At 39.6% G+C, this 144,179-nt stretch overlaps 1 long non-coding RNA gene and 1 other non-coding gene across 2 annotated transcripts; both read left to right on the plus strand.

Annotated features, from left to right (window-relative positions):
* The first annotated feature begins 35,140 nt into the window (after nt 1-35,140).
* On the plus strand, nt 35,141-35,278 carry LOC114807231. Its single transcript, XR_003755283.1, has one exon. It is a non-coding gene; the product is annotated as a small nucleolar RNA SNORA7 (small nucleolar RNA).
* A 9,942-nt stretch (nt 35,279-45,220) lies between these two features.
* On the plus strand, nt 45,221-105,547 carry LOC103164697. The gene is made up of 3 exons (XR_484289.3): nt 45,221-45,357; nt 102,472-102,658; nt 104,877-105,547. It is a non-coding gene; the product is annotated as an uncharacterized LOC103164697 (long non-coding RNA).
* Nucleotides 105,548-144,179: the final 38,632 nt, after the last annotated feature.

Genomic DNA, 144,179 nt, shown 5'->3' on the forward strand with positions numbered 1-144,179 from the left:
ATAGTCTTAGCTTTTTCCAAGAGAGCTTCTGGTTTTGAAAAAGGCTCAGAGGAGTTTCTTAAGGCACATAGAAACTTCCACTCCAAATGACAGTTATTCCATTGAGTCCATTAACGACATTAACACTATTAAGCCAGTCAGAGGGTGCCACAACCCCAAGGTCTAAAGGGGATTTAGAAAAAGTATTCAATTGATATGCCAATTTTTTAACTTAAGTATGGGGATGAATTCTGTTCTCAGAAAAGGGGTAGCACTTCCAAAAGGCAAAAGGAAAAAAGGATCCCAGATAGAGAGATGGACACAAACATACACACACACACAAACAATATCATCATTGTAATAATTATGGTATTTGTTAAGTGCTTACTGTGAGCCAGGCACTGTACTAAGCACTGGGGTGGATACAAGCAAATTGGGTTGGACACAGTCCCCAACCCATGTGGAGTTCACAGTTTCAGTCCCTATTTAACAGATGAGGTAACAGAGGCACAGAGAAGTGAAGTGATTTGCCCAAGGCCACACAGCATACAAGTGGTAGAGCTGGGATTAGAACCCATGACCTTCTGACTTCCAAGCCCATGCTCTATCCACTATGCCATGCTGCTTCTAAAAATAAAGTCCTTTAAGCTGGACTCGAACCAGTGACTGGTATTTATTGAGCCTACTGTATGTACAATACTATACTAAGCACTTGTCAGAGTACATTACGACAGGGTTGTCAGACACTTTCCCAGCTCACAGTGAGCCACACCCACTCTCATACACAGGTTTTGTTGGAAGTGTTAAAACAGGCACAGAGAAACAGAGGAACAGAGACAGTCACAGCCACAGAAAAAGTCAGAGACAGTTGATATTTACTACCTCTAGCCTAAATCCCACCCCATTTCTCACTTGGCCTATCTGCTATTGTACCTTGGGCCTGTTGTCAATTGGCGTGGTAGACCACAACTGCTACTGAGAAGGGGATGATACAGGAACTCTGTGGAAGGGAGTGAATTGGGGCAGAGGTTGGGATGAGCCAGGGCCTGTATCTAAGCAATATGCCTAAATCTAAGCCACAAACTGCCTTATTTTAGCACCTCCCAACCCTTCCTTTCTTTCATCTGCAGAAGGGAGAGTGAGAACTGCCCCCAAAATGGCAGAAAACAGTGCCAGCAGCAAACAGATATGACAACACATTTCTTGTCTTAGCTTTTATGATATAGGGCCACATTATTGGGATTATAATGAGCCCTTTACTTACTGGATATGTGGTCAAGGTACCCTGGCTGGAGATCTGAGACATGGCTCAGAAAAGCATTCTTTGGAGCAGAGTCATAGAATTCAGTTCCAAACATTTTCAGGCCTCCCACTAAATATGATGAGGGTATAGAATGCTGAATTTGTCCCTATGTTGGAAGACTGTCTCCAAAGAGTCTCTTGGCCCTGCAGCAGCCTTAATTTAAGTGTATTCTAAACTCTTCATTTCTATTTCCTTTTGCTTTGCTGTAAAGGGGAACATGCATATGTCAGGTAACTCACAATATTTGCTTTAGGAGCCAGCTCGTCAATAGAGCAGTGCAGTCAAGAGAGGCTGGGATAACTAGATGGGAGAGACAGGTCATTCAGCGGGAAGCGAGGGAGGAGTAATATGAATCCTCAGGACAAATACCATTTTTGTGTGATCAAGTGTCAGCAAACTATTTGCCAGCCGAAGATGAATAAATGCAAAGTATAATTGGATTTTTTTTCACAACTTTTTTAGATTATAGAGTTCCTACTTTACAAAACAGAGTGAATATTTCACACATAGTTTTCCCATCTGGAATTACTTTGATTATTATAAGATTATTTCATGGAATGCAATTTAAAATCATCATACTAATTTCTTCTGCAAATGTATAAATATTGAAAATTTTTTTTCATTCTTCTCCTCTAACTCATTGAACATTCACTCATTTAAATGAAAAATTGTGCTAATATGAAAATATCAACAAAACTGTAATACAATTTACAGTTTACAAACTCATATTCATAGGTTTACAGAAGGAGAATTTCCTTTCAAATGACATTAATATCTAGACAAAGAAATGATGGGACCATATTCCCTCAATGAGTAAACTACTAACCGCAAATTGAGCATTTTGGAGACATATCTCCTCTTTCAGATACAAAAATCTTATCTCATCTGAAGAAAAATGCTGATGGGAAGATAGCCATATACCTTCTCAAGAATTTGAGAAATTGTGTTATTCAGCAGAATATCTTTACAATGAATCAGGAGCAGTGTGACTCAGTGGAATGAAACTGGGTTTGGGAGTCAGAGGATCTAGGTTCAAATAATCCTGGCTCTGCCACTTGCTTGCTTTTTGACCTGGGGCAAGTCATCTACTTTCTCTGTGCCTTAAAGTGGTGATAGGAGAAGCAGCATGATTTAGAAGAATCAGCATGGCTTAGTGGAAAGAGCATAGAGTTGGGAGTCAGAGGATGTAGGTTCTAATTCCCACTCTGCCATTTGTCTGCTCTGTGACCTTGGGCAGACTGCTAAACTTCTCTGTGCCTCAGTTACCTCATCTGTAAAATGAGGATTAAAACTGAACCCCAAGTGGGACAAACTGTTTACCTTTTATCTATCCCAATGTTTAGAACAGTGCTTGGCACTTAGTAAGTGCTTAACAAATATCATAATAATAATTATAGGCTTATTCTCCCTTCTACTTAGACTATGAGTTCTATGTTGGACAGGGAATGTGTTCAACTTGTTTAATTTGTATCTATTCCAGCACTTAGAACAGAGCTTCACATACAGTAAGTACTTAGCAAATACAATAATGATAAAGATTGTGTTTCTTCTAAACTGGAGATACGGGTGGGATAAGGATGTAACATAACTGTTGAATCTGATAATAATAAACAAAAGTACATATTCCTTCAGAACACTGCAGAAATTGCTTAAGAACCCAGTGGTACTAGTGACTGCCTAGATTTTCCCTGACTGAATTAAAATCCCTTCCTTAACTTCTATCTTTAACCACTCAATCTCCAATGGCTCCTTCCCCTCTGCCTTCAAACATGCCCTTGTCTCCCCATCCTAAAAAAACCCTCTCTCGACCCCACTTCCCCTTCCAGTTATCGCCCTATCTCCCTACTACCCTTCCTTTCCAAAATCCTAGAACAAGTCGTCTATACTCGCTGCTTAGAATTCCTTAACTCCTATTCTCTCCAGGACCCCCTCCAATCTGGCTTCCGTCCCCTCCACTCTACCGAGACTGCTCTCTCTAAGGTCACCCATGACCTCCTTCTTGCCAGATTCAATGGCTCCTACTCCATTCTAATCCTCCTTGACCTCTCAGCTGCCTTTGACACTGTTGACCATCCCCTCCTCCTCCACACCTTATCTTAACTTGGCTTCACGGACTCCGTCCTCTCCTGGTTCTCCTCTTATCTCTCTGGCCGGTCATTCTCAGTCTCCTTCGCAGGTGCCTCCTCCCCCTCCCATCCTATAACTGTTGGAGTTCCTCAGGGGTCAGTTCTCTTGGCCCTCCATTTACACTCACTCCCTTGGTGAACTCATTCGCTCTTACGGCTTTGACTACCATCTCTACACAGATGACACACAGATCTACATCTCTGCCCCTGTCCTCTCCCCCTCCCTTCAGGCTCGCATCTCCTCCTGCCTCCAGGACGTCTCCACCTGGATGTCGGCCCGCCACCTAAAACTCAACATAAGCAAGACTGAGCTCCTCATCTTCCCTCCCAAGCCTGGTCCCCTCCCAGACTTCCCTATCACTGTGGATGGTATGACCATCCTTCCCCTCTCTCAGGCCTGCAACCTCGGTGTCATCTTTGACTCGTCTCTCTCGTTCACCCCACACATCCGATCCATTACCAAGACCTGCCGGTCTCACCTTTACAATATCGCCAAGACCCGCCCCTTTCTCTCCACCCAAACGGCTACCTTACTGCTATGGGCTCTCGTTATATCCCGGCTAGACTACTGTGTCAGCCTTCTCTCTGACCTCCCTTCCTCCTCTCTCGCCCCGCTCCAGTCTATTCTTCACTCCACTGCCCGGCTCATCTTCCTGCAGAAATGCTCTGGGCATGTCACTCCCTTTCTTAAACACCTCCAGTGGTTGCCTATCAACCGCCGCTCCAAACAAAAATCCTCACTCTAGGCTTCAAGGCTCTCCATCACCTTGCTCCTTCATATCTCTCCTCCCTTCTCTCTTTCTACTGCCCACCCCGCACACTCCGCTCCTCTGCTGCCCACCTCTTCACCGTCCCTCGGTCTCGCCTGTCCCACCGTCAACCCCTGGGCCACGTCCTCCCGCTTTCCTGGAATGCCCTCCCTCCTCACCTCTGTCAATCTAATTCTCTTCCCTTCTTAAAATCCCTACTTAAAGCTCACCTCCTCCAAGAGGCCTTCCCAGACTGAGCTCCCCCCTTTTTCCCTCTGCTCCCTCTACCACCCCCTTCACCTCTCTGCAGCCACACCCTCTTCTCCCCCCTTTCCCTCTCCTCCTCCCCCTCTCCCGTCCCATCCCCTCAGCACAGTACTCGTCCGCTCAACTGTACATATCTTCATCACCCTATTTATTTTGTTTATTTTGTTTAATGAGATGTACATCACCCTGATTCTTTTTATTTGCCATTGTTTTTATGAGATTTTATTCCCTTGACTCTATTTACTGCCATTGTTCTTATCTGCCTATCTCCCCCGATTAGACTGTAAACCCATCAAAGGGCAGGGACTGTCTCTATCTGTTGCCGATTTGTATATTCTAAGTGCTTAGTACGGTGCTCTGCACATAGTAAGTGCTCAATAAATACTATTGAATGAATGAATAAATGAATAAAATATTAAAGCTAGTTCCCTCAACCAGAATAGTAGGGCACTTCATAACAATCTAGCAATATTGTCAACCTCAGATGTCATCAATCAGGATGGGTGTGTTTGGGATGAATGGGTGGGCTGCACACCAGTAGTCTGTCAAGTCTGAAAGAGAAGAAGAGGGAGGAGAAAAGGCAGTTTATATGTTTTAACCAAATCTGCATGGATTGACTAGCAGCACAGTTATAGAGGGCAGAATGGTTGGGTGGAAAATGCATACGTTTAAGAAGCTGAACATACTTTCAATCAAAATGTAACAAACACCACTGATTGAAGAATTGCCACCTTGACTCTCTAATATTAAGAAATATCTTCTTCATTTGTTAAAACTTACTCAATTATGTATAGCACATAATGGAGGAATACAAGAGTACCATGTTAATCCAAGTACTTACCCTTTCCTGCCTTAACTACTGCATCGGTCTCCTTGGTGGCCTTCTTGCCTCCAGTCTCTTCCCAATCCAGTGCATGTATTACTCTCCTGCCTGGATCATTTTTCTTAAAAAAATTCTGTCCATTTTCCCCACTCATCAAGAACCTCCTCTGTTTGGCCATCCACCTTTGCAACAAACAGAAATTCCTTACCATCAACTTTAAATCACTCAAACAACTTACTCCTAGCTCACCTCTCTGATTTCCTACTTCAACCCAGCCCACACTCTTCATGCCGGTCTACTCAATGAACATCAGCCTCATCTATATCATCACAGACCCCCTCACCCATGTCCCACCTCTGGCCTGGGACTCCCTCCCTCTTCAAAGCCGATGGATGATCACTGTCTACACCTTCAAAACCTTATTAAAATCACAACTCCTCCAAGAGACTTTTCCTGACTAAACCCTGTCACCCGCCGCGTGGAGATAGGTTCAGATTGGCATGGTGAGAGAGAGAGACCAGAGTCAGGCTGAACTGTGTAAAATTTATTCCACTTGGAGAATTGAACTTCTTTTAGTTATTTTATTTTTTAGTTATTCACTTATTTTAGTTATTCACATGTGGCAAAATGAACTTCTCTTTTGGGAGGAATAGACTTATGCACTATTTGTGTGTGGGGAAGCACCTACCTGCCACCCATGAATGCTTCCTACTCAGGAGGAATACACTTATGCGTTCCTCGCCTGTGGTGCAGCACCTTGCTCCTGCCCATGAAATTTTCCCAGTTGAGAAGAATACACTTATGCATTACTCATACTTGCTGAAGCACCTAGTACTCACCCATGAACAAGATGGACACCCACATGTAAGACACAGGAAGCAGAGGAAGAGCCAGAGAGAGAGACTGAGTTCAAAGGGGTAGGAGGAGAACCAGGGAAGGACTGTTTGGGAGAAAGCAAGGTTGGATAGTCCTCCTAGGAGAAGGGGATGGTCACACTGTCAATGAAAGCTGAGAAGTCAAGAAAGATTAGGATGGAATAGAGTCTGTTTTATGTGGACAGAAGGGCAGTGATAACCTTGGAGAGGGAAGTTCTAATCCAGTACAGGGGGTGGAGGTATACTGCCTTGGAAGAAAAATCTGGTAGAAGCATTCACTTTGAGGTGTTTGTAGGGCTTTCTACGTATGGGTATTAACTTAATTTTTCTTTCTTCAGACTTACTGCCATTCTATTTTGTTGAGCTGATTCTGTGAATTGATTCATAATGATCTGCATGGCTTCCTGATGAGGTCCCTTAAGAGCATAATCATCAGCAGATTGCAGTTCCTAGATGACAGTCATAAAGACTTTTGGTGATACTTTTAGATAGCTGTTAGAGTTTTCTGCTGGATCATAAGTAGATTCTGATCCCCACATTTCAGGCCAATCAGCAGATCCTCAAACATAGCAGCAAAGACTGCTATCCTGCTTTAGAATCTAGTGGACAGAGCATGGGCCTGGGAGTCAGAAGACCAGGGTTCTAATCCTGGATCTTCCACTTGCCTGCTGTGTGACCTTGGGCAAGTCACTTAACTTCTCTGTTCCTCAGTTTCCTCAACTATAAAATGGGGATTCAATGTCTGTTCTCTTCCTGTTTAGACTGTGAGCCAGATGTGAGAAAGGGACTATGTCCAACATGATCACTTCTATCTACCCCAGCGCTTAGAACAGTGCTTGTAGCATGGTAAGTACTTAACCAATACCATAATTAATTGATAATAGGGAGAGCCAGAAAAGTTACTTTCAAGATTGATTTGGCTGACAATATAGTTGATGTTTGAATGGTCAGTGTTGGTGAATTTCTCAGAATAGCCAAAATTTGCCCAGGGGCTACCAGAATCATTCTTTCCTGGTGATGTTAAATGTTTTGGTAAAATAATGGGGGTCTTGGTGCTTTCTGCCCTTTTGCCTACAAGGGCTGCATCTTTCTCTAAAATTATATTCAATTTTGGTATTTTATGCTAGCATTTATTCCTTAATAACATATCCAGAAGTATTCTGCCTACAGTCTTACCAACAATAGGCACAGTTAAATATTCTGGTAGTTTCTACAGTCTTTTGTAGTAGTTTCTTGCCTTTCTTCCTGAAGAATATTTCATTATAGACCATCAAGGTGACAAGTTGGAAATGGGCAGCCTAGACTGAAACAGTGTTGTCAGATCCACAGGCTTGGGGCAGTCCATTGTCCTCCTACAGAGGGATTAGAATTGGTTTTATTATGATGTCAAAAACTTGTTCAGAATTTTTAAAACCTTTGAGATGGATTGTTCTCTGGTTAAAAATTACCCACTCTAGGGGTGATTCTGTCCTCTGGGCCAGTTGTTTATGACCAGGTGAAATTGACTCGTCTAACTTCATTGTCTAAGGAAGTAAATTCAATTTTAAAAGATTGTTTCCGTTACCACCCTGATGAACTTTGTAGTACATGAAGAATTTTCCTTTAAATGTGACATTTATCTTGTTAATTTATTTTTAAAGAGATTATCAATACTTGTCAAGATGTCTTCCTCAAGAAAAAAGAAAGATACAGAAGGTAAAGAGTTTGGGGAAAAAAAGTTGTTATAATTTAGGGAAAAGGTTTTTAAGATACTTGTTCTTCTCTTCCAGCCTCTCAGCCTACATCAGGTGTTGGGCAATCTGATCTCTGTCCCACCTAATGAAGTTGTGTGGTGTTGAACCTTGCCTCAGTGCTAATGAACTGTGAATGAACTGTGTAATGAAGGTGTTCTAGGACCTGGCTCTCCAAGATCCAGACCAGAGAGCCTTAAGTAGGACTACTGTAGGATGTCTTTTCCTTCCTAGAGCAAACAGGTCACACTGGAACTCAAAAGATGAAAAACGCACAAGGCTTTATCAGACCAACAGTTTCTCTGCTGTTTTGTTTCAGTTGTGACACCAGAAATAAAGCCCAGTTCATTTTCTGTGAGGAATAAGGGAAAAATGCAATAAACTGACAGAAGTTTCTTAAATGTTGAATTGTTTCAACCTGCATATATCATTTTTCAGAGATGCAGGGATTCAATAGCCAAATCCTAAAAACAAGCTTGGCTTATTTTAAACACTCTTACAAGTCAATTAAGAATCTTTGACTATCTTGAAATCTAATGAGCTTCATGGGGTCACAACATTGTTAGGAATGAGTTGAGAAAAGTCAGGCTATTCAGATATGCAGTTATGGAGGGTTGTTACCTATTAAATTCTTTAGATGGCCACATTGGTAAATTCAGAACAGGAAGCTCATTGTAGCCTTGTCAGTGATGAGCTTTGCTGCCAAATGCCTGATCCAAGAAACTACACCAAGGAATTAATCATACTCTGTGCATCACCACTCAGTCTCCCTATTGGAATGGTCGGGAAGGCTTTAACAGTTTGTTTTCATAAGGAGATTGGCAATCTTCAATACAAGATGTAATCACTATGACCATTGTTAGGTTAGATATCCTAATCAAAAAATATTGAAAGAGAAACAGTCAATTTGGAGGAAATTCCATTAGTTACTCTCAGGTTTTGAGATTATGTAGAAAAATTAATGCAAATATATACTTCTTAATGACTAACATTTTTAGGGATAAAGTGAATTCTATTCCCTTTGGTGTTTTTCAATTTTTTTTCAATAACTATAGATCTTGATTTTAGATATCCTTATTCTTTTTCAGAAAATATTATCACCTATTTTAAAGATATTTGGAAGTTATATTGGCCCCATTTGGATTGTGCTTTTTCCTTCTGTTTAACTCTTTGAACTTATTAAAAAGGGTAGTAATAGTAATGACACTTGTTAAGTACTCATTATATTCCAAGTACTGTATTAAGCACTGGAATAGGTACAAAATAATCAGATTATCACAGTCCCTACCCCACATGAAGTTCACAGTCTTAAGAAGGAGGGAGAACAAGAGTACAGAGACCAACACACAGTCAGTGTACAATAAGTATCATTGATGGGCTGTATGGTCAGTATGGGAAAATGAAAAGGCATAAATTAGAATGTGTAAAGAATATATCAAATCAAACCCTTGAAACTCTTTTGTCTTGCGAAACATTTCCAAATTTTAAATTTCATCTTTTTTTCCCTGAAAGATCTTCTATAACCATGGGTTTCTAAGAGAATGCTACTACTGCCCATGCAGAGGTGATGAAGTAATTAAAGTGCCCGTCTAAAGTCCGATAAAGCTAGCTATTTTGTCTGTTGGGTAAAATGGAGTGTGGGAAATGCTATTGCAAAATGTGGCCATACATTCCCATATGTGGTGACAACTTAGCAATTACCGGGTCACCTTTACACCGCCTTGCTGTAGGAGACTTTTTTTATTTATTAGTATAGTTCCCAAACATTGTTGAACTGAAGGGCTCCTTGACCTTTCTAAGGTTCTGAGACTTTTTCTTTCGATTTCTGTATATATTCAGGAGGGTGGAGGCTTATTTTTCCAAGTATGGAAGGGTGAGTGAAAAGAGGAAATATGCCAAATGAATAATGTGATCTTTTGAATTGTTTTCCTATGGTACTCTCCTATAGTACTATTTTAGTAGTAATAGTAGGAGAAGGAAGAGGAGGAGTAATAATATTGATTAAGTGCTTTTTTTTATAATATTTGTTAAGCGTTCACTATCTGTCAACCATTGTCCTAGGTGCTGGAGTAAGTACTAGTTGTTAGATAGTCCTTGTCCCGCATAGATGTCTCAGTCTAAGTAGGAGGGAGAATAGGTAGTTATAGGGTGCTGAACACTGTACTAAGCTCTGGGAGGGAATACACAGTTGGTAATTAGACTCAACAATCTAGGAAATATAGTATAAGGAAATAGAGTATACAATAACAGAACTTGTGCAATTAATTTTATGAATCTGTTGCTTTCTGTAATGCCATCTTTTGGCAGCAAGTTATGAGTTTCTGTTTTAGAAGATACATGGATGATGCCTTAAGGTTAGCTCTTTTCAGAAAGCAAATTTGAGTAGCATGCTGTTAATGCTATGGGGAATTACTACATTTTTTTTAACGGTACTTGTTAAATACTTTGTGCCAGGCATTGAACTGCGACCAACATGGGGCTCACAGTCTTCATTCCCATTTTATAGATGAGGTTACTGAGAAACTGAGAAGTTAAGTGATTTGCCCAAAGTCATACAGCAGATAAGCAGCCTTGACTTCAGTGCCTTCCTCAGAGTAAACACTTGAGAAGCAGTGTGGTCTAGTGGACAGGCTGTAAGCCCGTCAAAGGTCAGGGACTGTCACTATCTGTTACCGATTTGTACATTCCAAGCACTCAGTACAGTGCTCTGCACATAGTAAGTGCTCAATAAATACTATTGAATGAATGAATGAATGAATGAATGGATAGAGCACAGGCCTGGGAGTCAGAAGGACCTGGGTTCTAATACCGGCTGTGCCACTTCTGTGTGACCTTGGACAAGTCACTTAACTCTTGTGCCTCAGTTATCTCTTCTGTAAAACAGGGATTAATATTGTAAATCCCTCATGGAACAGGTAGTGTCCAACCTGATTAGCTTTATGTTCCCCAGTGCTTAGTACAGGGCCTGGAACACAATAAATGCTTAACATATGCCATAAAAAGGTGGCACAGCTGGGATTAGAACCCAAGTCCTCTGAATCCCAGGCCCATGCTCTTTTCATGAGGCCATACTGCTTTTCAAGTGTTTCCTCTCAGCAAGGCACTGTAGTCAATACCAAGGTAAATCCAGGACATGGTCACTGCTCTTCAAGGGCTTCACTTTCTATGGGGAGGAAGTCAACTAGTAGTATTTACTGAGTTCTTATGGTGTGGGCTATACTAAGCACTTAATAAAAAGTAAAGAAAACCATGTGTGCAGAAGTTAAATTAGAACTAGAAATGCCATCATTAATTAACTACAACAAATGTGAATGGTAAAAGATATAAACAGTGCTTGGCACATAGTAAGCACTAAAATGCCATTATTATTATTATTATATATCCAATAACAGTACACTCAGTTCTCCCTTGAGGCATCTTTTGACTTTGTGTGTTGGAGAGAACATTGTTTGCCTAATGAGGGAATGTCTGTAGGCAAATAGTCCTATGTAATTTAAAGTTCCTTATTATGATGATGATTATGGCATTATTATAGTACTTTATAAGCATTTACCACACATTAAGCACTGTGCCAAACATTAGGGTAGATACAAGATAGTCTGTTAGGAAAGTCCTTGTTGGGGATTATAGTCAAAAAAGAAAAGAGAACCAGAAATTAAGGGTGCGACTTGCCCAAGGTGAGTGGTTAAAATGGAATTTGAACCCTGATTCCCACTTTGGATACTAATTATCTTAGATGTTATTGACTTTTGAGGAAGGAAACTCTATTTTAGGCGTTCTGGTTCTTTCTCAAAGTCATGGGCTGGCAGGATATAATATATTATTCACAATTACAGCTTGACACCTTGAAGGAGTAAAATGATTAGTACCTTGAAATACTCCCTATTGCCAATGAAACTGTAATGAAAACCTTCATCCATTTGCTCATAATTATGTATGAAAGTGGGTGCATTTTAATTTCACTACTGGCATAAAACACCTCCTTAATTAGTGTTTTAAGATATGATGTTACACATTTACAGTTAAAAAAAAACCTGCCAAAACATGTTGATGTACTAAAAAATAGAGATAAATGATATCACCTTTAAGAAATCCATTCCAACATACAAAGAAACAACTATATGATTGATGCAATCAGTATTCCCAAAATAATCACGCATCTAACAAGATTTGAATCTGAAAAAATGACTACTGAAATTAAAATATGATGTACTGATCTGGCATGGCATGTATTCTCCTCTGTTATTAACTTTGCTGTAGGGATAATATAAAGAAATGTACTTTGAAACTTAATTATGTTGAAAATCAAAGTGTGTTTTTACTGTGCTGTGTGCATATTGAAATTTGAAGGTTACTGTGTAAATAGCTCTCATAAAATCAAATACTCTTCTGAGCACAGTAATTTGAAGCTGTATTTATTATATACTTCTTTTGTCTCTCACTTCATTATTTATAGTCGGAGGGTCACATATGGGTACAAACAGAATCAGAAACTGAAAATCAGCCTCTTAATTTAATTCCTAATTAGATCTACCCTTTAAGTGTTCCTTTAAAAAAGAATCTGAATTTTGTAGTGCCTAAAACACTTTACACTCTGCACTATTATTTCAACTGAAAGTAACATCAGTTATACAGAGCCTCTCGATGATTCAAAATGTTTTCCTAAGGGGAAAACAATCTAAATACTAATGTGAACTTGAACTCAGCACTGAAGCTTCCATTTGATAATGTCCTAAAACTCTGGTTTCTCACTCCATTAATCGATGGGATTAGAGATTCCCAGGCTTTGACTCTAAAGAAATGATGTACTACATTTATCTGTTTTGTTTTCCATTTTGAGCATTATATTAAAGTTGTCAAAATTCTGATGATCACAATGTTCCAAAACTGAAGAATTACAATTAGGAATATAAATAATTAATTGAGCCCTCCTTTTCTCCCAACTAAAAATACTGCCAGATTACAGGCCATAAAAATAAAAGTATTAAGCCTTAAGACTGATAATTTAATAAAATGAAAAATAACCAAAAATGCCAATATAGGTGTAACCTTAGTCCTGAATGACTAAAATTTATAACATCGGTCATCCAGTCTCTGATGAAATAGATCAAGATTGAAAGCCTCACCCCACACTACATTTAATCCCTGAAGGGAATTTCAGTTCCCTTCCAGCCTCATCCTCTGCCTCCTTTCTTATCCTATTCTTCTAACAGAGATTTGGAGTTTCCATCTTTTGCTCATCAGCCCTCTTCTCAGGAGGTAGATAACACACTTGGAGCTTGTTAAAAAAGGCAGAGATCTTAGATGGATCTTTACAGTCTAGCTCAGCAGATAATTTAAAATCTGGATAATTCCTTCCTACAAAGAGAAAGAGTATTTTTGTTGAACAGAATGGAGGCCTTATCTGCCCCAGAATCTTTTTGCTACACTGACCTGGGCAGTCTATTGTGTATTATTTACAAGTTTTCTTTTGTGGTGAAATTTAATGAACTACAGTACAATCCTAATGCTGGTATGGATTATAATTATTTCCAGATCCAGAAATTTGGTGAACATCTGTGACATTTGAAATTTGTTGTGATATCAGAATATTTAGGAGACCTCAGGACAACCTGAAGGAATCCAGAGTTGTGGTGCTGCCAAGCATTATATACTTTTTGTCACAAGCCCCTGATTTGTACCAACCTCGACTCGGGGAGTCTCAATGACACGTAATAGAGTTCAAACCACACCTCTGATCACCAAGGTTACTGTGGAAAGTTTTTTAGTTTTAGCAGCATTCAAGGGAGTGACACCTACACACACTCACTCCACTCCACCAAGCCTCCAATACCAGTTTGCTGGTCAAGGGAGCCCTTTCTGCCAATGATTCTTCTTTCTGCTTCCAAGTGCTGCTTTCAAATGCTGCTCTCCTGCTTCAATACTTGCTTCTCTGTGCTGCTTCTTGCATTCCTCCGTCTGCATGCCTCTTTGCATGTCTTAGTGCAGCTTCCTCTGTGTATGCTTCTGCATATGCCTCTGTGCAATTCAAAATGACCGCCTTTTGTCTACCTTAGGCATCGCAGCTGGGGCTCTTCGTGCAGTCGTTGATTGGTCCAGACCCATTGGTGGGTAGAACAGAAAGAGAAAGCCATGCCTCTCTCCATGCTCCACCCACAGAGGCCAACAATCACGTCTCTCAGAGTCCATCAGTGCCTTCATGAGTCTCTTCCTTGTTGGTGTTCGTGGGATAGCAGACAGTCACTCATAAGGCAGCTTGTTGTGGGCTCACCGTACTTTTCTAAAACAAAGAGCAGTTAATGTTAGTATGAAGGTTGAAGGAAATGATGGTGTGATCCTAATTCCTGGCTTCTTGAACAGTTTCATTAGCAACAATTGATGCAACTTGGCCTCATGGATAAAGCATGGGCCTGGGAGTTAGAAGGACCTGGGTTCTAATCCCTGGTCCACCACTTGCGTTTTGTGTGATTTTGGGCAAATCATTTAACTTCTCTGTGTCTCAGTTCCCTCATTGGTAAAATGGGGATTAAGACTGTGTACCCCATCTGACACAGGGACTGTGTCTAATCTAGTTAACCCCAGTGCTTAGAACAGTGCCTGGCATATAGTAAAACCTTAACAAATGCCATTAAAAAAAAATATTGAGAAAGAAGCAGAATGAGTAACAATCATGAAGCTAGTCATTTTGTCCAGTGTCTATATGACCAGTGTTGGACAAAACAAATGAGATTAGGAATTCAAGAGTGAGCACTTAGTAATTCTCACTCCCAACCCAGAAGAGTACACTGTCAGATCATGACCCGGCACTCATACAGAGATTTGCCTTTTTCCTACAGTTTAAATTTAGCTCTTATTCCCCTTTTCAGATTTATTGTCCTATGGGGAGCCTCTTATCCCACTTCTGATTGTAGTTTACTGGGGGAATCTGTTGCTGGCTGAAGGTAGTTGCCGGTGGAAATTAAGGACACTTGCCCCAAACAAAGGGCAAAAGTTCTTCTTGATGACTCCTTCCTTCCCAACACAGGAATCCCAGGGACCACTTACCTGTGACTTTGCACGTCTTATTCCAGATCACAGGGAGATAGCATGTAGCTTTTTTTATACGTGGAGCTATCTATAAGTTATTACAGAGAGGGCAGAGGTGATATATAGTTGGCAGAAGATGAAAGCCCAGGCAGGAAGAATCTGGCAACTTGCCCCTACTGCAAGATCGGGACCCATGCGTCTGGTCAGAACCCTGGACTCTGGCTTTAAGTGCCCGATCTAAATTGGTGTTGAATGGTGTTAGATGTCAATGAATGAGTGTCATTTACCAACTTAAATAGATCTTGAATGGTGTGTTGAATTGGGACAGCTGAAAGGAAAGGGGAAACAGAGGAAATGTTTTAAAAGTCATGTAGTCTCTGTGATAGTGTGATAGTATGAGTGTGGAATGTTGAGAAATAACTGTGGCAGATTGACCAGCCTCTAATGTGGCAACCAAAAAGGAATGATTCTTTTTGAGCATATGTTTTGAGAGCATTATGAAACAGGCAAAATTGCCTCAACCTCACAGCTCTCTAGACTGTGAGACTCATGTGGGCCGGGGACTGGGTCCAAGATGATTAACTTGTATCTCTCCCAGTGCTTAGTAGAGGACTGGACACATAATAAGCACTTAAAAATGTCATAATTGAATAATCACAAATTCCAAGTACTACAAATACACACCAAAAAGTCCCCCAAAATGTAGTTGTTGTGAGGCACCATGTGCTCCAGATTGTTGATGCATGTCAATCTTTCAGTGAGAAATGCACACAGTGGTAAAATTTCACCACCCATGTTATTATTTTCAAATTAAGATGGAGAAAGAAAAATAGAGAGTTTAGAAAGAGGGGCAGACAGAAACAAAGAGTCAGAGCCAGACAGAAACAGAGTAGAGAGGCAGACAGATTCAGAAAGTGCTCCTTGTGGGTAGGGAACATGTCCATCAACTCTGTTACATTGTACTCCCCCAAAAGCTCAGTAAAAACTCAATATGATAGAGAGAGAGCGAGAGAACAAACTGGAGGTTGCAGATTGTGGGCTTGGAAATTATTCCCTTAGATAGGATACTTAGATAGTATACACATGTTTATACTCTACATGGTAGAAGAAAAATTGGTGGGTGAAACAAATAAGTTTCTACTGGGCAACAATGTTTTCCTCACTGTGTGATGTGCCTTCCTGCAGAGAATAATCATTTTAAGTATTGTAAATACTTCACTGCGTAATGAGCTTTGGTTGATATAAACACTACTCACACAGACATGTTGAGGTTTGAGAGTCAGAAAATAGTTTAATATTCATTTATAAAGATGTATTAATATTCTCTGTTGGCACCCTGAAGCTCTTAAATAATTTGTCACTTTCAGAAACTAGACCTCAAGCTATATAGACAACAGAAACAAATGGTCAGAAGGAGAATAAGAAGTGATTTATAACTTCATACAGGAAATTTGAAAAGATTAATTCTACTTAATGCATAGAAATGAAGTCAAAGTTCATGATACCCAATCCAAGATCCTATCTGTGTGTATGAGTGGGTTTGAATAGACCAACATGAGACTGACTCTCCCTTCTACAGTATGTAGCAATAAATCTTTGCTACACAAATAGTTTTGTCCCATGGGGAAAACCTGTGAGCAGAGCAAAGAATAATCTTTATGGAACTACAGAGTTTTGTTTTGTTTTTTCCATGACACCCAATACCACAGATAGGATCTCATCGTCAGTAATATCTTTAAAGGGGAGAGATATATATATATTTTTTAAAAACTCAATCTGTCACCAAATCCTGTCAGGTCTACCTTCACAGCATCACCCAAATCTGTCCTTTCCACTCCATCCAAACTGTTATCCTGTCTTGAATACAGATTGCTAACCTCCCTGCCTCCTATTATTTCTCCAGTCCAGTCTGCACTTCACTCTATTACCTGGATCATTTTTCTAATAAAATATTCAGTACATGCCCACTTCCACACAAAACATTAGCTTTAAAGCACTAAATCAGCTTGGCCCTCCTACCTATCCTCACGGATCCCTTACTACATATAGCCCAGCCTGCATACTTTGCTCCTGAAGCTCCAGTTTGCTGACTGTGCTTCAGTCTTATCGATCTCGCTGCCAACCCTTTTCCCACATTCTCTCTTTGACCTGGAACTCCCTACCCTGCATACACACCAGATCACCACTTTCCACACCTTAAAAGACTTATTAAGGTCATATCTCCTCCAAAAGCCATTCCCCGATTAAGCCCTCTTTCCCCTGGCTCCCTCCTGCATCATCTATACACTGTAGACTTTAAGAATTTTATATCCACCCCACTCATATATGCATATTTGTACCAATAGCTATACCTATATTATTATTCATCTCTCCCACTAAACTGTAAACTTATTGTGGGCAGAGGATGTGCTACCAACCCTGTTATTTTGTGGTCTCTCAAGCTCTTAGTACAGTGTTCCAAGAAAGTAAGCCCTCAATAAATTGATTAATCAGGAACAGTCCTTTCTAAAATGTAAAACACAGTTATTCAGTTTGGTTCATGCAGATTTACTTACCCAGATCCTCCTAGGCAAGAATTCATTCTCAATCATAAATTATTGTCCCTTTTCATGGGCACTAAATATTTTGGTCCACTAAGTATCATTTTATTTGAGATTCATTCTTCTTCAGGGCAGTCTGTTTCAAAAGTAAAAAAGGTCTTTGGACATTATTCCCACCATTCTTTAATGAGGAGATGATAAAGGTGCTCATATAACGCAGAACAACAATATGCTGTCATTAACTTTGTAATAAATGAAGCATAAATCTGGTACTGAGCTGATCCAAACAACAAAAATGTAGCCATTATGAATTGCCATTTTATAATTGAATAAGTATGATGGCATAACACAAATAAATCAAAATGAATGGAATGACATTCTCTGTGATTGATCTTAGAGACTTGTTGCACAAAAGAATTGGTTGTCTGTTAACAGTTCTAACATAGAAAGTGTATAAATAGAAAAGGAATGAATCCCTATACCAAGAATTTGGAGAGAAGCATTTAGATAACAGCTCAACATTTGTAGCTCAATTTCTGTTCTGAAGCTCCTCAGTTCAAATTTAGGTAATTGGAACAACAACAAAGCAAACAAATTTTAGGAAGCCAAACTTGGAGACAGCATTCAGCTCTATTTTCTTGCTTTACTATTTCCCTTCTAAGTCCTGCCTAGAAGAGCTATGCTATGAGTAGTCTTTCTTTAATCCTAGAAGCCTGACTGCACATTACTGTGCCTTGAAGTTTGATATTAAATGTGACTATAACTGGGCCAATCTTAAAATTTCTCAGATTATTATATGTGCACCTCTATTGCAGACACTGGTTTTATAGAGAATGTTTTGTAGAGAATGTTGGATATAAAAACTGCTCTCAACACCTTAATTTTGTGTTATCTTGGTCTGATATTTAATTCCACATTTGAAGCTACTTGGATGTAGCAAGGTGTCCCCAAATCAGTATGAAATATGAAGTGATCAAGACAATCAGTGTTAGAGTTAATCCTGAATGGTAAATATATAACTCCATTTTGTGAGAAAAATATTGTGGAAATGTTTGATTAATACATATTTTCAATAGTAACCATACTAACAATATTAAGAGCTTTTATTGACAGTGCACAGCTTGAAGAACATCATCTTATAATAATAATGTTGGTATTTGTTAAGCGCTTACTATGTGCAGAGCATTGTTCTAAGCACTGGGGTAGATATAGGGTAATCAGGTTGTCCCACGTGAGGCTCACAGTCTTAATCCCCATTTTACAGATGAGGAAACTGAGGCACAGAGAAGTGAAGTGACTTGCCCACAGTCACACAGCTGACTAAAGCAGTACAAAGCAGTAGGTGAAATGAACCCTGTCTTTCAGGACTTGATAACCTAATAGGAAAAACAGTAAATACAAATGCATGAGTATGCCATAATTAAGGAGAGGATAGATATTCAAAAGATGCAAGTGAACAGAGAAGAAAATAGAGAAGAAAATCTCTATAATAATAAGTAATAATCAGTCAATGATATTTACTGAGTGTTTAATTTGTACAGAGCACTGTACTGTGCACTTGGTTACCCACAACAAAACAAATACAACACAACAAAACTAGGCTTGTTCTCTGTCCATAATGATCTTACAGTGCAGAGGGGAAGACATATGTCAATATAAATAAGTAATTTATCATTTAAAGATATGTACAAAAGTGCTGTGGGGTTGAGGGTGGTGTGAATATCAAATGTCCAAAGGTAACAGATCCAAGTGCATAAATGACACAGGAGATGGAGACAGGTAAAAGAGGGCTTAATCTGGGAAGGCCTTTTGGAGGAGATGTGACTTTAATAATAAAATAAATAACAAATACCTAAGTATCCTCTAGTCTATAAGCTCCTAGAGGGCAGGGATCTCACTCACCCCAGTTTTTAGCTCTGCACACAAGTACTCAATAGTACTGATTGATTGTTATATTAATTAATTAAATGCATGAGAGCTGTGGTGGCTGTTGGGATAGCATGGCCAGGGTGGTAAGATCAGGGAATGTCTTCCTGAAAGAAGTAGATTTCCCTGTGCAAAAGATCTCAAAAGACCACTTAGTCAGTACAGGGAGATTGGGAAGCAAAGGGAGGAGGAAGTAAGGAGGGAGAAAAAGAGGAGCGCAAACTTTCGGAAGGCCTTCTTAATCTTTTTCTGAGTGGGAGAGATCTTTAATTGCCCCACAATGTACCAGACATTTGAGCCTTGGCCCATACAGATCACATACCAACATCTATGAGAAAATAAATACCATTGATGATGATGATGGTGATGATAGTAGAAGTCTGGAAAGATAGTGCCTCTCTTAGCATTTTACCATTTGAAAGCTATCCAGGGGATGATTCAGGAAAAGGTAAACCTAAACTTATTTGAAGAGAATTCTTCTACACTCACCCAGTACCCTGAGTAATTCCATTACGAGATTATAAATGGTAATTTGGTGGGGGATGTTCTTTTCAAGTCTTAGAGTTATATGTTTAGACTAGGCTTTTCAGTGGAGTCCTTTTTTTCTGGTTTTAAAGATAAACACTGTTTTTAATCTTTCAGCTACTTCCATCCATATCCCCATAGTTCTCCTTAATAGTTTTTTTTTCTATAGAATTAAACCCTTACGGTGTGTCAGACACTGTACTAATTGCTGCAATAGATATAAATTAGCTTGGACAAAATCCCTGTCCCACAAAGGGCTCACAGTCTTTATCCCCATTTTACAGATGAGGTAACTGAGGCCCAGAGAAGTTAAGTGATTTGCCCTAGGTCGCACAGCAGACAAGTGGCAGAGCTGGGATTAGAACCCTGGTCCTTCTGACTCCCAGGCCCATACTCTATCCACCAGGCTGTGCTGCTTCTCTGAAATAGCTCTGAAATAATATTTATTCCTACTTTATATCGGGAAGCATACCAGAGGGTAGTATTGCTTTTAACACATTCAACTTTCAAAAGTAAATTTCAACTAGTTCATTGCTTCATTTAACTTTACCCTTCACTCCTATCACAGAAGGCTACCTCACCACCACTGACCTTAAAAGATTGACATAAAAACGAATAAAAGCCTAAGCCTTTTTAGTGTCACCTATATAACTATCAAGCATACGTCATTGACGTCAGCTAGTTACTGTCATCTCGTGAAAATTATGTCTGGTGACCTTTTCATTCTTTCTTCAAAATGCTCTTCAAAGTGACTATGACTTTCCATTTCTACTCCATAAACATTCCTGGTAAGAGAAAAAAGCTTTACTTTATATCTGTTACTAAAACTTACTTTATTTCATATTTATCCAATATAAATGAGAAAATATTATCTAATCAATCAGCTCCCAATTCTTGCTGACAGGTGACTGTTCAGTTACACATTCTGTAAGATGAAATTCATTTGCATTCATTCAGTTTTTCAGCAAACTAATTCTCATTTGTGATCGTGTGTAGTCTTCTATTCATTGTGTCACAAAATAGAACACAAAACTGATGCTCACATAAGTATACTTTTATTGTTCTAGAAATCTCTTAGTGCTCACTCTTGTTTCCATGAAATGTTGTTTAGCTTTTTCCTAAGAATTTGGGCTAGTAAATTACTATAGATGATACTACATGACCAAATATTTCAAAATTTGTGTTATGTGCTTTTCTTAAAGCTCTTTAAATGATAATAAAACTCACCTCTTAAAGCTCTTTAAATGATAATAAAACTCACCTCTTTCCAATTAAAAGTCCCATTTCCCTGTTATATCATTAGCAAGGTAAATATGACCTAATTCCAAACAATTTCTTGGTGCATTTTTAGTGGGAAACACTGAAATAGCAAGGACAATATATAATTACAAGCTAAATCCATTAGCAGTACATTTGGAAATCTTAGCTCTTAGTAAGAAAAATAACCAAAAAACGATCTTCCTTAAATCCCAGAATCCACAACAATCTGGAATTTTTTATAATTATTATTGATAATTATTTCATCTCCCATTTTATCATAGTCTCTTTTAATCACTTATCCTTCCCATCTCCTGCTTGTCCATTTTTTATCCTTTATTTTCCATAGTCCCATCTTTCTTTGTCCTACTCCATCCCCATTTTATTTTTTTTTCAAAGCTTCTCCTTACACAAGATTCTTATTTTCAGAAGATTGTGCCTGCAAGTCTTTTTCTTACCAAAGCTAAAACAGCAATTGTGGCACAGTAGCCACTTGATACACAGCTTCAATTCTGGATTTGCTTCTAGAGTCAAGTAGTATTTCAATAAATACCAGTATAACAAACTTAATTTTAAAGAGACTTTTAGAGGTGTACATTTCCCTAGTTAAACTAAGCATGTTATGTTAGAAAAAATTTTCCCAGTGTTGTTTTCAAATCCTGAATTCCCTTAGGTCCATCAGAATTGACAGTGAAGCTTTTTCATTGTAGGTTAACAAGGAATGGCTAAAATTTGTTTAGTTAAAATCCTAACCTTTTTTCTTTGATAAGAGTTTATGAGGAAAAAAAAATCTAACTTATTACTGACCTAAGGTTCTGCCTAATTTACAAGTGTTGTGTTGCTCATGAGTACAACACCTAACCTAAGGCATATGGATGCAGCTTCATCTCAGAGTTGATGGTTTTTCCTAGTTACCATTTTTTAGTAGGCTACAAGTAGAACAGAACATATGTGTTATTTCTGGATCAGACTAATCCATGCAGCCTAATATTCTGCCTTAAGAGAGACAGTGGATGCTTAGAGAAACCCTGCAATGATTGACCTCTTTGATCCCTTTTATAATCAATCAATCCATGGTATTTATTGAGCACTTACAATGTGCAGAGCACATTTCTAAGCTGATTGTGGATAGAACAAATAACCTGCTTAACTTTTCTCCTATAAAAATAACAGTAAAAATAATTAGATCAGATCCAGTCCCTGTCCCACATGGAGCTCACGATCTAAGGGTAAAGAAAAGGAGAAAAGATATTTAATCTCCATTTTACAAATGATGAAACTGAGGCACAGCTAGATTAAGTAAATTCTCTCCCTCCTCTTGCCCCTTCAACTCTCTCATCTTTCCCAGGAGTATCTCAAGAGAGCACCTGCCTTCTCTCAAAATCCACCCCCTCCACCTGCACATCTGACCCCACCCCTTTACACCTTATCAACGCACTTGCCCTTCTTCCCTTCCTGACTACCATCTTCAACTGTTCTCTCTCTAATGGCTTCTTCCCCACTGCTTTCAAACATGCCCAAATCTCCCCTTCTTCCCCCAGAAAACAAAACAAAACAAAACAAAAACCCTTCTTTGACCCTCCTGGCTCCCTCCAGTTATTGCCCCATCTCCTTTCTACCATTGCTCTCCAAACTCCTTGAGCAGTTGTCTACATATGCTCTCTCCTCAAATTGTTTCTTTGACCCCCCTGCACTCTGGCTTCCATCCCTTTCATTCCACGGCCCTCTCAGAGGTCACAAATGATCTCCTTCTTGCCAAATTCACTGTTAGAGTAACACTGCTAAAATCAACTCATACCTGTGCATCTAAACTTCTAACACATTAATCCAAGCACTTATCCTATCCCACCTTGATTACTCTCTCAGCCTCCTTGCTGACCTCCCTGCTTCCTGTCTGCCCACTCCAGTCCATACGTCACTCTGCTGCCCAGATCATGTTTCTACACTAACGTTCAATCTGTGTTTCCCCACTCCTCAAGAACCTCCAACAATGATGATGTTGGTATTGGCTATCTATCCACCATCACATCAAACAGAAACTGCTTACCACTGGTTTTTAAGCACTCAATCGCCTTGTCCCCTCCTATCTCGTCTCACTATTCTCTTATTACAACCCAGACCGTACACTGCACTCCTCTAATGCCACCCAACTCACTGTACCATGATGTTGTCTATCTTGCCACCGATCTCTCTTTCACATCCTGCTTCTGGTGTGCAACATCCTCCCTTTTCATATCCATCAGATAATTATTCTCTTCACCATCAAAGCCTTCTTGAAGGTACATCATCTCAAAGAAGCCTTCCCTGACTAGGCCTCTTACCCTCTTTTCCCATTCTCTTGTCCTTCCCCCTCATTTGCTCCCTTTACTCACATCTGTCCCAGCCCCAAAGCATTTATGTACATATCCATAATTTCTTTATTTTCATTAATGTCTGTTTCCCCCTCTGTACTGTGAGCTTGTTGTGGGCAGGCAATGTGTCTATCTCCCCCGATTAGACTATAAGCCCATCAAACGGCAGGGACTGTCTCTATCTGTTGCTGACTTGTTAATTCCAAGCGCTTAGTACAGTGCTCTGCACATAGTAAGCGCTCAATAAATACTATTGAATGAATGAACTATGTTACACTGTACTTTCCCAAGTGCTGCTTAGGTGCAGTGTTCTGCAAACAGTAAGTGCTCAATAAATATGATTGATAAAGTCACATAGGCAAGCGGCAGTCAGGATTATTTTATAATTTTTGTTCTTGCCCCCTATTATGTCATTAGGCAATAAAAAATTAATAAAACAAGTTGTGATTCTACTTTTCCATTGAGGATTATGGGGGAAAATAAAACATTAGGAGCAATAGCTTGAGCCAGCCTCCTTATTTTGATCAATCTCTTCCAATCTGGGTAATCAGGTAGAGCTCTGAAGAGCTAAATCTGAGAGGGCCAGGTCAGATCAAAATAAAATCAGAGCCTAGTTGAGTTACACTTTGGGGTAAGAGGGATAGGATCCAGACCAGAGTGACTCATGGTGGAGCAAAACAAGTGCTGAGGTCCTGCAAGTATTTTATTGTCTCCCTGGAAGTTGGGATAATTGCCAGTTTACATATGTGACAATAGTCCCCTTTGGGGGTTCATCCTTAGAGCTTTAATCAATCCGTGGCATTTACTGAAAGTTTATTGTGTGCAGAGCACTGTACTAAATGTTTTGGAGAGTACAGCAGACTACACACAAACCCCGCCTTTAAGTTCATGGAATCCAGACCTGATACTTATGACTTCAACAGGACAGACAGATGTCCAATAACCAAGCATTCCTAGAAAAGTATTCTAAGAAAAAAGAAAGACTTCTCACATAGGAGTGGAAAGATTATCAGATAACATTTAGCTTTAGCTGTGTCAGTTACCAGGCTCACATTTAGCTCAGCTTCAAATTTCTCCTTCTTGGGATGTTGATGTTTTTTAATTACAGTGAAATCATGTCCTTAAGGGGATTCTCCTAAGGCATTTATTTTTCCATGGCCCACACTAGAATGATACCAGAGAATTAATATTCTTTGCCTCAAGAAAATTGTTCCTCCCTTCTGGCAATGTTCTTGTTGATTCATTCAGCCAGATGTGCGAGGCTTATTCAAAACCCATTATATCTTACATTCAGCCCTTGATCTCTGTAGCCTAGAAGGAAGAAAATTAAAATAAAGAATAAACTCTTACAATTTTCCAGTTTCACCTCCTGCATTTTCTGGTCCTGACCTTATGAATTTGCCAGTTTGGTTTTAAATCTAAATATAGGGTTTCTTTGTTCGTTAGCACGAGAGACTATTAACAAAGGCCAGTGGCTGGCTGCCTCTAGACAACTTTGCCTTAGTCCCTTACCCTACTGACTCTTGTTTTGCCTTATGTCACTGAGTCGTCTCCAACCCGTAGTGACTCCATGGACACAGGTCTACCTGAATGCCCCAATTTTCCATCTGCAGGCATTCTGGCAATGTACCCATAGAGTTTTCTTGGTAAAAATACCGAATGGCTTGCCATTGCCTTCTTTCAAGGAGTAAACTTGAGTCTCCGCCCTCGACTCCATCCCATGCTGCTGCTGGCCAGTACAGGTGAATTTTGACTTGTAGCAGATTACTTTCCACTCTCTAGCCATTATTTAAGTTAGGAATGGAATGGGTATGCCTCCACTTGACTCTCTGCCTGGTAGCTGAGACTGATAGAGACTCTCCAGATGCAAATCTGAGAGGGGTCTACTGACTCATCACTTTTTAGATTTCAAAATGGTGGTATTTGTTAAGCATTTACTATGTGCAAAGCACTGTTCTAAGCACTGGGGGATACAAGGTGATCAGGTTGTCCCACGTGGGGCTCACAGTTTTAATCCCCATTTTACAGATGAGGTAACTGAGGCACAGAGAAGTTAAGTGACTTGCCCAAAGTCACACACCTGGCAGGCGACGGAGCCAGGATTAGAACCCATGACCTCTGACTCCCAAGCCCGGGCTCTTTCCACTGAGCTACGCTGCTTCTCTATTTCAAGAGGGCTCCACAGAAACCTTGTCTGTTTGTATATTTGCCTTCAACCAGTTATGTGTGCTTTCCTCACCCACCTACCCTCCCCTCATATGCCATCCCTATTCTTTCAGCCTCCAATGCAACTTTTCTTTCCCCATTTTTTCCCCTGTGCTGCCCTATCCCCATTCACCAAGCCAAAGGACTGATCCAGCACTAGTAGCCAGGTCTGGCTTTTTTTAAATTTGTTTTTAAAACCTAAAAGCCTGTACTGCTACCAACACCCCCATCTCTTCCCCAGCTTGCAAGCCCCTACCTCGTGGGACTGTCAAAGCAAGGGGGATGGAAATAGTCTGGGGTAAAATGGAGAAGCCCAGAAGATGGAAGAAACTTCCATTGCCTCTTCTACTGTGGTTTAGTGAAGGGATGAGGACATAAAATTAATGAGAAGTGTATGATAATAATAATAAGAATTGTGGTTTATGTTAAGTGCTTACTATATGCCAGGCACTGTTCTAAATGCTGGGGTGGCTAAAAGCAAATCAAGTTGGATAAGTCCCTGTCCCAGCTAGAGCTCAGAGTCTTAATCCCCATTTTATAGATGAAGTAACTGAGGCACAGAGAAACAAAGTGACTTGCCCAAGGCAACACAGCAGTCAAGTGGCAGAGCTGGGACATGGGGGAAGAGAGCAAGTTTAGAGAGTTGGGAGTGGGGCAAGGAGAGTGGAGTGAGTGGAGGGTTGGCGTGGAGTTTACCTCAAAAAGAACATTATCATGCAACACGCTTCTCCTGATAGAGCAATAGCAGTCACTGCTCTCTTGGATATCTTTATGCATTTGATCATCAGGGTCTATTCGTATTAGTGAAAGGTTGATTTGGGGAGGAAACCATTTCGGTTGAGGCTAAGAAAGAACACATTACTTTCTCCCTGATTCAGTGTGATTTGATTGGGATCATCACTTTCCTTTCTTCCCAAATTGGTGTTATGTTTTCAGAACTCTCATGAAGAAAATAATAATGTCAACATGCAGTCTTTTAGTCAAGAAAGAACAGAGGAGAGCAGAGAAGATAGTAATTTCCTTAGAGAAACTTCTTTTATTAGAACTGTCAAGACTCATTGGTAAAGCAGATAGTGGAAAAGGATTTCACAAGCTGGGTATAGTAAGAACAAAGGAGAAAGACAGTCATCTCTGTCTGCATATGATAAAGCTCACCAGAGCAAATATTTGACCTCATGGTTCTGTTCACTTTTAGAACCAGTTGGAGAAGAAACTAGGAAACTCATATCCCAACTAAAGGTTGTGGAGTACCAATGTTGCCAAATATGGATCCCTTGTGACCTCCCTCTGCACCAATATATAAGACAATCACCACTGCTCTCCAAAGGTTTAGTATAATATGATGGGCATTGACTGATGGCATTAGCTAAGAAGAAATGCACATGTGATTTAGGGTCCCTGCTGCCTGTCGTCTTCGTTTCTATTCCATTTTTTATTTAACCTAATTTGTGAGTGTGTGCATTTGTTTGTGTTCATCATCAATATCCTGAAGACATCATTCTTTCAGAGAGAAAAAGAAAGGAAAATATTATATAGGGAGACAATTCACTTTAGTATCAGTTCTGTTTATGGATTCCAGGCATGCAATGTTCCTTTTAAGTTCCATGTGCTGTCATTCACTCAATGCCTTATGCTGACATTTGCAAGCTTCAAGCTGGCCCTGGAGATCCTTCACTCAGTTTGACTCGTTCGGCATTATTTTCCTCACAATAGCTCAGAGCCCTAAGGAACTTATTCTTTTCCTCCTCGTTTCCATTTTTAGCGATCTGAACCTACCTTTTTACTAAATAGCACCGCCCCCCGGCCTTTCCCAGTGACAAAGCATCATGTGAAAATGTGAGGGATTGAATAATAGCTTCATAGAATCGTAGTTGCATAAAGAAATAGAATTCATTATTTTAAAGTGTGTAGTGAATTAAAAACTACTATATGCTATCTTATTCTTCATATAAATATCAAAGAATAGAAATATGAATATTAGGAGATTTGAATTTTTGTTCTTAGGATACAATTATTCTTTGAAGTGCTTTTATTTAAATATTTACTTTTAATAAAATGATATCTTTTTACAAAGCAAACAAATAACAGTAAAGCAATTTTGTTGGGTAAAATTTACTTTTTATTTAAAGTATATCGAATCAAAGTTTATCTAGCCCACCAGATAATAGATTATAGCTTAAATAATTTCAAAGAACAAATTGGTGCATGCTCAAAACTATAAAGCAAAATGACCAGCCTGTCCCTAACAATTCTTTTTGCCACTCTTCTCCCAGTGATTCTTGAAAGCTTGTGATGACAATAAGTCATTAACGCACATCTAATGTTGATCCCTCTCACCAAATATTGAATGTAAATTCTCCAGGACTCCATCATGATTATCTCTACTATATTTCATCTTCATTACTCCTACTCCAGAGTAATATCTCCAGCTAGCTGATCTCCTAATGCTACTCTGAACACAGAGCACAGAATCAAGAGACATTTTGAAGTATAGACAAAGAAGTGAAATAAATTGTTTCCAAGTTTTTAGCTCATTTTGTGGGCTGCAGTAGTCATGGGTATGTCCAACAAAACCTGAACATGTGTGACCTGTAGTCTAAATCAGCTCTGCCTCTATAACATAGAGCGAAGTGGAGAGACAACAATATGAAGATATTCCCAATAATGCGGCAGGTTTCCTTAAACTGAGTTCGGCGTGATTGCCATGTTCTTCAGAAATGTGTTTGCTAGACAGCTCCCCAGTGGCTAGGATGGAATAGGTAGAGACAGCTTAGTGACTCTTTAATTAAGGTTTGGTTGATTTACCAGAACCTTTGGAGCCTGTGGGAATAGCAGTATTTATTTACAAGGCATTCTTACCCAAAGGCATTTAGGTGTCTAATCTAGTCTGTAAAAGAACTACAGCTAATTGCAATGTTTGTCTGCCTAGGATGTGATTTTCCTCTATAAAATGGGGAAGGAAAATTCCAAATATTATGGTTGAATTTGAATCAGGTCTTTAAAAGGGGTGATAAAGGCAGTGGCAATCTATTCACTTCTCAATCTCTATTCAAGGTTGTCTCTGTCAGAATTCTGAAAAACAACAACTTTCCCTTCTGGGCTTTGAGATGATGATGATGATGATGATATAAGAATTATATTTTTAAACACATATGATGTGTCGAGCACTGTACTAAATACTGAGGTAGATACAAGGTAATCAGGTTTGACAGAGTCCCTGTCCCACATGGGTCTCACAGTCTAAGGGCAAGAGAGAATGGGTATCGAATCCCCATTTTACAGATAAGGAGACTGAGGACCAGGGAAGTGAAGTTATTTGCACAAGGTTCACACAGGTGCCTGCTTTGTAACCTTGGACAAATCATTTCATTTCTCAGGGCCTCAGTTTCCTCATTTGTAAAATGGGGATTAAAACTGTGAACCTCATGTGTAACAAGAACTGTTTCAGACCTAACTACCGTATACCTACCCTAGCACTTAATACACTGCCTGGAACATAGTATAAGTGCTTAATTAATACCTTTAAAAAAAGAAAGTGTTAGAATTTGAACTCAGCTCCTTTACTTCCAAGGCATAACTCTTTCCACTAGTCCATAAAGATAGAATTTAAGAATCAACCTAACTGTCATCCACATCAAGGAGCTGAATGCCTACTTTAAGGATGTCAGTAACAACTAAAGACTTTGTAAATACCAATTTAATTGTCATCAGAAGTCTTCTTTTCAAAGCCTGAATCATTTAAATGGCAATTACAAAATGTTTGTGATTTTTATGTCCTATTGGATTCAAGCTACATTCTTGAAAACTTTGGTGAAGAAGAAATAATGAAGAAAGGTATTTGTTCAATAATTATGGTATTTACTCAGCACTTACTATTTTCTAAACCCTGGGATTTCTCCACAGCATATTACAATATATGTTCCTTCTTCTCCTGAACACTATCACCCTCAATGAAGGTCTTATCATATCTCAATTTGACTACTTTAGGAACCTCCTCATTGGTTTCCCTGCATACAGCTTCTCCATTTCCTACTGCATCATGAAAAATGTCTTACCACTGGCTTCAAGGTTCAAGCAGCATGGCTCAGTGGAAAGAGCCAGGTCTTGGGAGTCAGAAGTCATGGGTTCAAATCCCGGCTCTGCCACTTGTGAGCTGTGTGACTTTGGGCAAGTCACTTCACTTCTCTGTGCCTCAGTTCCCTCAACTGTAAAATGGAGATTAAGACTGTGAGCCCCACATGGGACAACCTGATCAACTTGTATCCTCCCCAGTGCTTAGAACAGTGCTTTGCACATAGTAAGTGCTTAACAAATGCCATCATCATTATTATAATTTACCAGGCCTACCCATCCTGCAATTTACCTTTATTTCATATGCTCATGCTCACAGTCTTCCCTTATCTCTTGTTCACTTTCTAGGGTATTTCACTTTTGACTCTCCTGCCTCCAACCATTTACTGATACTATTCCCTTGTTTCCGAACTGCTACTCCAACCCACCCAAATTTGCCAAACCACAGCTCATTACATCTTCAGTCCTCTCCTAAAACCCCATCTCCTCCAGGGACCCTTCTCCTACTAATTCACAACAGCCAAAGTAGCATCACCACAACAACCAATCCTCATGCATTTGCATTTTATTCTTATTTATTCAATTCAGTCATATTTATTGAGCCCTTATTGTGTGCAGAACACTGTACTAAGCTCTTGGGAGAGTACAATATAACAGTGAACAGACATATTCCAGGTCCAAAAGAAGTTTACAGTTTAGAACACCTATATACATATGTATATTGAATAATTTATTCAGGTATTTCAAACTGATAACTTTGTATATGGTTGCATTGTTCCTCTTTCTGTTCCCACTATTTGTTGATATTTTTGTATCTTTCCCCTCTATTGGATTGTAAGCTCCTCGAGGACAGGGAGCACATATCTTGCTTCTATCTTACTCTTTCAAATGCCTAATACTGCTTTATATTCAGTAGCTATTCGATAAGATCATTAATTTCTTTATTGGTCTTATATGCTTTCCCTTTAACAAACTGTGGTTGAAAAAATGAAAATTTCCTCAGAATTTTGTTAGTATCACCATGGTGGTATCAACATTCAACAGGTTGAGTTGTAGGAGAAGTTTTGATGCTAGTTTTGGTAGCGTTTTCTTAACATGGAAAAAACAATTATGAGATTCTGAGACCCATGTGGAACAGGAGCTATGTCCCATCTGACTATCTTGTATCCACCACGGTGCTTACCAAAGATCATTAAACTATAGTGTAATGATCTGACCTTGTCACTGTGAAGGAAAGAGTCCCATTCAAGTTTGCAAGTCTGGCTTAAAAGAACAAGGCAGACACAACTACTTGTGAAGGCCATATTTAATGATAGATCCTTGCTGTGTTAATAGGTTTGGTCCATACAGGGCTTGTTAGGGAAATGCCTTTTTGTGCCTCTATCACTGTAAATACATTGCACAAGGAGTGCAATCTATTTCCCAAATGCTGCTGACAGCAGTGATATTAATAATAATAATGATGGCATTTGTTAAGCACTTACTATTTTGAAGCACTAAGTGCTTGGGGGGGATACAAGGTGATCAGGTTGTCCCACGTAGGGCTCACAGTCTTTATCCCCATTTTACAGATGGGGCATAGAAATGTGAAGTGACTTGCCCAAAGTCACAGAGCTGACAAGTGGCAGAGCCGGGATTAGAATCCATGACCTCTGACTCCCAAGCCCTTTCCACTGAACCGCACTGTGATCTTCCAACAGTGCAATGCTGTTTCATGAGTTATCAAAGTTGTGGGCATGCTTAGTTCATGCAGCAAGATTTGTTTAGCAAAAGCAATTCATAGATTAAAGAACTACAATCCGCAAAGCTAGCAATCCACCATCAATCTTTGTGCATCTCCTCATTATTCTGATAAAAGTAAGGCTGGTAAGTCTGAATTGGGACATGTAGTAGTATTAATAATCTTGAGCTTCTTCTCTGTGCAGTGCGGCATACACTGGGTGCTTAGAAAGAATGCATTTATGACGTGGCAAAGTCCCTCCTCAAAAGGAGCTTACACTTTAATGGGGATTGCAAATAGGTAAGTAAAGAAAGGAAGCATGTTTGATTAGTACTGGGATGTGAAGACTGCATAGATCAAAGCAGAATGGTCTAGTGGAAAGAATGTGGGCCTGAGAGTCAGATGACCTGGGTTCTAATCCTAGCTCTGCCACCTACCTGCTGTGAGACCTTGGGCAAGTCACTAAATCTCTCTCAACCTCAGTTCTCTCCTATTTAAAATGTGAACTCCACGTGGGACCTGATTATTTTGTATTTACCTCAGCACTTAGTACTGGCCTTGGTACATAGGAAGAGCCTAACAAATACCACAATTATTATTATTATCAATAGGTGGTGAACTATACACACACACACACACACACACACACACACACACACTACAGTAGTAGTGAAGAGTGCAGATAACTTCCCATGATGGGAAATTCAGGCAGACTGACCAGCCTGGCATGCCGCTGTGAAGAATGAAATGAGGTTCCCATCAGTCAGGCAAGTCAGGCACTGGCATAATTTACGGAGACAGAAAAAGGAAAATCAGACAATCGATGGTATTCAGTTGGTCAATGGAAAAGTGGCTATGCGTATGAATTATTGCTTACATGGTAAATTATGTGTCAACATATACAGAAATGCCAGGGGAAGTTCATGAATGAATATTTGGTACATAAATCCATCCGATTTAGCAAGGAAGAAGTCCTTGGTAACCTTGGAGAGAGCTGTCTCAGTTGAGTGAAGAAGATTCCAATAGGTTGGAGAGAAATAAGATGGGTTTTAGAAGAAACGAAATGGAGTAAGTTGGTGTAAAGAGTTTGTTAAGGTGTTTAAAAAGCAATAAGAATGGGCCCAAAAGACAGTAATTGGAGGGTACAGTAGAATCCAGAGAGCAAAGAGTATCTAGGGTTAACAGAGAGAGAGTAGTTGAAGATGGCAATCATGGAAGGAAAAAGAGTAGCTCAAGTGTTTATAGAACTTAGAGGGCATGGGGACAGATGCTTAGCTAGTGGCGGTGTAACTACAAAGTAAATGGGAGATCTTTTCTTGAGAGGTGGATTGGGAAGGATGAAAGAGAGGATTTAGGGGAAGGAAGAAGTTGAGGTGAAGGGGAGACTTCATTCAATTCCTTTGAGAGGTATAACAATTTCCTGCCTATTCAGGCAAATATCCTCCAAGGAAGTCTTTAGCAAAAAGGGCACTTACTATGTGCCAGGCACTGTACTAAAGAACTGGGGTTGACACAAAATAATCTGGTTGGACACAGTTCCTATTCCACATGAAGCTCAAAGACTCAATCCCCCTTTTACAGAGAAGTGAAGTGACTTGCCCAAGATCACTAGCAGACGAGTACTGGAGGCAGAATTAGAACTCAGTTTGTTCTGACTCCCAGATCTGTGCTCTATCCATTAGGCCACACCTCTTCCTCTATGCTGTTGAGGAAGGTAGGTGTATTAAAAGAGCTTTAATAATCACTATATTGTTACAGGTTTAATTATGAACAGAAGCAATTTAATAGTTGAGACTCCACTCATTATAATGCATTCCTCCAAGCATCATAGAGTGTATGTTTTCAAATGATGTCACCTGGTGAATGTCGGATATGTGCCTCCCTCATGAAAAATGCAATTCCTCGTCTTTTACAGCTTCAGGCCTGTACGTGAATTGATGTGTTGTATTTTTGTGTTATCCTGTAACAATAGAGGGCAGTAGAGTAATAGTGCATCAAACTTATTTCACCCATACAAAATCACTGCAAAATTCCTTTATTCAAACCCTTACACAGAACAGTTACTAAAACTATTGGCATAAGGATAGTGTTTGAAAAAAATGATTGCATAATTATCTTTATTTGGCCTTTGCTGTAACTAATGTTGATTCTGAGAAAGGAAATAGAAAGCCGATGAATTTGATTCAGTTTCCTCCTAGCATTGATTCTCTATGTGACCTTGGGACAACCTTGCTGAGCCTCAGTTTCTCAATTACTTCTATACGTGATGAATATAGTTTGTCTCTGAGAGGTCATGATAGCTAATTTATCTATGTATATCTAATATTAGAACAGTGAGTTTTATTTGAAAAGCCTGTGAGTACTAGAGTCAACTCTCCAGAGCTTTTCAATTGTTACCTAGCACAAATAAGAGATCTAAATTGTTCTTGTTTTAAAGGTCTTTAAAGTAGACAAAATAATCCAAAGAATGGACATAAGCCACAATGCAGCCATCCAATATTTGCAGAAAGAGCTAAGAGCTGTTCAAAGAAACCTTTGTATTTCAAGCTCTTTAGAAAATTAGAAAACATAAAATGGTTATTTATGTATGCCCACTAAAGTAATGTCATAAACATTGAATACTGAAAAAGGAAACAATATAGGGCAATTTTGTTCAATATGAATGAGTGCATCAGTCATACTTGTCGAGCATGTACTCTGTGCTGGCCAATAAACAATGGAGTAAGCAGCCACATCACATCCTCTCCTCAAGGATCTTAAAATATGGCAGAGGGGGAGAACAGGAACGGATTTATTTTATTTTTAGAGAAGCAGCATGGCTTCATGGAAAGAGCACAGGCTTGGGAGTCAGAGGACATGGGTTCTAATCCCAGATCAGACACTTGTCTGCTGTGTCACCTTGGGCTAGGCAGTTAGCTTCTCTGGGCCTCAGTTAGCTCATCTGTAAAATGGGAATTAAAACTGTGAGCCCCATGTGGGACAACCTGATTACCCTGTATCTACCCCAGTGCTTGGCACAGGGTAAGGCCTTAACAAATACCATTGTAATTATTATTATTTTGCCAAGAAATAAGTACAAATGAAGTGTCATAAGCATTGTTTACTGCCTGGAGAAGAGGGTGGAGCATCGGACAGACAGTCTCTCTGTTAATTCGCTTCAACGCCAGCTCTGATTGATATAGGTGGATCAGAGAAATCACCATGATTACCCTCACCAAGACTGTATTGAAAATCCTTATGTGGGTAGGACTTTATGATTGACACTTTGATCAGCCCTCTGATTCTTGGGGAATTGACTTGGTGCTGAGAATACCTTTCTTAAAAATGCATTTTCCCCCAAATAAGACCTTACAGATAAAACTCATGGAGTTCCCAGAGACTCACAGATGTTAAGATAATTTAAGGGAGGGGAAAAATATTTGACGTCTGGGTATCGTATTTTGCAAGCCATTTCTGAACTCTACCCATAAACTTATTTTCTCTTTAACTGCTCTGAACTTTAAATTTTGGAAGTAGCTTACCTCTTTTTTTTTCTAACTGAAAACACTTCTATTTGAATTTACAGGCCACCAAATTGCTCTGGAAAACATAACATGAGAGAAATTACAAATATAAATTGATTTATAACTATATTGACCCTACATCTAATAAGATTGACTTATATGTTACCCTTTCAAGGTGGCAGCTGGAGAGTTTCCAGTACTCTACCAGTCACGACTGCAGGAGGGAGAGTCAAGCAGAGGCCTATCCATTCTACTCCTAGTTTGGGCAGTGGCTAGTGAGTGGAAGACAATTTGCTACAAGTCAAAACTCACAGGTGCTGGGCAGCAGGGACATGGTACAGAGTCAAGGGCAGAGACTCATTTACTGCATGGAAAGAGGCAGTGGTAAACCACTTCCCTATTTTTACTAAGAAAACTCTATGGATAAACTACCAAAACAATTGCATATGGAAGTGGCCTGTTCTGGGAGAGATGTGTCTTTGACGTTGCTATGGGTCAGACACCACTCAACAGCATAGGCCAACAGTAACTTATATGATGCACTTAATTAAAATAGCATCACAAGGAGTAAAATTAAATTCCCATTTTAACTGCAAAAAATGATTATAATAAAATAGCATTACCTATTATTTTAATTCCAAATCATTATGAGGCTTTTATCAATGTCTTCTTCATTAGACACTGGGAGATAATAGCCTACTAAAATCCAGGTGCAACACAATCTCTAATGAATTGATAAATAACATCTTAACATCTATTCTTTTGAAAGTCAGAAATTTTAGAATTCTAGGAAAGAGCCAATGCAATGTTGAGAGAAATCTCCAGGACACATGGAGATTGAGAAGATGTGAAGAGAATTCTTCAAAAAAAAAAATAATCAAAGCAGAAAAGTTTCTCAAACTTTCTAATGAGGGAGAGTGGAAAATGAGTATAATCAGCATGGAAAATGTAGGTGGGTATAATTGCTGGGTATGAAATGGAGATATTTAACAACTCAGCTCATTTGTGCTCCCTGAAGGAAACAGTGTAGCAAATTGGAGAATCTTCACTGCTACATCAGCAAGTGAATTTTACTGGTATTTTTAAGAATTACTTTGGAAGTTTGGGTCCTTTTATATTGATGCCCTTTCCTAACAGAAAGCCACACCATACCATTTCAGAGCAGTCTAATAACATGATTCCTTTGTTCAGAAGGGTTTCTGGTCCCCATCCACCAGGACAATACTTATGTAAATGAAACAGAATAATGAATCTTTACAAGAGTGCTCCTTTATTTGAAAATTCATGGCCAGTGTATTTTATGCTGCTTTCCCTTCCAGGTGAAAAAAGTTCCTTTTGCTCTCAAAATGCCAGTAATCAAGTTTGGTTGTTAATTCCAAATATATCTGAATAAAAGTGGCATTGGGTTTTCCTAGTTGAAAACACATTAACACATTTAACAGCTGAATTGGTGTAGTTTGTCCTGTCCTGACCCACTAAAGAAGCACTGAACATGTACTATTCTTCTTCCTGATGGGGGATAGCAGAGGGATTAGTCCTGTCTCTGTCTTGTTCTACCTCATCGTACCCTTGCCCTTGGAGAGAAACTTTGATGTAATGATAGTGGCTTGAGCTGCATGCCCAGGACCCTCCATTTTCCTGCCTCTAGTATCCTGGAAATGTCACCCCTGATCTCTCCCCCACATTCTGGGGTAACACTAGTCCCCATCCTTGAGTCATCCTTGTTCCCGTCTCCATCTGCCTTAGGGAAATTACAAAATCTGGGGCATCTCTTGGCCATAAGGGGAATAGCCTGAGCTCCCAGCCCTCTGCAATAATCTTTTTAGGCCATTTTCTCAAGAGAGAGAGAAAGTTCAGGAAGATTGGAGGGACAAAGGATTTAGACTCAGGATGGGAAGGCAGAACTTGGAGCAGCAGCCGCAGCACTTATGTTCTTATCCTTATATTCTACCTTCCCTGGTGGTGTAGTAGTTAAGTTTTGGCCCTCTCACCACTGTGGCCTGGCTTCAGTTCCTGGTCAAGGAACTTCTGAAGCAGTGTGACTTAGTGGTATTTGAGCCTGGGCTTGGGAGTCAGAGGTGGTGCTCACCTCCTCCAAGAGGCCATCCCAGACTGAGCCCCCCTTTCCCTCTGCTTCCCCGCACATCCTCTGCTCCTCCCCCTTCCCTCAGCACTGCTCATTTGAATATATTATTTATTGCCCTATTTATTTTCTTAATGAGGTGTACAGCCCCTTGATTCTATTTATCTTGATGATGTCTTGTTTTTGTTTTGTTCTGTTTTGCTTTGCTATCTGTCTCCCCTGTTTAGACTGTGAGCCCGTCATTGGGCAGGGATTGTCTCTATCTCTTGCCCAATTGTACATTCCAAGCACTTAGTACAGTGCTCTGCACATAGTAAGCGCTCAATAAATACTATTGAATGAATAAATGATGGGTTCTAATTCCACCTCTGACACTTGTCAGCTGTGTGACTTTGGGCAAATCACTTCACTTCTCTGTGCCTCAGTGACCTCATCTGAAAAATGGGAATGAAGACTAAGCCCCACATGGGACAACTTGATTACCTTGTGTCTACTCCAGTGCTTAGAACAGTGCTTGGCACATAGTAAGTGCTTAACAAATACCATCATTATAATTATTATCATTTCTCCTAACAGTATTTTGTTTTAATGTCTATTTTCCCCTTTAGACTGTAAACTCCTTGTGGATATGGATCATATCTACCAACTCTACTGCATTTCATTCTCCCAAGCACTAAGTGTTCTGCATACAGTGTGGCCTAGGGGAAAGAGCATGGGCCTGGAAGTCAGGGGACATGTGTTATAATCCTGGCTCCAGCACATGTGTGCTGTGTGACCTTGGGCAAATCACTTAACTTCTCTGAGTCCCATTTAACTCATCTATGTATTCCTGAAGAAGAAGATTCTATAGGGCAAAGAAAACTTCTTGACTGCCAAGGTGATAAAACCCAGAAATAGGCTACAGAGAGAAACTCTGATGTTTCTAGCAACTGAGTAAATTGACTAGTAAATGACAATTAACTGTAACTGACAATCAACTGTTCTAGCAGATGTAGCCAATTGTCTTGGTATAGGGAATTGGATTAGGTGATCTATGAGGATTCAAATCTCTGATTTTCTAAGTATATAAGAGAAACAAAGTATGAAACAATGGAGCTGGGAAAGGGAAACAAATTCCCAGTCATTTGGTCATTCACAGGCTGCTGGTCTCTGCAAATGATGACCGCCATGCCCAGCTGAATGTCAGGCCATTCCTGATTTTCCTGATCTCACTTCTGGTGAACCAGTGACCTGAGATATTTCAGGGCTCTGGCCACTTTCTGGTCAAGTTGCATCTGCATCAGCCCAGGTTAGCCCTTGCTTGCCTGCCTTTGGGCCAAGTCTGGAGGGGAAATAATAATGATAGCATTTGCTAAGTGCTTAATATGGGCAAAGCACTGTTCTAAGCGCTGGGGAGGATTCAAGGTGATCAGGTTGTCCCATGTGGGGCTCACAGTCTTAACCCCCATTTTACAGATGGGGTAACAGAGGCCCAGAGAAATTATGTGACCTGCCCAAAGTCAGACAGGTGATCCAAGCCAGAAATTTACAGTTCTTGAAGGGCTCTATCAGAAAGTTTCACTTGTAACTTTGTGACAGGAAAGTTTGCTTTGTTCTGAACAAGTAATTCCAAACCTGAATGAAACCTATACCTTGTAAATACCGGATAAAGAGAAAATCTCAGGGAAGCAAGTGGATCTGTTCATGAAAATAGAGCTTCAAATAGTCCATCCATCAAAAATTATCAGGATTTACTGAGTACCTATGTAGAAAGCAGTAAAGTAAGGATTAAGAACATAATATAGAGGTCAAAAATATCCCTGCCTTCAAAGGGAGGCAGGGATGGAAGGGGTAAGCAGCTACAAATAGCAAACATATAATAGAAACAAGAACTCCAAAAGTGAAAAAACAAGGGGGCAGTGGGAAGGGGTACGTGTCGAGGGAACGGGAAGGAGAGAAGCCATTCAGGGATAAGTGGGAGAAATAAAACTTGGGGATAAGCACTCTGCTCCTCCATCGGATAGTGCCCTAGAAATTATATTATATCAGCTTTAGAAGGGCTTTTCTGAAACTTGCCTGCGCTGGTGGTTTAAGAGGTTGTTGGCTTGAACCATGACTAATTTCCACCTGTGTATTCTCTCCTAGAGAATGCAGTGCATATTACAGTGTTCTACACACTGTAAGCACTTAACAAATACTATTACTACTGCCATTACTGCTGAAAATGATTTTAGACTAAGTCTTTTGGCCAATAGCATCAAGACCTTTTAGACTGTAAACTTTTTGAGAGCCAGGACTCTGTTATTACATCTTTATTTGCAGTCACCTATTGGATAGACTATTATCCTGCTATAGTATTCTTCTTCCTGCTCACACTATTTTCAAGGATTTTTGTTGGTCCACTCAGACTGTTAGATCTTGGAGGGCAGTGATTAAGTGTCTTCATTCTTTCTTTTGTACTCTCCAAAGTGCTTATTATGGTGCTTCATGCTCAGTAAGTACTCGGTAGACCATTGATGATGATGATTTTTATTTTCCCAAGTATTTAGTACAGTATGTTGCACACAGTAGAAAACACATTGATGCCATTGATGATGGTGATTAAGAATCCTAAACTTCTGTACTAAAGTAGTATATTTCCTCAAACTTTAGTTCCTATACAGCTGCTGGAGAAGCTAACAAATTTACTGAAAAATTGGAAGGTAAATAAGAACACCAATTTGGGAATCTTGCTCAAGTTCTGGGGTTACCACCTTCCTTACTTCTCAGATTCATTTTAATCCTTCCCACTGTCCTGATTATCTTGTTAAACCCAGATCATTTTATGTGACACATTTTTGTATATGATGAAGATACTGATTATTGAAAATTTTTTGCACAGTCGGTTATCTTCAGTGACTACATCTCTATTGTTCATTTTTCAGTTTAGCATACAAATATGTTTTTGTATCTAAATTAAAAGTGTATATGCAAATCTAAAAAAGTGCTATAAGAGAAAAGGGAATACCATTTTCATTTTCAGTAAATGGTAGGGTTTATTTTTAACGGAAACTAAAGCACTGTATTTTGAAGAAACTTTATTTTCTTTGCCAAACTAGCAACATTTATCACCCGATGATATAAACAGTTTCCTTCTGTCAAGTACTGAGGTGTGGTACCTTAGTTGACCTGGATAGTTTGTCCATGGATATGGTAAATTGAAAAATGGGACAGTTGAAAAGACCCAACATTTGCTTTTTAATGAGCTTATAACAGTGTTTTCGATTATTGTAACAGATTTCCATATCCACAGTACCCATGGAAACATTGGGAATTGAACTCAGCCTAATAGTTTAACACAGGCTCAAAGAAAATGTCTTTACTGTAGGTGTGTATTAAAGCTCTCTCATCACTAGGTGTATATTACTTAGAGGGTGGAGCCTTCTGTGTGAACTAGGAAGAAAGTTTTATTCTTAAAAAATTTAAAATGGTACAAAATCCAAGTTAGAAATACCCAGGACTAACCTTTTCATCAACTGGGGAGTGTGAAGGGACACAAATCACTTCAGTTTGTAGCTATTCAAGCATTCTAAATGATTATTGTGATACTTATGATGTAATCCTAAAAAATAACAATGATTTTCTGAGCAACAGCTACGGGTTTTCCGTTTCCCTCCTTCCCCCAAATCAGAGCAGCATAGTTGCCTGGATTCATTCAATAGTATTTATTGAGCGCTTACTATGTGCAGAGCACTGTACTAAGCGCTTGGGATGAACAAGTCGGCAACAGATAGAGACAGTCCCTGCCGTTTGACGGGCTTACAGTCTAATCGGGGGAGACGGACAGACGAGAACAATGGCACTAAACAGCGTCAAGAGGAAGAACATCTCGTAAAAACAATGGCAACTAAATAGAATCAAGGCGATGTACAATTCATTAACAAAATAAATAGGGTAACGAAAATATATACAGTTGAGCGGACGAGTACAGTGCTGTGGGGATGGGAAGGGAGAGGTGGAGGAGCAGAGGGAAAAGGGGAAAATGAGGCTTTAGCTGCGGAGAGGTAAAGGGGAGATGGCAGAGGGAGTAGAGGGGGAAGAGGAGCTCAGTCTGGGAATGCCTCTTGGAGGAGGTGATTTTTAAGTAAGGTTTTGAAGAGGGAAAGAGAATCAGTTTGGTGGAGGTGAGGAGGGAGGGCGTTCCAGGACCGTGGGAGGACGTGACCCAGGGGTCGACGGCGGGATAGGCGAGACCGAGGGACGGTGAGGAGGTGGGCGGCAGAGGAGTGGAGCGTGCGGGGTGGGCGGTAGAAAGAGAGAAGGGAGGAGAGGTAGGAAGGGGCAAGGTGATGGAGAGCCTTGAAGCCTAGAGTGAGGAGTTTTTGTTTGGAGCGGAGGTCGATAGGCAACCACTGGAGTTGTTTAAGAAGGGGAGTGACATGCCCAGATCGTTTCTGCAGGAAGATGAGCCGGGCAGCTGAGTGAAGAATAGACCGGAGCGGGGCGAGAGAGGAGGAAGGGAGGTCAGAGAGAAGGCTGACACAGTAGTCTAGCCGGGATATAACGATGCAGGGAGACATAATACCCTTTAATTCTCTTGATTTAGATCTTTATCAGTAACAAAAAAAAGGGAGGAAAAACACTGAAAAGTTATCTATTTTCAGATATCTTGAGGTTTGTGAGCTTCTTTTTGACTTAAATTGGTATCTTCCATTACCACTAGTACAAGCCATATGTTTAACTTTCTCAAGTGCTTAACTTCCTGCAGGGTTTCAGGGAAGAGCAAAACACAGTTTGGTACTCCCAGAAGGTTACAGTAAATGAAGACAAAAATTCTCAGGTGACTTTGTAGCCAGGAGGTAAAGTTTAAAGGAGAATTTAGGGAATTCTAAGAGGTGCTATTGGCCTCCTACCTGCTCTACACACTTTCTTTTTTCCCAGTAGTGTGTTTTAAGTGCTTACTATGTGCCAGGCACTACACTAAGCACTGGGGTAGATTCAAGATAATTGGGTTAGTCACAGTACCTGTCCCACATAGGGCTAACAGTCTTAATGCCCATTGTATAGATGAGGGAACTGAGGCACAGGGAACTTTAGTGACATGCTTAAGGTCACACAGCAGACAAGAGGCATAAACAGAATTATAACCCAGGTCCCTAACTCCCCACCCCATGTTCTTTCCACTAGGCCACACTGCTTTTCGGACTTTCATTTTGTAAACCTTTCCAAGACTACAAGTTACCTTTTGAGATGAATGGAACTTACAAGTCAATGTGAAAACTGAATTGAAGTCCAGTGTCATTTCTTTAGGTAGAGTAGAAATATCTTCTCACCAGGAAACCCATTCAATGCTTGTCCATCCACCTTGGTTTCCAACAGAAACTCCTTACCAATAACCTTGAGACACTTGAACAGCTTACTCTTTCCTTCCTACCTTACTAAACTGACCTACTACAACCCAATCTATGCATTCCACTCCTCTAATGCCAGCCTACTCGCTGCACCTCAATCTCATCTATCCTTCCACTGACTCTTTTCCTACCTCCTATCTCTGGCCTTGCACTCCCTCTCCTTGATCCAACTATCCACCACATTCCTCACCTTCAAAACCCTCCTAAAATCTCATCTCCTGCAAAAGGTCTTCCACTTCTAAGACTTCATTTCCCCTGTCGACCCTCCACTCTCCAAAGCCTATGCACTTGGATGTGTGTCCCTTATCAATCTGGATACCCACCCCAGCCCCACATCACTTATGTACATGTCCTTATATTCTAATACTTCCCTCATCTGTAATGTATTGTAATGTCTGTCTCCCATTCTAGACTGCAAGCTCCATTTAGGCAGGAAGGATGTCTACCAACTTCATTTTATAATGTCCTAGGCATTAGTAAAGTGCTCTGCCCATAGTAAGTGCATCAATAAATATTGTTCATTTCTTGATAACCACAATGTTCAAATGATGAGAATGTAGGTAGAGGCTCCCACATATGTAAAAATGACAAACCACCCTTTAGAAGCAAATGTTGCCATGTATTCTCAGCAAGGTCTCTGCAAGAGCTAACTCAGTTCAGTAGATGCCTCAGCCTGAGCCACTAGTTGGCAACTAATATTTTTCTCTCTTAGATCTGTTCACTGAGAAGTACATTTTAATTAGTCTATGTGAGAAGTAGGCTTCAAAAGGCTTAGTCCTTCTCTGCCCGAACACCCACTGAAGATGATGCAGTGAGAACTAAAATGGAAATCTGACTAGAATGCTTCTCCAAATCTGATCTCTTGCTTTGGGTAAATATACTCAGACCACTTCTAAGAACAAAACGCTAATGGACTTCCGAGGGTATACCCTGCAACATCAGGAACAGTACTCCTAGAAAATCAAGACTTCACCATTATATCCTTTCAAGATTATCTTTGATTGATAGTTTAATCAATCTAGGTGATAACAACAAGCTACTAACATTTGGGCTCAAAAGCCATTAAAAAATAACAAGAGGGAGTCAGATAAAAGTACCAGCAAAAAAGCATGATATTTATTTTCTCTATCCACTCTCTCTGGCTAATTTTTAGAATAACAAATGGAATGAGTTGTCCCCACATGAAAGTACATGAACATAAATATCTTTACTATTATGGAGAATTGCCATATTTTTCCCATGGTGAAAAAACACATTTTTTTCAATGTGTGGAGAATATGTAAGAGAACTCTTCCTAAATTGCCACAATGTCAGGAACTTAAATTTTGTATTGTAAATAGTGTCATTTAAAATGTATGGACCAAGGAAAGGGGATACATTTGGCTGTAATAAACAATATATTTGTGAACTGAACTTAACATCAGTTCCATATAAATAAAGCTTTTAGGAAGAAAGCATAAGATTTAAATTTATTGGTGCTTAAAGAGGGATTGGTAAGTACATTATTTTTCATTCTAAATTAATTCTTAGTAGTCCTTTAAAAGGTTCACAGTGAAGAGGGAATAGCATGCAGGAGAGTTTTAATGTTCCTGGGCAATAAAACTTATGTGGATATACCAACAGTTTTGAACAATCAACCCAGATATAGTTCCCTAAGTAACTAATGGTCATGACCTAAAGATCAGAAAAAAGAATGGGAAGTGAAAACTCTGACTAGAATCTAAAAATACTGGCTCTTGAGAATTACTGATTAATTGCAGGGGGATAGGGCCACTACTTTGGAATATTTCTCCCTTTTTTATTCTAGAAGAATGACCTGGACTATGAATAGTTCCCTCCTATTCCAAACTGTCATGCAGTTTAAATGATCTGCTTTAGCACCCAAGAAATCAGGGTGAACAAAATATGTGCAGTAAACTCCCCATGTTCTTCTGACCTGAATTGTTGTTAAATGCTAAGCCATCCCTCCATGTGGTACCGCCTATGTAGGTTTACTGATGGCTGCTTGATGTTTCCTTTTACTGAAAGAATGAACACCCTGCCCTTGCTGGAATGTTTCATCACTGTTCTCGGGGAATCAATAGTGCAAATGCTTTCCATGGTGGCTGCTGCAGTAACTGCAGCTGGTCTGAGGGAATAAATGACTTCTTGTTCAAATTCCCAGAGTTCACAGTGCCAGAGGCAAAATCGGGAATTGCTGAAAAATACAGTGTGGAGAAAAGAGTTCACTGTCATGCATCCTTTCAGAGCTAGACTGAATTAAAAGCCTCAAATTTTCCTGAACAGATTGCAATGGACAAAAAATATTATTCTTAAATGGTTTTGGAGGTGTGGAGATGAGGAGAAAGGTCTCAGGGAAAGAAGGAGGGAGAGGGAAGACTTCTGAATTAGATGGGGAGAGGAAAGGAAGACAATCTCCTGTGCTCTGTCCGACCTAGAAATAGTATGAGGTCTAATTAGTTTTTTCCCATGTTATACAGAGATAACATTTGCTGAAGTATAGAATGTATTAATCTTCCACAGTTATGAATATACTTCATAATAAGATCAGGTCCTGGAACACAGTCAATTCAACAACATCAAGAAAAGATAATTGGCTATAAAACTTTGATAGAAGGAACAGTAGGAGAGAATGGGTACAAAATGCCCAAATAATTGTTGAATGTTGAAGGAAAGAGCACACAAAAGTTATGCAGGTCACCACATTAATTGAGGTCATTAATTCAGCACCATTCCCTCCCCAGGTGGTGTGGAATAGCCAGGGAGGGGCTGACTTTTGGCCAATAAAATGGAAAGCTCTCAGCCTTGGTAAGGTGAAGCTGATCCTTGGTGGGTACTGAGCAGGAGAAGCTTGGTCTTTTAGTGTTGGCAGAGAGTGGAGCAACACATCTGATTCTTGTCCACAGAGCCCTAGCTGTAAATACTAAAGGTGGTAAGCTATTTTTTATCTCTTCAAACTACATATGGGTTAAAAAGAAAGGTTATTGTGAATGAATTTGGCTTAGAGCAAAATATATGGCTACTTTCAGCCTAAATCTGGTTTTCAGGCTCTACTGCATTATCTGCTGATCAGTGTTAAAAATCCAACAGGAGCTGTACATACTTTCTTTTAAAACCTCTCCTTCAGTATTGTCTTTTGCTGTGTGTTAATTTACTCCTAATTATCTTTCCTTTGAAGACATAATTTGATCATGATTGCTGGTGCCCATGTGGCTTTATTAATGGGATCCTGGGTTGAGTTCCTAAATCAATAACTTCCCTTGGTATTTTTTAATAAAGGGTGGTTGGTTTTGGTATGTAATAACATGACCACACATTCAATCCACTAAGGTGAACATAACTTTGCAATAAGCAGCATGGTTCAGTGGAAAGATCATGGGTTTGGGAGTCAAAGGTCATGGGTTCTAATCCTGACTCCACCACTTGTCAGCTGTCTGAATTTTGGCAAGTCATTTAACTTCTCTGGGCCTCAGTTACCTCATCTGAAAATGGGGATTAATAATAATGTTGGTATTTGTTAAGCGCTTACTATGTGCAGAGCACTGTTCTAAGCACTGGGGTAGACATGGGGGAATCAGGTTGTCCCATGTGGGGCTCACAGTCTTAATCCCCATTTTACAGATGAGGTAACTGAGGCACAGAGAAGTGAAGTGACTTGCCCACTGTCACACAGCTGACAAGTGGCAGAGCTGGGATTCGAATTCATGACCTCTGACTCCAAAGCTCGTGCTCTTTCCGCTGAGCCACGCTGCTTCTCTATTAAGACTAAGACTGTGAGCCCCACGTAGGACAACCTGATTACATTGTATCCCCCCAGTGCTTGACATATAGTAAGCACTTAAATGCCATAATTATTATTACAAACATTGCAAAGATTTAGTTAAGTTTAGATTCAATATTTGGGAAAATGTTAAAAACAGCCAAACCAAGCTTAGCAATCAGTAATGAGGATGTGGCTTTTTTTTTGAGCAGAAGTTAGACAAGTCAGTGTATCAAAATGCAGGGTAGAAAATGATTAAAAACACTGAAAAAAATTAAAGCAAAGGACTTACACTATCCATGTACTGGGTGGAACAGATTGTTGGTTAGACACTAGTATGTTTTATTTTAAACTACACCAAGTTGACTTCAACTTGCATATCACTTTCTAAGAGGCTCAAGATTTCTGTGAATCTACTCATGTAGCTTCACATTGATTCCCAGTTAACATGGGGTTAATTATCCCCCAGCTAGAGATCAGTTGGGAAGCAGTATGGCCTAGTGGAAAGAGTCACAGTCTTAGCAGTCAGAAACCATGTGTTCTAATCTCAGCTCTGCTGCTTGCCTCCTGTAACTTGGGCAAGTCACTTCACTTCTCTGTGCTTCAGTTTTTTAATTGGTAAAAGAGTTATTCAATGCCTGTTCCCCCTCCCACTTGACTATGAGTCTCATGTGAAACAGAGACTGTGTCTGACCTGATTATTGTATATTTACCCGAGTGTTTAGTAGTGCTTGGCACATAGTACTTAGTACCACAATTATTAAGGGGTAGATCAAGTGGTTTATGTAATTCAAACAGATGACCAGTGATAAATCTTGTCCTGAATTCTAGTTCTTTCAAATCCTACTTGAAAATAGTAAAACCAAGAATAACTGTGGGTGAGTAATGTAGAAAAGCACAAAGATGAATCGTTGTAGAAACAAACAGTGAGTTTTGGGGAGTGGTAGTAGAATTCAAAATGACATCTAGTTTTGCTTCTTAAATTTTCATTCCAATCACTTGTTCAACACTTTCTGATTGCTCTTGACTTTAAGTTCATCCTGACTGATTAGAAAATCAGATTCATCAAATCAAAATAGGCACCTCCAGAAAATTACTACAAGGTTAATTTTCAGGAGAGACTGAGCAGAGGAAAAAAAGCAGACTGGAGAATGGTCATTCAAAGGGCTCAATCACCTTCTGCTGTCTGATTTTAACAGATTTTGAAGGCTACTTAAGTACCCTATAATTTACCCTAGTATTAAGTTGTCTGAAAAACAGTAAAATGATGGTTCTGATTCCACAACAGAAATTAGAATTCTAGTTAGCATATAGAGTTATCAGGCTTCTCTTATGATGGAGCACATTCTTTTGGGGGATGCACAGATCTCTTGAATAATTCATAAGTGATTTAACAAAGTTTAATAAGTTCATTTTACTAGGATTTAAAGATGCTAATATTTTATTACACTTTTGCATCATATGAAAGTATTGGGAAATCCATGAAGGGCACTCTAGACAAAAATCTTTGAAATTTAAGAGCCATTCTTTATTGCAGTGAAATTATATAATTACTCCAAAAAACTGTTTGCACAAGACATGCACTAGAGAAACTCATTTTGAGTAGTTCCAGTTCAGGAATTGCTCTCCTATTGTAATATCTTGTAGTGATTTAAAGGTTAGATTAACATTCTAGGCACAACTCTAGCAGGCTAATAGTATATAAAGGTTGGGGGGGGGGGTGACTTCCTACAAGGCTAAACAATTATGTTGATCAAGAATTGCCCTGAACTTCTAAATTTTCATGGCAAAATACTGACATGAAGCTCTTATCATCAGATATAGGCATGAGTTCTCACAAATTCATGAAATGCACATTTTAAAAACGAAGTAACTGAAAGGGTTTCAGAAATGAAGTTGTTGAGGAGAGCAACTGTTTTTTCTTAAGATCAAGCCTAAGCCCATCTACCCCTGGTTGACCAGGACACTCCTGAATCTTAGATGTTGGTTCTCTTACCTGGAAATGGCTTCTGGAACCTCCAAAAGACTGCCTTTTACCCCTAGTAGTTGTGGCAGGTAGGGAGTAGCAGCTGAGAACCCTTTGCAGGATAACCGAATGGCTGCTGCTGCTGTTGCAACAGAAAGAGGGAGAGATAGAACCTAGTGCTTTCTCCCACTTCTGACTCCGCTCCTGGTCCAACAGAACCAACTCCAGATCAGTACTACTAATGAAAATTTCCCCCAGGAAGTTTCCAGCCCAGCTGGTCTGTCCCACAGTTTACCCACCTGTATATAATGCAGTAACAAATTCAGGAATACTTGCTGCAGTATAAACGAACAGTGAGAAGGAACTCTGAACTTTTAGTCTTCCTTTCACCTTCTTAAGTAGAAATCTTTAAAGTTTAATGAGAGATATTGCTCTACCAGTAGTTTAATAGTATCAATATGGACTAGCCTGTTCTAGATATACCTGTGTTCAAGAGTCTCAATCTGCGATTGGTTTGATGTCTTATTTTTTTCTCCCAGTTTCTTCATTCCATAGGAAAAATACACCTAAGTTGAAGACATCATAGAGGTGTCATCATAGAGGTGTGTTTCTTTCCCCTCCAGCTCTGTGTTTTAAATCTCTTCTGTGCTCATCTCACCACAATCTTGGATCTCTAACCCTACCCCAGAGCCTTATTCCTAAAACTATGACCATGTTTCATTTTGCACTCCAGAAAATGAGGCCACCAAAAAATTATGTTAAAAAAAAAAGTAGGCCTTGGAAAGGATCCTAGGCACAGGTGAAGGAAGAAACTAATTTCCTCTGCTTCATTGAAGATATGTAGTTAGTGTTCTCTGGGACTCAAATTGTAGAGCAGGATCTGATATGCCCTAGTAAGATGAGATTCCCAAGCTCCTTTATTTTAAATAGTGATAGGAATTAGTAAGCTCAGGCATTTGACTTTGAAAACCTCTGTCTTCTTGTCCATATATGACTCTCCAGCCAGTCTAGTTGATGTTTTTATAATGACCATTTTGGCATTCTGGTAGTCACTTCAAAAATACGCTACTGAGAGCCAATGTATAAGCCATTATATTGAATGGCAACTTACTACTTAAGTCATTCCAACTGTCATTTTTAATGAAAGAAAAACTGATTTTTTTAAAAAAGGGAGTATCTCAGACATAAATATTTAGTCAATTGTCAAAATCCAAATTCTATTTTGCATTTGAAGTTATTAATGACTGCTTCATTACACATGGTCAAGTAAGTATATATGAAGGTATTCAGAAGGGCTCACTCAATCAATGGTGTTTATTGAATGCCTATTGTGTGCAGAAAATTGAATTAGGCACTTGGGAAAGTACAATTTAACAATCAAACACTAATATAGATAATTGTAAACAGACATTAATATAAATTTATATATGGGTGGATATATGAATGCTGAGGTTTTGATGAATAACAAATTCCCAAATGCCGTGGATTGTGATTTTGTCTTATTTTTTAAAATGGGGAAGCATTATGACCTAATTAATCTGACAGTCATATTAATTTTCTGTGATTGTATTAATCATTAAACAATGACTCCAGTATTTTAAAGCCACCATACACTTTCTTTATTAAGTACATGTGCTTATTTGGATTTTCAATATTTGTACTACTTCCTGATAGAACGTCTTTTCTCCTGTTCTGAATATCAGTAATTATTTATCTGCTCATCCTAATAGACTATAAGCACCTTACAGACAAAGAATTTCTTCTTGCTTCTGTTGCACTACCCCAAGCACTTAAAACAGTTTATTTTTTTAGCACTCAGTAAGTTCTCAGTGACTAATAGGGATTGATTTTTTTTTTGTTTTTCCCCCTGAGATGGACATTTGTCATTGCTCTGGCCTACAATAATAGCTCTACCTCCTCATCCTAATATTGATTTAAACACTCTCCTTTGTCCATCCTTCAAAGCATTAGAAAGAACTGACTCACCTTTGAAGCTTTATTAGATTTGCCTCATTATTAAATGCTGTTCTAGGGTGGAGGTGGGGGTTGTTGTTTTTTGTTTGTTCTGTATTTGTGTAGTCTTCCCTGCTCCCATATCTCCATTATGGGCTGGTCCACCTCTTTCTGCTCCACTTCCCTTTAGTTTATAATTCAAACAATTCGGTGACTGCTGGATTATTTATGCTGTCTATTTGAGTTCTACCCAAAAAAGTGTGGCCTGGTGGAAAAAGCATGGGTGCGGGAGTCAAGGAGTTGGTTTCTGTGCTTCTGCCACAGGTCTGATGTGTGAACATGGGCAAGACACTTAACTTCTCTATGCCTCAGTTACCTTATCTGCAAACTGGGGATTAAGACTGTGAGCCCTATTTGAGACATGGACTGTGTCCAACCTGATTGTATCCCAGGACCTAATTTAATTTTGGTATTTGTTTGTATTTGTATTTAAGCACTTACTATGTGCCAAGCACTGTTCTAAGCGCTGGGGTAGACACGGGAATCAGGATGTCCCATGTGGGGCTCACAGTCAATCCCCATTTTCCAGATGAGGTAACTGAGGCACAGAGAAGTGAAGTGACTTGCCCACAGTCACACAGCTGACAAGTGGCAGAGCTGGGATTCGAACTCATGACCTCTGACGCCAAAGCCCGTGCTCTTTCCACTGAGCCATGCTGCTTCTCTGGCACATAGTAAGTATTAAGTCTGTTATAAAAATTTCCTACATACTAATGATTCCCTACCAAAAATATTTTTGTCACTTTCCTCGTAAATACCAGTAGCTCAGGAAGAATTGCTGGATAGATATGACAAGAATAATCTTCTAGAAGCTGAATGTTATTCATTGGGATATTTTTATATTCTGGGATCACAAAAATTGCAAATAACAAAGTAGAATTATTAAAAGCTCAACTCCAAGGCAGAGAACATCACAAGTAGAAACCCAGTGTCCTACCTTTTGAAGGACTTTGAAAGGGAATATTAGAGACTTTTTTTTTTTTGTTTTCATTTGGAAAACAATCAGTGGGATGAGTTTTTGAAAAGTCTCTTAGATGAGTCTGAGTGTTCCACCTAAGGACTTAAGAAACAGGAGAGAAAAAAGATGTCTTAAATCAAATAAGGACTGAATCTCCCAAAAGCTGATACACCTAAAAGCAGGCTGGTCCATATTGGTACTTTAAAACTATTTGGAGAGTAATTTTTCTCATCTGGTTTCCAAGATATCTGCCTGCTCCTTGGGCTCTTTGATGGCTCACACTCTCCCCAACTTTAATGGAAGTAGATGAAAAGGACAGATTTGCCTAATACTACTCAGTCTCCTCTATTATCATTCCTTCTCATGTTCAGTCCCTTTATTTTGTTTCCATTATCCTGCTTGAAGATGATCATTGACTTGGGGAAAAATAAGTATTCAGTCTAACTTTTAAAACAAGTCTTTTATTAATGTATTAGCTGTTTCCAGAGAGCTGAACCTGTGCTTTTTACTTAAAGATTTGTTCAAAGCAACTTCTTTTCAATACCTGCTTTCTTTCTGTCTTAAACTGTGAATCTCATCTGGGATTAGAACTGTGACTTGATAACTCCCAGCAGTTAATACAATGTTTGACAAATAGTAAGTACTTAAGTCTTATTGCATCGAGTTGTTTCCAACCCATAGCAACACCACAGACACATCTCTCCCGAACGCACTGCTCTTCATCCACAGTCCTTCTGGTCGTGTATCCATAGAGTTTTCTTGGTAAAAATATGAAAGTGGTTTACCTTTGCTGCCTTCCACGCAGTAAACTCGAGTGTCTGCCTTCAACTCTCTCCCATGCCGCTGCTGCCCAGCATGGGTGAGTTTTGACTTGTAGCAGATTGCCATCCACTTGCCAGCCACTGCCCAAGCTAGGAATGGAAATGGGTAGGCCTCTGCCTGACTCTCTTTCCTGTAGCTAAGACTGGTAGAGTACTGGAAACTGTCCAGGTGTGACCCTGAGAGGAACCTTAATAGGTACCATGGTGGTTATTACCATTTCCCATTACCATTGATCAAATAATCTCTATTTGCCAGACTCATCCTAATTCCAAGACGGATATTTATTCAATACCCCCGTCCTTCAGTTTATACATATCAGTTACACTTTCTGATTTCTTTATGAGAAGCAGCATGGCTCAGTGGAAAGAGCCCTGGCTTGGGAGTCAGATCATGGGTTCTAATCCTGACTCTGCCTCTTGTCAGTTGTGTGACTGTGGGCAAGTCACTTAACTTCTCTGTGCCTCAGTTATCTCATCTGTAAAATGGGGATTAACTGTGAGCCTCACGTGGGACAACCTGATTACCCTGTAACTACCCCAACACTTAGAACAGTGCTCTGCCCATAGTGAGCACTTAACAAATACAAAAATTAAATTATTACTTTTGTCCCTCAACTTGCTGAGACTTTTCCATCCCACCATGTAGATGATTTATGAATTCCCACTTCTGAATTCCCACTTCCTCATCTGAAAAGCTTTCCCAACTTAATTGGAAGAGGTAGGAATTTTCTTTCCTTTCCCATCCACATCTGCTCCCAAGACACTCTTTATTCAAAATGATTTTATAGGTATAAATATTACATCTCTGACATCAGCTTTAAAGCTAATGTTCCTGATGATAATTTTATTGATGTGTGGTTAATTATCTCTCTAAGCTACACCTTGGAGATGGTAAGTGTGGGTTAACTTGGCCAAAGGCATCGTTGTTGGATAATCCAGTTTAAATTCACTTTTTCAGGGATTTATTGAGCAGTTTAATACAGAGTCCACATGGCCAAACAATTAGGACTGATTTGTAGCAATCAGTACTAAAACCTTTAAGGACTTTGGATAGTACCTTGTGAACTTCTCAAAATTTTGTGTTTGTTTCTCTCTGTGCTCTGAATTAAATCCTCTTTATTAATCTGGCCCATTTTTGGTAAATGGCCTCTCAGGTTGATATAGTTTTTATTAACCACATCATAAGTGAAATTTTGAGGTCCATGCATTCCTTTGCACACTTAAACAGGGGAAGCCTGGGATTAGTCCTAGTTTATGAATACATAGTAATGCAGCCCCAATTTCTAGTTAGGGAGACTTTTTTTTTTTCTTCTCTAGATCCTGATATTGATTCAAGAAGGCAATTATGTCCCTTGGAAGACTGTTGGAATCTAGGATACTTCATTCTTTGAACATAATGTGTAAATTGATCAACAATCATATGTCCCTAGCATTTTCTTACAACAATGTTGAATGGTTTAGATTAGGGAAGCTGTGTGGTTTAGTGGAAAGAGCACAGGCCTGGGCGTCTGGTCTGGGTTCTCATCTTGGCTCCACCACTCATTAGCTCTGTGACCTTAGGCAAGTCACTTAACTTCTCTGTGCCTCAGTTCTCATCTGCAAAATGGAGATCAATACCTCTACTCCCTCCTACTTAGAATGTGAGCCCCATGAGGGACCTGATTTATTTTCCAACTTCCCAGCACTGCACTTGATTCAGTGCTGGGAACTTAGGAAGTGCTTAACAAATGCAACAATTACTATCATCATTATTATTTATAAGATTTCACTGGGTAGAGATCAGGTCTAACTTTGTAGAATTTTTAGTTCAGTACTAAGCAAGGATTAGAAAACACTGCTTTTACTACTGAGGATTTTGAAGTACTACAGAGAGAGAATGTTTTAAAAAGATATGCTCTTGGAATTAGTGTTTTTGTAAGACAACTTTTCAAACTGGTTCCTCAAGAGAGGTATTGTTCTCATCAATTTTTTCAGCTTAATGTTTCTGAAAAAGAAAAATGCTGTTTTTGCTACTAGACTTTGCAGAATTTCCTCAGTACCAGCAAGAGGATAACCACAGCTATATCCAGCAAGAGGATAACCACAATAGATATTTTTCTTAACCTAGTAAGGACTTTATAATGCAGTTCTTTCTATATTTTTCCTGATACTTTTTTTTTCAATTGAACAAAAAACTTCCTTCAGAAAACAATGAGTCTAGGTTTCAAAATAAACACATGGATTAGGGAATATCTTAGTTACTCTGTTGCAGTCATTTTTGAAAGTTAGTTTTTATATCCTTTTTATCCTCCTAACTGGTTTTGGTTACTGAACCTATCAATTTTGCAGTGGTAAGTCAGTTCTTATGGAATTTCTCCTAACACAAAGCTTCAAGAAATTAGCATTCAAGGAAGCCCATGTCCTTTCAGGTCATTTCTGTTTCAAAGTGCTTGTATGCAAAGCTGCCTCTGATGATAAATACTGCTTTCCCTTGAGAATATTTTAGTTTGACAATAGTAGTGGGGCTCTCATCTTAGTTTCTGCCTCTTGTCCTCATTTATTTCTTATATATTTGGAAAATAGTAGTACTCATAAGGAGTTTCAATATATCTGAACATAATTTGTCTGGATAGAAGTTCTTCTTACAACTTAATTATAAAGCATTCCATTCCCTTTCAAGAGATTCATTTTACAGAGTGCTTATGTGATTCTCGTGTTTGAGAATATGTTGCTTAGAATTATGTTCTATTATTTGATAAACATCTTGGGATTAATCTTTACTTCCTCTCCCTCCCCCTGCCTTTGATATCAGATTAAGTCAATCAACCCAAATAGACCCTACACTCAGGAGGAGAAAAAAGAAACCAATAGAGACTGAAAGCCCCACATATGACAAGGACTATGCCCAGCCTGATGATCTTGTCCTATGTGACCTTGATCTTAACTTTTCTGTACCTCAGTTACTTCATCTGTAAAATATTGATTGATTGTGAGCCTCATGTAGGACATGGACTGTGTCCAACCTTATTAGCTTTATCTCTTAGCATTTAGGACAGTGCCTGGAACTTAGTAAACACTTAACAAATATCACTGAAAAAGGAGGTGCTTGGAACATATTGAGTGCTTAACAAACACCACAACTATTAAGGGAGTCACTCCATAATGTTCTTCCATGGGGGAAGTGAAATTAATGCATTTTTATGGCATGTACTTGGAGGTGAATCAGAAAAAGGGATAGAGGAGGAAGTAGGCTGAGGAAGTTGGAGAGGAAGACTTTTTGCCATCTTGGAAGCAAGGGGTGATGACCTGTGTGCCTGGGAGAGCAGGATATGGGAAGAACTTGTTGCTGTGACCCTTGATAAATGTAGAGAACAAGGCAGGATTAGAGATGATCCTAGGTGAGAGTTAGAATACCCTGAAAGTTTGGGGTCCACACTTAGAACTTCATAGGAGTAAGGCTCCCGCAGCTCCTGACACTGAGAGATATTGGCATCTAAAGATCTCAGAAGATCACTGGGACATCCTGAAAAAAAAGAGGAGAAAAAACATAGTAGAATGTGATCCCTGGGACTCTACGGGTAAGTACAGGGGAGCCTGAGAGCGGGGGAAGAGAGCATTAGTTTGGGGATAGGTTGAATTTTTGTTTTTGTTACTGAATTAAGCTTACTATGAAATTTCAGCGAAGTCTAAGATCTCAGTGTTTGCCTGTGATATGAACTAGAGAATAAGATCCAGGTTCCAGAGAGATACATGGACCTGGGAAACCATAATAAGGAGCCCTTATTCCTTTACAAAGTCTCTGTAGCTATTTCGAGGAGGGGATAGTAGACCTGGCCCTGATGACCACCTCACCTTCGGGGAGATTCCTGGGCTTCAGCTGAAGTGGGGAATGGCAGCTATGGGAATGGAGGGACTTGGGGTACACTAGGCAGAGGACCCCAACTTGCTGTTTTGGAAAGGAAAGAGTGAAATGCTTTAGGATCCAGCAGAGGCAAACCAGGGATGAACACTCCTAAAGTGATTCTGTGGCTATTTTGGCTAAGCTTTAGGGCTAAGAACCCCTGATAATATTTCACAGACTATACTACCTAAATGTATTTTCCCAGCATGACCTCTCAAAGCTGTTTTTTAATGTTAGATACTTTAATTTTGCTTGTAATTAGCTAAGAAAACAATTCTCCCACATGCAGTTGCATTTACTATTATTTAAGGCCCTAAAGAGTAAGTGTGTGCAGATACTAAAATGCTTCTATTGACATCTGGACAGTGTTTGCTCATTTTGGTCTCATTTGATCTGTTAGTCATCCAGGCAACTGAAGGAAGAACCAGGCATTTTACAATTACTAATGGTACTGTTTGTAGGCATTATGTACATCACATTTTTGTCAAATTTATCTCTTCCCTTAGAATGTAAGCATGCCAAAGGCACAGACTATATCTGTTCTTTAACTCATAATGAATCACCCAATAAAATGTTATTCACACCGTTAATGCTTGATTAAATTAACTCACTGGTTAACCTCATTTATTTGTTTTTTGTTAGCCACATGGAAATGGAATTTATATTTCACCTAAATATAATTCTTTGCTGCTTTAGTTTATTAACCTATGTTACTATGTTAATCCTTGATACATTTGATAAAGTTGGAAAATCCATTTTTTACTTTAATCATGAGCCATATTAAAGTGGTGCATGATTTATCAACAAATCAAATTATGTGGAGTTAATAAAGTTTCCTGCTAGTCACTGTAGATTGCTCAAATGAAATACTTGCCTAAATTACTATTTTCTGTAACTATTAGTCAATACCATGTGGGATGGAGGGCCATCTAAGGTCATTCTGAATAGGAGACAATTTAAAAATTATAGTCTGACAAAGCACAATAGCCTGTATTGAATGAATTTAACTTCCAAAATTGGGTACATCAGGTTTTATATCACTATTTGGAAGCTTAAGTTTTTAAGAAACTCCACATCAATTTGTGAAAGATTCTGTCACTAGAGGTCTCTTTCAGGGCTAGAAGGAAATATAAAGTTGCCATTTCAAAGATGACACTGCTGACGATGAGACTGCATCATGAGCACCAGTGTCTTTGGGAGATAATCTCTTTCGAACTTTATCTATGAAAGATTTTCTTGCCCCAAGCCATTTGGCTGAACATTACTTAAACATAGTTAATTAATGGGGGACAGTATACTCTGAAGAGTGCTTTAGGGCAAAAAAAATTAAAAAATTCCAGTTAGCTGATTTTCATTTCTGTGTCACTCTTCGTCATCTGGCCATAGCGCTGAACCTGTGGTTCTAGGTACGTAATCACTGGATTATTTACTAGAGTCCCACAGCAAAGAAGAAGTACTCATTTAGATGTTAAATGTTATTCTGACTCTATCTGCTTAACAAGCACAAAAATTCCAAAGTTAATATTGTCCTTTGATCCTACAAATGTTTATACTTATCCAAACGAGTAAATGTTCTGTTCAAATGAATACATTTTCTCAGAATGTGTCAAGTGTTAGTTGTTCCATTGCACATTTATAAGATGTTACAGGAACATGAAGAGATATAATGAGAAATTTTCACTTCACAACTATATTTTTTGCTGTTACCTTTATGCAGCAGTACATAAATAAACCACTTTCCCTCCCTCAATTCTATTCAAAACTGTAAACTGTACAAATGATTATTCCAATGTCACTTAACACTACAGCAAGGGAGGAAATGAGAAAAGTAGAACTGGAGCAGATGGTGGAAAGGGAGGATAGGAATGGGAGGAAAGAAAGAAAACAGTCAAGGGAAGTAGTAGGGGATAGGATAGCAAATCCTTACATATATGCCAGACATTGTACTAAGCACTGGGGTAAATAGAAGCTAATCAGGTTGATTACAGTCCATGTCCCACATGGGGTTCACAGTCTTAATCCTCATTTTACAGATGAGGTAACTGAGGCACAGAGAAGTTGAGACTTGTCCAAGATCATACAGCAGACAAGTGGAGGAGCCAGGATTAGAACCCAGTTCCTTTTGACTCCCAGTCTCGTGATCTATCAACCAGGCAATATTGCTTCTCTGAGCCAAAAGGAGAGCCAATAGTTTAGAAAAAGCAGGTGGTTGGCAAGTGCTAGGGAATGGTGGGAGTGGTGAATTCCCTAAATTTACTGAGTAATTGAAAGAGCAGCTAGTTCCTGAAAGGTTGTTAGAGAAGTGGATTGAATGGATATCCGGAGGGATAGAAGTTGGAGTGGGGATTACTTTAGTGGGCAGGAAAGCTGCCAGTAATGGCTTCACTGATGAAAGGATTGTTGATAGTGGAACACCAGGCAATTGATTTGCTAATAATCAACCTTTTGGGGTTTAATATTTGGTGGCTAGATCAAGCTATGATAAAATAAAAAATGACAATTTTTTTTTTCATGCTTCCTGTTAAAGTAGAACTACTTCCAGTTAAACCCTGGACATCAACTTAAGCAAAATCTTCTTAGTGGATATACAAACACCTATCATACAATTGAATTTATCGAGCATCTATAAGAGCATCTATCTTCTTGAGGAAGAAAAGACTCTAAAGATGAATATGTGGATGAATGTGTTAAAGTATATAAATGGATAAGTACAAAAGGGCTATGGGTAACTGTGTCTAATCCTAAATTAATGATTGGGAGAATATGACTTAGGCAGAAGAAATATTAATAGGGGATGCTTCCTGACCCTTCAGTTAGCTCTAGACTTGATGGGATAGTGTGGTATTTGGATCTTCTTGTGACTACTGTGTTGAAAAATGGAAGACTTTGGCTCTGTAAACCACATTCTTTCCAAAAACATTGTGACTAAAAACAAATCAAGAAAAGGGCATTTTGTATTACTCTTTGGGAACTAGGGGCCTTGAGAGGCATAAACAAATGCATAAGAGTGGCCCCAGCTCATGAGAGGGTTACAATTTAATGGAAGAAATAAAGATGCATGCTGATGGAATAGACACTAATGAAAAGTGTGACAACAGATGCAAATACTGAAGTGTCTGGGCAAGGTCCTGCTGCTACTTCTCCTAGACTGTAAGCTCTCTGTTTTTAGGGAAATATATTCACCAAATTCATTATATTTTACTCTCCTAAGCGCTTAGTACAATGCTCTGCACACAGTAAGCACTCGATAAATAAGATTGATTAAGCTCCTTGGTAGGTAAGGAACATTTCTTCCAACTCTGCTGTGTTGTACTCTCCCCAATACAGTATTCTGCATCCCGTAAGTGCTCAATAACATTGACTGTTTGGTCCTTCAGAACTGGAGCTGTAAAATGTGGTTCCAACCGATAGTAATTTGAGTGCCTACTGGATGCGTAGTGCTGTAGTGACCTTGAGATAGTATGTTTCACTTAACAGTGGCTCCTCCCTTCAAAAAGCTTACAGTCTTATGGAGTAAGCACAAAAAAATTCTCATATAGGGGAAAAAAGGAAAAGCAGAAATGTATAAGATTTGATTTATGTATCTGTTTTTGTTTATATGACAAGAATGTGTAAATTTTGTATGAGTGCTAATGGGTGGCTGTGAATCATCATTAATGATATTTATTGAGCACTTACTATGTGCAGAACATTTCACTGAGTGCTTCGGAGATGCATTCCCTAGCCATAAGAAGTTACAGTCTAGAGTGAAAGCAACAAGTGTGTAGTAGCTCAGAAGTGCTAATTGTGAAAGAGGTAGCACTGGGGTGAGGAAAGAAATGAATTGCGGGTGATCTCCTGAAGGAGATGAGCTTTCATAAGGGGTTTGAAGATGGTAATTGCAATGGCGTAGTGAATTTAAGAGGGGTGAAAGATATCAGCAAGAGGTCAGAGGTTGGAGAGATGAGAACCAGGCACAGGGGTAGACTAGCCTGAAAGGAATAAAGAGCGTGAACAAGGGTGTAGTGGGATGGCACCACCATTATTCCCATCTCACAAGCCCATAACCTTGACGTTATCCTTGACCCCACCATTATTCCCATCTCACAAGCCCATAACCTTGACGTTATCCTTGACCCCCCTCCCCCTCCGCCCCTCCCTCTCTGCCCCTCCCTCTCCCCCCCTCTCCCCCCTCTCCCCCCCCTCCCTCTCCCTCCCCCCCCTTATTGAATCCACCACTAAATCCTGTAGGTCCCACCTTCACAGTATTGCTAAAATCCACTCTTTCCTCTCCATCCAAAATGCTTCCATGTTAATGCAGTCACTCATCCTATCTCACTTTGATCTCCCAGCTTCCTGTATCTTCCCATTCCAGTCCAAAGTTCACTCTGCTTCTTGGATAATTTTTCTACAAAAAGTTCAGAACATGTCACCTCACTACTCAAAAAAACTCAAGTGGGTACCTATCCACCTCCACATCAAACAAACTCTTCACCAATGTCTTTAAAGCCCTCCTCCATCTTGCCCCCTTCTACCTCACCTTGCCTTGCTACTTTCCTCCTACAATCCAGACTGCGCACTTCACTCCTCTAACATTAACCTTCTCACTGTGCCTTGGTCATGCTTGTCTTACCACCGAACCCTACCCCACGTTCTGCCTCTGGCCTGTAATTCCCTCCCTCCTCAAATTTGACAGACAGTTATTCTCTCCGCCATTGCTATGGCCTTATTGAAGGCACATCTACCCCAATAGTCTTTCCCATACTAGGCACACTCTTTTTCTGATCTCCCACTCCCTTCTGCATTGCCCTGACTGCCTCCCTTTGTTCTTCCCCACCCCCAGCCCACAGCATATATGTACATACCTGTAATTTATTTATTTGTATCGATGTCTGCCTCCTCCTTCTAGACTGTTAAGCTCATTGTGGACAGATAATCTGTCTATTGTTGCACTGTACTCTCCCAAGTGCTTAGTACAGTGCTCTGCACACATTATTGCACTCAGTAAATATGATTGAATGAGAAAGGAGTGTGGATAGTAAAGAACTTATCTACTGTCATAAAGTCAGTGGTCAAGTGTATGTTTGAAATTACAGAAAGAAAATATCCAGCCCCAGTACCATCCACGATCCTGTTGTGCCCTGGTACAGATTGGCAGAGAGAGAGAAAAAAGACCAGTGCATAGTCAAGTTCCTTGTTCAACATCCAATTCCTGAAGTCTTTTTCCTTGGGAATGCCTCTCAGCCTCCATGCCATCCAGATGAATGTTCTGGCCTACTCTAATATGGTGGGAGAGAATGATGAGTCAGACAAGGAGTCTTCAACACTGGAGACCGGGGGCTTGCCTCCCTAGAGAGAGAGAGAAAGAGAGAGACCACCTTGGTTTTGCTCCATCTTGGCTTCCATCATGCGCTGCTCCTACATGGCAGGAATAGATGAAATGGCAACATGCTTTCCTAACTTTAGATCCCTGGAAAGGCTGTGGATACACCATTGTGACTGTTGGACTCTCAACAGCCCTACCTGAGCAACAAGGAGCCTAAATGCTTTTAGCCACAATGCTCTATTGCTCTTATTGTATTTGCCATTCAGTGCCATTTATTGGGCACTTATGGGCAGAGCACTGTATTATTCAGGAGAGTAAAGTCAGTAGACATGATCCCCACCCTCAATAAGCTAACAACCTAGTGGCTTTTTATGGTATTTCACCTTTCTTTGCGTCTCTTGCCTACCTCATCCTTTCTCCTTTTATGCTTAGACTGTGAACTTCTTTGGGCCAGGAATTGTCTAATTATTATGTATTTTTACCGATGTTTAAATGGATTGCTTTACTTCAGTTGCATTTATTGAGCGATTACTGTGTGCAAAGCATTGTGCTAAGCCCACAATAGCCAGTCAATTTGTTGAATAAAGAAACACAAGCAGATGAACAAATAGTTAAGTGATGTACATTAAGTATTAGAGGTGGTTGAAGGTTAAGTCAAACTACATCCCCCATTAAAATTTCCTCCAATCTCTTGATAGATGAAAAGGATTTTATATTTATGGCATCAGTTCTCCTATTTCTATTTTAAGGACACCTGACTTGATTTGAATTTCCTTTTAGAACACCTTGTTCAGATGACTCAGAATTATGTCACAAATGCTATGTGGAGACCAAAGAGTGATTGAAACACCAGCCAGTCACACTGTGCAGACTGCATCTGTGATTATGTACTCATTCTAAGAACTAGGCTGGGGACAGGCACTTATGATACCCAACATATTAAAGTTTTATGTTGCCCACACTTTTTCTCCAGGTTGTGAATGGGAGAACTGCCCAGTCTCTGAAATAACAAAATTTGAGCATTCTTCTTTTATTTAAACCTTTGAATTTTTTCATACTGGATCTGAACAAAGTAAATGCTCAATAAATATTATTATGATCATGACAAAGTAATTAAAACATTACTCCCTTCTAAGTGCCAGATAGACAACTGAGAGAAAGGAAAAATAAGTAAATTGCAAAGTAAGGTCTTTTAGGAGGAGAGTAAGGAACCTCAGCTCCCAATACAATCTAATAGAACAAATTGAGAATAAAACACATCTGTGAAAACACCCATTTTTTACAACTGACTTTCTGGTGTACCTGAGGTGAAAAACTCTGAGTCCAAGGGTTAAAATCATTAATTTGGAATTAAATATGCCTATGCTTTAGATAGTCCTTTGTTTTAGATATTCCTTCTATACATTGCTCATAAAAATGATCCCATTTATCATCTGTCACCTGTTTCTTTCAAAACTTGCTCCAGATTAAACAGCATAATCTTGTTAAAAGATTACACTTTCTCTTGAATATTCTAACAAATTATACATATCCTGAACATTTTAACACTGTTGCTGGCAATACAAAAATGCTCACACTGTCTTTAATGTCATGGTTTTTTTTCGTTAACATTATCGCTCTTGGCCCTTTCCCAGCATATCTGTGTCCTTCAGATGATATTCCAAGTGCTTTAACTAATTTTTGCAGCTTTCTTAGGCCAGTGGAGATTTAGAAACTTTAAATGACTGCCTGCATCCTGAGTAATCCTCCCTAAATCATCTAGGTTATTTGATCCGCTGCTTTGTGTAGTTTCATCAGCAGATTTGTGTTTTGTTTTTTTTTTTAATTGATCCTATCAATTAAATTGTGACTAAGTTCTCTGAGAACAGAAATTGAGTTAGAAATGATTAGAAGTATTATCCAAATGCTTCTCACTTTTTTTTTTCCTGAGAAATGGATTACCTCCTGTTCTATTTAAAAAGTTTTGTCTAGAAGATGTACAAACAGGAATAAAATATATTATGTTTCAAGTTTTGAAGATTATTTACACAAATTTCCTTTTGCTCAACTTGAACTTGTGGCTGGGTACTTCAAACACTTTGATACCCACCCCAGCCTCACATACCTTATGCCCATATCTTTATACTCTATTTTGCCTTTCTGTAATGTCTGCCTTCCCAACTAAACTGTAAGCTCCTTGTAGTCAGGGAATGTGTCTACCAATTCTAGTGTACTCTCCTAGCTCTTAGCCTTTCACTATTTGGCAGATTTTGAAGTTACTCTCACTTCAAATCTGCCAGACCTCAGTCTTCCCATCTTTAGGATGCTTTTGAATCCTACCTCTGCCGGTTGCCTTCCCCAGTTAACCTTCTTCCCAAGTCTTATTATTTCAACTAACATCTTGGCACTTGTGTACTCAAAACCACCTATAATTCATTCAGGTGTATTAAAGTTCTTCTTTTCCCACAGACTGTGAACTGCATGTCAATAAATAGATCATATGTTTTGAGGGCATACTACTAGCAGAGCACTGTACTAAACACTTGGGTGAGTACAATGCAACAGAATTAGCTGATAGGTTCCCTGCCCAAGACAAGCTTACATTATAGACGGAGAGACAGACACATGAATGAATAAGTAATTTATAATATAGAATTTAAAGAAATGTACATAAGTGCTTTTGGTTGGGGGTGGGGAGAATATCAAATGTCCCAAGGTCACAGATTGACTTGCACAGACAATGCAGAAGAGAGAGCATGCTGAGGGAAAGAAGGCTTAGTTGGGATAGGCCTCTTGGAGGAGATGTGACCTTAGTAATGCCTTGAAGACAGTGGTGGCCTGACACATTTATGTAGGGGGAGGGAGTCACAGTCTAGGGGCTGGATGTGGGGAAAGGGTCAGCAGTGAGTTAGATGGGATCATGGCACAGTGAGTTAACTGGCACTGGAGGAGCAAAGTCTATGTCCTGGGTTGTAGTAGTTTGGTGAGGTAGGGTGGGGCAAAGCTGATTGAGTTCTTTAAAGCCCATGGTAAGAAGTTTCTGTTTGATGCAGAAGTGAATGGAATGCCATTAGAGGTGTTTGAGGTGTCGGGTAGAGAGTATACCTGATGTGATATTCTTGTATCTACCCTAGCCCTTCATTACGTGTTCGGCACATAGCCCTCAACAGACACTCAAATGATTTATGTATTGTTCTCTCCAAGTAATTGTTTATCCAACCATCTATCTTTCCATTTTTTCCTCCTACCTGTAAATTGACGTGCATCCATTTTCCCCATTGAATTGAAAAGTACTGGAGGCGGGAGTGTATGTTACCTATTTCACGCTTGCAAGTTCTTAGAATAGTGCTCTGCAACCCAGTGGACCCTTAATGAATATAAACCATTGATTGATTCTGCCTCACAGAATTTCTGCATGCCATAAAAATTGAGGAAAATAGCTCCATAGAATGTTAAATCAATTTGAGGGTTGAGGAAAGCAATTAATGCAATTAAAACCTGTAAGAACAACAAGTGTATCAATAAGAATTAGTGCAGGGCTTATGGCTTTGAAAACTCTCTGGGGTGGCATGGCTATTGTTCCACTTTTATTAGTCTGATGTCAGCATCACAATTATGGTGTCATGATAAAAATCACTCAAACACATAAAACAAGTTGATTAACTAATAGGCTTTAAAGTAAATTCTTTTCTTCACTTGGAAAAGTCTCATTAATCAAGACAGGTCCTTTGTGCCCTCAGTCCTTACTCATGCAGCTTGCTATATATCCTAAATTAATGGATTAGAGAGGTTGTATCTAAAATACAAAATTAAATAGTCCCTTCCCAAAATGGCATTAACACCTTCATTAGACACCTCTGTGCCAAGAATGAACAACTCGTACAGTATTGTGCTTCCTCATCTGCCAGCTGGCTTAATCAGGGTCATATCTGAGCAATGATCTGTAAAACAGAAGGAGTCCAATTTCAAGGAAACAAAAGCTTTTTTCTCTGTCCTTTCATGAAACTGGAAATATTTTCCTGTCATTCAGTATTCAATCAGTGATGTTTACTGATTGCTCACTGTGTGCAGAGCACTGTACTAGGTACTTGGGAGAGAGAGTTGGTACGACAGAGTTGGTAGACCTATTCCTTTCCCATGATGAGCTTATGGTCTAGAAGGGGAGACAGGCATTAATATAAATAAATTGTGGGTATTTTCATAAGTGCTGTGGGGCTGAGGGTAGATTAAATGCCAAGTGCCCAAAGAGGCACTTCAATCACTTCAGATCCAAGTGCTGAGGTGACACAGAAGGGAGAAGGGGCTGGGGGGAGGGCTTAATTGGGGAGGAGATATGATTTTAGTAAGGCTTTAAAGATGAGGAGAAAGGTAGTCTGGCATATATGGAGGGGGAGCGAGTTCCAAGTGAGAGGAAGGACTTGGGAAATGGGTCAGTGGTGAGATAGACAAGATGGAAGACAAGATGTTCTTCCCCTCGACTCTATTGCCATTGTTCTTGTCTGTCCATCTCCCCCGATTAGACTGTAAGCCCGTCAAACGGCAGGGACTGTCTCTATCTGTTGCCGACTTGTTCATCCCAAGCGCTTAGTACAGTGCTCTGCACATAGTAAGCGCTCAATAAATACTATTGAATGAATGAATGAATGGAAGCACAGTAAGCAAGCTGGCACTTGAGGACTGAAGTGTGGGCTGCTGTAAGGTAAGAGGTGGAGAGCTGATTGAGTGCTTTAAAGCCAAAGGTTAGATGTTTCTGTTTGATGCTGAGATAGATGGACACAACAGGAGGTTCTTGAGGAGTGGCAAGATGTGGACTGAATTCTTTTTTGAGAAAAATTGACATGGGCAGTGGAGTGAAGTATGAACTGGAGTGGAAGGAGGCAGGGAGGTCAGTGAGGCGGCAGATGCAGAACTCAGAGTGGGCCAGGTAAGTGCCTGGATAAGCATAGTACCAGTTTGGATGGAGAGGAAAGGGTGGATTTTAGCAGTGTTGTGAGAGCAGAACCATCATGATTTGGTGACCAACTGACTATGAGAGAGGAGTTGAGGATAAAACCACGTTCCAGGCTTGTGAGATAAGGTGGAGAGTGGTATGGTCTACAGGCATGGGAAAGACAGGGGGAGAACAGGGTTTGGGTGGCATAAGTTCCATTTTGGATGTGTTTACTTTGAGGTATCAAGGGACCATCCAGGAAGAGATGTCCTGAAGACAGGAGGAAATGTGAAACTGCAGAGAAAGTGGGAAGTCAGGCATGGAGAGATGAATTTGTAAACTGGTAATTGAAACCAAAGAAGCAAATGAGTTCTCTTAGGGAGTGGGTGTAGATGGATATAATCATGGTTTTGGATAAGTATTCCAAATATTGAAAAGAAGCCTGGACTAGTGGAAAGAGCATAGCCTGGTAGTCAGATGATGTGGATTCTAATCCTGGCTCTGTCACTTGCCTGCAGTGTGACTTTGGATGAGTCACTTAACTTCACAGTGCTTCAGTTTCCTCTCCTGTAAAACTGGAACTAAATACCTGTTCTCTCTTCCCTTAGGCTGTAAGCCCCATGTGGGAAAGAGAGTGAGTCTGACCTTTATATCTACCTCAGTGCTTAGTACAGTGCTTAGGACATAAGTGCTTAACAAATACCACAGTTATGAATATTAGTGAACAGTTAAGCTATATTTCTGAGCACATCTGGGTATTTCATGTATCTGGGGGTATTGCGTTGGTTCATCAGAGAATGTACTTAGGGCATTACATTTATAAATCATTTCATAAGACAGTTAAGTAGCAGGAGAAAATTGCATCTTAGTGATCTTATAATAGAGCTGTTAACAGATTAGCCAATCTGTTAGCAGTCTGGACTGTCATGAGCAAGAACCTACGCACAATATGAGCTGTAGTTTATTTTTGGATACACCAAAAAGTATACAGTTTTGTAAACTTTTTTAAAGTTCATGTTAGACACAAACAGAGGAATAGAAAAGCAGTGGTCAGCCTTCAAGGACTAGAATGGCAAAGTAAGGAACAATTACAGTTTTATACCCTGCAAATGCAGATGGCCACTAATGTTCAGCACTAAAGTAAGAAATCTGTGACTAGGATGATGTTGTTTCTGAAGTACTAACTCATCACTCAATCATATTTGACTGCTTACTGTGTGCAGAGCACTGTACTAAACACTTGAAAAGTACAATTCAGTAACAGAGAGACAATCCCTGCCCACAACGGGCTCACAGTCTAGAAGGGGGGAGACATCAAAACAAGTAAACAGCCATTAGTATAAATAGAAAAATATATGTACACACAGCAAAACAAGTAAACAGGCATTAATATAAGTAGAATTATAGATATGCACATATATAAGTGCTGGTGGGGTGGGGAGAGGGGTAGAGCAAAGGGATTGGGATGGGGCGATGGGGAGGGAGAGCTGAGGAAAAGCGAGGCTTAGTCTGGGAAGGCCTTTTGGGGTAGGTGAGCCTTCAGTCGGACTTCGAAGGGGGAAGTATGCTGGTCGGATTTGAGGAGGGAGAGTATTCCAGGCCAGTGGTAGGATGTGGGCTGGGGGCAATAGCGGGACAGGTGAGAATGAGGTACAGTGAGAAGGTTAGCAGCAGAGGAATGGAGTAGGTGGGCTGGGATGTAGGAGGAGAGAAGGGAGATGAGATATGAGGGGGCAAGGTGATGGAGAGCTTTGAAGTCAATAATGAGTTTTTGCTTAATACAGAGGTTGATAGGCAACCACTGGAGATTTTTAAGGAGTGGGTTGACATGCCCAGAATGCTTCTGTAGAAAGATATCCAGGCAGCATAGTGAAGTATAGACTGAAGTGGAGAGAGACAGGAGGTTGGGAGATCAGAAAGGATGCTAATTGGTTGATACCAACCCTCACAGTCCTTAATGAACTGCCTTTCAGAGATGAATACTGGGAGAGTTCCACATACAATTTTAGCCATCCCATAAGATCCTAGTTATATCACCACTCATGCACTCCCATGACTTCAACTTCCACCTCTATGCAGATGGTACCCAAATCTACATCTCCAGTCCTGATCTCTCTCCCTCTCTCCAGTCCCAAATTTCCTTCTGCCTTCAACATCTCTACTTGGATGTCCTCCCATCAGCTCAAACATCACCTCATCACCAAAACAGAGCTCCTATCTTCCCACCCAAACTTTGCCTTCCCCCTGACTTTCTCATCACTGTATATGGCATCACCATCCTTTCTGTCTCACAAGCCCAAAACCTTGGCATTATCCTTGACTCGTCTCTCTCATTCCACACACATATTCAATCTGTCACGAAATCCTGTTGGTCCCACCTTTACAACATCACTAAAATCTGTCCTTTCCTCTCCATCCAAACTCTCTACCGCATTAATACAATCACTCATCCTATCACGATGGATTACTGAATCAGCCTCCTGCTGACCTCCCAGCCTCCTGCATCTCCCCTCTCCAGTCCATACTTCACTCTGCTGCCCAGATCATTTTCCTACATAAACATTCAGGACATGTCCCCTCCCTTCTCAAAAGACTCCAGTGGTTACCCATCCACCTCTGCATCAAACAAAAACTCCTAACCATTGGCTTTAAAACACTCCACTACCTTGCCCCCTCCTACCTCACCTCTACAACCCAGCCCACACATTTTGCCCCTCTAGTGCTAACCTTCTCACTGTGTTTCAATCTCACCTCATGTGCTGCCTGTGACCTGGAATGCCCTCCCTCCTGAAATCTGACTGACAATTACTCTCCCCCCAGCCCCTTCAAAGTCTTATTGAAGGTGTATCTCCTCCATGAGGCCTTCCCAGACTAAGCCCCACTTTTCCTCATCTCTCATTCCCTTCTATGTCACCCTGACTTGCTCTCTTTCTCTCCCCTCATCCCAGTCTCACAGCACTTATGTACATATCTGTAATTTTATTTATTTGTATTGATGTCTCTTTCCCCCACTAGACTGTAAGTTCATTATGGGCAGGGAATGTCACTGTTTTTTTATTGTGTTTTCCCAAATGCTTAGTACAGTGCTCTGCACACAGTTAGTACTCAATAATCATAATTGAATGAATGAATGGATATCACCGATTAGTGGGAAAAGACAGGTATGATTCTGCAAAACATCTTAAATGGAAAACAGGAGAATAAACTAATTTCATTTCAATAAGATGAGACCTTGTAGAATATCTCTTTTTATTACTGATGCAGGTTTTTCTTGCTACTCAAGTACCAGTATTATGTCAGCAATTATAGAAATATTAGCCTCCTTTCTTCTCTCATTCCACGTTTTAAGTATTTTGACCTAGGTATTGATAAAAGCCTAGTTCAATTGAGCAATAGTGGAAGATTTCTAATATGTGGTGGAATATTGTTTTGTTTAAAATCAATTTAAATTATTGTCTTAATATAGGTTAATATTATCCTAGGGGAAAAAATATTAGTACTGGCATTTGGATTTTTCAGACTACACTTCTCAAGCAGCTTCATTAGTGTCACTTATGAATCATTTTTAACATTGTCTGGTAATATGGATAATCAACAGTGAGATCCTGGAACATAGCCCTAAGGAAACAGGAAGCAGACTGGCGTAATGGAAAGAGCATGTGCCTGAGAGTCAGAAGACCTGAGTTCTAATCCCAGCTCTACCTCTTGTCTTCTATGTGAACTTGGGAAAGTCACTTAACTTTTCTATGTCTGTTATCTCAGCTGTAAAATGGGTTTAAGATTGTAAACCCCATGTAGGTCATGGAATGTGTCCAATATGATTAGCTTGTATCTATCCCAGTGATTAATACAGTGCTGGTATATAGTAAGTGCTGAAGTAATACCGTAAAAAACCAAACAAACAAACAGCCAATGCAGCACAGCTTTTCTTGGCAGGAAGTTAGGAAGATGATAGATGACATCAGGGTATCCAAGCAACTGTTTTATGGTGAATTCAGATGTGGCATATTCAAGCAGGAAGACAAAGCAAACATTTTAATAACACAGTGGAGCACAATATTACATAATATTGGAATGTAATGGCATTCAGTCTGACATGTGGCAATCTAGAGAAGGATTGCTTGAGGATAGAGAAACCAAAAAGTATATTTGACAACACCTACAAGCCACTCTCAATGACAAATATAAGTTGCCCTTTTGTCTGCCCCTTTAGATGGCAATCTCCTGGTGAACAGAAAACATGCCACTTCATTATTCTTTACTTTCTAAGTGCTTAGTAGAGTGTACCTCACTAATCAGTCACTTTATTGAGTGCTTACTCTTTGCAGAGCACTGTACTAAGTCCTTGAGAAAGTATAACATGACAGAGTTAGTAGACATATTTTCTGTCCACAGTGAACTTACAGTCTAGGTGGGAGGTTAATAAATGCTATTACTCTTACAAAATATCAGTCATATGTCAGTACAGCCAAATCTGCACTCATGGAGGTCAGTAGCCTCATATATGAAGGAAGGGGATACATGCACATAGACACCCACACACACACACTGCAATACAAATGAGTGTGTATTTTTAAAGACGATTAGAGGAATACAAATTTCAAGGTGGTTGAATTAAAAATCAAAATTGAATATCTATTGTTTGTACAGACTGGACCCAGTTTGGATCAACCACGTAACAGGAAATCCATAGAGTGCCATGTAGAAAATACTGATCCCAGGATTCATAAATTCATCCTAATGTTTTCTTAAATCCTTACAGGGAAGTCCATTACATCTGTACCCCCTCCGCTACTCACTGCATCACTCTCCAAACTCAATATTGTACCAAATCCTCCTCTTTGGATAAAGTGTCAGGAGAATATCAGCCTAGTTGAGTCCAGTTGAAAGAGGCAAATATCTTTATCTGGCACCAGGAACCCTTCTAACTTCACCCTGATTTTATGCTGCCTTAGGGTGACGGGATGAGACCGCTACTCTGGCCCTTCCTCACCTTCCCTACTTCCATTTCTCCCCTTCCCAACCCCCTACAAACAGGTGTTCTCATTTTCCAAGCTACCTCCTTTTCTTCTGCCCAAATTCTTCTCCGCCTTTGGAGGGTTGGGGAGTAGCTGGGGAGGGTTTAGGAGAGGCTCTCTAGACCCTCCTTTCACAGCTCCTTTTCAGTTCAAACCACAGACTGAGGTGTTCTTCCACAGATGGAAATCTCTTCAGACTCAAATGATGACTAGTCTCCATGGCTACAAAAGCTGATAAGTAGGTAAAGCAGCTACACAGTTGTTTGCTGGAAGAAACCAGGATCCAACAAAGATCTAACAAAGAGCAGCAAGAGAGGGATTTGGCAGGCTAAGTCAAATCAGCTCTCTGCCATTTGGATCAAGGAGTTAAGGCCAGGACTCCAATATCTGGCCTTTGGGTTTCCAGTCAGGAGCCCATAACTTTTTTTATTCTTCTCCTGGCAGCAGCACCAAATGGCTTGTGGCTGGTAGTGGTGAAGTGGTAGGGGGTTGGTGGGGGAGAGAAACAAGTCCATGGTTTAATAAATATAGTGTGGAATGGAGCAAGGATGAGAAGATGGGTGCAGGGGTTCATGTTTTGGGAACTTGAGAGTAATAAAAGTCCCCAAGAGTAGTGGAAGGTAAGGGACAAGGGGATAGTGAGAAATGACTTACATGGTGTAATTTTTTATTTACCTGTTGGACTGGAATTTCATTATGAGGCTGATTCTGGAATGGAATTCCACTTAAGTTTTTGGGAAATCATTACCCTGTGGTACCACTAACAATATATCCACATTTCCAAGAAACATAGTTATATCTTTGGTTGCATATTTTGAATCCAACTGGATTCTAAGAGCTGCCATACTCCTTCTAAAAGAGTTTTCCTATTGGATTGAGTGGATTCCCAGGACAAAGTATCTACCAGTAACTGCAGCAGTAGAGATAGAGAGAAGTAGTACTGATAGACTAGTGGCATCTTGAATTAAGGTCCTGTGACTGTCAGTGCAACCAGGAAGCTCAGGATTCAACTTCAGGATTCAGCAGCAACAGCAGGGGCAATGTGGAAATGATAGTTTTCAGCTGGGACTGACTCCCAGGGGCAACAGCTGTGGCACGGACAGAAAGGCAGTAGTGTGGAGAGTTAGAGTCTGACACACTGCTCAAGCCTGCTAGCCGGAAGAAGGGATGGAAGCAACTGAGTCCGAGGAGGCAAGTGAATCTCCCAGGTGCCACTGGGACAAATAGTGCAGTCCAGAACTTAGTTGAGGAAGTTTTTCCATTTGAATAACTAGATTAGGATCTAAGGTTGGCAAATTCCCAAATTCAGCATAGCCTATACCTGATTCATTGTTTTTTACTGGTCCCATTTTAAAGAGAATCTCTCCCCAGAAATGTAACTTATTTCCTTGAGAAAGTTCTAACAGAACTAAGAATTTGGGAGTTTTATCACTGTGCAAAATTCATATACTTTAGAGCATTAGCCTGAGCGATGAAGACTTCCTGGGTTGTAAGTCCTCCTTGTTCCAGCATTGACTTTTTGGCCCTATTTTGCCACCACTTCACAGAAGAGTTTTATGAAGTGCTTCAAAGTGGGGGGTCTGCAAAGCATTCTTGTGATCTTTCAAAAAGAATTTGTCAAACTTCAAATCTACCATTCTAATGATTTGGAGCAGATTCTGCTTACCACTAGGCTAATGCTCCTCAATGAGCTCTTCATTTAATTTTATTGCAAGCTTCTTGGACTTTTCTTATTTACATCTAATTCATAAGATTCCAGAAGGTTCTGTAGTCAGCTTATGAAGTAGGAATGCAAGACAGGTTGGCCAAAGAAGGTCAGGAGCATTTGCTCATTTTCCTTGTGTGGCCTCACTCAGGCCATTTCAACACTTCTTTACTGATTGTTTATGTTACCTATATTCTAACTATTCTCAGTGACTCTTACAAATCCTTGGAGAAAGAAAATAAATGAAGAGTGAAATACAGATGTTCAAGTATGTAAGCCTCATTAATTAGGTATGTATTAACAGATTCTAATGGGCTTCTCACTGTGCAACAAGGGAGAAAAGGGGATATTTTATTTTAAAACAATCTGTCCTATTTCCTTAAGTTTTATGTTGTTATTGCCCAGGAACATTTTTCCCTAAGTAATCCAAAGGGGGTGAACAACACTATCTTGATTTAAGCCTGAGGCACTGAAGCCCAACAAGGTGACTTTGCTGAATCCTCCAGAATTGGCAACAGAACACCAAACTCTGAATGTAGTGTCTGGGCCTAAAACCAAATCTATTTTTCTCTATTTTCCCCATGCTATGCTGCTTTAGTGAATGAGCCTCACTATTAGTTGTCTTCCTTTAATTCAAATTGTTTCATTCATTATTCTCCTGTCATAAATTTGACTTTCACAACTTTTACAACTTTGGGGCTATTCTCTGACAGTGTTGTTTAAGTCAGACGTAATAAGCCTCTCATATTTGTATACCTAGCTGGTTGTCCTTCATATTGAAGAAGATTCCAGTCATGGTGAAATTCTTTCATGAGCACATTTGTGACTGAGAAAGCCAAGGTCTTGCCCCTACTGTATGTACAAATAGGCTCTCCCTTGTTTTGTGGTTATATTTACTATTCACAATACATGTTTTCTTCTTTTCAGTAAGCAGTGTGATGCCACTCTGTTGCCACACTCTGTCACTACTCTGATATGCTACAATTTTTTAATCTGTTTTATTACTTTCTTTTCTAGAACTGTCATTGGTCAGTATGCTTCCTAGGTAACAGAATTCTGTGGCAACTTTAGCATTGTGTTTAGCATAGTATTGCCATTATAAATTGTTTGTTCTTGGTATGGCTTTCAAGGTACCAGCTGAAACATTAGTTTGTCAACGCTTAATACTTGGCTGACTTGGTAAAATGGTTTTGCATATCTTTTTGCATGGGCAGGGAATGTGCCTGATAATTCTGTTGTATTGTACTCTCCCATGCACTTAGTACAGTGCTCTGCATATAGTAAGCATTCAATAAGTATATTCCTGGATTCTTAAGTGTGGGCCCCGATGGTGGAGTCATCTTCATACAGTAATTCTTGAAGGACTGTTTCTAGATTGTTTTGGTTGATGCACTAAGTCTGTTGAGTTGGAAGAGTTTCCCAGCGATGTGGAAGTGAAGCAGCAGCATGGCTTAGTGGAAAGAGCCTGGGCTTGGGAGTCAGAAGTCATGAGTTCGAATCCCAGCTCTGCCACTTGTCAGTTGTGTGACTGTGGGCAAGTCACTTCACTTCTTTCTGCCTCAATTACCTCATCTGTAAAATGGAGATTAACTGTGAGCCTCACGTGGGACGACCTGATTACCCTGTATCTACCTCAGTGCTTAGAACAGTGTTCGGCACATAGTAAGTGCTTAAAAAATACCAACATTATTATTAAGTGAATTGAGTGCAAGTTTCGAGCTGCATTTTACCTATACAGATCCTCAACAATAGGACTGTTTGGTGGCAGATGTCACTTCTGGTAGAACACTGTGGAGCAAAAAGAATTAAATGGGGATCAAAAAGCCCTCACCTCTCAAATCCACATTTTGTTTGATACCTTGCACAGTATTGGTTGAGTTGGGAATCCTTCAAGCAACTAAAAAGCAGAAGGTATGCTAAATCTAGATTGCTTTACACTCAAAATTGTATATTTCCTTCCTATAAAGTAATAATTATGGTATTTGTTAAGCACTTACTAAGTGCCAGGCACTGTACTAAGTGCTGGGGTGGATACAAGCAAATCAGATTTGACATAGGCTCTGTCCCACATAAAGCTCACAGTCTTAGTCCCCATTTTACAGATGAGATAACTGAAGCACAGGGTAGTGAAGTAGTGAAGTGTGGCCCAAGGTCACACAACAGAACAGTGACAGAGTCAGGATTAGAGCCTTCTGACTTCCAGACCCATGCTCTATACATTACACCATGCTGCTTCTGTACCTACAGATGTTTTATCCATAGTTGTACCTTATCTTATTCAGTCCAACGACTTTGCTTGAGTCGTCTTATCCCAGCTCTGTCACTTGTCTGTTGTGTGAGCTTGGGCAAATCACTTCACTTCTCTGTGCCTTAGTTACCTTATCTGTAAAATGGAGGTTAAGACTGTGAGCCCTATGTGGGACAAGGTCTGTGCCCAACCCAGCTTGCTTTATGGAAAAGCAGCATGGCACAGTGGAAAGAGCACGGGCTGGGGAGGTCATGGGTTCAAATCCTGGCTCTGCCACTTGTCAGCTGTGTGACTTTGGACAAGTCACTTAACTTCTCTGTGCCTCAGTTACCTCATCTGTAAAATGGGGATGAAGACTGTGAGCCCTATGTGGGACAGCCTGATCACCTTGTATACCCCCAGCGCTGAGAACAGTGCTTTGCACATAGTAAGCGCTTAACAAATGCCATCATTATTATTATTATGTACCCCTGTGCTTAGTATGGAGCCTGGCACAGAGCTCTTAAATACTACTATTATTATTATCAGCATTATTACTAGATATATTTCTGGCCCATAAAGAGCATACAGTCTAGTGGGAGAGATAGATATGAAAAAAAAATTACGGATATGTACATATTTGCTATGGAGCAAAGGGTGGGGTGAATATAGCGTACAAATCCAGGTGCAGGGATGATGCAGGTGGGAGTAGGGGAAATGAGGCCTTAGGGACAAAGACTTCATTGATTCTAGGTGAAGTAAACCAGAAATTGAGGTGACATTTTCTTGGGCAATGGATTTCCATCTGCTTTCTGTTCTGCAAAAAAACATAGAATGGTTTAACTATAGCTATATACCCCATCACAAAAACAATTGCACTGTCCTCACAATCCAAACTGTAAGTGGGGAACAGCAACTAACCTAATCAATCAAAGGTACTGAGCACTCTCTGTGTGCAGACCATGGTACTAAATGCTTGGGAGAGAACATTGCAACAGGGTTAGTAGACAAGTTCCCTGCCCACAAGGAAGTTACAGTCTAGGGGGAGACAGGAGGGTGCAGAGGGGAAGGAGGAGGCGGCAGAGGCAGCGAAGGGCTCTGTACCCTAATCACTTGACTCACGTGCCCCACTGTGGTTGAGATACTACTGCATCAACAGCATGGTAACTCCTCTTAAGGGGCATTAGGGAAAGATTGAACACAAATGGTACACCGCCACATGTGGACTATTGAAATGTCTTATGGATCCATACTAAATCTCATTCTCCAAATTCATTGAATTTAATTTTAACCAACAGAATTATCTAGAAATGAAATGGTCCCTTGGTCCCAAGCTGGATGTGTGGTTACCCAAGGCAAAGCCATTGGCTACTTGCCTTCCCAATTCAGCCACGTGACCTACAATTAAAAGAAAACGTCAACTAGGGTGAGTCCCTGAATTTAGGGACCCTTGTTTGGGCTAGGCTCTGTAAGAAGCATTTTTGGCCAAGTAAAGCATATTTAATGTCTTTGATGTCTTTCTCCATCTTGTATTTCTTTGTTCTTAATAATTTGCCTAAAATGACTGAGTGTTGGGATGAGTTGATGAGAATCACTTTCTGTTCTCTTTCAGGAATCTCTGCAAGGGATCTTTCTCCTCTGAACTTCTCTTTTGAAACTTGCTACCTCCTAACCTTCCAAACAATTTTGTTCCCCACTACATTATTCTAATAATTGCAGCTTACTAAAATGCTTTCCTATAGTACTTTATGGACTCTTGCCAAGGGGCCCTTTAGAACTAACATTAGTTTTCTTTACATAAATGAAGCACAATAATAGCCTAGTTGTACCTGTAGGGAATCTGGATCTTCAAGACTATGGCAAGAAATGAGTCAAAGGAATTATACAGTGGCATTTGTCATACTTTCTCGCATCATCTGGTAGGCTTACTGTTCATCATAACCCCTTGTGGGGGCAAAATCTGTTCCCTCATTGGGATTTCTTTTCTTCACCACATGAGCAGGCTGTTTTCTTGCTGTTTGTGTTTGCGATCTTGAGATGGATTTGGTTTCAGGAGCAACAGCAGCAAAATATTGGCTTCTTATAAAAAAGCAAACATTCGTCAGGGAATATGCAAGCCAATTTACGTAATCCAGTACACTGAACAGCAGTCCAAGAGAGTATGTCCCATTCTCAGCTCTAAGCTGTGGTTTGACTTTTCCTTGCTGAGTGGCCTGTGCTGACCGTGGAAGCCTGAAAATCCATTTTAAAGAAACATTAACACCTTTTAGATTCAAAGCTTTCTCCTTTACAAATAAGTTGATCTCAATTTAAAAATCACTATCAATTAATCATGTTTATTGTGTGTTTACTATGTGATGCTTTAAAGATCTTCCTCAGTGGCAACTCAACCAGATACCACTCTTTACCCTGATAATGATAATACCATATTAATGCTTTCTATGTGTCAAGAACTGTTCTAGGGCTGGGGTAGATACAAGCTAATCAGGTTGGACACAGTCCCTGTCCCACATCGGGCTCACAGTCTTAATCACTGTTTTATACATAAGATAACTGAGGCCTAGAGAAGTGAAACGGCTTGCCCAAGGTCACACAGCAGACAAGTGGCAGAGCTGGAATTAGAACCAGGTCCTTCTGACTCCTAGGCCTGTGTTCTATCCACTAGGCTATACTGCTTCTCTCTTCAGCTTTACTATGTATTTAACTCCCCAGCTACTTAAATACCTCCAAAATGATAAGAAAGTACCCAAGAGTAGGAGACTATCACCATCTCTAAGGCATAATCAATTTACACATTCTTTCATTGGTGGCATTCTATCAAATATCACTATTGGTACTTAACACAAAATTGGCCAAGAGATTCCAGTTAGTATGGAAGTAGTGAAGTAATGAAATTACAGTTAATCACTCAACAAATTGTCGTCTAGTTCTTTGCTACCTAAGAGTATTTAAGCAATAATGAAATGCAATTAGGAAAAAAATATTTAATTACCCATCTGAAATTCCTGTTTGAAGTTAAGATCTTACCTCAAATTATCTTATTTTATCAAATTTAGATGAGAGGTCTAAGAATAGGCCTTTAAGCCAAGTGAAAATAAAACCTAGTAGATACATTTCAAATTATTGGATTAAGAGGTCAAATCATAAGTGGATGGTGGGCGGCACACAGAGAGAGTTTACTTGAAAGGATGTTATCTATTTTTCACAGGAATGATTAACCAAGAGATTTAGGAAGGCTCAGTATAAAATAGCACTTTGGATTTGAATCATTTGATTACTTGATTATGTCCCATTAACTGCAGAATGATTGATATTCATTCATTCAATTGCACTGATTGAGCATTTACTATGTACAAAACGCTGGACTAAGTGCTTGGTAGAGTACAGTGCAACAAGCAAACACATTCCCTGCCCACAGCCAGCTCACAGTCTAGAGATGAGGATGTTTGCAATATTTTATTGAATTACTATTTCACAGTAATATAGGCGTTAATTTTGCAGTAAGCAATTTCTTATTGAAGATTATCATATTAACAATTTTTGTGTTACTTTCAGTAAAACATACAGTATTTCATTCAAATGAGCTTTCCTCAAGTAGTATCTTTAAGCTTCTACATTTTAAGCCATCTCCCTTACTCATATCACTGATGCATAGAATTTCCTCCCTACGTATAGGTGGAGTGCCCTTTTCCATAGCAAATATCTGTAAAGGCACAATGTTTATAATTAGCAAGAGAAGACGAGAGAACAGCATGGGTTAGTGGCAAGAGCATTGGCCTGGGAGTCAGAGGTTGTGGGTTCTAATCCTGGCTCTGTCACTTATCAGCTGTGTGACTTTTGGGTGAGTCACTTAACTTCTCTGTACCTCAGTTACCTGATCTGTAAAATGGGGATTAAGACTGTAAACCGCACTTGGGACACAGTATCTATCCCAGCACTTAGTACAGGCACATAGTAGGCGCTTAAATGCCAGCATTGTTATTAATGTGCAGTTACCCACACATATTAAATAGCCTTTAGACTATGAGTCCCATGCACAACAGGGATTATGTTCAACCTACTTTATCTTGTATCTATCCCAGTGCTTAGTACAGTGTTTGGCACATAGTAAGCATGTAACAAGCACTATGAAAAATTAAGTGCAACAGAGTAGGTACAACAGAGTAAGTAGACATGATCCTTGAGCTCCAGGAGATGACATTGTAGTGGAAGAGTCAGACATTAAGGGAAGCAACAGAGTATAAGGCTATGTATTTAACTATGGGAGTGGGGGAGTGAGGTGAATATCAGAGTGCTTAAAATGATGCTTAGGATGGAGAGTTATGGTGAGCAGCTGAGAGACTAGTCAGGGAAGTCTTGCTGGAGAAAATATAATTTCAGTAGACTTTAGGCCTATTTTTAAGACAGGATCACCATTTGTGAATGGTGTTTGTTATGCTACTTTTAATTTCAATATGCATTTATCTGGGACATTCAAACATTCATTCTGTCAAGACTTGGCCAACAATATGTAAGAATAAAGGATAGCCAACAGTTTCTTCTGTCTCTTATGAAGGGGTTATTTTCTAGTTCAGGAAATGACAGTGACTAGAGTTTTTCTCTGATTCCCTAATGAGCAGTTAATTTTAGACAACTTGTCTTTTCCCCAACCAATCTAGACCACAATGTAGTTATCAAACTGGCTCTGCAGTTGAGCAAAACTCATTTGAACAAAATATGGTTTGTTTTTACTGAAAGTAAGACAAAAATTGTTACTATGATAAAATCCTCAATAAGAAATTTCTTACTGCAGAATTAACACCTTTATTAATTACAATGAAATAGTAATTCAATAAAAAAATTGTCATCATATTACATATTCTGAAAATATACTTCTGAAAGACAATTATTTGAGAAGTCAATATATTTTGACTCTATTTTGTAATTTTCCTGTTTCACTATTTTACTACATGGACAGGATCATCCACTTTGGAATTTTACTGGTAGGCAGATACCTTGAATGAAACAATCATCAATTATATTTATTGAGTGCTTCCTTTGTGCACAAGAATGTACTAAGCGCTTGGGAAAGTACAATATAACAGAATTTGTAGACAGATTCCCTCCCCACAGAGTGTTTAGAGTGTAGAGGGGGAGACAGATATTACTATGTTTAAATAAATTATGGATCTATACAGAAGTTCTGTGGGGCTGAGCGAGGAGTAAATAAAGGGACCAAATCCAAGTGGAAGGGTGATGCAGAAGATAGTGGGTGAAGAGGAAAAGAAGGCTTAGGGAAAGCTTTGAAGGTGGGGAGAGTAATTGTCAAATATGAAGAGGGAGGTATAAAACATGGAAAAAAATGTGATTCCAGGATATCTTCAAAAGCAGATGTTGGAAATTGGAAGAGCTGTAAAATACAGTTACATTCTCAATTTAAAATGTTAGGGATTTTTAAACTGTTAATTATTAACAGAAATACATCTAAATTTCAAGACGTGATGCTCAATTTGACATTGGCGAGAACTCAGAAGTTTTAATAACAAGGTGATAAGGAAAAGCATCTTAATTTTCTGAACAATGATACAAACATTAAATATAATTTGGTTTAATTGGGACATTTCATAAGCAGAATTTGCTTACCTTTCATTGTGTGATGATATTTTTCTTTCTTTATGGTCCATATAAGTAAATTTATATGTGAAAGGATACTAAATGCATTTCATGTTCATGTCTTCATTCATTTCATTTGAACCTTTTGGAGTTCCCACACAACCAAAAACGAGGAATTATTTGGATTTTTAATCCTTATTCATTGAAAGAATGAAAGCCACCAAGATTGCGGATATAACAGCAGGTGGCAAATATTCAAATGAATATTTTTTTGAAAACAGACTAAAGTCTTTTTTCCTAACCTGGCTGGACTAAGGATTGAGGTGAAGAGGTTTCAGCACCACATTTCATCATGTCTGATATGTAGTCTGCACAGTTTTGTTTTGTTGTATTTGGGGTATTTTTGACATGGACTTCAGTAGAGGAAAGTTATTTGCATTTGAAATAAAGAGCAATCATTGTTCATTACCGTTTAGGTAATGCTTTTAAAATCTGACATACTAAAGAGAGTACAAGGAACAGGGCTATCTCTGTCAACTAATGTCAACTTCATCTTCAGAGATTCCAAATACAATCTTGAGAACTGTTAGGATTGGCAAAAGGCATGTTTATCATGGGGCCAATGAGAAGTGTGATTCACAGTATAAACTGATGACGTGGGAAGATTTTCTTACTTTTACATCCCAACATGAAATCCTTTCACTTCATTGCTTTAGCCCTGTTATAATGATTGCTATCCTTGTTCCTCTTTTTGATATCCTTTAAGCACATATATTAAGATCTTGGCAAAGACTTCATGAGATGTTTTCAGCCATGAAAATTCAGTGAAATGGAAAGAGAAGTGTGATTTGCTTTTCAGTACACCAAAGGCTGAGTTCTCTAATGTACGTCCCAACTCGCCTGCTTGGAAATTACTCATATATTCTGAGTGTCCCTATGGAGAAAAGTCACTTTATCAAAACGACAGCTTGATGGTGCATGTGCACTTTTACTTATAATTTCCATGCCATGGTTTCTCAGTTTACTAATCAAAATCAGTCAGCTACTGCCCTTCACACCACAACCTTTAGTTCTGCTTTACACTCAGCTAGTCCTGTATAAAGGGAAAAATATAAACACCTAAGTTTGTAGATTTAAGCAGAGGGTGTAAATCTCCACTAGCCCCATTCTCCCTACTCAGCTAAATTGGTGACTCAGTGAAGAGACATATATTACCTCGATGTACCCTTGGTGACACACTGATCAATCTGGGGGACAGGCCAGGACAGGCTCTGGGCAGAACTCTCTTCCCCTCTTCAAAGCCCTACTGAGAGCTCACCTCCTCCAGGAGGCCATCCCAGACTGAGCCCCCCCTTTCTCTATGCTCCTCCTCCCCTCCCCTTCCCCCCCAACCCTCTGCTCTCCCCCCTTTCCCCTCCCTTCCGCACGGTGCATATTTGTATATATTACCTATTTTGTTAATGAGGTGTATATCTCCATGATTCTATTTATCTTGATGATGATGTTTTGTTTGGTTCTGTTTTGCTTTGCTGTCTGTCTCCCCTGTTTAGACTTTGAGTCCTTTTATTGCTCAGGAATTGTCTCTGTTGCTGAATTGTACATTCCAAGTGTTTAGTACAGTGCTCTGCACATAGGAAGTGCTCAATAAATACTATTGAATGAATGAACAGTTGGTAGCATTCCTACATCTACAAGGGCATTGGTAGCATTCCTACATCTGTTCCTATCTATGTCTTTAAGTCCCCTCCTTCCTTACCTCACTGATTTCCTACTACAACCTAGCCTGCTCACTTCACTTCTCTAATGCTAACCTACTTACTGTACCTCACTCTCATCTATCTCGCCATCGACATCTCACCTGTATCCTACTCAGGCCTGGAACTCCCCTCTTCATATCTGTCGGTTGATCACTCCCTCAACATCGTTAAAATCTGCCCTTTCCTCTCCATCCAAACTGTTACTACATTAATACGGTCACTCATCCTATCCCTCCAGGATTACTGCATCAGCCTCCTCGCTGACCTCCCAGCTTCCTGCTTCTCCCCACTCCTGTCCATTCTTCATTCTGCTGTCCGGATCATTTTTCTACAAAAACATTCAGGACATGTCATTCCAATCCTTGGGAGACTCCAGTGATTGCCCATCCACCTCTGCATCAAACAAAAATTCTTCACCATTGGCTTTAATGCACTCCACCACCTTGCCCCCTTCTACCTCATCTCACTACTCTTCTTCTACAACCCAGCCTGCACACTGGGCTTCTTAAGTGCTAACCTTTGCACTTGTGCCTCGGTTTCACCTGTCTCACCGCTGACCCCTGTGCTGGCCTGGAATCCACTCCCTCCTCAATTCCAACAGACAATTACTCTTCTCCCCCACCCCCCAAAAGCCTTATAGAAGGTACATCTCCCAGACTAAGCCCCACTTTTCCTCATCGTCCAATCCCTTCTGTGTCACCCTGACTTGTTCCCTTTGTTCTTCCATTCTCCCATCCCCACAGCCCTTATGTACATACCTGTAATTTACTTATTTGTATTGATGTCTGATTATTCCCTCTAGACTGTAAGCTCATCTTGGGCATGGAATGTATCTGTTTATTGTTGTATTGTATTTTCACAAGTACTTATTACAGTACTCTGAACATAGTAAGTGCTCAATAAATATGAATGAATGAATGAATTCCCATCTTCAAAGCCTTGTTGAAGGTGCATCTCCTCCAAGAGGCCTTCCCTGACTAAGCCCTCATTTTCTCTTCTCCCACTCCCTTCTGAGTTAGCCTTGCACTAGGATTTGCACCCTTTATTTGCACCTCCTTCAGCCTACAGAATATATATGGTAATGACTGTCTCCCCCTATAGATTGTAAGATAGTTGTGCAGGGAACATTCCTACTAACTCTGTTATATTGTACTCTACCAAGTGCTTAGTACAGTGCTCTGCATACAGTAAGTGCTCAAAAATATGATCAATTGATTGATTTAAGAACCCCAGCTATCAGTCCTTCTGAGATGCATATCTAGACCAGGAAGGCTCCAGAAGAGACTCAGAAAGTCAGCTCTGAATTGACAGGTGTGCCTACATAATTGGGGAATTGATGCCAGTTCTGAGGAAATAGGGTGCTGTGGTGACTCTGCGCTTTTGTACCTTCACACAGGAGTGGTTTCATAAATTCTATTTTGGATCCGGCATGCCCATTCCCCTGCTTTTGGGAGGTGAGGGTAATTTTCCAATTTTGGAAAAATTCCCTGGAATTATTCTTGCATCACCAAAGTAGGGGAATGGTGAATTTGGCTGAATTGTACTGATTCCAGGAGGATACCAGCTGCTTGCTGTAACCTCTCCAAAGTACCCTCTTGAATGTTTGGTCCCGCTCTCTCCTCCTCCTCGCCCTTTGGGAAACGTGGCTCTCTCCCGAAGACACGGTCTCCGCCGCCGCTCTCTGCAGCGGAGGCCTCTCCTTCTCCCACTCCCCCAGACTCACCGGTAAGGGAGGAGGCGTCGGCTTCCTCCTCTCGCCCCGTTGCCGCTTCCGCACTATCCCTCCTCCCCCCTCCCTCTCCTTCCCCTCCTTCGAAGCCCATATCATTCGCCTCTACCACCCACTCCAGTTACTTGTCGCCGTCATCTACCGCCCTCCCGGTCCCACCTCCGACTTCTTCAACCACCTTGACCCCTTTCTCACCTTCCTCCTCTCCTTCTCTCTGCCCACTCTGATCCTTGGAGACTTCAACATCCATACGGATGTACCCGACGACTCCTCTGCCGCCCGCCTGCTATCCCTCCTCGACTCTGCCGACCTCCTCCTCCACCATACCGCGCCCACTCACCGACTCGGTCACACCCTCGATCTCGTCATCTCCTACCGCTGCACTATCTCCTCCCTCACCAACTCTGAAATCCCTCTCTCTGACCATAACCTTCTCACCTGCCTCATCTCTCACACTCCTTCCCCCTGCAAATCTTCGCTACTGCCCCACAGAGACCTCCGCTCTCTCGATCCCATCCGTCTTTCCAATAGCATCTCTCCTCACCTCGCCGCCCTGTCCTCTCTTCCCACTCTCGACGAGAGGGTCTCCGCTCTCAACTCCACCCTCTCTACTCATCTCGACTCTCTCGCCCCCCTTTCCCTCCGCCGCTCTCGCTCCACTAACCCACAGCCCTGGATCACCTCCTCCGTCCGCCTCCTACGCTCCTATGCTCGAGCTGCTGAGCGCTGCTGGCGAAGGTCCAAGCACCAAGCCAACCTCACACACTTCAAATTTATCCTTTCCTGCCTTAACTCTGCCCTCTCCTCCGCCAGGCAAAGCTTCTTCTCCTCCCTCATCGACACCCATGCCCGTCACCCCCGCCGATTGTTCCGGACCTTTAACTCTCTCCTTAGGCCCCCTGTTCCTCCCCCTCCCCCATCTCTCACCCCCAATGATCTGGCCACCTATTTCCTCACGAAAATCAACACGATCAGGTCTGAGCTCCCAAAGTCACCCCTCCGCCTCTCCCCTCCCCCCTACCAACCCCCTCCCCTACTTTCCCATCCTTCCCTGCAGTATCCTCAGAGGAGATCTCCTCCCTCCTCGCAAGTGCCACCCCCTCCACCTGCGCCTTGGACCCCATTCCCTCTCACCTTCTTAAAACCATCGCCCCTGCCCTCCTCCCTTCCTTAACTTCTATTTTTAACCACTCAATCTCCAAGGGCTCCTTCCCCTCTGCCTTCAAACATGCCCACGTCTCCCCCATCCTAAAAAAACCCGCTCTTGACCCCACTTCCCCCTCCAGTTATCGTCCTATCTCCCTACTACCCTTCCTTTCCAAAATCCTAGAACGAGTCGTCTACAATCGATGCCTAGAATTCCTTAACTCCCATTCTCTCCTAGACCCCCTCCAATCTGGCTTCCGTCCCCTCCACTCTACCAAGACTGCTCTCTCTAAGGTCACCCGTGACCTCCTTCTTGCCAAATCCAATGGCTCCTACTCCATTCTGATCCTCCTTGACCTCTCTGCTGCCTTTGACACTGTCGACCATCCCCTACTCCTCCATACCTTATCTCACCTTGGCTTCACGGACTCTGTCCTCTCCTGGTTCTCCTCTTATCTCTCTGGCCGATCATTCTCGGTCTCCTACGCTGAGCCTCCTCCCCGTCCCATCCTTTAACTGTTGGAGTTCCTCAAGGGTCAGTTCTTGGCCCTCTTCTGTTCTCCATTTACACTCACTCCCTCGGTGAACTCATCTGCTCTCACGGCTTTGACTACCATCTCTACGCAGATGACACGCAGATCTACATCTCCGCCCCTGTCCTCTCCCCCTCCCTTCAGGCTCGTATCTCCTCCTGCCTCAGGGACGTCTCCACCTGGATGTCGGCCCGCCACCTAAAACTCAACATGAGCAAGACTGAGCTCCTCATCTTCCCTCCCATACCCGGTCCGCTCCCAGACTTCTCTATCACCGTGGATGGCACGACCATCCTTCCCGTCCCGCAGGCCCGCAATCTCAGTGTCATCCTTGACTCGTCCCTCTCGTTCACCCCACACATCCTATCCGTTACCAAGACCTGCCGGTTTCGCCTCTACAATATCGCCAAGATCCACCCTTTCCTCTCCACCCAAACGGCTACCTTACTTTTACGGGCTCTCGTTATATCCCGGCTAGACTACTGTGTCAGCCTTCTCTCTGACCTCCCTTCCTCCTCTCTCGCCCCGCTCCGGTCTATTCTTCACTCCGCTGCCCGGCTCATCTTCCTGCAGAAACGATCTGGGCATGTCACTCCCCTTCTTAAACAACTCCAGTGGTTGCCTATCGACCTCCGCTCCAAACAAAAACTCCTCACTCTAGGCTTCAAGGCTCTCCATCACCTCGCCCCTTCCTACCTCTCCTCCCTTCTCTCTTTCTACCGCCCACCCCGCACGCTCCGCTCCTCTGCCGCCCACCTCCTCACCGTCCCTCGGTCTCGCCTATCCCGCCGTCGACCCCTGGGTCACGTCCTCCCGCGGTCCTGGAATGCCCTCCCTCCTCACCTCCGCCAAACTGATTCTCTTTCCCTCTTCAAAACCTTACTTAAAAATCACCTCCTCCAAGAGGCCTTCCCAGACTGAGCTCCTCTTCCCCCTCTACTCCCTCTGCCATCCCCCCTTTACCTCTCCGCAGCTTAAGCCTCATTTTCCCCTTTTCCCTCTGCTCCTCCACCTCTCCCTTCCCATCCCCACAGCACTGTACTTGTCCGCTCAACTGAATATATTTTCGTTACCCTATTTATTTTGTTAATGAATTGTACATCGCCTTGATTCTATTTAGTTGCCATTGTTTTTACGAGATGTTCTTCCCCTTGACGCTGTTTAGTGCCATTGTTCTTGTCTGTCCGTCTCCCCCGATTAGACTGTAAGCCCGTCAAACGGCAGGGACTGTCTCTATCTGTTGCCGACTTGTTCATCCCAAGCGCTTAGTACAGTGCTCTGCACATAGTAAGCGCTCAATAAATACTATTGAATGAATGAATAGTTACCCTAGAGTCAGTGTAAGTATTTCCATAAGATTCGAAAGGTTCAAGAGGGTACTTTGGAGAAGGTATAGCAAGCAGCTGGTATTCTACTCTTTTAGAAAGCTGAACAGTGCTTGACACATAGTAAGCATTTAACAAATACCATTATAAAAGCTGAAAGAACAAAGAGCTTCATCTTCAGTGTGTGCTTGTTTTACTAAATTTGGGTATCTGAAATCCTTAATCATTCTGTCTGCATCTTGTCCCCTGTATATTCTTCCTTTCTGTTTACACGCCGAGTAGCTTGGGTCAGTTCTGTGTACAGGTTGGGGAAAAAAAGGGAAAGAAGGTGCCACACTCCAGTTGTCTTCAAAAAAAAAAAAAAAGTCCACATCAACCATTATTTTGCTTGTGTCTGAGCTCAAAGATAACTCCTCTTCCTTGAAGGTATATTGTTCTTTCTAAAAAAAAAATCCCAGGGTGACAGTTTTTAAACCAGAAAATTAGTCATCTTGGACTAGTAAACAAGGAGGAGGAGACTAGACTATTGTTTCTCCTGTTCACATCCCCTTCTCCATCAACTAGGCACTTGAAATCCTCCCCCTTAAGCACTTATTATTTATCCAATCCCCAGCCCCAATGCACTTTTGTAGATAGAGAAGCAACATGGCTTAGTGGAAAGAGCCCGGGCTTGGGGGTCAGAGGTTGTGGGTTCTAATCCCGGATCCGCCACTTGTCAGCTACGTGACTTTGGGCAAGTCACTTAACTTCTCTGGGGCTCAGTTACCTCATCTGTAAAATGGGGATTAAGATGGTGATCCCCAGTAGGGGACAACCTGACTACCTTGTATCTACTCCAGTGCTTAGAACAGTATTTGGCACATAATAACCACTTAAATACCATTATTATGATTATAATTATTATATCTCTGCTCCATGTCCCATATCAGTAATTCATTTAAACTGTATCCGCACTTAAACTGTAAGCCCCTTGATGACAGAGAACATGTCTATCAACACTATTATACTGTTCTCTCCCAAGTGCCCAGTGCAGTGCTCAGCACACAGTAAGTCCTCAGTAAATATCGCTGATTAATTGGTTTATTGACCGCAAACTCCTTCAGGATCAGGATCTTGCAGTTCTCTAATTCCTCTCAGTGCTTAGTGAAGTATGTGTGTAAAATGGCATCAGCAGATTGTGAGAAATGATAATTATGGAGGTCCTGCAACAATCTGGGTCAAAAAGAAATAAGTATATAAAAGGCATATTGCAAGGAAAAAGACATTCCTGAAGCGTATACCGTAATATTTGTGCTAGCTGTTGAAGCTGAGGAACAGATGACAAACTTCAAAATTTTGTGATTTAAGAAAGTTAAATAATGAAGGTCAAATAAATTTGGCATGGACCTCCAGAATCCATATCTGAAAGAAACAAGTCCTTGTTTAAAAAAAAAAAATCAGGTGGCTGATAATGGAAAAAATAGAGAGATTTGTTCAATTAGCAATATACTGTAGGTTACTGAACTTAATCTGATCTCCCATAGCTATAAAAAGTGAAAGAATTTTGGATGAGAATGTTGCCAGCTGCTAAAAATATTTCTTATTCTGGGATTTAAAAAAAAATTCAAAATTCTCTATGAATAGAATATATTCTTAAAATCACTAATGGGGGGATCTTCTTTGTAATGATTATCATGTCATGACTTAGCCATAAACCTATTATTGATGAAGGTAGAGGAAGCCAAGTGTGTGAGGGTGTACTCATTTTTTACATCCAGAAAGATTTTGGGGGGGGGGGGGGGCTTAAGGTATTTGTTAAATACTTCTATGTGGGTTGCATTGTATTAACTGCTGGGGTAGATACAATCTAATTAGGTTGGACACAATTCATGTCCCCCATGGGGCTCACAGTTGTAATTCATTTTTACAGATGAAGTAACTGAGGCACAGAGAGGTAAAGTGTCTTGCTCAAGGTCACAAATAAGTAGCGGGGCAGGGATTAGAACTCAGGTCCTTCTGACTTCCAGGCCAGTGCTCTAGGCACTAGGCTATGGTGCTTCTAAATCAATAGTGGAGTTTTAAAATGTGGAAATCTTAAGCAGACATTGCCTAAGAATCTCTCACAGGCCACCAGCCTGGATCACACAACTGCTGTTTTACCATAGTTCTGTTAAATTGGTTCCATAACAGGAGACTGAAAAGTGTTAAACATTGTATAGTTTCCCAGAGGACATAAAATTAAGTTCTAAAACCAAAAAGAGGACAAAAACAATATAAAAACTTTATGAACCTTGGGAATGAATACTCTAAATAGAACTACATGATCAAAATACAATGTAGATGTGTGCCAACATGAAAGTTTAGATTTTATGTATGCATGTGAATATAGAATATAATTTTAACGGTGCTATTTCTTCACATCTTGTTTATCAAAAAGACACTTGGTGATAACACAATAGAGATCTTCCATCTGTATGCTAAATGTAGAGTTATCCTTCAGTTTCAAGACAACACTTTTAATACTGCATCATTGAAGCCCCAGTGTTTTTGAGAGCATTTCTTGCACACTGGGACTTCAATGATGCAGTATTAGGAGCGTGTTCATGAAAAGTACTTCATCTTTTCTGGCCCCTTGTATTTTTGGTGAGCACTGTTCAAACCCCAGTGGTTGGGGCGGAAAGGTAGAACCTACTACCCACTTGGGTGTTTTATATAGGAGCGATGATGGTTGCTTCAGAGCCATTCACACTGTTTCTTTTAGTCCCCTTGTGCCCAGTGGCATTTATTGCAAAACAGTGGGAAGGGAGAATGGGTGCTCTCTGAGATCATAGACCACAATTTCTCCATGAGCTAAATAACAACAGACCCCATTGTACCCTGCCCCATTCAGTATAACACCATTGAAAAAGATAGGAATAATGGCTTAATAAGAGTTGGGGTAGTCTTTTCCACTTTATTAAGAAAACCAGAGGAATGGCAAAAAATCAAGAAATAGAAGACAAAACAAAGAAAGCCTCACAACCACACAAATTGTTGTTGGCACAACTAATGCAGAATTTCACAATTCTCCATGTAATCAAAGAGGCATGGGGCAGGGGATCCAGACCTCAACCTGCCTCTCATGAACCCTGACCCTAAGGATCATGCAAAATATATCTTATGTGATATAGTACAATAGGATTAAAATTAAATATAAAACATACCTCACAATCCCCTATAGAATTTAGATGCTTAGGTGGCAAAAGGAGTCGAAGTGGCAATTGGGGATTATAATGTGAACAGTTGGGAGATTAATTGGAGGAGGTGTGAACTCAGAAGAGCTTTGAAGATGGGGAGACTCTAGAGTGGATAAATCATCGTGAGGCAATGGGAGAGAATGGAAACCTGGAACAGAGGATCTACACTTTCCCAGAACTCCTCTTTCCTGGGCTATCAATGCAGGTACATGGGACTCGAGAGATTGGATTTATCTACTTGGTGCCGTCCTCCTGGGTCTGTCTAAATACATCTGTAACTCTATAATGCTAAAAGAAAATGGGCTTTAATCACTCTATTCAATTCATTTAAAATACTTGAGATGAAGGAGAGTACTTTAGCCAAGGGAAACTTTATTGCATTATCTGCAAGAGAGAGAGCCCTACAACACCACCATTAATTAATTTTTAATAGAGGAATGGCTGTATTTGGAACTCAGTCTTGACAGAAGAAAAATAAGTTACGTATTTTCCTGCCATGAAAACACAATTCAAATCTTGAATCGTGTACTGATTATGCTTGGATATTTCCTATCGGTGATTTGATTCAACCTTTGGCCCAGGTGCTGTAGCATATAAGAGATCAAACTGGTCCAGTGGAAAAAGAGAGAAAAGGCCGAGGAAGGGGAAAATAATTCATTCCTCCAGTGTTATACACCATGTGATCTGGTTGATTTAATAGGCTGTAATTGTTGCCTGGACATTCTAGATCATGAACTGACTGCAGAGCGGTCTATAAACTAGCTATGCCTGAAGGCAGCTCTTGGACTGGCAAATCACACAGATTCTCTGCCAGCAAAACCGAGGCATCAGTTTGCAGACACAGGAGTGAAAAAAAATGAAGCTCAGCATTTAAGAATGAACCTTAATGTCTAATATGATAATGGAGTCTCCTGTAGAGAAGGATGGGGAAGTCTCTCTTGAAACCTCAGGCCTGAAAACTTGCACAAAGGAATTAATTGTAGTGCTGGTGAGTTGCTCCATTTGCTCTTTCTCATCCCTGTTAGATATTCCTGCTAGGGCACATTGTAAAATGAGTGAATCAGCAGGCAGGAAAGTTGTATGCTGTGAAGAATTTTTACAGGCAAAATCCATCGGTGGCCTGTGTAACCACAGCATAGTTCTAATGTTTTGCTGTAGCGATATAATGCAGCAAGTGATTGTCTTAATAGCTGCTGTGGTCTTTGCTACCACAACAAATGTGGCAACACAACTCTGTTGTATCACTCTCCCAAGCACTTAATGCAGTGTTCTTCTATGCATAGTAGGAATGCAATAAATACCATTAATGATTATTGATTAATTATAATAATTAGGTCTGTTGTGTCATCTCACAGACTGTTTTAGATAGCTCACCTCCACCAGGAGACCTTCCCAGAGTAAGGCCCTCTTTTCCTCCACTCCTCTTCCTATCCCTATCGCCCCTACTCCCTTCCTCTGCTCTACCCCCCTCCCTGCCCCACAGCACTTGTGTATATATGTACATATTTATTATTCTATTAATTTTATTGATGTATATAATTCTATTTATATTGATGCTATTGATGCCTGTTTACTTGTTTTGATGTCTGTCTCCCCCGTTCTAGACTGTGAGGCCTTTGTTGGGTAGAGATTATCTCTGCTGCTGAATTGTATTTTCCAAGCACTTAGTACAGTGCTCTGCACATAGTAAGTGTTCAATAAATATGATTGAATGAGTAGTTTTTCTGGAAGAAACATCTACTAATGGCAGACCATCCCCCTGCATGAAGATCTGGGACTAAAGCTCAGGTGTCCCAGAGTGCTGAACCACTAAGCAATACTAGATTATCTGCTATATGTAAAATCTACCCTGGATTATTCTCCACTGCCAGAATATCATGTCCACTAAGGGACATATTAGTGAGCTACAGTTTTAGGTTGTCTGAAAAGAAGGAAGATCAAGTTGTCCATTATCTAGTTTAATCATCAGTTTTTTTTGAGGGGAGCTGGTAAATCTGCTTAGCAGTTGCCAAATTCCTGGTAACCCAGACAGGATCAAGTGCAAGGTCAGAACAGCAAAAAGATGTTTTGCTTCCATATATTTTCCTCTGTCATGCAACAAAGTTTACATTGGTTATACCACATCTTGGGCTGCAGTAACACTACAGTACAAGAAGTATATCGTTAAACTATATTCTACAATATTTTATCCAGAAGGACTCTGGTAGAATGTTGTCAACAAAATAACAAAGGAGCTATCCAAGAAGTTTATACAGTCAGCCCTCTCTCCTTTTATCCTTGTAAATGGTAATTATTGTGATATCTCTCCAATGGTGTTTATTGTGTTATGTGCCTCGGAACTAAATTATTAGGAGAGTACACCTACAGTGATCCTTCACTACAGCAACTGAGCCTACCAACTCTATTGTACTCTTCAAGCACTTGGTGTGGTCCTCATACCATTGATTGAAATTAGCATGAGGAATTTGGTACAGTGCTCTGCACACAGTAAATGTACAATAAATACGATTGAATGAATGAATTTGGTGAATTTCTCAGCTTAGACAGAGCCCTGGTCTAAAGATGGTAACAAAGGCTTGACAGAGGTGACAAACAGTAAGATCTTCAAAAGCAGGATAGAATTGTCACCTAACCAGTCTGTGGAATATCTTCATCTTTGCTTCTTCCTCTGGTATAGATACTTGTAAGCTCTCAAATAACCAAGTAAAGTAAAGAATGCAAATTCAAGTCATTTGCTTTTGCTATCAGGTTGTTTAAAACCTGAGAAAGGCATGAGGGATTCTACTATTGATTGACTGAATTTATGGCTTACTTTGGGATTTTAAAGGTCCAAAATCTACCTCTCCCTTTTTTATGTAATTTAAGTGCTTACTATGTTTTAGGCAGTGCACTAATCACTGGGTTAAATGCAAGAAAATCAAGTAAGACATGGTCCCATCCTACATAGGGCTCACAGTCTTAATGCCCATTTTACAGAAGAGGTAATTGAGGCACAGAGAAGTGAAGTGACTTTCCTATGATCACACAGCAGACTAGTGGCGGAGTTGGGATTGGAGCCCAGATCTAGCACCTGGCCTGTGCTCTCTCCATGCTGCTTCCCCCTGCAATATCAATTACAATAGTCTAGCCTGTTATTTACAAATTCTATAACATCAAGTAGCATGTAAAGTGGGCCTAGTTTTCTCCTGAGATTTCCAGAACATTTTCACCTTCCAGAAAGTTTGAAGGAGAGACCTTGAATGGCATTTTTTTCTGGAAAGACTTTGAAAATCCTTAGGATTGTCTAGAGAAAACAGACATGGAAACTGAAGACTGGCTAATCCAATTTGTTCTTTTAGTGATAATCCTGGCATTGCTCTTTTTTTTTCTGAGGTGGAAACATTTATTGATTTGGGACAAAGATTTAGCTAGAATTTTTTTTATGAAGAAAGAAAAAGGAGGATAGTAGTGATGCTCTTGTTTATATTAAAAATAATGGAAATCAATCTACAGGAACTTGGGCCATTTCCTTTGTGTACATTTGTCAGGGCTAGCTAAAAATTAAATTTAGGGCAAGGTTAGGGCAAGATGGAGCGCCAGTTAACACAATTATTTTTCATATAAACTGTCTCCATAGGTAAGGGTTTAGGAACTTTTAAAACATTTTTTAGTGCTAATTCATGCCCATATCCAGGAATTTTATAGAATCAACTGAAGAAACTTTAAAATGAGAAATTTAAATTTAAGGATTGTATCTTTGTTTCTGATATTTAAGTAACTTTGTTTTAACTCTTCAGTACTCAATATAAAAATCTCTAATATCGGTCTCCTTAAATCTTTTTGCCCGTACAAGGAAGTTATGGATCTTCATATGGATTCATACTATAAGTTTAGCTTTTGTAGAAGAGAAGATATTTTGACCCATAATTTTAAGCAATTACTTTGAGACAGTCCAATAACTGATATGTTCAGAAGATAAAGAGTTCTTATGTTGGGAAATATGAAAATGCTTTTATTGCAAAAGAATTCAGAATCAAATAAGTATGACAAACCTTGATAAAATGTATCAAACTCATGTAAGAGCAGAAATATGGGTAATAATATTTACTCGGATTTGCACCCTTTATTCACCACTTCCTCAGCCCCATGGCACTTTATGTAAATATCTGTAAATTATTTATTAATGTCTGTCTACTGTGCTCAATAGACACTATAGTAAGTAAAGTCAATACTTGCACAGTAAGCACTCAATAAATACTATTGATAGTGTGAAATTTTTTCATAAAGCTGTGAAATGTCTGCTCTGCTACTGGAACAATGGTTTCATAGTATTAACCTTTAAAAATGAGTAAGATTAGAGAAATAGTAGTGCAGATATTGTTGATAACGAAATGCTAGTGTCGTATGAATAGAATTTATTAATAGTGGAATGAACTCAAAAAAACTGTCTCACTAATTGCCCGTTAGAAATACCTTTCTTAAGAGTTAATTTGAGTTGTAAACACAAAAAATATTTTTATTTACCTTTGTTGCCATCAGTGTCCTCTGGGGGAACTTTTACCCTTTAAACTGTTATCCAATTTCTTCCGTGGCTTTTGCTCTCAACATATCAGCTTTTGTATGTCAAGTTTTGGGGGATCTTCATGTCATTCCAATTATTTAATATTCCTTTTTCAAATCTACTTAAAATCAATCAATTGTATTAGTTGAACACATACTATGTACAGAGCACAGTATTAAGCGCTTGGCGGCATACAATACAACATAGCTAGAAGACATGGTCCCCACCATAATGGGTTTACAGGCAATATTTACAGGAAATGTAAACAGGTTTACAGGAAATGTTTACAGGAAATGTTGGGTTTGAGAGAAAATAAGGCTTGAAGTTATCCAGAATAACCATCTTAATGGCCTGCAGATGAAAGGTAGAAAGATTCTGATTAGACCTATTTACATAGAAGGAAATGTTTGGAGACAAGGACAAAAGCAAGCACCCCTTGGATTAGACAAAATGAAGAACTTCCAGAACAAAAGCATGATTACTAAGTAGAGAGAAATATGACTAAAGCAGGATGAAAAAACTCCATTCTTGGAGACTGTTAAGAATAATATATTCAATCATCTGTTTCAGATGCATTAGTTGTAAATGCCTGAGGCAAGGGATATACTGCCCCTTGAGATCACTTAAGTTCTACAATTCTATTTCCACGAAAATTGCATTTGGGAGAGAAGTATTAATAATAAGAAGTAAGTCATTTCGTGGATAAAAGTAGGGCACTTTGGGAGCAACAATAAATCCTTCAGGCCCCTAAATTCCACTAAGAATTCTGGTTTGGGAGTTTTGATTTGCCATCATATACTCTATCAAATTTTCAAAAATTCCATGAGGATATTATTTCTAAATATTCACTTAAAGCACTCAATCTGGGAGGTCAGAGCAATAAGGATTCATTCACCATAGCCAGGAACCAATGGGAGATTTAAGGAGTTGGCAAAGTCATGCTACAAACTTCAAAATGTGTACAACTCATAAAATGTTTTAGCCAACCTCCTTTCTCCATACCCAGGTTGGAAAAGAAAGGTCCCTAGGTGAGAAACACAACCCCTACTCCTCTGCTATTACTGATAAAATCTGTAACTTGTCCAAGGTCAGTGATTATTTGCAAGAATAGATTCCTGAACAGTGTGTACAGGAAGCTGAATCCTTATTAACAGGTATATTTTACTCTGTATTAAGGGAAAATCATGACATGTTTTGTTTTGTTTTAAAAAACTGCAGGTTTTTTACACTTGCAGTGCAGGCTTATTTAAATTAACAGGAGTATATTATGGTTTTGGGTTATGTTAAAAAAGGAAAAAAAACGATCTGGAGGAAGGCATGCATGGTGATTAATGACACTATGAACAAAAATGAATTTTTCCAGCTTCTATTAGCTTCAACAATATCTGATAATATCAAAGGAGTTGTTTCTGTAGTCATTTGGTTTCATAGGTGATCATGTTGCCATGTTCTGTATGATTTGCCAGACTAATTTGGAGTGTGGGAAATATATCAAATGAATGGTAGGTCAATATTATTCTGACAGGGAATGCTTTTAAACCATGAAAGAAAGAAAGAGAGAATGTAATCAGAAAGGTCAAAATATTAAGAATGGAGATATTTGAAATGAGAATGTGTGTGTGTGTGTGGCAGGGGTGGGGAGGCGGGACATGGGGGACATTGGTAAGTGTAGAGGAATCCCTTGCCAATGTGTTGTTGGCCTCTTTCTACAAATCTAGCTTTCTTCCCCTTTATTAATCTCTCCAAGATCACCAATGAGATTGTTCTTGACAGATCTAACAGCTTTTACTCTTTCCTAATCCTCTTTAATTTCTCAGCTTCAATATTAAACCACTCCCCTCTCTAGTAAACCCACTGCTACATGAATGCTGCTCCATCCCCTCAAGCTCAAAATGTTCAAAACTGAATTTATCTTCCCTTCTAATACTCTTCCTCCTTTCTCATCACTGAGAGTGCCACCATCCTCCCCATCTCTTAAATCCACAATCTTGCCATTATCTCTGATTCGTCTCTCTTTCAACCCCCATATCCAGTCAGTCACCAAATCCTGCTAATTCTTCGTGATATCTTCAGAATCTGCCCCTTCTTTGTCTATCCAAATCAAGCAATCAATAGTATTGCCCTCAAGGAACTTACTAGTGTTGGCGAAATACCCAAAATAAATTACAAGCAGGAAGAAGCAATAGAGAGTGTAAAGAGAAGCAACATGAAAGCCCTAACTGTGCCCAACCATGCATTGAGGGCTAAGAGTTATCTACACAAAGCAAAACCCACATCACTATCTCACCCTTCTCTCAATTTATGGGATCGATAATATACACAGATTAAAGAATGGAAACTGACATCTGGAATACTTTATTTTGATCCAGATGCATATAGATTCCTAGCTGCTCAGTCTAGTGGAACCCGTTCAAGTGAACTTCACCCTTTCCTGGACTTGCACTGTATTTGAAAAATGGGGATCATAATGCCACTCACCACAGGGTTTTGCATAGAGAAGCTAATGGTTCTAAACACTTTGCAAATAAAGCATTTTGTAATCTGAGAGAAATAATGGGTTTAAAAGTACAGAAAAACAACTTTTATAAGCAAAAACTCTTTTAACTAGCATTGCTGGGCAGCCAAGTTCACTTTATTAACTTGATAGGATGCTTCTTAGATTCCTTTAAAGTTGATTCAAGGGGTAAGAACTCCAGGTCCTGCTTCTCTAGGGATTTACTCAATTAGAAAAGGGTGTGAGCTTTGTTGGCCTTATTGGGATGCATGACTCTGAGCCAAAATGCCAGTAGGAGTCAAGAAGGAGAGTGCCTCAGTGAAACTAAAGTACAGTGCTTGGCATCTAAAGTCTTGTCTTTTGCTGTCGAGCCATCTCTGACCTATAGTGACGCCACACACCCTGAACGTCCCTACTCCATCTGCAATCATTCTGTCGTGTATCCATGAGGTTTTCTTGGAAAAATACGGAAGTGGTTTACCATTGCCTCCTTCCATTCAATAAACTTGAGCCTCCTTCCATGCAGTAAACTTGAGTATCCACCCTTGACTGTCTCCTGCCACTGCTGCCCAACACAGGTGGGTTTTGACTTGGAGCAGATTGCCTTCCACTTGCTAGCCACTGCCCAAGCTAGGAATGCTTGACAGTCAATTCTGCTTGACTCTCCCTCCCAAAGTCGAGACTGGTAGAGCACTGGAAACTATCCAAGTGTGACCCTGAGGGGGGCATCTAAAGTACAGTGTACTTAGCAAGCATTTAACAAATAGTAGTAGTGATAATAGCATTGAAGTTCTTTAAATTATTATCAACAATATTTTAATGGGATTTTAATTTTGTTTTAATTATTTAGTGTTAATCATTCTTAATAATGATAATAAAATAGCTTTTCTATAACTACATCTAGTCTCAAGTGCCTGAGAAGTGCCTGTTGGTTGTCATTTCCAGACTAAGGACATAGGAAAAGGATACTTGGTGTCTTTTTAGATTAAAAACTCAAGAACAGGAGTCATTTCTTCTGCTTTTATTGTAGACTTTCAAGTGCCTGGTCCAGTATTCTGTACTCAGTGCATAATGAAAACTGACGAATGACTGTTTTCTCTCTTCAACATAGTCACTCCTTCCTGTTTACTGTTTTTACTATGAAATGTCTTTCCCGATAATTCATTATCCAGCTAGCTATAGGAGGGAACTGAAAGGTGGTGAAGGAAGCACAAATTGTGTCCTTGTGAGCAGCAGGGCATCACAGTAATCAGTAGAAAATGGAGATTGCAGTATGGTCATGTGAGTGATGCTCCACAGCATCTCTATGTGGAATAGTACAAACGTGATTGAGTCGTAAGCCTTGGAATCTAAAGGAGACAGCAGTAATTCTGCTCTTGCTGAGGCTGGACACAGCATGACCTCAGAAGAATAACATGCTTTATGAGCCCTGAAGTGTCCTCTTTATGGTGTTCTTAGAGTCCTGCAAATGGCCCATAGACAACTATGACAGATGGAAAACCAACAGTATGAAGAACATTTACACATCACTGGTTTTCTGATCTGAGTTCTATGATAGACCTAAGGTGATTTTATTCCTAAAAAGTGTTCATTAAAACTGAACCTAAAATTTCATCCCTTATGGCTTTGAAAATAGCCACGGGTCACCAGGCTGAAGTTATTGGTCCTATTAAACATGGCTGTGGAAGTAGTCTGGCACCAAAGTACTCATTTCAAATCACTAGGAAAGCAATTTCCTTTAATCTTTCCATCAGCAAATGAAAATATGCCAAATTTTGATCATTTCTCCCAATCAGGCAGCCAAGAATATTCTTATAACTGAGAACATACATCACCCCACTTAGAAACTTGTCAGGTTTGTCAAATATATTCCACTATAATAGATCTTAGGAAAACCATAGCCAGTTACATAGAGATCACTGGGGGGAGTGGGTGAGTCTCAATTCATTTTAACATTGAAAGTAGGAGAAGACTGCCATGACAATTGTCACCGACACTAGCTCAGTGCACTTTTTACTATGGAAATGAATTTTTTAAAAGAAGGTTTCCCTTAAAAACCTATCTACATTTAAAAATAAGTTGTACATAAATGCAATTGTCCAATTATATTTTTCTTTTGGGACAAGATTTCAAAATGATCTTCTCTAAATGCCAGACTAAACGGAGACAGACTAAACTCTAAACTTGGAGAGCAAATCATTTAAATGATTTACCAAATTAAAAGGCTGTGAATAATGCTCCCATTGTGCATTCATGGAAATAATGTCACCCAGAAATACTTTTTCCTTTTTCTAGATGTAACCAGCTAGAAGTTTGAGGTGTTTGTTTTCTAATTATACCCTAAAAAAGAAAAGAAAATGTTATAATCAGGAGGGACTATTATCTGGTTGTAATCACATCTTATCTTCCCTTAAATCTCCCTTCTACTTTCCCCTTTTTTTTCAGCTTCATATTGTTGGTGTGTTCAGCACGTGGGTTGCTCCTCATTGAGCACCTACACCTGATGTTTTGTCCAGGCTTCACTGAGCAGTTTAAAAAGTATTCTTTGTTGCTTTTGAATTTCAGGGACTATATCTTTCCTATTGTCCTAAGCTCTGCTTAGGCTCAATGTGGTATCTGGAAGCAGGTGCTGAGCACAACAATTCTGTTCCTCAACCCACTACCACAAACAGCTGGTCTTTGGTGAACTGAAGGAAAGAAGCAATAATTAAGTGAGAGAAGGAAGTTTAAAGACAGAATGGAATAATACCTCAGACAACAGGGCACAGTTAAAAACAGCTAGGGGCCAGAAGTTTCAGAATAATCAGTCTGGGCAAAAAATTAGTAATCAGACACTGAGGAAATTGCAATAGTTATCTCAAGTGTATCAAATATAAAAACACTGGAAAGCATAATCTTGATATTCACGTTATGAAATGGAGCTTTGGTCCTGCATTAGTCTTATCAATTTGTGCGCAAACATACACACTGATGAAATCCCACCTTCTGTGGCAAATCTTTGTAGACTGTGTTTTTCAAGAACACACACACGTACACACATATATGTAATTGCGTTCTTTACATGTGTACATACATATGTATGTGTGTGTATATATAAAACTATATCATTTGTTAAGAGCTTAATAGGTCCCAGCAACTGTGCTGCAGAGGATACAAGATCACTAGATCAGACCTAGTCCCTGTCCTACATGAGGTTCACAATCTAAGAGCTAGGAAGAGCAATTCTCCCAATTTTACAGAGGAGGAAACTGAGGCCCAAGTAGGTTCTAGACCAGAGGCAGAGCTGGGTTTGAATTTGGATCTTCTGAATCCTAGGCTAATATTCCTTTAACTCATCCAGGCTGCTTCCATTATGAATACCCACTGGACTTGTTCTACCACTGGATCATAATCTTAATCTGTTGAGTTGGAAGAGTTTCCCAGAGGGTGGATAACATCTTTTGACACAAACTTGTGGATTTCATCTGGTATTCTTCAGAATGGATATAGTCCTGCTCTTTCAATTCTTTTCCAGGTAGAATACAATAAATAATTAGGATGGTGATACACATTTCAGATCAACTAGAATTCAGATCTAAGCATGCATAGGCATTATAAACATATACTCTATAGCGATTTTGATGTTGATTCCTACTCATCTGTGGCTGATGTGACCTTTCACAAAGTCTAATCCCAACCTTACTCTGGTTTGGAGAGTGACAGTGATACAAATTGCCTCCTGGGCCTATGACATCAGTGGAGGAGGTTTGTGATCAAAGAATCACTAGGGTATCTTGGGATGTAGGCAGGGTCGATGGTATTCTTGAAAATGACTGGCTAATGTGGATGGTAAAGACCATATACTGTGAGCTCTTTTGAAGGTAGATAGCATGTCTACCGACTCTATTGAAGGGTACTCTTCCAAGTGCTTAGTCCAGTGCTCTGCACACTTTAAGTCAACAATATATATCACTGATTGATTGCAGTAGCTACTGAGGAGATGATTTTGCAACTGCCTGTTAGTTTATGGCTTTATGGAAAAGCACGGAAACTTTCTTATGGTTACTTTGGGTACAAATTAGTTTTGTCCATAAAATTTAAATTTTTATGCACATTTAATTATAAAATTACTGCCTATCTGCCAATCTACTGACTTTGAATGCCATTCCTCAGCAGAAATATGAGAGAATACATTTAGCATTGCATAAAGCACTAGCAAGATAATTCTTTCATTAAGGTTCTTGAACCTAAAGTCTTCATGACTGGATTGAGGATCATTTATACAGAGGGGACTCCATCTCTCATCCATCACAACAAATATTAGTTCTGTGAGCCCTTCTGTGGGCTGAAACTATTTTGAGATTCTAAACCCCTTATGATATTGTAACATTTTCATATGATTTCTCTATTTGTAAACATTTTTATGTCTGTCTGTCTCCATAATATATAACAATAATAATATTTTGTCATTTCTTGCTTTTAGAAAGTGCATTTCACCCAGTGGGTGTTGAATAACTGCTATTACTTCTAGAGATGCGTCCACGGATGGACTGTGTATTAAAAAGATCATTGAAATGTTGTTTCCATCTTTTTATTCAATTGTATTCAGTGAACACTGTGCACAAAACACTGTACTAAGCATTTGGGAAAGTACACTATAACAATAAACAGACACATTCCCTGCCCACAACGAGTTTACAGTCTAGAGGTGATCTTATTCTTTCTGTTGTGATTAGGATGGAAGCACCTCCATTTTTTAAATTTTTTTTAGTGCTGCTCTGCTGGTACATATGGTCCATATACATTCTTCAAGGATTTTAGAAGCTGTTGGTTGGATTTCAACCTGTTAAATCTGGTCTAAGCCTTAGTATCCCACCTCTTGTAATTCTCACTTCTTAGTTTGCTGTATGTGCACCAGGTAAACGTTTGTCAAAGGCTTTATATTTGTTAATGTTCAATATAGTATATATGCATTCATTCCCATTTTGTATTTAATAGAGCTCTTATCTCTGTGTGGCCCGTATCTTCAGGGTTCCCTGAAATGTGGTGAAATATATCATTTTGAGTTTATTATTTTACAACCTTTAAAATAAAATACGTGAACAATACCTAGGAAAGTCTTCCGGCAAAATGGGCTAAGTGATTTACAAGTGTATTTTGCTTCAACACAGTAAGAAGCACAAAAGACAGATGCAGAAAAATAAACCCAAGCCAAGAGATGAAATTATTCTAAGACAAAATGAAAAGTCTAAAATGGGAACAGAGATATATAAGTATCTGAGAAGAATACATTAGGAAAATATTTTCAAGGTGTTCATTTTCCAGAGTCTTCTACGCTCCTCCCGACTCCAGAAAATAGTAAGTACATTTTTACAGAGGGCAGTATAAATCCATAACCAAAAGTTGCTGTATGAAAAGTGTTTTTGAATATCCACAAGAAGGATAATTTAGTTTAGGTTTTCATTTTAATATATGTTCACAAAACAGAACATCACTTCCTTCTTTAAATGTCACTCATTTTCAAGCACTCTAAAGGTATAAGAATTATTTTGTAAAAGCAGGTGACATAGCCACATACAGATGATGGCTTTAAAAAAAAGGATAACTACTAGAGAAGTACTGTTGAATAACTGACACTGAACTAAATACTGATTCTTTGAAAAGTAATACTAATTATGACAGATGGGTTCACTTGAAACAGACTCCATTAGATGTAGAGATGGATGGGCCACCATTATAGGATTTTGAGAGAGGGGAGAAGTGAACTGATTTTTTTTTTTTTTTTTTTTTTTAAGAAAAATGTTGCAGGCATCCTAGTGAAGTATGGACTGCGGTGGGTAGAGACAGGAGAAAGGAAAATCAGAGAGGAGGCCGATAAAGTAGTCAAGGAGGAATATGATAAATACTTGGATCAGTGTAGTGACAGTTTGGAGAGGAACAGGCAGATTTTAGCAATGTTGGGAATATAGAACTGACAAGATTTAGTGGCAGATTAAATATGTGGGTTACCTGAGAGATGATTTGAAGACATAGCCAAGGTTATAGGCTTTTGAGATAAGGAGGATAATGGTATTATCTACAGTGATGGGAAAGATGGGAGAGCACAGGGTTTGGGTGTAAAGGAGTTCTGTTTTGAACATGTTTGGATTGAAAAATGGGTGGGACATTCAAGAAGAAATGTCTTGAAGGCAGGAGGAGGTGTGAGACTGCAAAGGAGAGAGATCAGGGCTGGGAGGCAGATTTGAGAATCATTTGTATAAAGATAGTAATTAAAACTGTGATTATCCATGAGTGAAGATGGAGAATAGGTGACCCAAAACTGAGCCTCGAGGGACTCCAACAGAGGTGGGAGGCATAGGATGAGTCTGCAAAAGTGACGGAGAAGAAGTGGCCAGAAAAGAGGACAGAGTCAGTGAAGCCAGATTAGATAATGTTTCCAGGAGAAGGGGTTGGTCCATGGTGTTGAAGGTATCTGGGTGGATAAGAAAGGATTAGAATTAAGTAAAAGCTGTTGGATTTGGCAAGAAGGAGGTCATTAATGACCTTAGAGAGTTTCCATAGAGCCAAGTAGGCAGAAGTGAAAGGGTCATAGAATGAACTGGAGAAGAGAGAGGGGAGGCAGTGGATTTAAATCATTTACACAAGGAGTTTGGTGAGGAACGGAAGGAGCTGGAGCTGCAACTAGAGGGATCCATGGGTTTAAGGTTTTATAGGCTAGGGTATACTTAGTGTGTTTGAAATCAGGGGGGAAGAAGTCACTAGGAAGCGAACAGTTGAAGTTGGTGGTCCTGGAGGAGAACGGGAAGCTGCATGTGTTTTGATAAGATGCAAAGAGTTAAGATTTAGAGGTACAGAAGAAGGAGTTGATTTTTAGAAGGAGGCATAAGATCTCTTGAAATAATGCTGGGAAAGATGGGAGAATCAAAGTAGGGGCTGGAGGAAGAAAAACTTTAGGGATTTTAATCTACTGTCAAGCACTGTCCTAAATCCTGGGTAAATACAGGTTAATCAGGTCAGACAGTCCCTGTCCCACATGGCGCTCACAAACTTTGCCCAAATATTAGCCATTAAAATTGCCACCTTTAAATGTTTTTGACTAACTTGCATTAGACTAACTTGTACAACTAAGGCTTCTCAGCTTAGCTTGGCAAGAGAGAGTTAACAGACTAGAACTAGGAAAGGCACTTACTCTACGTTGCATGGCAACCCTGTCAGTTCAGAGAGCAACCCTGGACCCACACAACGCTCAGCCAAGGACGTTCAGAATCAAAGGCCTTTTTTTGCTGTGAGGATACAAGACCATAGAGACTTTGATGTAATCTCCAGCATAATCAAAATGCTGATGTGGTACAATTAAGAAAACCTTGTTATACACACAAGAAATGATAATTTTGGCAAAATAAATGGCCCTATTTGATTGTGTTCACACTACATGAACTATCAAGGGGAATCTTATGTAATCCAAACACGGAATCATTTTATTTTTCCCTGTATTTTAATATATTTTGTATATTTTCAGCTGTTCGTTTTCTTGTCTCTCTGGTTACCAAGCTCAACATTGTTTTTCATTTTATAGAGAAAAGAGTCTTTATAATGTAGATGAACTGCACATTCCAAGACAGTAATATGGAGAAGAGAAAGGTTAAGAAGGGAAAGAAACTTCACATGAGGAACCATCATTTATCCACTTAAGGAAATACTGCAGTCATTCACTGGGAACTGCTTCTAAAATGAAAGAACAACAACTCTTCCTAGAAATGGGTGCTTAGAGAAAGTGTGCTTTCTGCAGAAAATGCCTTCCCCAATGCAAATTTTGCTTCAAATCATTTTGAAGTGGACCTTATACTAAACTCTATCTAGCCTTGGACACCTTGAGCCAAGCAAACAAAACTATTCATAGGAGACTATTGGCTCTGCCTCCAAGCCTGATGCAGGAACACTGACATTACCGATTGATGAGTGGCAAAGGGCATCTAGCATCAGTCTGCTCAAGCCAAATCGAGTTGTTTGCAATTCCTGACAGGTCCAACTGCTACAAAATACTAGCTCCTTAAATGCTCTTCATATAACTTACCTGTTTCCAAATCAGAGTACATCAACGTGGTATTCAGAAAATATTTACGAAGGCTTTGTATGTTTTCCTGATGCAGATAATGCTTAGTATCTTGTTCTCTAATATAAACTTCTTGGCTAAATTCTCTACCATCATTATTCAAATACAAGGAGATTAAAACTGCAAATTGAAAAGCTGTTGTGTCATTAAGACATTTTCTCAGTTGTAGAATCTTATGATATATTAAAAAATCCCAACTCAAACCAGGTTAATTTACATACAGTTGCACACATAATCTGGCTTGCCCCATCCCTTATAAATGTGTTACCCTGCATTGCATTCATTTTTGGCCTAAGTCAAACACAAACCCCAATTGTCACTATTACAGACAGTGAGCCCAGTTTGATATCATTTTTATTATTTATTTGTTCTGTGCACAAATTTTAATTTTGCAATGAGTGCATTGCACCTTTAAAAACCTATTAAGTGTCATCAACTAATAAGACAATGTTTCTTTAAAAAGTGACATTAATTTCTTCTCTTTTCAATCTATTTTTCATTAGATCTTTTTTTCCCATTTTGGAAACCTGATCATTGCATCTATTTCTTTATGAAAGACAATGTGATGGAATTTCAAGAACAACAAAAAAATGTTTGGCAGCACAGTATTGGAGATCAGGAGGTGGTCGGTGTTTGTAATTTTAAGATAAACCTTCCATCTCTCTGATCCTAATCTGACTGAAATGTTCTGCTTTAAATTCTTGCTTATAGATATATTTATTTCTATGCACCTATATTTAATTTTCTGGCACCCTTAATCTCACCTTGAGCATGTATATAAACTGTATGTAGACTGTAAACTCATCATTTTCAGGGAACATGCATACTAACTCAGCTATATTGTATTCTACTAAGCACTGAGTAAATATGATTTATTCCTTGAAGGATTAGTACCACTTTGATCTACAAGTGATGACGGGACAGTTTCAAAGACAATGGACTAACATCTTCCCAGAATTTTACCTTTTCCTAGCCATTAAATATGGGCTCCCACGATAAAATGGAGCCGACGTGCCTATGGTAATAATGAAATTGCCTGCTGTCATGTCACCTATCTGGCTGATAATTCAAATTAATCTGGTCCCATCTGTAAAAAGCAGAAGATGCAGCTCAGTTGCAGGTTTTATTCAACACCCTCAACTGGGTGAAGGACAATCAGATGAGGGTGCCCAGGCATAAAACTAATCCAATCAAACACACCTGAGGCAATTAGCATCCCTGTCAAATGCACCCCTCTCCTAGCCCCCATACCTGTTTATACCCATTATCAGCACTTTTGTATATGTTGACTGCTCTATTTGTAAATCTTCCTTATTAGGGTATAAATGCCTGTGACAGGGAATGTATCACTTTGTTCTTAATAAGCACTTAGTCCATGCATTTTATTTTATCCCCTCTGTCTTGGGAAGCACCTCTAAACAGATGACTTAAAAATCTACTTTAATATTCCCACCTCTCTCCCTCTTTGAAATACATTTGTTCCCACCTCCAGGTTATCTTTACCTGCATGTCCGATCAGCACCTTAAGCTAAATATGCTCAAAACTGAACTCTTTATCTTCTCTCCCAAAGCTGCTGCTCTCTCACTGTGGACACCACCACCATCATTCCATCTCTAAAGCCTGAACCTTTGTCATTATTCTTTACTCTTTTCTCTTGCTTTCATTTGCATAGTCAGGCACCAAATATTGCTGGTTCTTTATTTACATCTCCAGAATCTGTACTTCCCTCTGCTGCTTGGATCATTTTTCTAAAATATCATTTTGTGCATGTCTTCCACTCTTCAAAATCCTCCATTGATTGCCCAGGTATCTCTGTGTTAAGCAGAAACTCCTGACCATTGATTTTTGTCACTCAATCAACTCTCTCCCCATTACACTACTTAGCCACTCTTCTCCGATTGTATTCCAGGTCACCACTTTTGTTCTCAAACCAACTTAGTCACTGGGTATGCCTTGTTCTCAACTCTCTCTTCATTAACCTCTTTTCTATTCATTTATATGCTTTTTATCTTTAAAATGACTCTGCCCAATAATAGCAGATGCAATTTTCAGTGTTTACTTATCATTTGTTTCAAATTCATAACTTGTTGATCTAGTCTTTAAAATATTTTTGTGCTTAAACAGTTCTTTCTTCAAGTATGCATATGAGGAAGACATGCAATTATTCAGCAGCATTATTATGCAATTATTACATATGGGTAACATTTCAGGGATTTTTACTTCCCATTTTCAATTTTTGGAGGAACAAGAAATACAAAAATATACCTGTAAAATATCTGTGATACTATAATCCTATAACCCCACTGTCAAATTCAATAATGACTAGTTATATTTTGCTTGTTTGAAGAAAAAAGGCCAGCTCAGCACGGATATGAAGTGTCTAGAAAACATTCTGAAAAACAATGGCAAAAAACAGTTTGAGGGTCTCCTGCATTTTATCATCTCTTTAAATATTCTTATTTTCCACTGGTTGTGTAACAGTTTAGTTAATTTATCATCATTCTAATTGAATGGACTGTCAAATTTAGAATGAAGCCAGCTTTCATTTGGGCTAAGAAGGTGTGTAAGTAAACACTTACCATCTAAATTAAGGGTAGGTCTTTATGTATGTAATTCTGCCAGGGATTTACTTGGATTTGTGAAGAAGTAACTCTAAGAAAAAGACTAAAACAATATAAAATACACAGGAATTAAAGTAAAAGGATAAGGAGACTAAATCTGAAGCACATAATTTTGGAAATATTAGGGATTCATATTCCCTGATTTTCTGAAATCATGTGGATTTTAAGAATAGTCCTTAACCCACACATTTACTGATGCAGCCATGATGTTTCCCTTTACACTCAGAGCAGTAAAGAATAAGTAAACAGTAAATGTGGTGATATTTCAGGATTATATGAAGCCTAAGGGTTCAGCTAATGTAGACTTCTGATATGACTTTGTTATTGTATGACCATGTGTGCATGTCTTCTAATTAATCTGGAAACCTGTTCTTCATTGCTCCTTGGGAATTTGGCTTCAGAGTTGATAAAGCCCTTCATTCAGTTGTTTATGCTAGAATCATTGTTTCTAGGACAGTTTCTGGAGCAGACTCAAAATGCCCACCTCCTTATTTCCAGAAAAACTGGTCTTTCTTCCTGATTTTTTTCTGAGGGCCAGGTTAGCAGAAAGAGTCAAATGTATTTTATGCAGAGTCAAGTCATAAGAAAAATTTTCTATTACATGAATTCTGTCCAACTCATACGATCAATCTCTTAAGCATTCAGTTCTGAAAACAAATCAATCAGTGGTATCTATTGAGCTTATATTGTGTGTGGAGCACTGTACTAAGTCCTTGGGAGAGTATAATACAGTAGAGTTAGTAGATATGTTCCCTGCCCAAAGAGAACAAATGAACCTGAAAAATTTAAAAGAGAAATCAGGTGAACACTTAATTGAGATTTTCAGTACTCTTATTAGCATTATTCACGTTAAGCACTTAAAATGGTTAAAAAACTTGAAAGCATAAGCATAAATATAAAATAATGAATTAAGCCCACAGTGGAATTGTAGTCTGGTCCAGCAAAGGAGGGGGAAAGGTACATTTAGCAATAATGCAAATAACAAAAACAACTTACAACACAGTAATCAAATTATCTGGTTATTAACAATAGGATTAATGCCAGTTAATGGTACTTTGAGGGTACAGCTTTGAAGTACTTCATTGCTCCAGGCTTGGTTACAAACATTGGCTACTTTCCCAGGGTTCTAAGGGTGGATGGGCGGCTTCTAGCCTTCCACACTCTCACGGGGGTGTGATTTCATTCTCATGGTAATAGCATAATGGAGAAAAGCTGATTAGTCAGAGTTCCAGTGGCATGGAGTTTCTGAACCACATCAGTTTCATGCTTCTGCTCATAACTTCTATTTCTGAATGTGCTGGGGTTTCACTTCCATTAGTCTCAGTGGGAGGAAGGAAGCCATACTGGGGTATCAGACAAATCCAGTTAGAATTTATAGCTTTCATAGCTCCTGATCACATGGATTCATGTAGACAATTACTCTCCCCCACTTCAAAGCCTTATTGAAGGCACATCTCCTCCAATAGGTCTTCCCAGACTAAGCCCCACTTTTCCTCATCTCCTACTCCCTTCTGCATCACCCTGACTTGCTCATTTTGCTCTTCACCCCTTACAGTCCTACAGCACTTATGTAAATACCTGTAATTTTATTTATTTGTATTGATGTCTGTTTTCCCCCAATCTAGCTGTAAGCTCATTGTAGGCAGGGAATGTCACTGTTTATTGTTGTGTTGTACTTTCCCAAGTACTTAGTTCAGTGCTCTGCACACAGTAAGCACTCAATAAATACAACTGAGTGAATGAATGAATATGGATCCTGTTAATATTTGATAAGAGGGTGGAGTCCACTCCACTCAGTGGTTGGCCCCAGAACCTCAGTGGCTTGGGATTTGAGCCATGTGGCTGCTGTTCAGCATTAAATTGAGCTAAACTATCAACATGCTCTACAGTTAATTATAAAACCACAAATCTTCCCAGCTATATTCAAAATTCATTTGTGGTTGTCCTCAGCTTCCAGGCATTCTTGGATGACTTTCCCTTTAATCCATACACTTATACTTTATGATGGATTTATTTGGCCATAAAAAACTTATAAATGCAGGTTTCAAAAAGCTAAATTACCTAGGGAGTTTTTAAAATCTCCATATCTAGACATTCAAAGAAAATTCCTATTGATACATTATGGAAATGGGCAAAGACTAGAAGACTTTAGAGCAGTTGGTTCACCTATTAATTAAGAAAATGACTTAGGTTCATGAACCCCAACTACACCCAAGACTCCAACTGCAGCCAAAATTCACCAAAGCACAGCCTAGAATTTTATTCTGAATTTTTGTTAAGCTCCTAAAATGTTTCGCTTTCTTTATTTCCAAGACACATCTGCCTGTGATCTTTTGAGACCACCAAAATGTTTGTTTAGGGTCAGTTATTTTCAGGAAAAAACAAAACAAAATAAAAACTCAGCTAAATTGAAGAACATTGTAATGGAAAAGAATAAAAGTGTTCTAAACAAAAATCTATTTTTGTCTTTCTCAGCATAGGCCATTCAATGCCTGACAGACGTTGTGGAGTAGAGAAGCAGCGTGGCTCAGTGGAAAGAGCCCGGGCTTTGGAGTCAGAGGTCATGAGTTCAAATCCCGGCTCTGCCACTTGCCAGCTGTGTGACTGTGGGTAAGTCGCTTCACTTCTCTGTGCCTCAGTTACCTCATCTGTAAAATGGGGATGAAGTCTGTGAGCCCCACGTGGGACAACCTGATTCCCCTGTGTCTACCCCAGCGCTTAGAACAGTGCTCTGCACATAGTAAGCGCTTAACAACTACCATCATCAAACTATAGAGAAAATGTGATAAACTTGCATCCACAGATGATTGTTTAATTCACAATTGCATAGACTAGCATATTAAAGGTGGATGTGCAACACTAATTACTGAAATATTACAACTGAATAACTGGGGATCAAAAAATATGCTGAAAATTACTCAGTAACTTTAGTTGCAGGCTCTTCAGCAATCATTATTCTATCTCGAGAAAATATACATGGCAATCAAAATAGAACTTTGAATATAAATTGCCCAAATAAATATCAGTGCCCCCAATCACTTTATTCATCAAAGGTTCTGTAATATATTAATGCAAATTTTAACTTCTTTCTATTGCTCAACTCAAATATATTCTACAATTTTATACTTTTTAGTTTCATTTGTTATTACTAGTGCATTATTCTATCAGCGTGACCAGGTGGCAAAGCCCCTTCTGTTTAACCTATCTTTTTCTCCAATGCTTGAGAATGTATCAAGGGATCTGGAAACTGAATTAGCATATGCATCCAATGCAGCGAGAACCTTTCATTTAGCAGACTTGATACATCAGCCAATCTTTGGGACAGTCATCCAGTCCAGGACTGTTGTGTTCAGACTGCATTCCGGAAGCACATAAAAGATGCACAGAAAATTATGGATAATTTTGCCAAGTAAGACTTGTTCTCTGGTTTAACAATAAACTTAAAGAAAACTGAGTTGAAGTCTGGCCCTCACCCCCATGAAATCCTACTAGCAATAAAATGTTTTCATCAACAACAAAGAATTGAATAAAGTCCCCAAATTCTACTACTGGCACCTTCACTAATGAATGATGCAAAGAGAGGCAAGGGAAGGAAACATTTAAAAAGAACAGCAGTGATTGGGCAGATGAGTTGGCAGTTTGGTATCAATGGAACTTTTTTTTTGAGGTATAGTTAAGTGCTTAATATGTGTCAGGCACTGTTCTGAGCACTGGGTTGGATGCAACCTAATCAGTTCAGGCACAGTCCTTGTCCTACATGGGCCTCATGGTCTTAATTCCCATTTTAAATGTGAGGAAACTGAGGCACAGAGACGTTAAATGATTTGCCTGAGGTCACACAGCAGACAAGTGAAAGATCCAGGATTAGAACCCAAGTCCTTATGACTCCCAGGCTTATGTTCTATCCACTAGGCCATGCTGTTTTTCCCCCAAGTTGTAAATCAATTAGATGTATTGAGCACTTACTGAGTGCAGAGTACTGTACTAAATCCTTGGGGGAGTACACTATAACAGAATTGGTAGACACATTCCATGCCCATAGTGAGCATACAGCTTAAACTGAAGCCAATAAAGCTATGTGGTGTCCAATTTTCTGTCTGTTATTTGAGACCTGAACTTACTACAGAAGGCTTAACCATTTCCTTGACAGCTTTACCAACTGGGCACCTCATTCAGAGTAATACCGATCAGGGGCAGAGATCATGTCTACTAACTCCATCATACTCTTCCAACTGATTAGTTCAGTATTCTGCAAGCAGTATGCATTCAATAAATACCATTAATCAATTGAGTAGCATGATGTTACAAACCATGGGTCAGTGAAAGTAGTTGTTACATTGTTTTTCACTTAGGGTATTTGGGAAGAATACATGAGAAGAACTGTTATATGGTAAATAGATATGGCCATAAACTAGGAAAGAGGAAACAATTACTTTAAAAGAAAATGAAGCCATTGCAAACCATGTGATATAGTGAAGGACTCATGGGAGGCTGCAGTGACAGATAGGCCTTCCAGTGAAGAGAACATTTGGCCAAAAAGTCATTCTCAGTGAGTGACGGCAAAGGCAAAAAAACTCACAATACCTTATAAGACAGTTTCAAGAATAGATATGGGCTATTTATGAGGAAAATACAATAATCCAGCAAGGAATTGTCTTTGCTTGCATATAGAATGGAATAGTATCCATCATGCTTCATTTTCCTCAGTCATGTTCATGGGTATCACATGTGGATAAGTGAGAATAAGTGCACAATGCACACACGCATACAAAAATGCATACATGGGGACCCCTTTTGGGGGAATAATGCTGTAGGCTATTGTCTACCACAGATTTTATATTCAGTTTTTATAGTCTGATTAAAATGACTCCATTCTATCAACTTTGAAGAATCTCACCCATAGCTGTCAGGGAGGAAAATTTACGGTTAGTAGTTGTAATAGTTAAGTAGTAATAAGTGCTTAGTACAGTGCTTTACACACAGTAAGTGCTCAATAAATATGATTGAATGAATGAATAGCAACATTCACTGAGCACTTTCCTCCATTAAGCCCTCTCTTCCCCAGCTTGCTGTCCTACTATGTCATCTATGCACTTAACTGTGACCTTTGGACACTTGATATTCACCCCAACCCCACAGCACTTATGTACTTAAAATCAACTATTATAAATTACTAATTCATATTGATGAATCTCTACAATGATGACGCTCATTGTAGGTAGGGAACATGACTGCTAATTCTGTTCTGTTGTGCTCTCCCAAACTCTTAATACAGTGTTCTGTAAATAGTAAGTGTTCAGTAAATGCAACTGATGTTTGATAAAAATCCATAAAGCATTTCACAACTAAAGTGCTTCCAATTTCTAACTGGTAGCAAAGGTTCAGCTACTTCTCCTCTCTCCTAGTCTGTGTTAAAGTTGTGGAAATTACCCATGGACTAGAACTAATATAATTTTGAACTGAAGTCAAGGAGTCAATTTTTATAGTTTTGAATTAGAACAGATTTATCTTTTTGATGGTCTAATATGCCTTTAAACTCAAGCATTGAAGATACTATGCACATAAGTATCATAGCTATGCCACTTAGAACTTCAATGTGAAAGACACTCTTTTAAAAAGTCTTTTTTTAAAAAAAAAATATTGCTTTACCTAACTCTAGTCAGAATGATGCCTGGCACATAGGAAAGATAATTTACAATGCCCTCTTAGAGCAATATAGTTAATTTACTGGAGAAGGAACTTTCCCATTCAATTATTTTCCTTCAATAAAGTCTGTCTTTGGTTTTGAGAGCTATGCACATGTTTGATATCAATAAATATTTGAGCTTTACAAAGTCAACTAAAATGATAAGAACCAAAGTACTTGAGCAAAGCCGAGTAGGGTAGACGAATGGTCGATCCAGCACAGTATTTTGTCTCTAAAACTGACTCCATAGATTGTTCCTATTAATCTTCAAAATTCAATTCATTGTGAGATTTTGTGATCAATCATTATGGACTTTTTTTTTCCCCTATGACTTTTGCATACTTAATTCAGTAAGTTGTATTTGAGCACTTAGAGTGTGTAGAACAGTGTACCAACCACCATAAGAGTTGGTAGATATGTTTCATGCACACAAAAAACTTATAGTCTCTTCTTCATGTTTTCAAAATGGAGTTATTCTTCTCAGCATACCCTCATACAGAAGCTTCTCCATTTCTAATTTAATCTCTGTAACTCTTCTCTATACCTTATGCAGTTCTATTTTAAATTTTGTAAGATTAGCAATCAGTTCTGCATACATCATTCATTCAATCGTGTTTGAGTGTTTACTCTGTGCATAACACTGTACTAAGTGCCAGGAAGAGTATAATATAACAGACTTAGTAGACACATTGTCTGCACTTTGAGCTTTCATCTAGAAGGGAAGATAAACATAAATACAAATCAATAATTCATAATACAAAATTTATAGATATGTACAGAAGTGCTGTGGGTTTGAAGTTGGGGTGAATATCAAATGTCAAGGGTCACAAATCCAAGTGAATAGATGACACAGAAGGGAGAGGGAGCCAGGGAAAAGAGAATTTAATCAGGCAAGGCCTTTTGGAGGAGATGTGACCTTAATGAGGCTATGAAGGTGGGGAGATCATGGTCTGGCATATGTGGACATGGAGTGAGTTCTAGGTTAGGGAGAGGATATGGAAAAGGGGTTGGCAGGGATATAGTTGAGATCGAAATATGGTGAGTAAACTGGCACAAGAGGAGTGAAGTGTGTGGGCTGGATCAGTGAGCTGAATAAGGGGTGAATTAACTGTGCTTTAAAGACAATAATAAGGAGTTTATATTTGATGCAGAGGTGGATGGGCAGCAATTGGAGGATTCTTGAAGAGTGGAGAGCATACAAAATATTTATTTTAGAAAAATGATCTGTGTAGCGGATTGAAATATGGACTGGAGTGGGGCAAGACAAGTCAGCAACGAGACTGATGCAGCAGTCAAGGTGGGATAGGGTAAGTACTTATAACAGTATGTTTGGATGGATAGGAAAGGGAAAATTTTAGCAATATTGTGAAGGGAGAACTGATGAAGGGAGAACTGATGAGAGAGGGTGACAGATTGAATATTTGGGGTAAATAAGAGAGATGTCAAGGAAAATGCCTAGTTTACAGGTTTGTGAGACAGGGAAGATAAGGTACTGTGTACAGTGATGGGAAAGATGGGGAGGACAGGGTTTTGGTGGGAAGATGAGGTATTCTGTTTTGAGATTGTTTAATAAAAATAATGGAACTTGTTAAGCGCTTACTATGTGTCAAGCACTGTTCTAAGCACTGGAGTAGTTACAAGTTAATCAGGTTGGACATGGTCCCTGTCCCACATGGGGCTCACACTATTAACCCCCATTTTACAGATGAAGTAATTAAGGCCCAGAAAAGTGAAGGGATTTGTTCAAAGTCACACAACAGACAAGTGGCCAAATTAGAATTGGAACACAGGTCCTTCTGACTCCCAGTCCTAAGCCATGCTAACTTCTCATGGCTGCTTTAGTTTGAGGTGTCGGTGGGACATCCAGGAAAGAGGTGTCCTGAACATAGAAAGCAATAACAGCCTTCAGAAAAGGAGAAAGGTCAGGTCTGGAAATGTAGATTTGGGAATCATAGAGGTGGTAGTTGAAGCCATGGAAGTGAATGAGAGTAGATGGAGAATAGAAGGGGACCCAGAACTGAGCCTTGAGGGAGCTCCAGTGACAGAGAGTTGGTGGCAGAGGAGAAGTCTTTTAGACTGTGAACCCACTGTTGGGCAGGGATCATCTCTGTTGCTGAATTGTACATTCCAAGTGCTTAGTACAGTGCACACAGTAAGTGCTCAATAAATATGATTGAATGAATGAAAGCCTGCACACAAGACTGACAAGGAGTAGTTAGAGAGCCAAGAAAGGACAGTGCCAGTGAAGCAAAGGTTGGATAAGGTTTCAAGGGGAAAGGGGTGGTCAACAGTATTGAAGCCAACTGAGAGGTTTAGAAGGAATAGGATAGAGTAGAACCTATTGTATTTGGTGAGAAGCAGAACATTCTATTGTCTAGCCAACCTGATAATTCATATCACTGTATATTTTTTGACTGTTCTTACATATTTTATCAATGATTTTGAGAGTTCAGAAAATCATCAATGATACTGATATTTATCTCCTGAATCCTAACAGAAAATGCAGGGCTCATTTTCATGAATTATAGTTTGTTTTTCTCTGAGTACACAGCCTTACTTTGGCTTAGATTAAAGTTCACCTGCCACTTTCCTTACAACAAAGTTAACTTTGTACAGTTTATCCCCAGCAGGATGGCATTTCCACATCTGGAAAAGATTAGTGACTTGGGGATTTCACTTATCACTTGGCAGAAAATTTATGAAAATGTTAATAAAATCAGTCTCACGATCAATACCCAGATGACCCTATATTTACACCCTTTAGAAAAGTGGCATTTGCCTTTAATCTGTATTGTATATATTTTAGCCATTTAAATCCATGACAAAACAACTTCTCCCTACTCAGGTTTGCCTTTGGTGATTAAATTTAGCGAAGACCTTTTGAAAACCTAAGTTGATTTTTGTCCACTGGCTCCACTCTATCTTCAAGAAATTTATAATCTAAGAATTCAGTATGATTTTCTTTAGCTTTTTTTTTTAACCTAGTGGATTGTGCTTTTATAAGTAAGTGTTCAGCGATTCTCTTCCTATACTCACCTTGACCTCATAGGCACATCAGGGCCTGCAGGGGGAGAACAGTCCACCCTCCCAGTTCAATATTAAATACTGTTAAATCAACAAATGAATGAATATGCTCTTGGAAGGGAAGAGAGGCTGGGGGCATAGGGCATGAGGAGCAGGTAGGTCAGTCCATTCTTCCCATGACTTCCCCTCTTCTGTCACCAAACTATTCAGAGCATTAGCAGGAATGAGAGTCAAGGAAAACACCCTAAAAGTCAAATGCATGATTCCCCACAATCTGGAAAATTGCTAATAATTATTATAATACTTAAGCATTTACTATGTGCCAAACAGTGTACTAAATTCTGGAGTAGTTAGAAGATAATCAGATTGGACACAGAACCTATCCCACACGGAGATCACAGTTTAAGCAGGAAGGAAAACAGATATTTAACCCACATTTTATAGGTGAGCACAGAGAAATTTAGTTGCTTGCCCGAGGTCACATAGCAGGCAACTGGCAGAGCTGAGATTAAACCTACGTCCTCTGACTCCTGGAACCAGGCTAGTTCTCATTACAACCCTTGGTAGCTTAAGGTCATTTCAGAAAATGCTATTGAAGGGGACCTGGACTCTTTCCTTTATATTACTGTCTAGATAAGGACGAAAGTAACTCCAGAGGCCAAATTAAACTGCAAGTTATATCAGAGGTTGAATGAACTGTCAAATGCAATAGGTCAAAATTCTAACTCAATTTAGCAGTTCACTCATGAGTTGTAATAGCCCAAGAAATAGTTTGAGGAAGATGTTTAATGATCTCTAAGCTTCAGTACTATTTTTTGGTGTTTGATACAATCAATTTTGGTAAACTACTTCCCTGGCAGATATATGTTGATGCAACATTTAATTCTACTACATTTAGCTTGGAGCATTGCCAGGTGACGTGACAGCTCAGTATTTTCTTATTCTTATTCCTATCACTAAGATATTGTTTTTGCTGACAAATGTAGACTCGACCTATTCAATTCCATGGGACTTGTAGTGAGTAGAGAATTGGTTACCATGTCTTCTGAGGGGTTTTTCCTATTGGCACAAAATATGGGAATTCAAAACTATTCACGATAATTCCAAAGCAGCAGCATGGCCTGGTACCGGTTAAGATTGCAAAAATGTTGAACCATTTTTTTTTAAAGTTACTTAAAATGGCTTTTGTTTTTTAAATCATTAGGCCATCTTCCAGAATAATTTGATTGCCCAGTTATTGAACTATCATCATCAATGACATTTATTAAGTGCTTATTATGTTGCATAGCACTATACTAAGCACTTGAGAGATTATAATACAACAGTTAGAAGTGTTTCCTGCCAACAATGAATTTACAGATAAGACGGGGAGACAGTCATTTATATGAATATAAGAATAATATGAATGAAACAAAACATAATCAAAGTTCTGTGATCATATTTAATATACATATGGAAGCATGGTATGTAAATTAAGGCCTATTACAAAATTAAAAAGAATTGTAACTTCAGTTAAAGTGGAGACAGTTATTGAGAATGTGATTTTCTTTGCCACTCGTTAAGAAAAATCCCATTTGCTGAATATTTTAAAATGAAGGAAGTAATTGTGAGAAATTCAGGAATTCCCTTACATTGAACAAGGAGTAGGTTTAATCTTCAATAAAAATGTACAGTGTTTAGGACTAACACAACGAATAATGTTTTGACTACAGGTTGTCATATAGTGGAATATATTATCTCATGAATTCAGGAATGTTTTAAAATAGGAACCCTAGTTCTTAGGCTTAAAAGAAATATGGCAGCAACCCAATATAAATTGGGCCGGAACTCTAAAATAAATAGAACATACTCATTTCTGTTTCATTTTATTCACATTGCATGGGATTTTTTGTGTATATGGGAACTCTGAGATGTGTTGCTGAAGAATTCCCATAGATCAGTGGTGTAAGACTGTAGACAGAATTGGAGTTAGCTAAGAAAGAAGTGGGAGACATGGGAAAATATCAATAAGGCCAACAAAAAGCTGTTTCCCTATAATTTTTAAAACGATTTTCAATGGCTATAATCAATCCATTCTATATTAAGGTCTGTCTCCCCCTGTAAACTTGTTGAGGCAGGAAATGTGATTACCAGCTCTGTTGTATTGTACTCCCCAATATGCATAGAACAGTGTTCTGCAAATAGTAAGCACTCAATAAATACCACTGAGTGACTGATTGAATAAATTACTTATCTGCCTTTGACAATTTAATTTGAACCCATAGACTAATCTGAAAATAATGGTGTTGACTGGAGGATCTTTGAGGGTGTCTCCTAATTCAGTGACTCTTCTTGTGTTACTTTCAGACATGTTCTTTCCTCACCAAATTCATTCACTGTATTTATTGAGTGTTTACTGTGTGTAGAGCACTGTACTAAGCGCTTGGAAAGTACAGTTCACCAACAGAGATAATCCCTACCCAACAACGAGATCACAGTCTAGAAAGGGGACAGACATTAATACAAGTAATTGACAGCTATGGGGCTTGGAGAGGGGAGCAAATCAGGGTGAGGTAGAAAGGAGTGGAGTAGAGAGGGCCATGGCAGGGCTTCCAGTCCTGGCTGAAGTGGTGGGAGGGGAGCTTGCAGCCCCTCTTCCCTTAGCTGGAGCCCCAGATTCTGATTCTGCTCTCAGCCACTCACCTTTGGGGAAGACAAGCTGCAAAGCATCCTCCTCCACATCGCCAGCTCGGGGGTCGCTGCCTCCGGCTGCCATGAGCCACAATCCTTCAGAGATGCTTGACTTCTCAACACTAATAGGTGCATGTTTAATATGTAACAAACGTTTGTAGAGGTTTATGCCAATAATCTTGCCTCTAAATACAGATATCATCATGGTCAGCCTAACTGACAATTTCAGGTTTTCACCATCCTCCTCTTCACAGTTTCCTGCCCTTGTTCTTGACCTGAGTTATGTCAGAACAGCTAGGCTGAAAGCAACACTTGAGAAAGTCAGAGTCACCAATATCCCCAGTTGTCAATCATATTACTTTTGAGTCAATTGGATAACACTCACAAGTAAACTATCCCTTGCCTTGAAGGACCCAACTGATTTGCTTTGAGGAAAGCTGCGTAATTTTAACAGAAGCAGCAGCAAAACTCTGAAGCTAACAGTCTCTCCACTGTATTAAAATTGAAATGATCAACACTTGGCTATTAAGGAGTAAACAATTATCTGTTCAGATTTTGAAATTATTTCAAACTACTGAACTTTGCAGTGCAGCCCCTGTGGACATAGTATCTGAGTTACAGAAGGTGACCTAATGGCCTCCATGATTGTTTTCAAAGGGATAATAAATTGTCTGTCTAGTGAAAGTGGCATGGTTCTTGTTGCTAAGGGACATGAGTTCTAGTCCTAGATGTCGTTGGCCTCCCATATGATCTCAGTTGGTTCATATAACTCTCTGTTCTTCAGTCTCTTCCTTTGTAAATGGAGTTATTGCTACTGCCTGACCCTAACTCACATGGATATTGTTAGGATAAAATTAGATGAGTAATGTGAAAATGTTTTGGAAAAATAAGAGTTCCACATGTTCAAGATAATAATACAACTTTAAAAATTGAAGGTAATTTGTTTGAATGCTGGAAATTTATTTGCCACAGACATAATTTGATTAGCTGTTTTACAAGATATTGTTTCATTCCTATTTTGTTTATAGTGAAATAATGAGGTCAAAAAAAAAAGTCAGGTATTGAAACTGTTTCAGGATGTTTGGTATTTTTAAATTATTAATCAATTCGTAGCTACAAATAAACTTTTGTCATTTCTTTGTGTTCACAATATTCTATCTTCTCTATACTATTGGTCATTATGTCTGTTGAAACTCCTTCTAAATTTATGAAATGTCATATTTCTGAGCTGCAAAAGAACATGCTGTGACTCTAAAGCTTTTAAAAGACAATGCAAAGGTAAAGCTGTTATTGAAAGAATGAGTCACTACATTATTAATGTAAATCTTGTCTTTATGCAATTATATTTGTTCTAAGTGCAAACTTTCCCAACTGAAAATAGCATGGTATGACAGATAAAATGGTTTGAGAGAGGAATAGCTGTAATTTAAAAACAGTTGTCAAAATTTTGTATAGGTACGACATGTAAATATTAAATATAAACACATCCTGGACAGATAAGTGCAAAGGTTCAAAGTACCATGCACTGAAATAATAGAATCGAGGTGGGTAATGTTATGGTCTTGCACTCATAGTTTTGGCTCTATGTTAGGGATTATAAAGGTTCACATTTTAATGAGTATTGTTCAGTTGCATCCTGATCCATGGAATCAGGAGAATTATCTAAACCATCATACTGCCTACTGATCACTTGCTGAACATGAACCATCCTGGAAAGATAGTCACCAGGCTTTTTAAAAACTGATATAAATTTTTTAGTGTAAAGGGTAGTGCATATTTCAGTGAAAATTGACATTTCACAAAGTAACTCAAGAAATACATTCAACTCTATCTTCCTCTTTAATGCATAAGAAGAGGGCATTCAAGAATAGGGTGCAAAATGACACCTTTAGTATTATCCCATATTTTAGAAGGGGAAGGGTTTGAAGGTTATCCTGTACCACTGAATATGGCGAGTACACCAGTTGCCCTACATCACATGGGTATTAGAGGAATCCTCAAAGGCATGAATTGGGGTTTTGCAAGGAGGAACTTAAGGGAATTTTTCCAGCAAGAATTTATTGCCCCTGGCAAGCTCTGAGCAGTGGAGAGTGGGGAAATCACCAATTAAAAGTTGAATTCCTAAGGCAGTGTATTCATGGTGCCATGAAAGGAAGACCAACAGTTTATGCCATCAATTAGTGATATTTACTTGAGCATTTGATGTGTGCAGAATCTTATACTAACTAGAAGAGTACAATAAAACAAAGTTGGTACTTGTATGACCTGCCCACCAGGAGAATGAATAAAGTCTAGTGGAAAGAGCACAAAGTTGGGAGTCAGAGAACCAAGGTTCTAATGCCAGTTACACCACATACATGCTGTGTGACCTAGTGCAAGTCACTTAATCTCAGTGTACCTCAGTTCCTTCATTGGCAAAATGTGGATTCCACACCTGTTTTTCTGCCTACTTAAACTGTGACCCTCATGATTTAGTGCAGTGCTTGACACATAGTAAGAACTTAACGAGTATTACTGTTATTATGAGTTTACAGTCAAGAGGTTAGAGAGACATTAAAATACCCTATGGGCAGGGAATGTTTCTACCAACTCTGTTGCATTCTGCTTTCCCAAACATTTAGTACAATGGTCTATACACAGTAAGAACTTGATAAATACCACTGATGGTTACGGATATGTACATAAGAGCTATAGGACTTAAAGTGGGGTGAATATCAAGTGCTTAAAGGATACAGACCAAAGTACATAGGTGACACAGAAGGGAGAGAAAGTAGGGGAAGTAAGGGCTTAGGTAGGAAAGCCTCTTGGAGGAGTTGTGATTTTATTAAGGTTTTGAATCTGTTGTTGGTCTTGAGGGAGTTCCACACTAGAGGGAGGATGTGGGCATGAGGTTGTTGGAGATATGCATGAGAACAAGGTACAGTGAGTAAGTTGGTGTTGCGGGGGAGTGAAGCGTATGAGTTGGGTTGTAATAGGAAATCATAGAGGCAAGATAGGATGCAGATGAGCTGATTGAGTGTTTTAAAATGGATTCTATTTTTTGTGGAAGCGAAACAACCATTGGTGGTTATGAGGAGTGCTGTGATGTGAGCTAAACATTTTCTTTAGACAAATGATCCAGACAGAAGACTGAAGTATGGGCTGGAGTGAGGAGAAACAGCAGGCAAGGGAGGTTGATGCAGTAGTCTAGGTGGGATATGGTAGTGCTTGGATCAGCAAAGCAACAGTTTGGATGGAGAGGAAAGGGCAGGTTTTGGCAAAGTTGTTAAGGTAGAACTGACAGGATTTGGTGACAGACTGAATATGTGGGCCAAGCCAAAGAGGTGATTTGAGGATAATGTCATAATTATGAACTTTTAAAACACAGGGGTATAGTGGTATACACGTGGACTTCCTCCCTACCTTGGTGGCAGCAAAGCTTCTGTAGCTACCATATTTTCTATGCAGTTGAGTCCCAAGTCTATTGTCTATTACTGAACTCTCATCTATTTTCCAAGTCTACTGTCTATTACTGAACTCTCATCTTATCTGCAGTGCTGTATTTCCTCTTGCATCCAGGATATCTTCACTTGGATGTTCCACCTAAAACTTAACATATTTAAAGCAATCTAATCTCATCACAACTTTGGTGTTATCCTTCTTGATCTTTCATTATTTCTCAATCTCTACCGTCTCATCTTTCCAATTTAAACTGCACAATACTCCCTAGATCATCTTAACTGAGACCTCACACAACCCAAATCTCTCCTCTCTTCAAAACCCTACAATGGCTTCCTGTGTTTTTCCACATCAATAATATTCCTTAAAATCTGTTTCAAGGTTCTCCACCAATTTGCTCCATCTTACCTTTATGTTCTTTTCACCCTCTATTACCCAACTCACTGTCTTCATTCTTTCTAAACCAACTTTCCATCTAAAACTTGTACCAGTCTTTCAGATATGTCTCTTTGATCATACTGTTCCTCTGAATTAAAATCAGATGGAGTAATCAGAGTTTCAAAATACTGTTCATAAGATTATTAAATTCTAAATCTTTGAAAGCCTAGAAGCTTACATCCAAATGTGAAATGAAAGTAATTAAGGCCTTTAAAAGTTTAAATCCTTTCGCAATAAATTTTTCTAAACTTGTTATTTTTGAAACAATAGTTCTGGCTTTTCTGGTAAATATGGAATGTAGAAAAGAGAATAAAATCTTGTCTGGGAAATCTAAATTATATTTGAAATTCCTTCTCATTTTCACAATTTCACCCATATTAAATTATTCTGTGATTATGCAGATGAGGGAGATTTTATGTTTGTTTATATGGACTACCACACAAGTGTGTTATGATTTGCAAAGACCTGAAAATATTACCAATATCAGTTAAACAATTATACAGACTAGAATTGTACTGAAAAAGAGGATTCACCAAATTACACCACAATTGCATCCCACTTTTTTCAAAATTATTTCCTGAATGTTACATGTAGTATCTTTTTTAGTAACATTGAGTTCACTCAATAGCCTAATGCTTTCCAAGTTCAGGACTTTAAAAACAAAATCTCAGGCAGTACCATGCATTTTCTCCAGTATATATGCCTTGGGAAGTGCAAAGGACTCAAGTCTGATTCCAAATTGTACACAAAATACATTTAAAAACATATTCATAATTGTTAATCTGAGGAAACATTTATTTCAGCCAAAATTTTCTAATAAAGTTAAGAGGTGAGGTGTTCTCTTGAAATCATCACAAGTCTGTACCACAAATCATGTGGGTATGTTGAAATTAATGTTAAGTAGCCTATTTAATAATAGTCATTCTAGCATTTGTTAAACACTATATACTAAGTGTTGGGGTAGATACAAGATAATCAGGTCTTAATGGGACTCACTGTCTAAATAGAAGGAGGTATCGAATTTCCATTTTACAGATGAGGGAACTGAGGCACAGAGAACTTAAGTGATTGGTCCAGAGTCACAGAGTAGCTAAAGTGGCAGAGCCAGAATTAGAATCCAGGTTTTCTAATTCCCAAGCTTGTGCTCTTTCCATTGTGCAACACTACTTCACCAGTCTTTAATAAATGGTAATATATCTCTAGCCCTTATTGTAGCAACATTATCCGCAAAATCCCTGCCAAGATGAGAGAGACTAGTCAGTGAATAAGTTCCTCTCATGGGAGCTTGCCTAGGGACTCTTCTTATTGGAAATTGTCTGCAGCCCATCTAAATGAATTAGTCCCACAGATCTTGCAACTTGGAATCAAGTATAGGCAAGATAATTTATATAAAGAGGTCCTGCATAAATAGCACATGTGTGGTTCAGTGAGGTGTGGGAGCTGTGTTATATTGATTTTTCTCTGGTATGTGTTTGGGGGACACCTTGATCATTCCTGAAAATAGTCCTGAGAAATTCAGCAAAATTCAAACCAGCACATTTATCAGGAACTAGGCTCGGATCTTAACATGAAGGCATCAAGGTTTGGTAGGATGTTCTTCAAGGAGAATGGAAATTTTGTCACCCAGAGGCTTCTGATCAATGGCCCTCCCAGTGAGAATGCTTGACTCAAAAACAAAAGCACAATTGAGAGCAAATAAGGAAAGGATGAAGTATAGGTAAATCTTTTCAGCAATAGCTTCACTTAACACAAGGTGTAACACTCTGAAAAATACCAGATGCCTGCGATCGTCAAGCAGAACTTCTGAGGTACAGATAAAGCCCTCACTGCCCTGAAAGATTAGGGGATTTTGTGAGAATTAATCAAGCTGCTGATGTTTTGGGAAAGACTATTTCTCATCTAGTCAGGCTATTTCCAGTCCAAGAGGTTCACAGAATTATGTATTCAAAATCCATAAATGATGCATTAAAAACCTAGTAATTAATTCATATTAAATGATTGCCTTTGTCACTTTGCAAATAGTCACAGTTTCCTAAATTCGAGAAAATTAGAATTTGACTTTTTGTTATCACTGCCATGTAACAAAATAATGATTTCACATATATGGCCTTATTTGCAGTTGCAGAGTCTATTTTGGAAATGATGTATGAAGCAACCAGGAAGACAGCTTAATTTTAATTAACTGGCTTGTCTAAACAGTGCCAAATAGAGTAAACAAGGGGCTTCGTTTTCACTAATAAACCCGCAAATGTTATTAAAATTGGAGCATGGGCAAATGTGTTCTACTTCAATGTATCATCAGCATAATCATCGCTCTGCTCTTCATTTGATTCAGCCTATGAATCGTAATGGTAGCTATACCACAGGTTCACCAGAATATCACTACAAAGCATTTTTATTCCTTTGTAAGGCCTAGACACATGATGATGACGATGATGATGATAATATCAATCATTGTGATTCTTGTTTAGCTCTTATTATGTGCAGGACACTCTTCTAAGCACTGGGGTAGATAAAAGATAATAGGGTCCTGGCCCACGTGGCACTCCTGGCCGACGGATGAGGGAGAACAAGTATTGAATCCTCATTTAACAGATATGGCCCAAAAGAGTGGAGTGACTGCCCGAGGTCACACAGCAAGCAAATGGCAGAGCCAGTATTAAAACGCAGGTCCCTAGACACCCAGGGCCGAGCTCTTTCACTGGCCCACACTGCTTCTCAAGGGCATATTCAAAGGGATCTAATAATTCTTATTAGACATATGTCCAAATCACAGCTGGTAGACATATGTCCAAATCATAGCTGGACGATTCTTTTAGCTGGGGAGTTGCTTAAAGAGATCTAGTAAGTTGTTGGATATATACCTAAAATGTTTGAGACTTAAAATACCTATCAATACATGTATTATGGTATTACTGTTTCTTTTCCACCCAAATTCACATTTATCAGTAGGGATGAAAGGATTAATCAACTCTCATCCTGCATGAGAGAAGCTGGTACCTTTGATTCTCATGCTCAAAAAAAATTTATACATTTTTACTTTGGCTGGGTGCATGGTGGGTCTGATATAACAGAAGGCAGGCCAAACGTGGCTTCCAATAGAAAATAAATCTCTTCTTAGGAGCATATTAATGATTTCAGGGACCCTTTTGAGCCAAATGAGTGATCGTGAGGAAATAGTTGCTCCATATTGCTAATGCTGTAAGCTCATTGTAGGCAGGGAACATGTCTACCAACTCTGTTATGTATGTAACTCTCCCAAGTGCTCTTCACACATGAAGCTCTCAACAAATACAGTTGATTGATTGATTTTCTGAAGGAATGTCTTAACCTGATAACCTTCTAGAGAAACCATTAAGAAGCTGTTTTCTACCGTGATTGCCTCTTTCAGTAGCTCTTAAGAAGCAAGACATCTCCCTCTAAAAGTGATATAGAGGGATCAGAAAGGGGAATATGGGGTGGCCCATTCATTTACTTCATGTGGCAAATATCCTAAGGTTAGCCACTGGGCCAGAGAATGCCCTGTGGGATTTCAGTTCTAGATATATGATAAAGGTTTCTTTAATATGGTCACAGGATTTACCTCTTTTCTGCCTGTTCCTGATCTGACTTCATTTTCCTTCAACAACTATTAAAGTTGCGATCTTCAGAAGGGTTGGGTGAGCACATAAAAGCATCAGTAGGTATTCAAAGATACAAAGCCGCAGGTATGTAACCTATAGACATTTAAGGGCATTATGTAAATGTTCAGAGGCTACAAGTAGAGTCAGAAGCTGGGGAGTTATATCTTTGTGGTCACCAAGATATATCACCTGTGCCTCGGGGGATTTCTGTTTTCTATTTCTAACAACAGATTTTGATTCATGTACTCAACCTGTTTCAGTATAGTTTAATTGAACTTAAAAAAACACTGAAAATGGACTTAGGCTGCAGTCACATAATTAAGAATGGAAACATCTAGAAATGTTAAACTTGGTCCAGGAAAAGAAAAGTAATTCTACCCTTCATATTGGATGTTTTGTCTCAAGGTTAAGTGTGAATTGTCAAAAACAGTTTGGACACTCACCTTATGTTTTACTTTCTATTTAAGGCATAATCCATTTTTGCTATTCATCTAATCCTTAATGAAAAGCAAATTAACGTGTTTGTGAGCAGGGAACATGTTTACCAACTCTACTGTATTGTGCTCTCCCAATGGTTTAGTACAGTGTTCTGAACAACATCAGCATTCAGAAATACTATTGATCATCCATAAATTAGCAGTAGAAAAAGGGAAGGTTGAATTTCTGTTTCTGCCTATTTTATCTTATCCATTAGTTTTGTAGTTTGGAAAAGAGGTATTAATGATTTTGTAACCATATACTGTGTCCCTTTAATTGAATTTTCTAAATTTCTGCCTATCTTTTCTTGATCAATTAACAGCAGCTGTACCTCATGTAAGTCACTTAGATTTTTATATAATGCAAAGATGTATTTGAAAGCAACAATTTTTTTATCTATAATGAATTTAATAAAATTGTTGCTTTAAGTACAGTGGAAAATGTTATCCATGTTAATCTAGCTAAAATTTCAATAAAATTTATGGGAGAAATTTACATTGAATTCAGTCCTTTTTACAGATATAGAAGAATCTAGATTCTCATCCCTGTTCCTCCACTTGTCGGCTTTCATAATAGTAATTGTGGCATTTGTTAAGCACTTACTATGTGTCAGGCATTGTACTAAATGTTGGGGGTAGATTCAAGCAAACTGGGTTGGACACAGTCCCTGTCCCAAATGGGGCTGACAGTTTCAATTCCCATTTTACAGATGAGGTAACTGAAACTCAGTGAAGTGACTTGCCCTAAATCACACAGCAGGCGAGTGGCAGAGCTGGGATTAGAACCATGACCTTCTGACTCCCAGGCCTGTGCTCTATCCACTATGCCATTTTGCTTTGTGACCTCGGGCATGTCACAACTTCTCTTTGGCTTAGTTACGTATCTGTAAAGTTCATTCAATCGTATTGATCGAGCACTTACTGTCTGCAGAGCACTGTACTGTGTCGACCATGAACTGTGTCCAACCTGACTAGCTTATATCTACCTCAGTACTTAGTAGAGTACCTGACATATAGTAAGCACTTAATAAGTGCCATTTAAAGAAAAACAGGAGAATAGTTTGTGTTTGGCAGCCGTTTCCAAAGTCTGAGGTTTTCAGAACTCTCTGCAAAAAAATGTGAGTCTCAGTTTTCTCAGGGACTGGTCTAATTACCCTGTACTTATCCAGCAAATAGCACACTGCTGGCACATAGTAATATCAAACTAAGTAAATGTACCTTAGAGAGAAACCCACTCATGAATGCTACATGTCAGATAAGTCCATCTGCTAAGGTTGCCTCCCAGACTCTGCTGCTATTCCACATTATTTGAGATTGTGTTACACTGTGCCCTTTAAGTTTGTTCTGACCTTTCCGTCTGCATGTGAACTATGGTGTTTGAATAAAGGTTTCTTTCTGTAAGGAAAACCAAACTTCTATTCAAAACCAATGTATTTGACAGAATGATTAAGTGCTTATTATGTGCTGTGGTAAGTGCTAGAGGGTGTACAAGTAAATCGGGTTGGACACAGCCCCTGTCCCACATGGGGCTGACAGTCTTAATCCTTATTTTATAGAGGAGGAAACTAGCCACAGAGAAGTGAAGTGACTTGTCCAAGGTCACACAGCAAACAACTGGCAGAAATGGGATTAAAGTAGCATGGTATAGTGGATAGAGCTCGAGCCTGGGAATGAGAAGGTAAGGGTTCTCATTCCGGCTCTGCCAATTGTTTGCTGTGTGATCTTGGGCAAGTCACTTTACTTCTCTGTGGCTCAGTTACCTCATCTGTAAAATGAGGATTGAGACTGAGAGTACCACATGGGACAGGGACTGTCCAATGTCCAACCCAATTTGTTTGTATTTGCCCCAGCTCTTAGTACAGTGTTTGGAAAATAGTAAGCGCTTAACAAAACCACAGTTATCATTATTAGTTATAAAACCCAGGACCTTTTGACTCCCACACCTGGGCTGTATTCTATCATGCTACTTCTCTTTGCCATTTTTCCTAAGGAAGAAATCACATTCGAGCACTATAGGAAACCCTATTATTACACCCAGTTTGTGAATATGAACAACAGCAAAGAAATTTCTGCTGAGTTCCTGGACACTTCTCACCTAAACCATCCCCCCTGTCAATTCACTAGTGCAACACATGCTCATTACACACCCTCTTAGTCTCTTGTTAACTCATTGCATATCATTCTCACTAGGTTCCCCACACTGATGTCATTAATTCAGGTGCAGCATTCATTCATTCATTTAATTCAATTGTATTTATTGAGCACTTACTGTGAACAGAGTAGCTAAGCACTTGGGAGAGTACATTACAATAATAAACAGACATATTCTCTCCCCACAATGAATTTACAGTCTAAAGGAGGGGAGACAGACATGAAGACAAATAAATGAAATTACGGATATATTCATGAATGCTGTGGGGCTGGGAGGTGGGAAGAGCAAACAGAACCAGTCAGGGTGACACAGAAGGGAGTGGGAAATGAGGAAAGGTGGGGCTTAGTCTGGGAAGGCCTCTTGGAGGAGATAAGGCCTCAAGTTACTTTCTAACCTAAGGGTAATTGGCACCAAATTTCACCTGTGAGGAGGGTATGATTATGCCAATATTGTTTCACTTGAACTGCGTTTTCCCCTTTCGCCTTCATAAAGTCACTAAAATCTCCATCCAAACTGCAACTGTGTTAATCCAAGCACTTCTCTTAACCCGCATTGATTACTATATCAGCCTCCTTGTTGACCTCCCTGCCTCCTATCTCTCCCCACTCCAGTCCATATTTCACTCTGCTGCCTGGCTCATTTTTTTACAAAACATTCAGTCCATGTTTACCTACTTCTCAAGAACCTCCAGTGGTTGCCCCTCCACCTCTGCTTCAAACGGAAACTCCTTACCATCGACTTTAAAGCACTTAATCACCTTGCCCTCTCCTACCTCGCCTTGCTACTCTCCTACTACAACCAAACCCACATACTTCGCTCCTCTAATACCAACCTACTCATTGTATCTTGATCTCGTCTATCTCACTGCTGATGTCTTGCCCACGTTCTGCTTCTGCCTGGAAAGCTCTTCCTTTTTCATATCAGATAGACAATTATTCTCCCCACCCTCAAAGCCTTACTGAAAGCACATGCCCTCCAAGAGGCCTACCCAGACTAAACCCTCATTTCCTCTTTCCCATTCCCTTTTCCACTGCCCTGACTTGCTACCTTTATTCACTATCTACCCGCCCCAACTCCATAGCACTTATGTACATAGCCACAATTTCATTATATTAATTTCTGTTTCCCCATCTAGATTGTAAGCTTGTTGTGAGCAGGGATGTTTGTCACATTATTGTGCTGCACTCTCCCAAGTACTTAGTACAGTGCCCTTCACAAAGAAAGCACTCAATAAATATGATTGATTGATTTTACCAAATTCTGAGAAGTTATTCTTTATTCAAATGTATCCATCAAATCACCATAAATGTGAAAATACTGAACAAAGAAAAATACACAGGACATATTTTATGACCAGGGGAGTACATAGTTTCAAAGCTCATTTGAGTAGTAGTCACTGATCTCAGTTTTCCCCAGTGCTTATAGCAGCTCCCATTAAGAACAAGCTTTGATAGTTGATATGTTATTTGTATCAATCTGCTGTTGGTCAATGGACTTGCACAGAATGCATGTTTTACTACCAGGGAAATGTCAGGAACTGGGTACACCAGTGTCCTCATGAGCTGTAGCTCTGTATTCACATTCACCTACTTATGAATTGGATTTTAACCCAGTTAAAGCAATTTGGCAAAATATCTGTGGGATCAATAAGATTCTTTTTCATTGCTTACTTTGACAGGATGCTACAAAGAGTCTGAATCTTAACAGGCAAGTTCAAAGATCCTCAAAATTTTCCAAATAGGTAATTTCACCAAGGTAATAACCTTGAAAATGTATTTTATGAGTCAAAGCAAAGATCCCTAGTTAATGAGTATTTTATCTTTGTGCAGGAAATGTATTTTGAATTGGCGCTATATGGAAAGTTTTGAAATTTGGAATTTTCTTTTTAATATGATTCAACACTACCTATATTTGAGTGGATAGTTGAAAATGAAGAAACTCCCATAATTTCTTCCTTAAACAATATACTTGCATCTCATAGCACCATTTGATGAAGAGAAATAGTCAGGAGGTGTTAGCTTTGCAATGATGCTTACTTAGCACCTTCTTTTTAGCCTACTAGATATGGGTATTTTAACTTCTCTTAGGAATTGTAGCTGCCAAACTCCAGAAATATCCAAATTGCTATTCACAATGAAAATCAATTTCTGTCCTTGTTTTCATGTTTAATGTCAAAGAGGACAAAAGTGGTTCAAGTTGTGAAACTTTATGAAGGTTTTTAGCCAGTGGTCCTCAATGTTTGACTTGTTTTTGACCTTCAGTAAGAAAATGTCAGATTAAAGTAAAGAGGAAAGACAAAGAAGCAGCAAGCACAGCCCAAATACAAAAAAGATTTTGCTCACTGATAAAAGTGACTGAGTTGGAAGCCACTATAAGCAACCCAAGCATTACCCTCAACTTTCTTTGGTGGAGAGTGACAGTTAGTGACTCTATTTCTCTTATGGTATTAAAGTGCTTACTATATTCCAGGCACTCTACAAATCACTGAAGTAGATACAAATTAATCAGGTTGGACACAGTCCACGTCCCACATGGGGCTCATAGTTTACTTCCCTATTTTACAGATGAGGTAAGTTAGGCTCAGATAAGTGACTTGCTCAAAGTCACATAGTAGACGAGTGACAGAGATCGGATTAGAACCCAGGTCCTTCTGACTCCCAGGTGTCCACTAGGCCGTACTCCATCAAGAGACAATTCCTCTCCTTGAATCCTTAGATTTATTTGAGAATACACAGCTCCTTCAAAAGGATTCTGAGGTCCAGAATAGCTTGAATAAGAGAGAGTACAGTCATTCAAATCAGGATATGCCCATACTCCTGGGGTAAGAATATCAGCAGTGTGTCAGCTAATGGGAAAGAGTTGGGTTGTTTCCTTCACCCATTTTGTCTGTCTACTGCACTTAATGTCATCTATTCTTCTACTTATTTAATGGTTATTTATTGAGTGATTACTGTGTGTAGAACACTGTACTAAATGCTTGGAACAGTACAGTACAATACAGTACAGTACAATACAATACATAGACATGAGTTTACAATCTAGATGGGGGCACAGGCTTTAAAATAAATTATTGATAGGTGAAGCAGCAGCAGAGAATAAGGATATGTACATAATTGCTGTACGACTGATGGAGTGGTAGGTATCAAAATGCTTAAGGGGTAGAGACCCAAGGGCATACGTCATACTGAGGGGAAGATGAATATGACAAAGAAGGCTTCATAGAAGAGATGCAATTTTAGAAGGGTTCTAAAGATGGGGAGAATGGTGGTTTGCGAAATGTAAAAGGGCAAAATGTTTCAGGAAGAAGGAAGTAAGCAAGTGAGAGAGAGAACTGAGGTATTGTAAGGTAAATTGGCATTAGAAGAACAAGTGTGCAGGCCGGATTGTCATGGAAGATGAGCAAGTTTAGGTAGGAAGGGAAGAGCTGATTGAGCACCTTAAAGCCAGTGATAAGGAATTTGATTCATCAGTGAATAGCCACCCATTGAAGGCTTTTGAGGAGTGGGGAGACACTCTCAGAAGAGTTTTTGTTTTTTTTGTTTTTTTCAGGAAATGATCCAAGAGACAAAGTGAAGTATTGACTAGAGAGGGAAGAGGCTGGATGGAGGGAAATCAGTGCGGAGGAGGCTGCTGCATTAGTTGAGTCAGGGTATCAGTGTTTGGAACAGATGGAAGCATTTTGGATAGAAAGGTACAGATTCTAGATATTTTGTGAAGGTAGAACTGGCAAAATTTGGTGATGGAATGAATATGCTGGTAGAGTGAAAGAGATGAGTCAAGGATAATGCCAAGGTTACAGGCTTGTGACATAGTGAAGATTGTGATATTGTCCTTCTCCTACCACCTTCTCACTCCCCTCCTCCCACCTTCCCCCTCCCCTGCTTCCTCTCCTACTCTGCCCACTTCCATGTTCCCCTTCACTTCCCTTTTCTCTCCTCTCCTTTCACCTTACTCTCTCCCCTTCTCCACCTTCCTCTATTTTTCCATCCTATTAAAGTTTGATGAGATGAGTCTGTGGAGTAATCATGCAACCCTACAATCAACTTCACCTATTACTTTTGTCCTCCTGACCTTGTCCTGTCCCTCCTTCAGTCTGATGTTTCCACTATTGAATTCCCTGCCCCTCCCCACCTCCACAGTGCCTGATCAGCCACTGCCTAATCAGCACTTTATGCTGTTTGATTAGCCACTCCTTCCTTTCACCCCATCAGCTCTCCTTGCTGTTTCTAGAAGAGCATCTGTTCTCAAATCCTGCTGTTAGTTAATTATCTATTCCTTCTGACCTCCTGGACATCCTCCTGACTGATCTACCAATCCTTCTCTTTATTCCCAGCATCTCTCTGATCAGCTGTTCTTTTCTCACCACCAAACCTCCTGCTGCTCTCTGATCAGCTCTCACACCTACCCCCTGATTCTCCAGCTGTTTGACCACATGTTCCCGATTCTGACAAGCCCTAGTTGTTTTCAGCCGGATCCAGGAGCTGCCCACTGAGTTGTCTTGGATAGCCGATCCCTTTCCTGGGTGATCAGGCTCTGGGGCTCCCTGACTGATCACTCTTTCCTGCAGTGGATCTCTTCCTTTCCTTAAGCCTTTCATCCATTCTGCTTCTTGTTGCCATTTTAATGAGATGCATAAGTACCCAATCATTCTTCTTAGAGCTCCTCTTATTTTCAGATAATTTTTGCTCTGAGTATACAGAACCTTCTCCATTCAGGAGTTTCACTTAAGTATTGGCAGTCACTGTTTATAGACATTCTGATAATCTGCTTTTGCTCTCTCTTCTTGGAAGTCACTTTCAACCACTGCCTGAATAACTATATTTATATGGTATTCTGTGGACCAAAGGTGCCGAGTGAAAATGATTGATGCTGGTAACTTAATTAGGTTGTGCCCCCACCTCTCTCATAATCATCAAATGATAGCTGTTGCCCAAATTTCCCATCCAGTCTTGCAGTTGACTGACTTATAACCTGTTTCTGTAGGCTACATCCTGGGACCATTACAATCCACGTCAGTTTAACTGGGAAAGTCTTCAGACTTGTATTTTAACTCCAGTCAAGTTCAGTTCCTTCCTATCCAGAACTCAGTTTTATTTCAAAGAACAGTAACTCATAAAGCTGTATGTGGAATAGGAAATTCTAACCTAGCAGGACAATTGTTACTTTTTTTTTTTTTTTAAATATAGGCTAGATTTAGTCTGCCTTGGTTGAGAAAGGTGTAGTCCTGATGGGAGGCATAGGGACTGATTAGAACCTTAAAACTCTTGATAATGTATTTGCCCAGCTCCCCCTGGAAGCTGTATTAATGTATTTGTTTAAAATGAATTTATGTTTCAGTGCAGCAAATATTACTTGACAGAGTCCATGCAACTTAACAAAGATGTCTAATGTTAACCATGGAGTATCTTGAGAACTGAATCTGAATCATATTTACCATATGACTAATAATAGGCCTGAGAAGATGAGAGTAAATGCTAACTCTTTTCAAACATTTCCTTTCCAATTTTTTACCTTGACTTTGTTGTTCATGCAGGTTCACTGGGTGTGGGAAATGTCAGGCACAAAATGGGATTCCTAGGACTCAAACGTCTTCATGCATGAATCAAGTTTAAAGTGAGTTGTGAATTTCTGCAGAGTTGTAAGATCCTAAGTCTTCTTGAAGTGAATTCTAGGAAGTTTTAACAGGAAAAAAGCAAGAAAAAGGAGATTAACACCCTCTGATTTCAAGCAATATGCACCTCTAGATCTTGGTTTTTTGATTAGTGACAGGAATTTTTAAAACTCCGATAGCTAAAATAGGGCAGAAGGATTTTAAATAAATTTTAATGGGACACAGAGATACAAAGGAGGTCACATTCTTGCCATTGTTATCATTCTGTGATGAGCATCAAAACTTGATTGGCGAACATAGAGAAGCTAATATACTGAATCTTGGAATGGGTTTTCTTCCCACTCTCAATAACTGCATTAGTGACTCTTTCCTGCCACATTTTTTAAAAGGTGAACCTTAGTTCTCAGGAGATTCAACTCTTTTTGAGGACATCCAACCTCAAGTCTTAATTTTTTTCTTATTTTTTTAAGTTTGCTCATTATTACACACAGAACTACCTAAAATAAAACTACAGGTTGGGCTAAGGGAAGGAAGAAAGGCATAAAAACAATTCCATTTAAAAAAGCAATTTTAAAACCCAGAAGGAGGCATTGCAGCAGCCAACAGGGAAAAGATAGAAACATCAGTTAGGATTTCAGTCACAGTTAAGACTAGATTCTGGCAATTGCTGGAAGAGTGATGATAAGAAAAAAGAGATGTGGGAGGGAATACAGAATTTCAGGTTACTGTGGGAAGCATAATTTCTGCCCTTGAATGTCAAGAATGGATTTGAGTTATGAAACATATTAGTGGAGACAGACACACCCTTGAAATCGAGAAGTGGTTTCTTTCCAGGGTTTACTGGTTTACAGCACAGGCTTTTTGTATTATTAACAAATCCAGTTACCTGTTATCTATCCCAGTGCACCCTGACTTCACCTTTTGCACTTTTTCATGTGATGTAATGGACTGGCTGACTTTGCTATCCCTCCTTTGTACATTTTCAACTCTAGGCAAAAATAGTTTTCACAGAACTGATTGCTGCCTAACTCATCACCTCTATGATTAAAAATATCCCATTCTGCTTTAGTTCATTTCTTGTCCCATGTCTATTTAGAGAAATAACATTGCATAGTGGAAGGAGCACAGGACTGGGAGTCAGGAAACCTATGTGCAAATCAAGCTCTGCCACTTGCCTGCTGTGACCTTGGGCGAGTCAATTTCTCTGCCACAAACCTATCTAGTAGTACTTTAACCTGTCTTCTGTATAATCCAAATAGATACTGGCATGGTGGTGGAGATGATGAAGTTATTGGAGTATTATTACATAGCAGCTTAGAACTTTCCCTTGCCTAACTGTGTTATGTATCGTTGCTATGGGCAATAAGGGAGTGACCTAAACTACAATGAAGATGAAGCAGATTTTCTACTGTTTATCTGAAGAGTAAAACTAATCTTCCCAGACCAGCTGTGTCACTCCTCCCAGGTCTTGTCATGGTCTTCCCAACCCCAACCCCACACTCACTTTACCCCACCTTAATCATAGCTTCCAAATCCCTGGTTCTGGCATGTGCTGTTCACTGCCAGCCGAATGGCCTTCACTTACAGGATGTTCGCTGCACCTCTCTCCCCACTGGAGAGTTGAGCAACTCGTCTGTTGCCTTTCCACTGTGACTACTGTGCCAACAGTAACATCCTCTACTGAACCTCCATTCTGCCTTCCCTGGCCCCAGATTGGCTGTCCTTCAAGTCTCTGAGGAACCTCTATCTTTGTTTTTCCTGCACCACTGTTGCAGGACAGAGAAAAGCAACCACAGCGTGGCACCATCTCCACACAACCTCAGGAAGTCTGTGGTGGTTTCTGCTATAGTAGTTACTGAGACTGTGGTGGGCCCTTGACTCTGAGCCATAAGAAACCTGAAATTCTGATCCTCTGGTCACTCACTGTACCCTACTGAGCTGTGTTTTCATCTTTATATTTTCTTAGTGTATTTAGTACATCTCTACCAATGTTTATCACCTATCTCTCTCCCTCTTTCATTATGATTCATTCATTCAGTCATATTTATTGAGCACTTACTGTGTGCAGAGTATTGTACTAAGTGCTTGGAAAGTACAATTCGGCAATAGAGAGAGACAATCCCTACTGAACAATGGACTCACAGTCCAGAAGGGGGAGACAGCAAAACCAAACAAAACAGTAGTCAGGCATCAATACCATCAAAATAGATGAATAGTCATATATATATATATATGCATATATATGCATATATATATATATGCATCATTAATAAAATAGAGTAGTAAATATGTACAAATATATACAAGTGCTGTGGGGAGGGGAAGAGTAGAGCAGAGGAAGAGAGTAGGGGTAATGGGGAGGGGAGGAGGAATAGAGAGAAAGGGAGGGCTCAGTCTGGGAAGGCCTCCTGGAGGAGGTGAGATCTCAGTAGGGCTTTGGAGAGGGGAAGAGAGTTTGGCGGATGTAAAAAGGGAGGGCATTCCAGGTCAGAGGTAGGACATGGGCCGGGGGTCGAAGGCAGGATAGGAGAAAATGAGACACTGTGAGAAGGTTAGCGGCACAGAAGCAGAGTGTGCAGGTTGGGCTGTAGAAGGAGAGAAGGGAGGTGAGGTAGGAGGGGGCAAGGTGATGGAGAGCTTTGAAGCCAATAGGAGTTTTTTCTTTATGTGAAGGTTGATAGGCAAACACTGGAGAATTTTGAGGAGGGGAGTGACATGCCCAGAGCATTTGTGTAGAACAATAATCCGGGCAGCAGATTGAAGTATAGACTGAAGTGGGGAGAGACAGGAGAATGGGAGATCAGAAAGGAGGCTGATGCAATAATCCAGTCGAGATATTATGAGATTGTACCAGCAAGATAGCAGTTTGGATGGAGACGAAAGGTGGATCTTGGTGATGTTGTGAAGTTGAGACCAGCAGGTTTTGGTGATGGATTGGATGTGTGGGATGAATGAAAGAACAGAGTCAAGGATGACACCAAGTTTGCGGGCTTGTGAGATGGGAAGTATGGTAGTGCCATCCGCAGTGATGGGAAAGTCAGAGAGAGGACAGGGTTTGGGAGGGAAGATAAGGAGTTCAGTCTTGGAAATCTTGAGTTTTAGGTGGCAGGCGGACATCCAGGTGGAGTTGTCCTGAAGACAGGAGGAGATACGAGCCTGGAGGGAGGAGAGAGAACAGGGGAGGAGATGTAGATTTGGGTGTCATCTGCGTAGAGATAATAGTTGAAGCCATGGGAGTGAATGAGTTCACCAAGGGAGTGAGTATAGATGGAGAACAGAAGGGGACCAAGAACTGACCTTTGAGGAACCCCTACAGTTAGGGGATAGAAGGGGGGAGGAGGAGCCTGTGAAGGAGACCGAGAATGAAGGGCCAGAGAGATAAGACGAGAACCAGGAGAGTACGGAGTCCGTGAAGCCAAGGCTGGATAATGTGTTGAGGAGAAGGGATGGTTAGCAGTGTCAGATGCTGCTAACAGGTCGAGGAGGATTAGGATAGAATAAGAGCCATTGGATTTGGCAAGAAGGAGGTCATGGGTGACCTCTGAGAGGGCAGTTTTGGTGGAGTGGAGGGGACAGAAGCCAGATTGGAGGGGGTCTAGGAAAGAGTTGGAGTTGAGGAATTCGAGGCAGCGAGTGTAGATGGCTCGTTCTCTGAACTTGGAAAGGAAGGGTGGGAGGGAGATAGGATGATAACTGAAAGTGGCAGTGGGGTCAAGAGAGGGGTTTTTTAGGATGGGGGAGACTTGGGCATGTTTAAAGGCAGTGGGGAAGAAACCATTGGAGAGTGAGAAGTTAAAGATGGAAGTTGAGGGGAGGAGGGAAGAGATGAGAGTTTTTATAAAATGAGCGGGATTAGATTGTGGGATTATTAGTTTGTGAGGGCTTCCAAGGGACAAGGACCATGTCTAATTCCCACCTGCATATTCTTTCCCAGCGCTTAGCTCAGTGCGCTTCACAGAGTAAGACTTCAGGAATACTATTTCTTTTGCCTCATTCATGTGTAAAATGGAGATTAGATCGATACATGTTGGCCTTACAGTTATATTGTGGTTTCCATAAAGGGCAGGAACTGTATCTGTTCTGGTTGTATTGTGTCTACCTCAGTGTTTAATACAGTGTTGGCATAGAGTAAATCATTATAATTATTTACAATACTACTACAATTACTAAACAATAATCAAACATGCCACTTTCGATATTTAAAAAAAGTTATCACACTACATTCTTAAAGCTGTAACTGAAACTTCTTTCATGAGACCTCTCAAATACTTTACCATTAACCAATGATATTTTTGAGCACTTCTGTGTGTAGAACACTATACTAAGCACTTGGAAGAGTACATTTTAATAGAGTTGGTAGACATGATCCGTGCCCCTAAGGAACTTACAGTCTAGAGATGAGTCCTTGAGGAACAACAGCTCCCAAGCACAATCTCTTTATGAGGGCAAAAAATTGACCCAATAGCCCCACTTACAGGGAGTACACATATTGAAGATAAGAACACTCACACATTCTGGGGAAGATGGAAATTGGATAAAGTCCATTAAGCCAGGGTAATCCATATAGTTAAACTTCTGTTCTGTTACTGGGTTGGTACACTTAAAAGTAGTTGGATTAAATAAAAGATATGATTTATTCTTTTAAACGATAGCATCAGTGATGATTTTGCATAAATTCCTCATTTTGGCTCCTGACTTCTTGATCGATGAAATTAATACTTTCTATCTTAAAGCAGCTCTTAAGAGCTCTTAGTTATGACTTAAAGAGACTCTTTGGAGGAAGTAATCCTTTAGCTGTTTATGGGTTTCATACATCTCCATTAATGAGACCTAAATTACTCCTGAGAGCTTACAGAAGACATAGTGGAAAGTACCTGTATAGATTTACTATTTTCATTAGTAATTAAGAGTACTTACAGGAGTTGCTAAATAAATCCATATCTTCCTCAAAGCCTTTAAGATAAAATCTTAGTTTCCTTAGCCCCCATTTCCCCAAACAAACCAAAAAAAAATGCCCTTAAAACAACCGTTTATTCAAATAGAGGCAGCTAATTAATGCTTAGAATACTATCTTTAGTTGTGGAATTACTTATGGACGTCCACTGTGGGTTGTGAAATCCCCTGGGTTATTTTTAAATCTGGTGGCTCTAACATGCCATCTGTTTCTTGAATTGGTAGCTGTTACTTTGTAGAATCTTTTAAAATGTCAAACACTAGTTACTGTAAGTAAAACTCATCAGAACACTTGGAAGAAATAAGCTCACGTTCTTCTGCTTGCTCTCTGACAAAGGCTCTGCTTGCATCCCACCCTGCCCTGGGAAAACAGCTGGCAAGGGGAAAAGCAAAGCAATAGCCTGCCTATACCCATTATATAATGTTCTGCGGTCAAGTGAATGGGCTTTAAAAATTAAGAAAAACAAAAACTCACAAGTTAATCAATGTTACCCCAAACAATTCAGGATGTCGGGAGCTATAACACCGTTCGATTGCTTGAAGTATCATCTAGTTTATTTGTGGTGCCAGACACTGATCCACATCTTTTGAAATGTACCTGTATCCAGTCAGTAGTAATAGTATTTTTAAGTGTTTATCAATCTGTCAATCAGTGGTGTTTATTGAGCACACTCAGTGTGGACAGCACTGTACAAAACTTGGGAAGAGAAATATGGAAATTAGACTTGGTCCCTGTCCTGGGGAATCACAAGTATTTTGCGAAATATTCATGTACACTTAGGGAGTGGTGACATAGTGAGGAAAGTGGCAGAATGGTGAAAAAGTGATAAGATCGGTAGGGTAAGAGTCAGGAATCCAATTTCCTTCCCCTGACTCTCTTTGGACCTGTACTCTGTAACAATTAATGAACCATATTTCCTCAGTGTGAAAAACTGTATTCTGGGAGTGAGTAGGGACCTGGGAAAGTTATTCAGTCTCTACATTCTCCAGAGGACTATTTTGTAATTCCAGCCCACTTGGGGTGCCAACTAGGGCATTATTTAGTAAATTTAGAGCAATGAGGCAATAATTTACTCAGTGGTACCTCAGTGGCCAATAGAAGTGAATTTAGCTTCTAAATAGATCTTGCATAAGACATAGCTTATGAAAGACCCACAATAAAAAAAGTTACATGTAAAATGATCTTATGTTCTCAAATCAAAGATGTTAATCATCAAATATTTCTTTTGTACCCAGTGGTAATGGATTATGCCAGGACAAAACAATGAAGTAGCAGCTTTCTTTATTTCTGAAATATCTCCAATAAAAAAAGAGTTATTCATTATCTTCCTTGTTGATAGAGATTTAAAATGAATGGGTTGACAGAGATCCTAAGCATTCTAAGGCCAATTTCCAAGAGAATTCCATTTAGGGCTCTCTGTCTGAGCCAGGGAATTTTTTATTAGTCACCCCATTGTGGCCTGTGATTTTAAGGAGTATTTTCCCACATTTCTGCCTTGATGTTTCTATTCTTTTCTACCCTCAGAGATTCTGCTGTTCTATTCTTAGTTGCTCAGAATGCAACTCCCCAAGGTATTCCAGTATACACTTCTCCCCTAAACTTCCTTGGTGTTTGCGTAGTTACTTTTCAAAGCTTTGAAAGATGCTGTAGGGACTCCAAGAAACCATCTGTTTGCTATTTGATTCATCATCACAAGTTCATTATTATGTTCTGCTCCACTCTCTGCTAATCGGAGAAAGTAGGTCAATAGACACTGTTTCTTGTCAGTCACTATAAAACCTAAAATGCTCAGAAGGCAAAAAGTGATGCAACTTCTTGATCTGTTTTTCAGGATGTGGGTTATTTCTAATGAAATATGCTCAACCTTGCAAATATTTTTAAAGGTTTGGGAGGTGTTAAGAGTTGTTGGTTTAGGCAGGTAAATGTGTGGGCATTTTCCACTGGTGATTTTGAAAGCTCAGACCCACGGTAAAATAATGACTTCATGAAGTTGTTTGGATAATGGTAACTCATGTTGATGGGGATTTTGAAGTGAAGCAGAACCTTTTTGAAATCACAAAATTAAACTCACCATCAAGCTCATCAAGTTGCTATATATGTGAGGTTTTTCTTTCCTTTTCTGAATATGAATTGGCAAAACATTTCAAGACTTAGCTAGCAGCTTTTCTAGCTGACATTTTAGCTTTGGTGACAGAAGCAGTTTGGGAGACACATGCATATCTTCTGGAAAAGATGAGCAAGCCCTTGACATTTCTTCTGCTGGATTCCCCAAAAGGGAGTACTTTTATTTAAGCAGCCTGTTCTTGATTCATCAACAACAGAAGAATAATCCTCATTTAAAAACTTCCTTCTTACCCAGAATATCTGGTTTTGGATTGGTAGTAGATTAATATGTTACTCTGAGTCTCCACCAATCCTCATTTTCTGCTTTTGTTCAAGCCCAAGAGGCCAGACAACCTGGGTTCTGTATCATGAGAGGTAAGAAACCAATAAAAATTATTTGGCTACATTCTGTATTTTATATTCCAGCTCAGTGGTGTTAACCCTGGACTAGGTCATTCCAGTATACACTGTTGGCCATCAGAAACCATTCATTGAAATGGTAATACCTCTTTCAAAGTGATTAATGGACATGATAGTCAATAAAAGTGTTTTCATTGATGACTTGTGGATTGTTGTTGAGTACTACAGAGAAGCAGCATGGCTCAGTGGAAAGAGCCTGGGCTTTGGAGTCAGAGATCATGGGTTTGAATCCCGGCTCTGCCACTTGTCAGCTGTGTGACTTTGGGCAAGTCACTTAACTTCTCTGTGCCTCAGTTACCTCATCTGTAAAATGGGGATTAAGACTGTGAGCCCCACGTGGGACAACCTGATTCCCTTGTGTCTACCCCAGTGCTTAGAACAGTGCTCTGCACATAGTAAGTGCTTAACAAATACCAACATTATTATTATTACTATCCAGATATTTGTCTTGTGGGCATCCTACTGTTCTGACATTCCACGATGTGAAATTTGATTGGAGAGTGGGAAAAGATAGAATGTACTGGGAAAACCAGCAGTGGCCAGAATTTTATCAAAAAATGGAGTATCTCTTTTGATACAAAAGGTGTATCACATGTCTTATCCATGTTTCCATTTCACATTTTCTTTCTATTTAAAATACCTTGGCCTTAGAAAAGATATGGATCTTGTGGAGCTCTAACTATGCACCCTATTACCTCTGCTTTGTTCTATCTAGATAAAAGAATCATAAATGCATTTTTAACTACATCTGTGTTCAAGCACAGTAATGCTAATAAGCTTCCAGTTGGATTTTAGCAATGTGGGATAGGAGTGAAATAGTAAGGCTAGGGTTGACATGCAGGTAGTTAAATTTCATCTAAAGCAAAAACTAGCTTCATTCATTCAATCATATTTATTGAGTCCTTACTCGTGCAAAAAAACTGTACTAGGTGCTTGGGAGGGTACAATACCACAACAAAAAGACCCATTCCCTACCCACAATGAGCTCACAGTCTAGAAGGGGAGACAGACATTAAAATACATACATAAATTACAGAAATAAACATTTGTTCTGTGTGGATGAGAGGGAGGATGAATGAAGGGAGCAAGTCAGACTAAGGAGAAGGGAGTGAGAGATTTGCTGAGGGCTTGTTGGGGAAGGGTTTTTAGAGGAAATGTGTCTTCAGTAAAGCTTTGAAGTGGGGGAGAGCAATTATCTGTTTGATATGAGAGGGGAGGGCGTTCCAGGCCAGAGGTAGGATGTGGGTGAGAGATCGGTGGTGATGTAGAGGATTGAGGTACCGTGAGAAGGTTAACAATAGAGGAATTTATTGGTTTTCTTCCTCCTCCTCCTCCTCGTCTTCTTTTCCCCACCCCTTCCTCTGACAGCTATATTCATAGAGTTATGGAGGAACAATTGTCATGTTTGACAAAGGACAGTCATGTTTGGTGTAGGTTTTGTGTTTGTTAATAGAGGTCATTTTAATGTGCAAGTCAAACAGGCCAAATTTCTATAAAATAAGAAACAGTTGCTGTTGCAAATGCATTTACTGCAGGCATCATTAAATTT

Source organism: Ornithorhynchus anatinus, chromosome X1, assembly GCF_004115215.2.
Source record: "Ornithorhynchus anatinus isolate Pmale09 chromosome X1, mOrnAna1.pri.v4, whole genome shotgun sequence".
Taxonomy (NCBI): Eukaryota; Metazoa; Chordata; class Mammalia; order Monotremata; family Ornithorhynchidae; genus Ornithorhynchus; species Ornithorhynchus anatinus.